The 144,179-nt window shown below is 34.3% G+C and overlaps 1 protein-coding gene across 1 annotated transcript; it reads left to right on the top strand.

Annotated features, from left to right (window-relative positions):
• Positions 1-15,901: 15,901 nt before the first annotated feature.
• Positions 15,902-116,874, top strand: GABRG1 (gamma-aminobutyric acid type A receptor subunit gamma1). Its single transcript, XM_008017500.3, has 9 exons — positions 15,902-16,498; positions 45,108-45,256; positions 64,560-64,627; positions 81,270-81,490; positions 83,271-83,353; positions 96,120-96,257; positions 96,371-96,523; positions 100,883-101,097; positions 111,373-116,874. Exons 1-9 carry the CDS (start codon positions 16,395-16,397, stop codon positions 111,637-111,639), a joined length of 1,398 nt encoding a protein of 465 aa, XP_008015691.3. The 5' UTR covers positions 15,902-16,394; the 3' UTR covers positions 111,640-116,874.
• The last annotated feature ends 27,305 nt before the right edge of the window (positions 116,875-144,179 follow it).

The following is a 144,179-nucleotide window of genomic DNA, read 5'->3' on the forward strand; positions in this document are numbered from 1 at the left end:
AGGTTAGTAATTTCTAGACACTGGCTATTGGAATGAACTGACCATAAAGATGCATAGTGAAATTTGTGGGGAGTGCTCTGTATCTCCACAGTGACAGTGGTTACAAACTGTCAAAGTCAAAGGAATCATATACATAAAAGGATGAATTTTATCCTTTGTAAATTGTACCTAAATAACCATTATTTTACATACCTAGTTTTTACAGTCATTCTGATTCCATTTTAATTACATCATGATTTTTCAAAACAATGTCATCAATCCCTCATATAAGTAAACTTTATCTCTTAGCCTCATGTTTTTCACTATCTTGAAGAAGATGCTTTTTAATCTCCCTTTAGGGTGACATTATTCAAGTTAATCTAAACTCTCCTTGCTTGATTGATTTACACACTTTGAATCTCACACAAAGTATTGCTACCTAACAGGGTGAAGAATGTGAACTACAAGGACATCAAAATGACGGCCCTCCTGCATACTTGTCAGAAGCGAGTTCTAGCAATGTGCTCCGTTGAGCTGTACGAATGGTTGATAAACTTATCTCAAGATAACAATCTCTGTCTTGAATTCCATTATGTAAAAAATTAAAAACCAGACCTCTAAGGCTATTACATGCGTAAAGTAATGTGGGAAAATGGCAGTATTTGACCTTGTTTCTTACTCATACTGTATATTTTTTTTAATTCTAAGGTTACAGGTTTGTGATAATTGCACTGAGACTTGAAATTTAAATGAGGTTGGTTGTGTGTCCAGAATAAAGATCAGTATACAGGCAAATAAATGGCTATATAAATACCTATGGCATTAGTTTTTAACCTTTAAAGGAATGCTTTATATGCAGTCAAATACTTTCTGCATCAATAATGAGATGGAATCTAATCTCAGAAAAAAAAGAATGCATAATATTTCTATATAGAGGAGTTCAGAGACTATGAATCTCATCCATCACTTCATTAAGAGGTCATCAGCTCTAAGAGGTCGTAGTTCACCCATGTATGAAGGATTATATTGGCATATAAATACTAAAATTCTAGGAAATATTTTAACATTCTTAGAAAATGATAAATTTAAAAATCATATAATTCGTTTATATATTCACTGAAAAAATATATAGTGACTACATCTTGCCACTGTATTCGGTATCAGCAGTTTCAAATGCAGGCCTATATTTACATAACAATCTCTTGAGAAGCTTCTTTAATGTACATATTTCAAGATTTCACCTATTGAAACTCTACATCAGATTGTACCAAGTGGAGGAATTTTATTTTTACAGGCTCCACTAGGTCTTTCTGTTAAACAGCCAAGTTTGGAGCAGCCAGGTTTTGGTTCAAGGGTAAACAATCATTGTGTCTACTTTTCATTGTTTATAAAGGTAATACATTATCTAACATATTCTTTAATTTAACCTTATTTTTAATAAAATTAGTGATTATAAATTTATTCTTGAAGACTATGACAGATATTTTCATGTCTTTATAACCATTTCAACCATTTATTTTGGGCAGAATAATTCATAGGCACTTTTAGCGGTAATTAAAGGGCTATTACTAAATGAACTACTGACTTCAAATAACTAATAGCATATTGCTAAAATAAAATTCAATTTTCAGAGAATAACAGAGCTGATCATAATGTGTATGATGTGTATGTGTATGATCACTGTGTATGATCACTGAAACCAACTCTAAAAATCTGTAGTATTAATCAAGTATTTGATTTTGGAGAAATACTTAAAATATTATGCATATATGTCGTATAAATCTGTAGAGGCTTACTCCTCTCCAGCTACTCTACTTGCAAAACATTTTAGTGTGAATTTCCTCCCATTTCTTTCTGTATTCCTTGTTTATGTGCCTCATAATATTTCAGAGATTAATTGGCATACTCTTGTTTTTTGTCACTACCCTAGATATCCAGACAAATGTATTCCTCTCTTTTACCCATGATATATGACACAATTTCCCTGATTAACTTTCAAGTCTGGTTTTGTCAAACAATACTGCAATATATCATAATTATGAACAACTAATTTGTAGCAAAGGCTTGAAATATCTCAATTGCTAGTGAGTAATTTCTTCTCATATTAACCCTTACATATTTCACCATTTGCACCCAAATCAATTGACACGTCTTTAATTTTTACTATGTTTTCATGACTTAAATTTTGTTATTTTGCAGATGATAGTCAAGTAGATAGTATGTTAGACCATTCTTGTGTTGCTGTAAATAAATAATTTACTCTGGGTAATTTATAAAGAGAATAGTTTTAATTGGCTCATGGTCCTGCAGGCTGTACAGGAAGCATGGTGCCAGCATCTGCTCAGCTTTTGATGAGGCCTTGGGCTTCTTACAAGAAGGCAAAGGGGGGGAACAGTGTATCACATGACAGCAGGAGCAAGAGAGGGTTGGGAGAGGTGCCACACACTTTTAAACAACCAGATCTCATAACAACTCACTCACTATCATGAGGACAGCACCAACTCATGAGGGATTTGCCCCCGTGACCCAAACACCTCCCAGCAGGCCCCACCTCTAGCATTGGGGATTACAGTTCAATGTGAGATTGATAGGAAACATCAAAGCTCTATCAGACGGGTAAATAGAGATAAATAGATAATTGACAACAAATTTTCATTCTCTTTTTCATCCAACTTTTTCATACACAAGAATGTGCCTGTTGTTGCTAGGTACTAGGGACACAAAATTAAAAGAGAGAGTTCCTGGCTGGGCGCGGTGGCTCACGCCTGTGATCCCAGCACTTTGGGAGGCTGATGCGGGTGGATCATGAGGTCAGGAGTTCGAGATCATCCTGGCCAACATGATGAAACCCCATCTCTCCTAAAAATATAAAAATTAGCTGGGCATGGTGGCGCTTACCTGTAGTCCCAGCTACTCGAGAGGCTAAGGGAGGAGAATCGCTTGAACGCAGGAGGCAGAGGTTGCAGTGATCCGAGATTGGGTCACTGGACTCCAGCCTGGTGACAGAGTGAGATTCCATCTTAAATAAATAAATAAATAAATAAATAAATAAATAAATAATTTAAAAAGAGAGAGAGAGAGAAATGAGTTCCTGACACAGTCTTCTATTTAGTAAAATAAAATAAAATAAAATAAAATAAAATAAAAATAAAAATATCACCATAATAAAAATACAAATTGCTATAAATAGACCACATATACAGTGTAGTAGAAGTACAGAAAAACAGATGTTGATTTTTCAGTTCTAATCCTCCTCCCACCCTCCCACCTTAAGTAGGCCTTGGTGTGTATTGTTTCCTTCTTTGTGTTCATGTGTACTCAATGTTTAGCTCCCACTTATAAATGAGAACATGTGGTATTTGGTCTTCTGTTCCTGTGTTAATCTGTTGAAGTTAATGACCTCCAGCTCTATCCATGTTGCTTCAGAGGACATGATTTTGTTCTTTTTTATGGCTGTACACAATTTTATGGTGTATATGTACCAGATTTTCATTATCTAGTCCACTTTTGAGGAACATCTAGGTTGTTTGAATGTATTTGCTATTTGAATAGTGGTACAGTGAACATACATATACTTGTGTCTTTATGGTAGAACAATTTACAGTCCTTTGGGTATATACCCAGTAATGAGATTTCTGGGTCACACAGTAGTTCTAAGTTCTTTGAGAATTCTCCAAACTTCTTTCTGCAGTGGCTAAAACTAATTTACATTCTCACCGACAGTGTATAAGTGTTCCCTTTTCTCTACAACCTCACCAACATCTGTTATTTTAAAACTTTTTAATGACTGCCATTCTGACTGGTATGAGATGGTATCTTATATAGGTTTTGATTTGTAATTCTCTGATGATGAGTGATGTGGAACATTTTTTTTCATATGCTTGTTGGCCACATGTATGTCTTTTTTTGAGACGCATCTGTTCATTTATTTTACCAAGTTTTAAATTGGGTTGTTCGTTTTCTGCTTGTTAATTTGTTTCAGTTCCTTATAGATCTTTGTCATATGCATAGTTTGCAAATATCTTCTCTCATTCTGTAGGTTGTCTGTTTACTCTGTTGATAGTTTCTTTTGCTGTGTAGAAACTCTTTTTCTTTTTTTTTTTTTTTTTCTTTGAGACGGAGTCTCGCTCTGTCGCCCAGGCTGGAGTGCAGTGGCCGGATCTCAGCTCACTGCAAGCTCCACCTCCCGGGTTTACGCCATTCTCCTGCCTCAGCCTCCCGAGTAGCTGGGACTACGGGCGCTCACCACCTCGCCCGGCTAGTTTTTTGTATTTTTTAGTGGAGACGGGGTTTCACCATGTTAGCCCATGTTGGGATGGTCTCGATCTCCTGACCTTGTGATCCGCGCGTCTCGGCCTCCCAAAGTGCTGGGATTATAGGCTTGAGCCACCGCGCCCGGCCAAAACTCTTTAGTTTAATTAAGTCCCACTTGTCAATTTTTGTTTTTGTTGCAATTGCTTTTGGTGTCTTCATCATGAAATCTTTGCAAGGGCCTCTGTCCTGAACTGTATTTCCAGGTATTCTTTTAAGGGTTTCATAGTTTTAGGTTTTATACTTAAGTATTTAATCCAGCTTCAATTGATTTTGCATATGGTGAAAAGATGGAGTCCAGTTTCAGTCTTCTACATATGGCTAGCTGGTGATCCTAGCACCATTTATTGAATAGGGAGTCTTTTCTCCATTGCTACAAAGTGACTGACTGATAGTCTTAGAGGATGTAACCATTACTGGGCTAAATATGAGGTTCTGCTATAAATAGACTAGACAGTCATCAAGTCAGACAATACCTGGTGAGTAAAATTCCATGTTGTTGAATCTATGTATAACCTTCATCCCTGCTGCCTTTTTTACTTTAAGAGCACATTCCATATGGACAGGGGTGGCTGGTGAATGGGAGTGACTGATAGTCACACAACAGATGATCTTGTTCACCTGATTATGGGTATCTTCCTCTGCTGAAGCTAATCTAGTGAGAATTCACAGATGGAACAAAAAAAAAATCTTGACTCCCTGCCCATTTATAGAGATCTGTCCAAATTCTTCTCCCTTAGTCCCACTTTTTATCAACTTTAAACTGTGTCCCTTCCAAGTATCTGACCCTTGGCTATAGTCTAGGATTGATGTAGATCCTATCTCTGACTAGCTCTCATTTCAGGAAGAAAAAACTGCAAACAGGTATACTCTTTGAACTTACTGAAGATTTTTTTCCTTACCATTTTATTTAGAGATACCCTGAAGTAGAATTGTACAACTATGGTTTTCTTTTTGGGTGGTTCAAGTCAATCCTACAGAATCATTTGTAGACAAAGACTGATTTTTTTCTTTCCTCAATTAAGCAGTATTAAAAAACTCCTAGTTAGGTTTAAGGGTTAAGGTTAATATGTGGTGAAATGAAGCTAGAGTAAGGTCCATGGACATCTGGCTGACTTGCTCATGGGGCTTTTCTACATCTTCAGGTACCACTCAAGCCTGATATATGTACCACGTGCACTTTATGATTGACTTCTGTCAATTTTTATTTTATTATTTGTTGATCAGACAATATTAGTTCATTATGAGTAGCTCATGTTATATGGCAACTTGGTGGCTTATGGTAAGTGTTCAATCTCTACTAGATACCAGTAGCAAGCCAGAAATTATTTCTTTAAAAGGGGATAATAATCTTAGGTTTAGCTTATAGCTTTGTTCTAAAAGTTTAAAAGTATATTTTGCGATTTATCAATAAGAATCTTCCCCAAAGGGGCATACAGTAACCCTATCTGCTACAATCATGCCAAACATAATTGAATCTTCAGTATCCTGTGACCCAAGTGAGAGAGAAGTTTGTGCAGTAGTCTGAACTTATTGCAAGCTTTCTTTTTTTCTGAGTCCTAATAAAAAGAATAAAAGTCTAATGCAAAACAGAGTTTAAGCGTACTTGGAAATGGGTTGGAGTAATAAACCTAGGTAAAGTATATATTGCCTCCAAAATTGAAAGAGATAAGCATCTTCCTTAATGATAGGAAGAACTTGATGCAGCAAATCGCCCTTCAACTTCACAGGTATATCTAGACATGTGCAGACCATTGAAGCCCTAGAAATATCGTGGGGTACCAGGCCCCTGATTTTTTTATGAGATTCTTTTTCTACCCTGTATGTATGTGTCTTATGAAAGTTCTAGAGTATATCATTCTTCATGTTCACTAGATCTGATCAGCATGGTGTCATCCCTGTAATGGAACAGCATGATGTTTTATAAAACAGAAAGCCAATAAACATACCTTTAGTCTAGATTATGTCATGGGGCTGGATGTTTGATTTAGCACTGAGGCATGTCAGTTGGCAGTGTATTGTTAACTCTCTCAGCTGAAAGTAGACTTCTTCTAATGGGTGTTGTCACTAAATGTTTGCTACATACCAGGTGTCAGGGGATTGTTAATTAACTGCAGCAATAAAACCACATCTGGGATAGCAGCTACAGGTGAAATCATTACCTAATTACATTTTTTATTAATCCACCATCATTTTCTTTTATCCATCTGCCTTCCATACAAAACAAATAAGAAACCTGAATGTACATTTGATGAGAAATACCACTCCTTCACCTTTCAAGTCCTAGATGAGGCAAACATGTGGTCTTATATTTTTCTTATTATGTTGGTAGGTGACAGTAGTTATTATGGCTTTCACTTGGTTTTGTCTCCATAGGTCAAAAAACCTTTTGTGTTCTGCCAGTTTCTATGTTTCTTACCACTGCACATTTTTAATTAGGATAAAGCCACAGGATATGTGCAGAGAGACATAGGCCTCCTGTGGACCCAACCATAATCACAGTTATCACCTGATATTCATAGGCCTTTACTATGACAACTAGACTACAGTGGCATTTTGAGTACCCAAACATTTCTGTTAGCTTGTGCCAGGGTGTTACAGTCCCTAAAAGACTGGTTATTCCCTTTCTAAAATATTCAATCACTCTAATAAATAGTGGCAGAATTTCTTGGAGGAAGACTAGGAAGTAGATTTTCAGTACAATTCTTTGATTGTATAGACACATCATTACCTAAAGGAACCCACACTCTCCTTTATTAAGATAGTCTGGGTCCATAAATTGGTCCACGACTAAAATTGGATAGGAGGTTTGGACATCACGGTGGTACTTGAAATCACATCTCTCATTATCAGATCTATTGCCTTTCTGCCTATACACATCAATAAGACTTTGTAGAACAATCACCTGCTTCAGTTCTGAGGACAACATAATAAATTAGCTAACTCTCTTAGTTACATACTACTACGACAGAATAACATACACTTAGCAGCTTAAACAAAAGTTTATTTCTCACAGTTCTGGAGTCTGGGAAGTCCAAGAATAAAGGGGCCAACATATCTGGTGTCTGGTGAGGGCACTCTTCCTGGTTTGCAGATGGTGATCTTCTAGTTGTATTCTCACGTCACCAAGAGAAAAATCACTTTCATGTTTCTTCTTGTAAGAACACTAATTCTATTCACAGGGGATCTATTTTTATGATATATTACCTACCAAATCCCCCACCTTCTTTTAACATCACATTGGGAGTTAGGATTTGCACATATGAATTTTGGAGGGATACAAACATTTGATCTATAACACTAACGCCAAGGATATTTTCACGTCAAACTTCACTGTCTACTGCTAGGGTTCTTCTGTCCAATACGGTAATATTAAATTTAGTGCTCACATTAACTCTTAAGATGATGCTCATTTTATCTCATTATTGTTGCCAATTGGCCCCTGCCATTCTGGAATCTTATGCCCATTGAATACAGGGAATTCCCGAGATCCCACTGTTCTCATTGAATTTCAGGAATCCAGTTTTCTACTATTTTCTACTATCATCCCTGGCCTTTACGTAATAGCCACCGTAGAGTTCTTTAAATCTGCTGGAGTTTGCCTCATAAATGCATTAGTAGGGCTGGCTAACAGGTCTTACATGACCAACCTACTCTAACCACCATTTTTTCCTAAAACTTTGGATAACTGCTTTGCAGATCTAAGGGCATTTCAACTTCATTATTATAGATTATCTTTGAGTAAAGGTTTAGTCAGCTAGTGAAGCAAAGTGTCAGAAACACTCTTTAGCTTCTTGGTTTAATATATTGAATTCAGAATCTTTGTTTAGTGTACCAATCATTTGAACACATTTATAGTCTTTTCAATCTGATCCAACTGACTTAGAACTCATTTCCATATGGGCTCCACAGATTTCTATCAATAAACACTGGCAATTCTCTTGGCGTGCATGGTACCTCCTCATGGGGCTCTAAATAATTTGGCGGTATTTATATGTAGTTGCTGAGTATTTTGGTGGACCGGAAGCTACAGTGAGACAAATGCGGGGGAAAATATGCAAGTATAAGAAGATTCTCTTTCTCTCTGGACCCTTACGACCGTAGAAAATTATATTATTCTCCAGCTGCTAGCCAAAGCCACATAAATAGACACATCACAGGCTATAAATTGGATGACTAGGGAGTTAGGTAGTGGATGGGACCCATTCAAAGATGCCCTGGGGGCTATTATTTCAATGCCAGTTCTGCAAGGAAGGCATTTTTAAAATAAAATATATTAGGCTACATATGAGGTAAGTGAGTAATTGATATAATAAAGCTCCATCAAAACCTTTAGGGTTTTCATTAAATGTCAGGCTACAATAAATCTCCCAGTGCTGGACTTCTTTCCTGTAAGTGTCTCATATCTTAAACAGGATTATATTCTCTTGAAACATGGCTGCATGAGGACCATTCTTTAAAAACTCTTCACACTTTTGACATTTTTATGGCATGACCCTTTAAAGTGAAATATAAAAGGTTTTCACAACAATGATACCCTGGTATGTAGTCACTGAAATAGCCAAGGTGGTTTATCTGAGGGGGAAAAGGTGGCCTTGGCAGAAATATGAACAATTTATTTTAAAGCAAATATCATGACTCGTCTGCTGTTCAGTACACTTTCACGTAGCAGTTCGAAACCTGGGCTCTGAAACCTGACTCTTTAGGTTCAAATTTCAGCTTAATTATATAGTTGCTTTGTGACCTAGGAAGCTTACTAAACCTCTTCTCTTCAGTTTCCTTATTTACAAAATGAAGGAAAACTACTAGTGACTGCCTGATAGGATTGTTGTGGATTTAAATAAGCAAAGTTATCCAAATCAATTAAGATATATGATATGTAGCAAACTACAAGGACTATGTAACTGTTAACTCTTGATATTTTGTGTTTCTTTATTATGCCTTCTCTGATTCTTGTCATTTTGTACTGATCATCAAAAAGTAAGAGCAATAATATTAACAACTATATTTCTGCATCACAATAGTTTACAAGGAGTTGCATTAAAATTATTTTATTTTATCTTCATACTCACCTGTAATGATAAAAATAATCATTAACTTCATTTTGTAATTGAGAAATTTAAAGTTCAGAGAGATAGGATTTGCCAAAAATCACAAAAATAATTAGTGTAAGCAGAATATAAATTTATGTTACTTGACTCTGCATTTCTTCTTTCTGCAAAGATAGCATAACCGCATGATTCATGATGCTCACAGGGGTTTACCCTCCTGACTCCACATCCCTACCATTTATTGGGGACAGTTATTTGGTAGACAATTTTTTTAATTATATAATAATATTACCTCAATTCTGCACATTTCATATTAATATCCTAGCTTTTTATAGGAAAGAAACTTGAGTATACAGAAATGGAATATAATACCCAAATTATAGAGCTAGTAATGTAGAAATGTTTCAGTTCATCCCTTTCTTCATTTATTCATTCAATAAATGGCTGTGATGGAGACTATTCTAGACTAGGGATAGTGTAAATAAAGACAGAAACAATAATAACTGGCCATCAATGAGTTACAGTTTAGAAAAGAGACAAAAATTAGACTGGTTGTAAAAATATTTTTAAGAATAAAACTAAAATTTATATCACAGAAATTTCAACAGAATGCAATAGAATGCTTTTTATGAGAGCATAAAAATCCGTCTGCTTTTTGCATTTATGGCATCCTTAGTACATAGAAGAGTGCTTGAAACCCAGGTGCTCAGTGACTATCTCTTGAATTAAATGAATCAATTAATTTTAAAATACATCAAATATCAGGAACGAAAAGTGCTGAGTGCTATTAGATGTTATAATGGTGGAGTTAATTTAAATTGGAGAACTGAGATTTCTTTAAGGATGGGCTAGTTAAGCTGAAAGTGGAAATAGGACAAGGAAATAGCTGAGGAAGGGTGAAAGGTGAGGTGAAATAATTACGATATAGAAAAATCATCTACAAAACCATTGAGTGAAAATGAGGCATGGCAATGAGAGTCTAACGGGAAGTCATTCTGGTTGGAACACATTGAGAAGAGGAGAGAACTGTAAAGATGGAGCAGGAGAGAGACATAGGGGCCAGAAGCTTCAGCATCTCACAGGCCATGATAATAGTATTGCATTTTGTTCTAACTAGAATAGGAAGTAATTGAATGGTTTAAAATGGACAGAATTGTAGGTTTTCACCTTTTTAAAGGGCAATCTAGTAGTTATATAAATAATAAGTAAAAGGTAGACAAGATCAGAAATGGAAGGTGACTGTAGTGGTTTGATGGCCACCTAGATTAATTGGCAGTAGAGCTAGAAGGAAGTTGAGTATTGACAATAGCAGTAGTAATGCTTGCTAAGATTAACTGAGCGCTTAGTATGTGCTAGGCCCTCTTTTACATGTTTTATATAAACTAACTAATGTAATTTTTACAGTAACCACATGAGAACTAAGGCATTGAAAAACTAAGCAAATAGAAGATCTTGGTTTTGAACCAAGGCCACCTTATATATGAACCTATGGTTACACAATCTATTTACACTGGATAGTTTGAAGATAAGATTTGGAAATATTTTTTAAAAAGGTTGTGATAAATTAGATGACATATATGTCAAGGGAAAAGAAAAAACTGTAAGGTCTCTAGTTGGGCTAGCTAGCTGGTGTTATTTACATTTATGTGTCTGAAGCCCAATAAAACTTCTTTGACTTGCAATATGATTTAAGGAGATATTTTTAAGTTCTTCCAATAATATATAAATATTTGATAATAGATGAGATTGCCAATGATGATAGTGTGATGCAAAAAGAAAAGAGGTCAGACTAATATTTGAGGAACTCCAAAGTGTTGAGGCAAGGCAGAAAAAGCATGTTAAGAAGCCTAGAAAGAATTAGCAAAAGATGAATGGGAAAAAATAATATAAAAACATCCAGGAATATTTTGAGAAAGAGGGGATGATCAAATGCAGATAAGAGATCACACAGGTGAGCATTGGAAACTTCTACTGGATTAGCAACATGCAGGCATTAGTGTCACAGGGGCAAAAGCTAGATCAGAGAGTTTAGTGAGTGAGTGGCTGGTGAAAAGAGAAGGATGGCTTTAAAAAGGCATGGATGGCTGAGGGGGGGGGAAAGGAAAAGATGGTGTATATGTGTACTTTAATATTAGACACGAGAGCACAGTTACATGTTTGTGGGAAAATCAAGTAAAAGGAAAACACAGAAGACATAAGAAAGAGTAGAGATAATCAGTGATGAAAGTTCAGATTCAGAAATTATAATACAGAAACAAAAAAGCTAAAACAACATTGGTCTTTAAATTAGAAACCAGAGATCCATTCCTATTTGACATCAAGGACTAACTTCTGGACTATATCTTGGCAGCACTCTGGAGGCCAGGTACAGGATTAAGGAGATTGAACAGGTTGGCAAAGAAAGACTGCAAGCTTTCAGTCTTTTCAAATATCTTTGTGCCAGTCATCACCTCTGTTTCATTATAAAAAATAATCTGATTATATAAACTGAAGTGGCAGGGTTTGTTGATTTTGGTCTTGACAAGCAGTGGATCAGAAAAATAATTGCTCCTCATGGTCTTATGGGAAGGAATAAGTCAACTATCAAAATCTGGAATTTGTCTACTTGGATCTGAACATTAGACACCACTATACAGGAACAGAGATCCTTTCATAGCTCATATATATATATATAAAAAACATATATGTAAAACATATATGTTAAAGTTATTCATTTGCTTGTTTAGTACATTATGCATTGAATGTATGTTCATTCTACAAATATTTATTGACTGCCTATTACCCTCTAGCCACTGCTTCATATGAAAGGAATACACAGGTGATGAAAGCAAATTAAGGACCTACCTTCATAGAGCTACATTCTATGGAGAGAGAGGTACTAATCAAATATGCACATATACTGTTAAGCACATGACATAATACCAGATCTGATAAGCAGTATCAATCCTTACTATATAAAATTTTAAAACAGAACTAGAAGTTTAGGTAGAAATACAGGAAGTTCCCAAAAATGTATTATATTCCATGATGCAGAAATAAAGCATTTGCTTTAGGAGGACAGATAACAGTGTGCACCCATAACCTAGAACTGGTGAACAATGCCTGAGAACACAGCTAATGCTCAAAATTATTAAACATTATTATATATAGGACATCTCTGTAATGCAGACTAGAGTGCAATGAACAATCAGTAAAGGGCTCTTTGAAAAAAAAAAGGCCCATAAAATTAATCAGAAAGAATGAAAAGAGATTAAACAGATGATGAAGAGGGAAAGGTCTCCTAAGGAATAGCTTGTGACAAGACAAAAATGGATGATTTTGAGGGATAAGTTTAGGAACTTGAAACCGATGCATTGGTTGAAGTATAGAGTTTTGGTCATCTGAAGAAAAGTGTATCAGGAGAGATAGAATATAACTCAAAATTTCTCCTTGTTCTGGAGAAAGCAAATATCAAGATAATGTTGAAGGTAGGGTGAGCACAACAGTGTCTCCTAATTATCTCATTTCTTTCTAATAGACTGTACATTTTACAAATTAACTCTTCTGTACCAGGTGCTGTACTAGAGACTAGAATGAATAATTAGGTTTGAAACCGACCATCAGTGAGGTAACAGTATTAAAATTTTGAGTAATTTTAAGTATCCAGGTGCTGTTTCAAGTGATATCTGTGTATTAATTCATTTAATCCTTCAAAAAACTTTATAAACTAAGCCGAATTATTATCCTATTTCTTTACAGACAAAGAAACCAAGGCAGTAAGATTTGTTCACCATTGTATTTCTAATTCTGGGCCTAGTTCTTGACATAACAGTTTCTTAATAAATAGTTTTGAATTAATTAATTAACAATGGACAGAGGAATCATGCTGAACCCCTGCTTTACTAAGGTCGTGGTTGAACATATATGATCAGGTCTCTGTCTCGCTGGTTATTTTGTGAGATGATGGTAGAACCTTTGTCCTCAAACTTGGATGCATAAAAAATCTCCAGAATTTCTTGCTAAAAACTATATTTAATGAAGAAGCCCATGAATCTGCATTTTAAAGAGGTACCCCATTTTATTTTAAGATGATCCCTGAACAAATTTGGAGGACAAATTGTTGTGCACTGTGTTGATAGTCATTATAACTAGATATAAGCCTAGTGGATAATGACTGTGATTCAAAGAAGGAGAAGGGAAATGGTGACTTCAATGACAATATAAGGAAATCATCAGTTTTAGTAGACTCTGTTTACTATTCTCTTCACTCATAAGTCAGGGCTTCTCAGCCTTGGTGCTATTGTCAGTTTGAGCTCTGCAATTCTTTGCTGTGGGATAGTCTTCTTTTGCATTTTAGTACATATAGCAGCAACACTAGCCTCTACCCACTCAATACTAGTAGCTGCCTTTACCCCCAGATTGTGTTAACTGAAAATATCTCTAGACATTGACAAAAGTCCCATGGGGTCAAGTTGTCACCACTTGAACACCACTATCATAAGGGAAGAGAGCTTTCTTCACTTCCTTACCTATAGCAACTTCTAGTATTCTAACCTAGAATTCTGTAAGACACCTGATCTTATTTCTCCATGAGTCAATGAGTGTGCCCCTCTAAGATATTAGTTTATTTGATAAGTATGATGGATCTTATTTGCTTTATTCAGAATTGACAGTATGTATCTTTTCCCACATTCCTCCCTACCATACGTACAGCTGGTTTATCAAATCAAATGAGATAGACTGTCAGGGTCAACACATGGGTGGTATCTAACACTATCGTTCCTTTTTGCCGGGTTCTGCAGGATTCAAACCCCCTTTACATATAATAGTCCATACGAAATTATAATTAACTACAGCAGAATAGGATCAGTTTCCCATAAAACATATTATAAAAATAGAAAATATATATCAAAGAAGGAAACATAGAAATAATTAAATAAAAGTACTTGAAATAAATGAATGAATCAAGTTGCAAGTTTCAGCATAAAACTTGCAAAAACCTGGATTTTGGAGAATACAGGAAATTCTCTCCAGTTTTTAAAAATCTTTTACAAGAATAAACAGGCAAATTCTTACTACCCAAGGAGATATCCTTCACCATTCCTCATTAATTTCTTTTAACTGTTCTCAGTGTCTTTCAGTTGTATATGTAAAATTAAAGAGTAAAATCTTGTTAAAAATTATTGATGGAAGGATTACAGCTACTGTTGCATGCAATATTATAAAGTATCATATTCCCATCAATGTTAACAAATCTTACCCAATGTTAGCAAAATGCAAAGAGTAATCAGACAAGTATTTGTTATTCACGACATACTTCTAATGAATTAATTCCTAGTTCTCTGTCCAATCAGATCAGTGAATTAGTGTGTACATTCAATGAAACAGTTAAATAGCTATCCAAAGCACATTCTTAATTGAACCAGTAAAAGAAAAGAAACCCTCAAATTTATATTGCCATTACATTTTACGTAAATTTATTCACCTTAAAATCTATTATAATTAAACTTTGCTGTTTTATAAGCTATTTGATATGAGCTACCTTGACTAACATGCTTTGTGGAAGAGAAAAATACTGCCTAATTAATGTGTAGTGTGAGAAGAAAAACAAGGATGGTCAATGTGCATTTCCAGAGGAGACTAAAAGGGTGGAGAATCAATCAAAGACGGGGAGAAATGCCTAGCGGTACACTGTTTGTTATTTCGGGCGAGAAAAAGAATCAGTAACCTCATTACCTCTATCCAGTTTCTTTAAGTGATTTCCGTAGGTAGTGCAGCAACAGTTACCTTACGGCCGTGCACAAACCTTGTTACTTCTGGCTTGAACCGTTTGAGGCAGACAAATATGCTCAGGTAACTGGGTGGTAATTTGCAGTTCAAACCAGAATCTGGCTAATTCCAGGTAGCTGTGGGGTGGATTAACAGCTAACGACTCCAACCCCAGGAGGCTTCCGTGGGAAGCATGTTCTTGGGAAGGCGTTTTAAGACAGAAGATGGCTGGGCAGAGAAAGCGCCTGCTTCCACCATCTCCAGCGTCTTCGCCTGTACAGTTGTTCCAGCTGCCGGAGGCTTTCTGGTTACCACGGCAACTGTCGGGCTCTGCTAGGAACTCAAAGCAGAGCCTCTGAAGTTAGGTCCAAACACTGGGGCTTAACAGATGCAAAAGAGGATTGCCCATCTAATAGGTCTACAGCTCCTATGGCTAAGACAACCTTTATAAAATCAGACTTTTGTTTTTGTGTTTGTAAGATGAGATAGTTCTTGCCTGGCATCCTTCATTAGTATCATCTTTTGGTGCCCGGCGGGAGAAGACTGCAAATCCTCTCTCACTATTAAGGCGGTGGAAGGGGGATGGAGCGAGCAAACGTGGTAACCAGGAATGCACGGAGCCTGCTCATTCATTCGTTCATTCATTCAATTATATATTCAACATCTCCTGAGTGCTCATTTGTGCGGGGCATCCTGCCAGGTGCTGGATCTGCAAAGAGAAAGGAGACACCGCCCCACCCACAAAATTAACAAGATGATTAACACAAATTAACAGAATCCTCACGAACCTGGGGAAAACCAATTAGGCACTGCCTGCTTCCCACGGGTCTCTCTTGGAAGACAGATTTAGAATCCGAACGCGGGAGAGAAAAGAGGCAGTGGCCCCGAAATAGTCAGACAAGAGGAAGAGCAGAAGGGAAGCAGAAAGCAGCCTCTTCCTAGGGAGGGATTCTGTCAAGGCCACTCAAACGTTTCTCCGCGGCTGCAGGGGAGAAGAGGTTTGTTTTTCTTTTAGAAAAACGGAGCCCTTTTCCCTACTGGGCTCAATTTCTAGTAGGAGAACCCCGCCTCCTTGGGCTACCGATTGGCTCAACTCTTTTTAAGATAATTTATGCCAGCATCCTCTCAGCCTGATTGGCTCGCTGGCTCAATTCTGATGGGAGTCGCATCCTACCTGGTTGGGAGGTGCACTGCCTTTCCAGACTCTCCCTTCTTGTACTCAGCCAGCTGCTGCTGAGGTGGGAGGAAAAGTCCTGGCTGGGAGAATTGAGCTAGTGCAGCACACGCATAGAAAAAGCGATTCCGATGGGTCCTTTGAAAGCTTTTCTCTTCTCCCCTTTTCTTCTGCGGAGTCAAAGTAGAGGGGTGAGGTTGGTCTTCTTGTTACTGACCCTGCATTTGGGAAACTGGTGAGTAAATTCAGGGGCTTAAAACTATTTTTTGATATCTACTCCTTTCCCCTTATTCCTCTGTCTTTTAAAAATTATTCTACGTTAAGTAATTTGCATTTCCTAACACATATTTGGTATTTACCATCGTTTTATTTTCTGATTAGATCTATTCATTCTCAGATAGAAGGAAAGTAACGTATTTTTGAAGCATGAGGTTGGTTCAGTTGTTTTTGACTTCAAGCAGAGTATAAACTAGTGAACTAGTGAAGGTTGACTTACTGGGAGGGAGTGAGGGGGAGTAGAAATGACTTTGCTAGTAAATTTGCTGAATGAATGCCACCGATGAACTTTCTGGATGATTCTGCATTTTAAAAACAAAGTTATTTCCGAAACTTGTTGTTAAACAGCGTGATATGTGTGATGCTTTTCTACCTACTGCTATTGCTTTTCCCCTTTCCTGGTTTTTGGTAACTTTCTGGAACAAACCAGTGTTTTACATCAAGAAAGATTGTAAATCTGGCTAAAAACAAATCTATCAGCATTAAAAATGTATAGTGTCCAAGTAAAAAATAACTGTGTATATTTAATTTGAACCAGGTTTGAGTGTTTTCTTTTAATTGGTTGTCCATCAGTAATTAAAAATGTATGGCCGCATGAATGTCTTGGCTGTGTGTGTGTGTGTGTGAGAGAGAGAGAGAGAGAGAGGAGAGAGAGGCGAGAGAGACGAGAGAGAGAGAGAGGGGAGAGAGAGAGAGAGAGAGAGAGAGAAAGAGAGAGAGAGAGAGAGAGAAGAGAGTATCGCCAATCACAAATCTCAAATTTAACAGGAACAAAACTGGGTTGTAATACCTTTCAGTAAAATTTTTAAATCATTCTGGTAGAAAAATCAAATGCTTAGGTATCATTCATGGATTAAATGTAGGAGTAGTGGATGACTTGAGCTAAAATATGTTGATTAAGATATAGACACTTATAAAGGTCTGGGACATGGTACTCATACCATGCAACTTGTTTCAAATAAATGTACTTTTAACATTACATTATTATAAATGTGATTCTGTATAGAATTCAAAAGTAAAATACAATCACTATGAAGATAGAAACATGCCTTTATAACTACTTGTATCACTGCTAAAATGAATTATTATTATAAACATACGTGTAAAGCTAGAGTGAATATTTTTTTTTTGCCACACCAGCATATAGAACGTGTATATTTTCTCCCAGAAAATAGAGATTGGATTAAAGTATGCTAAGTAATATTAGACTTATTAGAAGTTTTTGACACTTAGTACTTTTTTAGTATTAAAGTTTTCTCTCTCTCTCTCTTTTTTTTTTTTGTTTTTACCCTGTTCCCTTAGATTCTTAAATGTTTGACACGAACATAAACATACTACTGGATGAATTATTTCTTATATATGTTGTGTCATAATGGCTTATTCTTTGAATATATTATAGCATTTTATAGAAGATATTTAGGTAGACAAGTATATCATAATATTACAGAAGTAAAAACAGATTAACCAGTGGTTTTCTGTAATAACCTTTTATCATTGTATACAAGTTTTCCTTTCAACCAAATAGGCAAGCTGCTTAGTAAAGAGCATATTATCTATCCCAAGAGATGTTTTATTTTAAATAAACATGTTTTGTTTTGGGGAATATTTGTGATCATTGTAATTGGCTCCAGAACTCTCATCAAGCTCTCAGAGTTGAAGAGATGTGTGCTGTAGGGACAGAGGGCAGGCTTAGAAGCCTGGAGACATGATCTCATGTGGCAAGGGGTCTTTAACCTCTCTGAACACAGTTTCATCTATGAAATGAAGGATAGTAGTAGACCACATATGACTTATTTAGATTTTCACATTCAACACATCTATGATTTCAAATGAAAAGTGAAATAAGTCAATGGTTGCTTCACTGTTTTATCTAAGTAGTTTTCAAGAGGGAAATTCTAAGTGTGAATGCTATGGACTTTGTAACCATATGTATAAGTGAGAAAGGTATTGTACAGTTAACACATAATTTCTATTATCATAGTAATATAGGTAACTGGGATTATTTTGTCCAGTGAATAAATATACATTAAAAGATAAATTTATAAGCCATTGTTCTAATTAGCCCATAAGGCCTCAGTTATGAGAGTTCATGATATACTGATATACTTTTAAAAGTACCCCCTAAATCCATAATTTTTAAAAATGAGATAGAAAGCTAGCAATAAAAGCCAAATGTGAGCGTGCTTTCCTTAAGATGCATCGTAAACTGTTTTCTTCAGTGAATGGAAAAAGTTTGACAGAGAAACACTTTTGTAGGCAAACCAGGAGAATGTTATTAGAGCAAGTTTCCTTCTCCATTGGATTCTATGAGACCAAGTTGGGAAATACGGCAATTAAAAGGAAATACAAGCACGCTTTTGCTAAAAAACAAATTTAAAAAATAATGCTGCAATGAACATTCTTTTAAAATAAGTAAAATAAAGTAGCTACTGTTGGGTGAACTTTTTTGTCTTTTTAATATTTAGTTGGCGATAACAGATGCTAACATGTATAAATCATGTACTGTCATATTTTTCTCTCCTTTTCCCTTTCTTTTGGTTAGTTTTCCTTTCCAAAACTATCTATAAATAGTTCAGTTCGTAAGCATTTTAGTATTTTATATGATTTCCAAAATATATTTTGAAAGTCATCTATTTTGGGGACTCCCCAAATTGGAAGCATTTTTTTTTTTATTTAATCAGTTGCAGTGCTTAGTTTCTTCATTAATTTCCATCAAGAGTATGGAGGAGAGACACATTTTACCTTTTATTGATGAACTATGAAAAACTATCCTATCATTGTAACTAAAACTGTAGTCATGGTTCCTGCGTATCATTCTCTAGGAGATTCTTTGGCATCTTGACAAGTTCTGTAGAATCTCTTCAGCTTGATTTAACTTCTTTGTAATGTTGAAAAAAAATCTAGTTATAATCAGTTTTTTTTTTTAAAAAGAGTTAAAAAAGAGATTTTAACTGTTACCAAAAGTAACCTACAATAAGCCTTGACTAAGAGTTGTATATTGAAAGAGCTCAAGGAAAAAAATCATAATTTTCTCTTTTCAAAACAATTTCCATGAGTCAATAATCATACTATGTGGCATTCAGTTGCCCAGTTGAAAATATTCAAATAAACTTGCTGTTTAAAATGAATTATTTTCAAGTAATTTCAGTAATATCTTTTGTGTGGGTAGCAATGAAGGAATAATTTTTTAAGTGTCTAGATTTTTGGCTTAATTTTGTAATAAAATGCTGATGATAACCATCCAAACTTGAGAACCAAATGACTAAGTAAAGATATTCCATGATAATTAAATATGAAAAGGACTGAGAGGAAAAAGATTTTTGAAGCTAAAATGCGAACGTCATAATTGATAAACCCCCTGCGTACAGAGTCTTTTACTTTATCCAAATGATCAGTATCTTTCTTCTATTCTATACTATGAAGAACCCTTATTATTAAGGAACATGAAGAAATGTTTGATATTTCTTCAAATATTAAACAGATTAATTGAATGTAAGAATATAATGATGAAGGTGGAGGCCCAAAGGAGGAGTGAAAAGAAAGAGTAAAAAAAAAACTGAAAAATGACTCTGGAGATACTGAGAAAGTGATTACCAAAATATGATAAATGACTGCCATGAAATAAAAGGAAGAATGAGCTTCAAGAGAGTAATTCACATATGGGCAGGGTTTCAAGTGAGAATCCTGGCCTTTACCAACAGATCTAAATTCCAGTTTCAGCTCCATCATTTCTCACTGGAGTGATTTCAGACAACTCTTTGAGGCAGAAAATCTCCATTAGTGTGGAGTTGTCATATGCATTTCCAGAAACGAAATTTCCAAGGAAGAAAATCTGTGCAAAGAAACCAACACTTAAAATTTTATATGAAAAGAAAGTCATAACAGATATTCTGTGGAATTATAGTTATTCTAGTATGATATAGCCTAGTTAAAGCGGTTTTAAGTGCAGTAGAGTGAAATATTTGGATCTTTTTGTGTTCTTAAATGTCTTCTAAGTCTTAAATGTCTTTTAAATAGGGCTTATACTTATTCATTGCTAAGACCTAGATTTATGACACGAATTAAAGAAAAACATATATTTTAACCAAAATAAAAAATACACCTCTGGAACTCTAAAAATAAACAGAGAAGTCTAAACTTTTGAAGATAGAAGTTGCTGAAAGAATGGATCATAATCAAGGGAAAAGAATTGAAGAGCCAAGAGATTTCTCATCAGCAATACCAGAAGACTATGGGGAAAATGTCTTCAAATCTGAAGTCAAGTACTCTGCCTAGAAGATTATACTTAGCCAAATTACCTAAAGAGAAGAAGAAGAAGAATATAGTCTAGATATTGTTATTCTCTCAATTTTACGGATGGAAAAACAGGGGAACAGACATTTTTGTGAACTTATTAAAGGTCATCATGTTGATAGGTGCTGAATCCAAGACTTAAATCCCTGTGTTCTATACCCCTCCTGCATTTTTAACTACCACATCTCTCAGATGATGAATGCAATATAAGTCAAAACAATGAACATTACTGTTGATAATTAAAAAAAAAAAAAGGAAATGGAGAAAAAAAGAGAAGAGAAGAGAGATACTGCAGTAAATTGTGAGTTCATTGATAAAATCACATTCAGTAGAAAAATCTACTTTGTACCTATCACATACATTCTGGAATATTATGGGTAGTGCGAGATTATTTTTTAAAAAATTTTGACACATGAATTACTTGATGCAGACAAAAAAAACCTATAAGTTAAAAAGTTAAAAGCAAAAATTTTTAATTTACATAAGCTTTACTGAGGAACTGAATGGTTATCTTATTTTAAAGGATGCTATATATAATCATGTTTGTATTTATTATGTGTAGATGTACTAGACAAACCATAACCAAGTAGTGAAAATTGCATGAAGGCAGATATTCTCCCAATACAAAAGTTCTCTAACATGGTAATGGAAACCTTATCACTAGACATGTTCAAGCAGAAGCTTGTTAGTGAGTTGTCATACTCCGTAGGAGGCAGATGAAATTTGTAGATTTTTTTTTTTTTGCATTTTCAAACATTTCATTATCTAAGTCTATCAGTACTAAGATAGTTTAGCCAACTGAAGTCCCATGTTTCAAGAAATAGCCCTAGCTATTAATTCATTCAGTAAATACTCATTGAGCATCACCGTTCATTCCACGAATATTTGCTCAGTGCCCATTGTGTGTTAAGCAGGGTTCTGGAAACTAGATACAATGGTAATAATGGTAAACAAGACAAAGCCATTGCCCTATAGTGTTTAAGTAGCATAAATAGGACATATATTATATGCTAGATGAACAAGATACAGAAATCAGAATTCCTGCTCAATGAACACAAACTCTGGTCGTTTGCGTCGAGATAGCATATTAACATAAACAAGTAAACACAATAAAATGCTGTAATTGCTGCTCAGAATTCTAGAGGAGGTATAGTGGGGGCAATAAAGAAGTTGCCATTAGTTGCAACTCTGGGAAAATACTGTATGTTCTCTGCTGTCATAGGCATAAGTTCAGGTCAGTATGAGTGAAAGATATATGTAGATAGATAGATAGATAGATAGATAGATAGATAGATAGATAGAAGATAGATAGATATAGATAGATAGATATAGGTATATAGATTAGATAGATAGATAGATAGATAGATAGATAGATAGATAGATAGACAGATAGACAGATAGATAGATATCCTTACATCTGAGGAAGGGGTAGGCTATATGTTCTATTGGGGGGTGAGGATAAGGGTAAGCCATGTTATACTGTAGCTAGCTAGCTAGATGGATAGAGATAGATAGATAGATAGATAGATAGATAGATAGATAGATAGATAGACAGATCGATCGATCGATAGATAGATAGACGGAGAGAGAGACGGAGAGAGAGACAGACAGAGACGGAGAGAGAGAGAATAAGAGAGAGAGAGGGAGAGAGAGAGATAACATTACCATCTTGTGCCAAAGGTAGATTCTCACAGTTTGGTAGAATTTTTTGTATATAGATTTCCTATATGTTTTAGGTGAGCTTTTACTCTGGTTGTGTAAGATGTGGCATTGAAATAGAAGCATCCTATTGAAGGCTATATAATTTAGTTTAATTTTGAAATCCTGAAATGCTGAAATTGTTTCCTCCCAGAAACAATGTATTCTGAGATTTGACATTTCTCCTTATTTGTTAGACAAACATTACATGACTAAGAAGTAATAGAGATTGTGCTATGCAATAGACATATAGAAGTAAACTTAATATAGACCCTGCTCTCCAACCTATAGCTACAATAGGCAGATCAGAAAGTTTATGATTATAAAATAGTGAATTTAATATATATTTTAATATTCATGTCAAGGTGTGATTTGTTTCCCTAGATAACTTTAAGACTGCTAGAATAAGAGTTCTAGCCACTAGGTTAACCTTTGGGTAGATTTCTAGAACAGTCACTAATGATTGTACAATAGGTAATGGTAATGGTAATAATGGTAAACAAGACAATAGGTACAGTATGCTTAAGTACAGGGATATCATTCACCTCTTGATCATCCTAGATGGGTATAATTATAAAAATAATTTTCCAGCACATGTAATAGAGTGTGTTGAGTAAAGAATACCTGTTCCAGAAAAGAGCCATATTTACTAGCCATATTTACTAGCACTGAGTAGCCCTCTTGGCTGGATTGAACTTAAGTATTAATTCAGATGCCTGTATTTTATAAACTAATTTGTTACCCTGAGCAGGTGGCTTATGAATGTATATTTGTCTCTGGAATTTCTTAGTAACAATTCATTTTGAAAATCATCAGATTGTCATAACTAGAATAGACTGGACTGTTTTGTTTTTTTCTATTCACTTACTTGTATTCTCTTAGTTTTTGAAGTGAATAGTCTAAGACAATCTTTTGTCAATTAAAATATTTGACACTCATTTAAGATCACAAGGCTTAGAAAATATATACATGTTTCTGTCTTCAGAGGTATGAATTCCCATTTCTTTCTTCCACTTTTAAGGTCTTTTAGTATGTTTTATAATTTAATAAGCTCAATATAATGCCTCCATGTTGCAAAATGTTTAGCAGCCTTGAAGAATGTATCTGAAGCATAGATACCCCAGAGTCTTAGAAAGTGTGAATGTCACCAAGATTTGTATTTTTTTCTAAGTCTAACTTATGTTCTGTCAGGCATTATGAAAATGAACTTAACAATAGAGAAATCACTGATAATTTCAATATATTGTCTCTTCAGTGTTCACTTTTTAAATAGACTATAATAAAAATTACATATTCTTTCTCTTACTCCAAAAAGCACTCACATAGAAATGGCCACAAAATAACATTTACAATTTCTGGGCATTCACCAGCCTTGTGAAGACTTAATTGGCTGGGTGGTTTGTAGTTTTCTAAACTCTGTTTTAAGGAACAAAGTTGGCCTGCTAAACATAGCAAATAATCAACAAATACAAAAATCTAAAAGTTGGCAAGCTATACTGTTTTATTTGTAGTATTTATTCTTTTATTAAAAGTCAATCAAAAAACTACAAAAATTTCAAATTTATAACCAAAGACATTACAAAAAAAAATCTGTTTTATAATTGTCTGTTTTTATCCTCTTTCTAAAACCATGCCACTGTACCAATTAATTTTTTAAAATAGATTCTGATATTACTCTTTTTTTAAATTAGCTATGTTATGTCTAATCTTATGTTGAATCTAAATAAATAAACTATGCTCTGATATGTTTGGGAATTTTCCAGACTCCTTTTTGAAAGTAACAGGGAAACCCTCTGTGCTAAAAGCAATTTAAATTGCTACTTGTTTCCTATTTTAGATGTAGTTTTGAAGAGTTCTATATCTTCAATCTTACCAAGGAAACCATATAAAATAGACCATAAATGAAGCTGCATTTTACTTCTTTCTCCTAAATCAATTTTCCACATCTCAAATTATAAAATCATTGATGTATACTTTTATTCATGCTCTGGTCTGCAGACAGAAAATTAATTTTATTTTACAGTTTGAGTTTTTTATTCAACCTTATTTTTCTTTACTTGCTTTTCAAAAATCATTTTCAAGTTGTTGCTGTTGTTGAAACGTGAAAAAAAAATGATTTTCCCTAATGTCATAATATTTTTGCTTGCATACTGTAAATGTTAAATTATCTTATTCCATTTCAGTCCTCAAAAAAAAAAAAAACTTAGCAAAAAAAAATAGTTATTTAGACTATACATAAAATTAATAGTAATGTTTACCTCTAGATGGAGTACAAGAAAGTGGTGTTTTTTTTTTTTTTTTTTTTTTTTTTTTTTTTTTTTTTTTTTTTTCTGAGACGGAGTCTTGCCCTGTTGCCCAGGTTGGAGTGCAGTGGCTTGATCTCAGCTCACTGCAAGCTCTGCCTCCTGGGTTCATGCCATTATCCTGCCTCAGTCTCCTAAGAAAGTTTTTGATTTCATGGATCAATGGATCAAAGGTAAGAAGGCAATGGGGATATTAGGTATTTAACTTCACATGTTATTTACCTTGCTTTTACAAGAAAATATGATTAAATTTTATAATTTTAACAAGGACAAAGCTAAAATTAGAGGAAGTTTAATAATACAGTTTGGTACTGTCTACCAGAAAGATATTGGTAGGCTTGCTGCAGCTAGGAAGAACAAAAGAACAATGGTGAAAGGACAGAAGGAAATAGCCCATCTTTTAATTTGATAGTTCTTTTTTTTGTTTCTTTCCTGAGAAGGACCTAGAATAACATCTTTTCTTCCTGGGGTTGGTGAGTTGGTGTGGTCGTGAGGCAAGGGGAGAGTGTATTTGGTGGCACTACTCATTGATTTGGGAGAAAAAGATAGAACCTGATTTATTGATTTAAAATAACTACTTAGGAACTTATAGCCTTTAATTCCAGATTTTTCCATAATTTAGGCAGATGTATATGTATGCATGTGTGTGTGTGTTGTCTGCATCCATACATGTGTATTCTTAAAAACACAAATAAAATCTAACTAGTTTTTTATGTAACTAATATCAAAGATACCTTTCTAGATCAGTATACTTATTCTACCTCTTTTTTGAATGACTATGTCATATTTTATATGATAAATTTTAACATGAAATTATTCTTTAATATATTTTATTATATTTTGTCATTAACATTATTTTTATGTACATATATCCATACATATGTGCCTTTATTTTCAATATTTTGATCAATATTACCAAATTATTTACTGTAAAGCAAATTCCATTTTCTACTAATTGTTATAAAAATGCCATTTATTCATATTTTCCTCAGTACTAGATATAACGGATCATTTAATATTTTGCCAATGTGATGGCTAAAGATTGTTGTCACATTTTAAACTTATTTTCCCTTACTACCGAAAAATGTTTGCATACATTTTTATATTTATTGGCCTTTTTCTTTCTTAAATTGTTGTATATCAATATTTTATACATATTTTTCTCTCAATTAATGTTTTGTCTCTATACTTATGCAAAGTGTCCTATTCCAGCCATAAGTTCTCTTTAAAGTTTTGTTTGTCAGTTAGTTATTCTTTTGCTGGTTTGATTACATATTGCCTAGGAAGGAATTCTTACCCCAAGTGTCAAAAACATTTTAAATATATTTTAAATTTAATATATTTAAATAATATAATTTAAATAATATAATTTAATAATATTATTCTTTATTCAGTTTCTTTTTATGCTTAATACATAGTAATTTACTGTGTAAGTTGGGAATCTAATTTTATTTTCTTCGAAAAGAGCTAATTAGCATTTCAACACAATTTACTGAATAATTCTTTTATTTCTAAACTGATAATTCACTTTTATCATATATTATATTTCTATATATTTGGGATCTTATTTTGAAAGCTTAATTTTGTTTTCACTATTTATTGCTACAATAAGGCTTTGATTACAGAAACTTTATTTTGTTTTCTTTTTATTCTTGCCAAAAAATTTCCATCTAAGAATTCCCTTTTTAAATAATATCTTATAAACTCTCATGTTGATTATTCTACTTAATTTTAGTGGTTTTAACCTGTTACACACAAAAGACGAGATTCTGATTAAATCTATATTAAATGTATCACAAATTTAGGAATTATACGTTAACAATATTTTTATAGGCAAAATATTTACTTTGTCTTTATTGTTTCTGTCCTTATGTTCCTTAATAAAGTCTTTAGTCTTCTTCACATAAGACATATACCTTCCCTGTTATAGTTCTGTTTAATCATTTCATATGTTGTGTTGTCATCATCAAATGAGTAAGTTTTTTTCTTCTGTTTTTATTTCTGATGATTTAGTATTGGAATCTGAAAGTTACGTTTTTTAAATTAGTTTTATGTTAGGTTATCTACCTAATTTTTAAATCAAGGACCAAAGTTATAGTTTTAGTTATGTTCTTGATTCATGATAATTTTATCTGAAAATAACATAATAAGCTCTAAATTTTTTTTCTGTTCATTTGCTTATTCATTGATTTTTATTAAATTGAGCACAAACTATGTATCAGATTTGGGAGTAGGTGCTGGGGGTATCACAGTAAATACTTTAGGCTCTAAAGTATTTAAATACCTAAATACATTCAAATTGCTTAAAGCTTAGAGAGGATCATAAATAAATAAGTAAGTAATTAAGATACAATATGACTAACCGCATGGTAGAGTTAATCACAGGACAGATTGGAAGCATACAGGGGCACACTTACCTAGTATTCTAGGCTTGGTTCTCTTCTGCCATTTCAAATTTTCAAAGCATCTCTGTGTATGTTAAGTGATAGGTTCCATTGTATTTTTCTTTGTGTTCATAAAATAATCATAGAATTGAGTGGATTATCATTTCACCTCTTTAAAACACTGGAAGTTTAGTGCTTGCTTCAGCGGCACATATAATAAAATTCTGCAAGTTTGAATCTATAATGCTGTTATTTATCACTCTTTTACCTTTTTTGCTTTCCTACAGCTTTGTGTACAGTAAAAATTATTCAGAACTACAACCCTAGAAAGAAACTTTTCTACAAAAGAATTTAGTAGCTCAAACATGAAGGCAAAAAAGAAAATTTATTTACTTTTTGATTTTAAGTCTAAAATCAGTGATTTTTCCTACCCTTTAAAAAACTAGTTCTTATAGTTCTTGACATGAGAGTATCTTGTATCTTCTACTCAGAAAGATTAGAATCATGCGTTTCTTTTCTGGAACTTTTCCCTGAAATACTGTGTTTATGAAAATGTGTTTGATGGTTGTAAATAAATACTATGTAACTTGTCATGAACAACAGATCACAAATAGGGCCTGTGGAGACAACATATATTTATTTACTAACAAATATTTATTGAAACCCTGTGTGTGACAGATGCTGTTCTAGAAACTTTTGATATGTCCGTGAACTAGAGATAAAACACCTTCTACCATTTTGGAATTGGCATTCAGGGGGGTGCAATACACAGTAAACAATAAGCATAAATATATAAATTGGAACTTATAAAATTATCTTTTTGTACAAATGGGCAAATATAATTTAATGGGTTAAAACTATTTCATCCTTTATCATTTTTGTATAGGATTTTATAATTAAATTAGAGCTATGGTGATATGGTTAGGCTTCATATCCCCACCCAAATCTCATCTTGAATTGTAATCCCCATAATCCCCACTTGTCAAGAGAGAGACCAGGTAAATGTAATTGAATCATGGGGGCAATTACTCCTATGCTGTTCTCGTGATAGTGAGTTCTCATAAGATCTGATGGTTTTATAAGGGGCTCTTCCCCCTCCTTTCAGCAGTTTTCCTTCTTCTTGCCTTGTGAAGAAGGTACCTTGCTTCCCCTTTGCCTTCACCATGATTGTAAGTTTACTGAAGTCTTCCCAGCTATACTGAACTGTGAGTTAATTAAACCTATTTTCTTTATAAATTACCCAGTCTTGGGCAGTTCCTTATAGCAGCATAAAAACGGACTAATACATATGGAAACAAATAAGCTGGGCAAGGAAGTGTGGAATTTGAATAGAAGAGTAAATAGTGATCAGACAGGCTTCAATGATTAAATAATATTTGAACAAATACTAGAAGTGAGTAAAGCTTTCAGTCATGCCAAGTGAGGGTTGGGGAGATAAGCATTTGAAGTGGGAGACCAAATATGGGGGCCTTGTAATTGCTTGTAGTCCTTGTAGTTATTATTTTATATTTTCAACTTTTATTTTAAATTCAACAGATGCATGTGCAGGTTTGTTACCTGCATATATTGCATGAAGCTGAGCTTTGAAGTAGGAATAAATTCATCAGCCACATACAAATCATAGTACCCAATAGTTAGTATTTCCACCCTTACCCCATACCTCCTTGCCTTCTCTAATAGTCCCCATTGTCTTTTGCTGTCATCTTTATATTCATGAGTACCCAATGTTAGGCTCACACTTACAAATGAGAACATGGGGCATTTACTTTTCTGTTCTGCAAAAAACACAATTTGTTAGTTTTTTTATGGCTTTTTTATGGCTGCGTAGTGTATATGTACCATATTTTCTTTATCCAATCCACCACTAATGGACACCTATCAGTTGATTCTATCACTTTGCTATTGTGAACAGTGCTGCATGGAACATGTGAATGCATGTGTCTTCTACGTAGAATAATTTGTTTTCTTTGGGATATATACCCAGTAATGGGATTGCTGGGTTGAATGATAGTTCTGTTTTAAGTTTTTTGAGGAATCTCAAAACTTCTTTCCACATTGGCAGAACTAATTTGCATTACCATCAACAGTATATAAGCATTTCCTTTTCTCCACAGCCTAATCTATATCTTTTTTTTTTTTTGCTTTTTAGTAATGGCCATTCTGATTGGTGTGAGATATCTTGTGGTTTTGATTTGCATTTCTCTGACAATTAGAGGTGTGGAAAATTTTTTGCTATGTTTGTTGGCCATCTCTATGTCTTCTGAAAAATGTCTGCTCGTGTCTTTTGCCTGTTTTTAATGGGGCTATTTATTTGTTGGATTTTCAACTGTTTAAGTTCCTTATGGATTCCAGATATTAGATCTTTGTCAGATGCATAGTTTGCAAGTATTTTCTCTCATTATGTAAGTTGTCTGTTTTGGTTGTGCAGAAGCCCTTTAGTTTAATAAGATCTCACATGTCCATTTTTGTTTTTGTTGAAATTTCTTTTGAGAACTTAGCGATAATTGCTTTCCTAAGGCTGATATCCAGAACAGTGTTTCCTAGGTTTTCTTCTAGGATTATTACAGTGTGAAGTTTTATATTTAAACTTTTAATCTATCTTGAGTCAATTTTTGTATGTGGTTCAAGGTAAGGGTCCAGTTTCAGTCTTCTTCATATGACTAGCCAACTATTCCAGCACCATTTCTTGAATAGAGAGTCCTTTTCTCATTTCTTATTTTTGTCAACTTTGTTGAAGATCATATGTCTTAGGTGTGCAGCTTTATTTCTGTGTTCTCTTCTGTTCCATTTGCTTGTGTGTCTGTTTTCATACCAGTACCATGCTGTTTTGGTTACTGCAGCCTTATCATATAGTTTAAAATAAGATAATGTGATGATTCTGGCTTTGCTTTTTTTTCTTAGAGTTGCTTTGGCTATTTGGGCTCTTTTTTTGTTCCATATGGATTTTAGAATAGTTTTTCCTAGTTCTGTGTAAAACTATTTTGTTACCTTAATAGAAATAGCATTGAATGTGTAAATTGCTTTGCCCAATATGGCCATTTTAATAATATTGTTTATTCCAATCCATGAATGTGAAATGTTTTTGCATTTCTTTGAGTCACTTGTGAATTATTTTAGCAGTGTTTTGTAGTTCTGCTTGTAGAGATCTTTCGCCTCCTTGGTTGCATGTTTTCCTAGGTATTATTTTTGTGGCTATTGTAAATGGGATTACATTCTTGATTTGACTCGTAGCTTGAACATTATTTTTGTATAGAAATTCTACTGAATTTTGTACATTTTTTGTATCTTGAATTACACTGAAGTGGTTTATCAGTTCCAGGAGACTTTCGGTGGAGTGCTTCAGGATTTTCTTGGTATAGAATCATAAACTCTCTAAAAAGAGATAGTTCAATTCCTTCTTTTTCTATTTGATGCCTTTTATTTCTTTATCTTGCCTTATTGCTCTGCCTAGCACTTCTAATCTTATGTTGAATAGGAGTGGTAGGAGTGGCCATCCTTGTCCTGTTTCAGTTATCAAGGGTGATGCTTCCACCTTTTGACCATTTAGTTTGATGTTGGCTGTGATTTGTCATAGATGGCTCTTATTATTTTGAGGTATATTCCTTCAAGTCCTAGTTTCTTGAGGGTTTTTATCATGAAAGGATGTGGGATTATATCTAAAGCTTTTTCCATGTCTATTGAGATGATTATGTGTTTTGTAAATTATGCTCATATGATGAATCACATTTATTGATTTGCATATGGTGAACCAACCTTATATGCTAGGAAAGAACTTATTTGACTGTGACAAATTAACTTTTTGATGTACTGTTGAGTTCAGTTTGCCAGTATTTATTTTGAGGGTTTTTACATCTATGTTCATCAAATGTATTTTCCTGTAGTTTTCTTTTTTCATTGTCTTTGGTAGGTTTTGGTATCAGGGTGGTGCTGGCTTTTCAGAATTAGTTAGAGAGGAGTTAAAAGGCACAGAGTGGCAGGTTGGATAAATTAACAAGACCCATCCATCTGCTGTCTTCAAGACACCTGTCTCAGAGGTAATAATGTCTATGGGCTCAAAATAAAGTTTAGAGACAGTTTTACTGGACAAACAGAGAGCAAAAAGAGCAGGGTTCACTATGTTACATCAGATAAAACAACGTTAAACCATCAACAGTAAAAATGGACAAAGGAGGTCATTGCATAATTATAAAGGGTGCAATTCAACAAGAAGACTCAGCTGCCTTACATTTATATACACCCAACATTGGAGCACCTACATTTACAGAAGTACATCTAGAACTACAAAAAAATTTAGACAGTCACCCAATCATAGTTGAGGATTTCAACACCCCACTGAAAGCATTAGCTAGATTAAAGGAGAATACTAATGAACAAATTCTGTAATTAAATTTGATGCTTGACCAACTGGAACTAGTAGATATCTGTAGGACACTCTACCCATCAACCACAGAATGTACATTTTTCTCATCTGCACATCACTCCAAGATCAACCACATGCTCAGCCATAAAGACCATCTCAACAAATTCAAAAAGACCAAAATCATACCAACTACAGTCTTGAACCACAGTGGAATAAAAATAGATATCAATACGAAGAAGATCTCTCAAAACAACACAGTTATATGGAAATTAAACAACTTGCTCCAGAATGCCTTTTGGGTAAACAATGAAATTAAAAGATAAATACAAAATTCTTTCTTTGAAATAAATGAAGACAGAGATATACTAAAGTTTCTGTTATGCTGAAAAAGGAGTGTTTCGAGGAAAGTTTATATGCTAACCGTGTACCTGAAAAGGTTAGAATAATCTCAATTTAATTATCTAACATTGTGCCTGGAGAAACTAGAAAAACAAGAACAAACCAACCACAAAACTTGCAGAAGAAAAGGAGTAACTAATATCAGAACAGAACTGAATGTAATTGAAACCCCAAAATTTATACAAAGAATCAATGAAACCTTCTCTAAAATGATAACAAGACTGATAGACTGAAAGCTAGATTAACGAAGAAAAAGAGAGAGACGATCCAAATTAAGCACAATCAGTAATGGCTATGGTGACACTGCAATGAAACCCACAGAGATATAAAAGATCCTCAGAGACTATTATGGACACCTTTAGGCACACAAACTAGAAAATCTGGATGAAATGCATAAATTTCTTGAAACACACAATCTTCCAAGATGGAATCAGGAAGAAATTAAAACCCTGAATAGACCAACATTGAGTTTCTAAATTGAATCAGTATTAAAAAAGAAGAAGAAGAAGAAAAAAAAAACTGCTAATCAAAAAAAAAAAGCCCTGGACTTTTCACAGCCAAATTCTACTAGTCATACAAAGAAAACCTGGTACGAATTCTACTGAAAATATTCTAAAAACTAGAGGAGACACTGTTTATCCTATGAGATATGGAAAACCCTCCAACTAAGATCCAGGGTTTTGAGCATAGATATGATATGACATGATCTGTATATTAAAAATATCACTATGGGTGTTGTTTTGATAATAGACTATGTTATCAATGCAAGGGCAGAATTAGAGAGATCCAAAGGAGACTTTTTAAAATAATTTGAGTCTTCCTGAAGAATTTTACCTGTGATAAATTTTTCCTTTGCCACTTACTAATAGTAAGAACTTTGGCAAGTTATTTAAAATTCTTAGAAACTGAGTGATCTTCACTTATAAAATTAAGGTAAAATGCTTCCCTTATAAAATCCACGTTCATGTTTTCATTCATACAACAAATAATAATTGAGTGCCAACTTAGTGCCCATCACTTCTCTAGTCACTAGAGATGCATCCATAAATAAAACAAAAATCTCACACTCATGGAGAGTGTTAAGGATAGTGGTAAAGGATCCCACACTCATGGATAGTGGTAAGGATTAATATGTTCAGAATCTTAGCACAAAACTTCTGTTATCAGATCATTGTGAATGAGTGAATTTCTTTAGTTTTGAACAAATTTTAAGATTCTTGACAACAGAAACTCAACTTTTTGCTCCTACTTGACTGATGAATGAGTGGACTGTATTAAGCAAAGCAAATGTGAATTGAACAAAATCAATTTCTGGTTCAAGTGACTGTGCAAAACAACACTTCTCGCAGGGAGATTTAGTGACATATAAACTGTCTTGTTTCCTGGCTTAAGAAATGTGTATGAAAAAAGTATTAATTCAAGTTCCCTTCAGGCCAAAAATTCCCCAATACTATATGTTTCTTAGAATTTTTTCATTCCGTACTTATTACCATCATTTATACAAAATATTTCCCAAGTATTTCCAATTTAGTAACATAAGAATTTTTCTATACTTCTCTTTTTAAAAATTATACTTTAAGTTCTAGTGTACATGTGCACAACGTGCAGGTTTGTTACATATGTATACATGTGCCATGTTGGTGTGCTGCACCCATTAACTCGTCATTTACATTAGGTATATCTCCCAATACTATCCCTCCCCCCTCCTCCCTCACCACAATAGGACCCGGTGGGTGATGTTCCCCTTCCTGTGTCCAAGTGATCTCATTGTTCAATTCCCACCTATGAGTGAGAACATGCGGTATTTGGTTTTCTGTTCTTGCTATAGTTTGCTGAGAATGATGGTTTCCAGCTGCATCTACAACACTACAAAGGACACAAATTCATCTTTTTTTATGGCTGCATAGTATTCCATGGTGTATATGTGCCACATTTTCTTAATCCAGTAATGTTCCTTCTGATAAATATTTAAAATGTGCAGAATGTGCTACGAAACCTATTGATTTCCCTTCCCATTTTTTTGTCGTATCTCCTCTAGAATAGATTTTTGTCTATCACATATACATAAACATTTTACCAAATACATAAGTACTTATTCTATTATTGATTCCTCTTATTATAATCAAGTTACATCACCACTTGTAGAATAGTATACTTATAATCATCTAATTTAAAAAATAATCATAGGTATAAAGTATTTTAAATGTCAAAGCTTTCAGTAGAAGTATTGTTCGGTTGGAAAGTTTATAGAACATGAGACTTTTGTAGAGTAACAACAAGTTAACAGAATATTTGAAGAAAATAAATTAAAACAAGGTAGGATTTCTGTTATCTCCAAAGGCAATGTCAAGAGAATCATCATTTCTATTTAATGATTCAAAATTATATAATTTAGTATCACCATCATAATTCACATATGAGAAAAAAGGGAGGGAGATAGGAAGCAATAAGAAAAAGAAGGAGGTTGGGAAAGGAGGTGGGAGGAATGGTGAGAGAGAGGAAGAACAAGAGAAGGAAAGGAAACAAGAAAGGAAGGAATTGAGTGACAATGAGGATGGTGTACGTGTACATTTGTGTGTGTAGAATTTAGAATGATTGCATTAAAATACTAAATAGTAAGATTTATAATAATGTTAAAATTAAAGCATTGTGTACATTATTATAAGGTGTTATCTTGAGAACATGTATATTAATCAATTTATACGATTTCATAAAGCTTTTGCTGATAAATGGCAAACTATAATAAGTTTCTAGTAAATGACAAGTGAAAAGAAAATAATATTCAACAGTAAAGATCAATAGACAATTGTAAAACCACATAATGGGTACAAAAATAAAATGAATGAATAAAACCTACTACTTGATAGCACAATAGGGTGACTGTAGTCAATATAACTTAATTATATATGTTAAAATAACTTGAAGACTGTAATTGGATTATGTGTATCCAAGGATAAATGCTTGAGGGGATGAATACATCATTCTCCATGCTGTGCTTATTTCACATTGTATGCCTGTATATAAACATCTCACATTCCCCTTAAATATGTATACCTACTTTGTACCCACAATTTTTTTAATTAAAAAAATGATGTAAATGTAGTTGCGTTTGGAGCTGGAAGGATGAATTAGGTAACCATGCATGCCAGATTCTTCCTCACTCCTGATTCTTTTTTATATCCAGCTTAATGACCCAGCTGAAAAAATTTTTATAGTAAGCACCACGTTTTATTTCATTTACAAAAAACAAACAAACAAACAAACAAACAAACAAAAACAGACTGAAAATGAACTGTTTCTAAGGTAAAGATAGGTCACAAGGAAAGGTGTTAGGTGAGAGAAGAGAAGTTCATATACCTAATTATTGAACTTAACATATTATCCATCCTGAGCTTAATTCAGTTGAGCACAGTAGAACCAAGCGTTCGTTGTGTTTAAGCTATGAGCGTTTATGTACATTTGAGTCATTAACGGTGATCTTGCTATATTATATTATCAGGAAGTAAATCTCATTTTCTTCTAATGCAAAATAAAACAATGGGAAGAAGTTTTGCTTTTCTAACTCTTTGTCAAAGTCTTTTGTAGTATAAGATTCTTTTCATTTTAAATTACAAAACTGCACTTAGACAAACCAAACAAACCAATGTAAATACATAAATGACTAATTATGGGGTATCACCTGGGACCCAATGAAGGATTGATCAACCAAACATCAGGAAAGCTGGGGATGGGGCATTCTTGGTGGCAGAAAATCCTTCTTTCTCTAGTTATGCCTTTAAACGGGCTGCACTACAAATTAGCTATTGCTGCATTTGTTGGTTAAAATTCGCCACTGTCAGGAATGAAAGGCTGGCTAAATTCTGGGGGCTCAGGTGTCTACCCTGTTCTGAGAAAGGACCTGGGGGTATAAATACACCTGCTTAAGGAACCTGCCTGTTGATTATTTTCATACCAGGTCAAAGTATAGTTCAGTAGGTGGTCATACTCAAATGTGCCTATAAAACTAGTGATTTCAGGAAGAAGATTAAAGACCTACTGTAACCTGGAGAAGAAAGCAATTCTAACCATCTAATTGGTTGGAATAGGACTTCCTCACTTGTTTTGCTTTTTGATGATAAAAAAACAATCAATACAAAGGAAAGAGCATACAGAGATTAACTTGTAGAGAATATCTATCATCTGTCTATCTATCTATCTATCTATCTATCTATCTATCTATCTATCTAGTTATCTAGCTAGCTGGCTATCATCTGTCTATATAACTCTTACCTATTTATCTATACAGGTAAGTAATTTTAGAAAATTAGAAGATTATGTGTCAGGAGATAATGTGATGTTGATCAAACCCATATTGGACATTCAAATTAATTATGGCTGTATAAATATAGTTACAGTTTAATCATGTTATATAGTGTAATAATTTTTCTGAACTTGAAATGTTCCCTCAAGTCAATAATTGTCTTTCTAAAACATCCCTTTTGTTTTGCATATATAGTAACTTAAAATAATTTCCACATTTTCTCCGAATCACCTAAATGTACAGGCAGCCAAGATAGGCAGTTATAGGGCTATTCAAAGTGCTTGGACTGTCTTCTACCACATTATGAAAAAACAGCAGTGTGTATATTTGACTGTATCATTCTTCCTTCAGCCACAGCAAATTGACTTTTGCTTCATTTTCTTTTGTAAGCCAGTTTGGTTTCATTTTCTTTTTTTCTTTTTCACTTTCATTTTCTTTTGCAAGTCAGTTTTAGAGATGACCTACATCTGCCAATGGTGCATCTGTTTGTTGATCTTGTATCAATAATTTACCCTGACCCTTATTAGAAATGATCATTCTACCAGCTTCCTCAGATATCTATGGTCCTTCTCTTTGAGCTTTGGATTTCTGAGGTCTCCTTATTTATAAAAAATGGAGTTTGGGAATTTGATTTTCTATCTCCATGCTACTTTTGGTTGATTTCTGAAAAAGGAAGGATAGCGTGCCCACTTTACCATTTTCAGGAGGAAGTTCTGAATTACCTTTTATAAATACAGTAATGTTTAATATATATATATATATATTCATTACCTAAGGGTTTATAGAAATATAAACCTTAAAAGTTTGATGACGAAACTGTGCCTCAAAGATTTGTAATGATTTGTTCAAATCCCACACTACCATTAAAAGATTAATACTAATACTTAAGCCTTCTATTTTCCTTTTTTTTTTTTTTTTTTTTTTTTTTTGAGACGGAGTCTTGCTCTGTCGCCCAGGCTGGAGTGCAGTGGCCGGATCTCAGCTCACTGCAAGCTCCGCCTCCCGGGTTTACGCCATTCTCCTGTCTCAGCCTCCCGAGTAGCTGGGACTACAGGCGCCCGCCATCTCACCCGGCTAGTTTTTTTTTTTTTTGTATTTTTTAGTAGAGACGGGGTTTCACCGTGTTAGCCAGGATGGTCTCGATCTCCTGACCTCGTGATCCGCCCGTCTTGGCCTCCCAAAGTGCTGGGATTACAGGCTTGAGCCACCGCGCCCGGCCAAGCCTTCTATTTTCCATGAGCTTTCCTCTGGCGGCTGCTTTTAGTCATCTTTGCATCCCCAGCATCCAGAAATGCTGGATGCTCAGCCCATTATAAGCACCTAATAGATATCTATCAAATGAAGTGTAATAAAATACTTGTTATATTTGTTTAAAAAGTATTAAAATCCCAACTAGAATGTAGTTTACATAAGGCAAAATGCCCAATACATATTAATAGGTGTTCTATTTTATAATAACTATAGGAATGTAATGCAATGAAAATTAGATATTATTTCATATCCAACAGATTGGAAAAAGGGATTATGTGACTACACATAATAATATATTATGGCTATATGTAACTTTGTGTCATTCAGGGTTACGTAGTTATATGCTAAAATGTAATAACTAACATTCATTAATGTAACATATTAGCTATTACATTTACTACAACAGGGCAATAAATTCATCATAACATTCATAATCTCTGAGGATGGAGAAGAATGTAGAGCGTTTTGCTTCTTCAACTGTGTATTGATTTCACAGACAGTTGATGATTACATCATTATCTACTTTTTAAGAGTTTCTAAAACACTTTGTAACTTCCTTTTACTACAACCTCTATGTATGTTTTTAGTAGGAGTAATTTCTCTAAGTAACTGATATATAATGTGGTAAGTATGATCATTGATATATTTGAATCATTATAATCATTTTACAAGTGAATATAACAATTATATGAAATTTTTGGCACTAAGTAGCTGGGAGGCCTTAGTGAAGTCATTTATATGTTTAGAACTCCAGTTTCCTTATTTTTTAATGTAAGGAGTAGGACATGAGGATACCTACACATGCTCTTACTTCAAACATTGTATGCTACTAGAAATGCTTGGTGTGGGTGCTGACAATTTAACATATATAGAACTTTGGTAGAGATTACATGTAACTAATCATAACTTAAATTTGGTTCCTGATTGCTATATAAAAATACATAAAATATCAGTTTTGAGAATGTACCTATACTTTTTGTTTCATTCTAACCACTTACGCTTTTTCTCAGCTATCTAAATTGGCACAAATAAGGATAGCAAGACTATGCAGTCAATTATGTTTATTAATATTAAAATAATAGGAGTAGCAAAATGACCCTCAAAATTAAGTCTAGTCAATCACATTCAAATGACAAGAATAATAGTGGTAGTCATGATTTCTGAACATATTTATTTATTTTCTAATTATAAAGGGCAAAAATTTGGATTTCTTCATTGAACATATCTGCCTATTATCTGGGTTTTACATTGATTCACTGATTAATTTGCTATTAAAATATTGTTAACCCCACTTACTTTTAAAAAAGAGGGATATGATAACCTCAGATGGTAACAATATGAATAACCAAATTTTATAAGTATTTTAATAAACATGGTGGATTTTTTCCCTGTGAGGAAATAATGACCCATTAACTAACCCAGAAGTGTTTATGAGGAAGTACCGGTGACAAAATATTTATTATATTTACTATCCAGTGAATTTTCCATACATATACTCAGTACAAGTAGCAACTGTCTTTTTTTTCCAATGAATTATGTAAATGACCTCATCAATCATTTTCACTTGCAATTATAACTTTTTTTCACACTGTGGAGGAAAATAGTCTATCACTATTCCTTCAGGATTTACTCACATTTCTCAGGCACCTTAGTAAGCTACTTTGAGTTTCATGTGTGGTTTCTTAACAGATTAATAGAAGAAGCTCCCTTATGTATCAGAACCAGGATGTTTGTAGTAACCTTTATATGAACGAAATATAGGGTGACTGTATAATCATCCAAAGTAGGCCATTTTGTGATGAGAAGCTGCTATTAAAAATCATTTCAGGACAACAAGTGTAAACCAAGATTTTCCTGGGCAAACCTCAATGAATGTTTACTTTATGCATGAAAAATAATTTATATTATTTGACTGACTTTCTGTAGGCATATTTTTTTTTCTCTGGCAATAAAGATGGATTTTCTTCATAATTTTATGGCAAAGCATGCCTTGTCGTTACTTAAATTAACTCTTTGTTATTAATTTGAAACTCTTGTTTGTTATATAGAAGAGTAATATAGTTATTAAAGGTTTTGTTTCACATATAGTAATTTCCGGTGTCATCAAGGAAATCTGTATGATACATTAAAATAACTGAGTTTAGTAAGACAAAAGGAAGTAATAATCATAGACTAAGTGACTCAAATATTTTCTTTAGTAAATAAGTACAGGTTGCAACTGAATGTGAGAAGAAGTCTTTGAGAAACAGATGTCAAGATGGCCTTAGACATGTAAAAGAGAAATGCTTGGGAAAGATAAATGAGAGGAGGAGGGAGTAGCAAGAGAGGCTTCAGGTGAAAAAAGATGTTTGAAACATACGAAAGTAGGGCGGGGGGAGAAGTAGTTTGGATCAAAAGAATCTGAGTGCAGTACCCTCTAAGAAAGTTTTGTCCAGGCAAATAGGAATCCTCCAACACAAATTGTCCTTCAGAGGGGCTCCTAGTCTGCCAGGAATGGATATGAATTAATATTCCTACTGTGTTCAGTTATTGACAGAAAGCAGCCTGAGACAGCTTGGGTCTGGCGCAGACTCGGGGCTCATCCTTAGTACTGGCAGGCAGCTAATGTTCTCACAGCAGGAGAACCAAGTGGCAAATTTTCAGGACTGCCACAATAATTTTCTTAAGAGAATATGATATTCTACCTCTCTCTCTAAAATACTCGATTTAGTTATTCATTTTATAATTAGAACTTTATTTCAGAGCACTATCTGGTATATAAGAAGAAGTTCATTCTCAGGCATTCACGTCAAATTAACTGTTTTTCACATATTTATGTTATACAAAGTGTACATGAAGATTTCCAGATACTACTAACATACAAAAAAATTCTATGGTCTCACTAGTATAGAATATTGAGTGTATACATTATTCTATTTTTCCATCAAATCTTTGAAGCCACTTTATGCATAGATGACAATTAAAACAAATTGTTTTCTGTTATTTTTCATGTAATATTAAATTATGAAAATAATTTGATGTTTTTACAGACTCTCAACAAACAATAGGTGTGTATTTTTTGTTACGAAATCGTGATTTAAACATGCTCTTATTGTTAAAAAAATTGTACAATCGTAGATAATACCATAATAAGCATCTTAATGTCTGATGCTTTTCTGTGTCATTTGATTGAAAATGTTTTCTCCTTTGTTAGAAAATGAGACCATCTAGATCAAGATTATAATTTCATTTGTCTTTGTAGTCCTAGCACTTGGCACATTTTTAGTACCCGGTATTATCTCTACAGATGGATAAAAACACTGGGTCAGAGATTGATATCACAGTGCTCTTTTTGTCATACAGTGTGCAACTCCTTGAGTTTATTAGTCTACCTTCTCAGGAGTCAAGAGCTGAGACTACCCTAGCCACATACAATCCAAATGTGTCTGCTGACTATGTACTATAGGTTTTGTTGTGGTCTTGTGAATTAGGAAATTCAAAACTGAACCACCCTAGATTATTCAATAAAAGTATACATTGTGCCAGGAAAACTTTAAGGAAGCAGAAAATATGTCTTCAAATTAAATCAGCATTATTTTAAATTATGAGTCTATTGTTTAAAAGTTGTGTGTCCTGGAAATTCTATAATCTTATATTTTCTCATTTTAAGGTAGGTATATTAATTTTTAAGAAATTCTCAAATTATTATTTTTTAAAAAATCATACCTGTTTTTTCCAAATAAATAGTTATCCAAAACGTGTAACTGCTACAAAAATCTCCCAGCTTCCAAAAAAAAATCAGGACATCAAACACACTGTAAGTACTATGTTTTTAAAATTATGATGTACTTTTCAATCACCGAAATAACGCCAATGTAATATTGAAAGTAATTCATGAATATTCTGAACATAACTTAGATAGCTTAGAGAAAAGATGTAGATAAATTATCTATAATGAAATTTCTTTTATGTTATTGTCAAAACTGAGGAAAGGTAACTTTGTAGTATTATTGAGGTCAATTTTCATATTACTTCTCTACTACCTGAGAAAAGGGCAATATAAATTCCTATCAGCATGTGGATTTTAGATTGCCAAAATATTGCTAGTATTTAAAAAAAAAACAAAAAACAGAAAAAGCTTTTGTTTTTTTTTTCTAAAATCTTCCACTTGATTCAATCATTATTCAAGGAAAGATCAACTGCTTATATGTGCAGTGGTTTGCCATCCCTACTAGATATTTCATTCTATAAAACTGAAATTTGGAGGTGAATGAAAACCTAAAATTTAAGTTGTTGCCAATATCTCAACCAGTCTAATTAGGAAATCAAACATTCCAGAAGCACACACCAACAGGGATTCTTAATACTTCAGTTCTTTTTTACTTTTATTTTAAGTTCAGGGGTACATGTAAATATTTGTTAGATAAACTTGTGTCATGGTGGCTTGTTTTACAGATTATTTCAACACCCAGGTATTAAGCCCAGGCCCCATTAGTTATTTTTCCTGATCCTCTCCCTCCTCCCACCCTCCCCACTCTGATATGCCACAGTGTGTGTTGTTCCTCTCCATTTGTCCATGTGTTCTCATCATTTAGCTCCAACTTATAAGTGAGAATATGTGACAATTCAGTATTTCTAATTCCTCAGCTTATATGTACTTATTTACTTAGAGAAAATAATAGGAAATTATTGGAAGGAAATAATATAACAACATTTCTATACTATACACAAGTTTAGTAGAGCAAAATAATTACTGTAATGATGTACTTAAGTAAAAATATGTTAACTGATCTGTTCTCCAGGAATCTCTATAGGGTTATAAGTGAAGTTTTGTAATTACTTTATAATAATGCATCCTTAGAAGTACAAGCTCAAAGTATTTTTACTCATATATAAGTGTATCTCAAATGGAAAACAATATTATAGTGTGCTCATTGTGTAGTGTAGGTATCAGAGCCCCAGTTCCACCAGAGTAGCGCCAGTTCTACCAGGTATCAGAGCCCCAATTCTGAATAAATACTGTAGAAAGCATTAGGTATTTACTGCGAGAGGGAAACATATCTTTGAATTATATGTGAATAACTGGAAAATTACAGAGTTTACTTGATTTTACCAAGTTAATCCACTTCTCACAGAGTTTTTCTTCATTTGCAAAGTAATGCAATATGATAATCGTAGAAGGACCATAGGTTTTGGGGTCTGAGAGCTGGCCTCTGACTACTAGAAAGCTTTCTTGAGGTTGCGTAAATAGCACATTCTATGTGCTTTAGTGATACATTTATTTGAGGGGGCCAGAATTGTTTTGGCAGAGATTTTGCTAAGATTGTTTAACTAAGGTGTTGGTGGTGGGAGAAACTGGTGAGATTTGGAATAGCGGAACTGAGGCATACGTTACTTAACATCTCTCAATTTGTATTCTCAAAGCATTACAAATAAAATTGACCATCCGGAGGCTATCTGCCAAGACACATTAGGTTGTGCTGTGGTAACAAACTACTTCCAAATCCCAGTGGCTTCCAACCCTAAATGTTTATGTCTCACTCAGATTACATGTCCATTTTAGTTCAGCTGTGGCTCTGTCCATGTCACCTTCACTCTGAGAGTGAAGTAATGGAGTAGCCTCTGAGTATGACTGAGTATCACCTGGCAGAAGGACAAGAGAGATGTAATAAACTTCACTGCTATTAAACCCACTGCTTGGTAGTGATGCATGTCAGTTATATACCATTAGCCCAAATCAATCACAGGGTGAGACCTGAGTTCAACAGGACAGGAATGTATAATCCTCCTACAGGAAGGATTATTACCGATTACAGGAAAGTTAAAAGTTAGTGGGGTGACAAGCATAATTATTTCACAAGAAGAGGAGAAACATTGTTAATAGTATAGTTATTAATCTGTGGAAGATAACTATTAATATAATTATTATAAAGATGAAATAATATAGTAAATGAAAGTAAAATTTTAATTTATGCTGCTAAAATCTCATAAAATTTTTTATGTCAATATAAAGATTTTAACTTCACAAGCATCTGCATAAGCATCTTAACAAAAACATCTTCACAAAACACAAATAGAAGGCAATGTGAATCTGATGATACAATGAAGTCCCCCAACCCCTCAACCATCGCACAGACAGCCAACAAAGCAGATGTGATACCCAGGTTGTTACAGCTGATATCTGGGAAATGGAACTGAGAATTCAGGATTTGTTTGACCATTCCACTTTCTTTCACAAAATGAGAAGGCAAGCACTAAAAAAATACCAAAGAGGTGGCAATCAAAAGTAATAACACTTCTCTCAAGGCCAGGGTAGTCCAACATAAACATCTCGGACTGGCCTGTTCTCTTGTATTCAAATGCTTGATGTATTTCTTAGCAATTCAAATCAGCTTGATAGGTTAAGGATAAAACGAGTGGGGGCTATATTTGCTAAGGTGTTGAGATTCAAAGCAAAAGAGTTCTGAATAGGTACTGTAGAAAGCATTAGCATTACTGCTAGAGGGAAGCACATCTTTGAAATATATGTGAATAACCTGGAAAATTACAGATTTACTTGATTTTACCAATGTTAGTGTTTAGTTTTTCGGACCCCTTTTCACTGGAGAATGAGAGATTTCCTAAGATAGGTGTGTTGTTAAGTCTAGAATGACCTTACTCAAATGAAGATGGGGTTACCTATGGGCAATAAAGAGAAGAGTAATTTATTACTTTTGATGAATTCCTTTATTACTGGATGTTTCTATCACAATTCAGAAGTCAGCTGAATCTTTTCACTTTTAAGCACACAGATGTATAAGAAAGCAATCGTTGGAGAGGTAATACTTGAGTCTCAGTTTTGCTGATAAACAGATTTGTGTTTTTGCTATTTTTCTGTGGTCTTTGGTTTTCTCATTTATAAAAATAAGGAAGAGAGTTATTTGATCTCTCCAATATCACTTCTAGTAAAATGTGATAGTTACGCTTCCTCCCAAATATATATGCAAGATGAATCACCTATTGATAATTTGATGATCATAAAATCTTTGACAAAGTTCTTGGAAAAAGATGGCTGGGTTCTTCCGACTTAAAAGAAATGAGCAACAGTATGTACAACAATGTTTTCCTTTTTATTCAAACCTGTCTTTACTCAATTTTTCTTAAGTCTTTTTTTCTACCCATCCATTTTCTATACATTTTACCAGACTAATTATTACATCTTTTCCTGTAACTCTTTACCTTTTAATTTTTATTTTGGTTGTGAAGGTTTAAGGTCACCACATGTGGGTGTACAGATTGTATGCTATGCAAATTTAGGGGACACCAGTCATATTTTGGGGGAATAATTTTTATGAATGTTAATGACAGTTGTGGGAGTGCTAAAAATGTATTTTATTATTTTAATATTGTGTATTTCTGGCACAGAATTCTCATTTTTTGAGTATTATGTCAGGGCACTTTGTATGACAAATGTGTTGGTCTTACTAAATATAATGTTACTGTGTAATACCATTTTGTCTACCATTATGACTTTCCTACTCAATTCTAATATCCGTAAACTATACTTTCATACATGATTTGATTGAACTTTCTACCGTCCATTTTTTCTTTGAATTATTTAGTGTTGATAAGGCAGATGATGAAGATGATGAGGATTTAACAGTGAACAAAACCTGGGTCTTGGCTCCAAAAATTCATGAAGGAGATATCACACAAATTCTGAATTCATTGCTTCAAGGCTATGACAATAAACTTCGTCCAGATATAGGAGGTAAGTTTGAGTTACCATTCTGGGAATTTGATGACTATTAAACATATCATTACTGATACCATTTTAATCATTTTTTTCTTATTTTTGGAGTGTGTGATGTATGTCAGAAAATCTGCTGAATTTGAGGATTATTGGTTGGAATGGTCACTAATGTTTTGAGGAGTTCACAGTCTGAAATAAGAAGGAAGAAAAAAAATGTAATTATTTTCCAACTGCTACAACAATATCTGACAGAGTTTTGATAAAACTGCCTAAGACTGAGGAATGCTTCATAAAAGAGCTAATATTTGAAAGATAAGATATAGAATAATGACCATTTTTACAAATAATGAATATTTTACATTCTCATTTCCAAAATTATAATTTTTCATGCCATATTGCACTGGGTAAGACTAGAGTATAATGTTGAATAATCTCAAATTGTTTCTGATACCTGGTAAAGCAATCCCTATTTCACTAGTAGGTATGATGTTTGCTTAAACGTCTTTTTTAAGGACAGTATTTTTCTTTTTTTTTGTTACATTGTCTTCTTATTTTGCTAGGGTTCTTTCTTTCCCTACACATCTACAAGTATGTGTGATGTGAAAACACAGTCTTCAAAACAGGTTTTTTTCTGGGTATATAAAAATGTCAGAAAGCTAGAGAGAAATGTGTTTAAGAAACTGAACGGTGATAGGGAAAAGAAACAAAAGGGAGAATTTTGTGCTCAACCCTGGCATCATATATTAGTAGTATTTGCTATGTATCTATATGGGCAGTGAATTTCTTGCATTTAATTAATGTTTGGTTTATTTTAGTATTTTGGAAGTTTCACGGTTTTGTTCTAGTTTTACCTTCGTACTTTTAATAGCCTTAGTCTTTCATTTATTAGCTCTTTACTCAGGATTCTCAGTTGTTATTGATATTATTTAACTCCCACATACTGTCCATACAACAATTAATGATCTTTTTCTATTTTCTTTTCTTCTTTCTCCTTTGCTTTATTATTTTTAATTACATATTTTCTGCTTTGTCACAATATGTACTATTTGTAAATTTGTTTAACAGCATTTTCCCAATCTTTGTTTTAGTCTTTAGGCTCTATCAATGTATGCTGGAGGCTATATTCTTTAGGAAGCTAACACAAGAACACAAAACCAAATACCACCCATTCTCACTTATAAGTGGGAGCTAAATGATGGGAATTCATGAACACTAAGAAGGGAATAGCAGACACTGGGTGGAGGGTGGGAAGGAGGGGAGGAGCAGAAAAGATAACTATTGGGTAATGGGCTTCATACCTGCGTGATAAAATAATCTTTACAACAAACCCCTATGACATGAATTCATCTACGTAACAAACCTTCATGTGTAACCCCGAACCTAAAATCAAAGTTAAATAATAATAATAAAAAATTCTTATCATTGGTCTATTTTGCTAAAGTTATTTTAGTCATCTCTTTAGTAGATTTTTCAGAAAGTTGTTATATGTAAAAATTATTTTTCTATTGATTTGAAACTTGAAGGACTTAGTGGCTATATAGAAACTCCTCTATTTATGTTTTCTTCCACTGGCTTTTCACTTTCATAGCCTAATCACACTGGTAACTTGCTTTGTGTGTTATTTTTGAAAAGTCTAATGTCAGTCTGTTATTCAGTCCTTGTAATTCACTTAATCTTTTTTTTTCCTCCTGCAAGCCTTTAAGATTTTTTAAGAAACCTTTCACATGAAGTATTTTCTTAGTACATATTTCAGAGTTGTTCAGTTTGGGTAACTGTTTTTCTAGACATTGTTAAATTTTTTCAAAATGTAATTTCAGGTTTTTTTTCAACCTTGGGAAAAGGCATTTACTTACGTATGTATGTATTTATTTAGGAATATAAAGTTGAATATTTGTTCTGTTACGTTGTTTTGGTTTTCTTCTTCATGAATTCCCACTGTAGGTGTGTGAGTCACACTTTGCCTGCTTTGTATCTGCACAATATTCTCTGTGACTTTCTGACTTCTCTTTATGTCATTTGTATTCTCTTCATTTTTTCCCTGCCTATTATTAAGCTGTTTTAGTTGATTCATTGGTGACCATCATAATTTTGTCTTTTTCTTCTGTTTTTTTGAAGTTCAACCAATTCTTTATTTATTTTTTCCTTTTTGTGTATGTGTGTGTGGGTGAGAAATGTATTTATCTTGCTGAGTTTCTGAATTATTTTATTCAAGGTGATTTTTTCTTATTCCTAAATTTTTGTTCGAATATACTTAACTGTGGGGAGTATTTTCTTACAGTTTCTTCTGCTTATTATTTTGTGTGGGAATTTTCCACAATTGATTTGTATTAGATCTTGATATCTTATTTCTGCAATAACTATTTTGTCCTTTTAATTTTGTGGTTTGTGGGTGTTCTACAAGATCTTATCTTATTGATGTATTTTAATGTAATGATAGCAAAGTTCAGACTGTGGATTTGATTGTGGTGGGGCAGAAATTCTATTACCTCCAATTCATTGATTCTTCTGTTACTTGTAGAAGCATGAGGTAGTCCCCTTGACTTTTCCTTGTCACTCTACAATTTCCAAAGCTCACTTCTGTTTTTGTTTTTGACATTTTTTCTTGGCCCAGAAACAACCTATTTTGAATATCACTCTTTTATATCACACATACTTGTAGATCCTTTTCCTCTTAGTTCTTGTACTGGTCTCCAATATGTTTAAATACTTTCATATTAATGGTATACTTACTTTCTTCAGGACTTTGGGATCTACCTTAGGTCCATCACTGACTCGCTTCTGTCTTATACAGAGCCTATTTCAGGCTGCTGTGCCCACCATAAACTGTTGCCTTAGAGTAGAGGTGAGACAATGTTTGAAAGATTCATTTCTACGATTTGGTATTTGGGGTTTTATTTGTTTACTTGTTTGACTTTTATACTCATTTTGAAGTGTGGGCATTTTTTGTCTTCAAGTTATGCTGAAGACTTAATTTTTGTTTACTTCTATTTTTCCGTTTTTTTGTTTTTTTATACTTTTTGAAGGAAATATTGGGAGATGAAGACACAGGGAATTTATGTAAATTTTCTCATGTACTGCTTTAGACTTTTACAATTTATTTCTTTGTAATTTCTACTTTGTCACATGCAGTAGTTAGTGAATATTGTTTAATTTCAAAAATTAGCCTGTGTTCTATGTATATTTTTGTTATTGGTTTCTACATTAATTTAATCTGGGTCTGAAAACATACTTAAGTCAGATTTGTAATTCTTGTTGCTCAAATAATCTATACATCTACTGAAAGAATTGTGTTAAAAATCTCTGACTACAATGGTTGAGTTAGCCTTTTAAAATTTTTTTAGTCCAGTAAGATTTTGCTTTATACATATTGAAATTGTTTTAGGTACACACAAATTTAGGACTGTTATATCTCCTTTTAAAAAAGAAGTTTAACTTTTATTTTTATGGATACATAGTGGATGTTTATATTTATGGGGTACATGAGGTATTTTTATATACAAATACAACGTGTAATAATGACAACACGATAAATGGGTATTCACATCAAGTGTTTATAATTTCTTTTTGGTACAAACATTCCAGTTATAATATTTTGGTTATTTTTAAATGTATGATATATTGTTATTGACTGTAGTCATCCTGCTATGCTATCAAATAATAGATCTAATTTATTCTATTTGACTATATTTTTATACCCATTAACCATCCCTGCTACCCCACCTCACTACTCTCTGGTAACCATCATTCTATTCTAACTCTATGAGTTCAATCGTTTTGATTTTTAACCCCTACGAATGAGTGAGAACATGTGATGTTTGTTTTTCTGTGCCTGGCTTATTTCACTTAATGTGATGTCATCCAGTTCTATCCATGTTGTTGCAAATGACAGACTCTTATACTTTTTTTGGGGCTGAATAGTAATCAATCGCATACATATACCACATTTTCTTTGGGATGGTTACACCTTCTGTTAAATAACAGTTTTATCATTAGAAAACAATCATTCTGGTCTGTAGAATACATTTTGCTGTAACATTTAATTTGATTAATATTATATATCTACATTTGTTTTCTTTGAGTTATGATTTGACTTTTATTTTTTTTTTTTTAAGATGGAGTTTCGCTCTTGTTGCCCAGGCTGGAGTGCAATGGTGCAATCTTGGCTCACCGCAACCTCCTCCTTCCGGGTTCAAGCAATTCTCCTGTCCCAGCCTCCCGAGTAGCTGGAATTATAGGCATGCTCCACCACGCCCAGCTAATTTTGTATTTTTAGTAGAGATGTGGTTTCTCCATGTTGGTCAGGCTGGTCTCGAACTCCTGACCTCAGGTGACCCACCCGCCTCGGCCTCCCAAAGAGCTGGGATTGCAGGCATGAGTCACCACTCCTGGCCGATTTGACTTTTTAATCTTTTTTCATACTTTAGTTTTCAGCATTTTTGTGTCCTTCATTAAGTAATTTCTTTTAGGAAATATATATATTGCTTCCATTTCCTAGTCATCAAGTCTGACAATTACTTTCTTTTAAATAGAGTGGTTAATGCAGACATGTTTAAGGTAATAACTGAATATTTTGTGTTAAATCTACTATCTTTCTATTGTTTTCTTTTTTGTTAATCTGCTTAATTCGTTCTCTACTGCTTATATTTTTCTCTATTTTTCCATTTTTGAATTGATTAAATATTTGTAGTTTTATTTTATCCTTCTATCGTTGCATTGTATACATATTCATTTTTAAGTTTTAGTCAGTAAAATATGCACTTTATTACATTTAATCAGAAATCAGTAATTATCATAATTCAAAGAAAATTCAAACCTTTTTCCATAAACTACAGAGTCATTTTACTATTATGTCCATATATTTTATTCTATATATATATATTTTTTGTCTTTATTGTAATTCTTTTTTTTTTTTAATTTATTTATTATTATTAAACTTCAAGTTGTAGGGTACATGTGCACAACGTGCAGGTTTGCTACATATGTATACTTGTGCCATGTTGGTGTGCTGCACCCATCAACTCGTCATTTACATCAGGTATAACTCCCAATGCAATCCCTCCCCCCTCCCCCCTCCCCATGATAGGCCCTGGTGTGTGATGTTCCCCTTCCCGAGTCCAAGTGATCTCATTGTTCAGTTCCCACCTACGAGTGAGAACATGCGGTGTTTGGTTTTCTCTTCTTGTGATAGTTTGCTAAGAATGATAGTTTCCAGCTGCTTCCATGTCCCTACAAAGGACACAAACTCATCCTTTTTTATGGCTGCATAGTATTCCATGGTGTATATGTGCCACATTTTCTTAATCCAATCTGTCACTGATGGACATTTGGGTTGATTCCAAGTCTTTGCTATTGTGAATAGTGCTGCAATAAACATACGTGTGCATGTGTCCTTATAGCAGCATAATTTATAATCCTTTGGGTATATACCCAGTAATGGGATGGCTGGGTCATATGGTACATCTAGTTCTAGATCCTTGAGGAATCGCCATACTGTTTTCCATAATGGTTGAACTAGTTTACAATCCCACCAACAGTGTAAAAGTGTTCCTATTTCTCCACATCCTCTCCAGCACCTGTTGTTTCCTGACTTTTTAATGATCGCCATTCTAACTGGTGTGAGATGGTATCTCATTGTGGTTTTGATTTGCATTTCTCTGATGGCCAGTGATGATGAGCATTTTTTCATGTGTCTGTTGGCTGTATGAATGTCTTCTTTTGAGAAATGTCTGTTCATATCCTTTGCCCACTTTTTGATGGGGTTGTTTGTTTTTTTCTTGTAAATTTGTTTGAGTTCTTTGTAGGTTCTGGATATTAGCCCTTTGTCAGATGAGTAGATTGCAAAAATTTTCTCCCATTCTGTAGGTTGCCTGCTCACTCTGATGGTAGTTTCTTTTGCTGTGCAGAAGCTCTTTAGTTTGATGAGATCCCATTTGTCAATTTTGGCTTTTGCTGCCGTTGCTTTTGGTGTTTTAGACATGAAGTCTTTGCCCATGCCTATGTCCTGAATGGTACTACCTAGGTTTTCCTATAGGATTTTTATGGTATTAGGTCTAACATTTAAGTCTCTAATCCATCTTGAATTAATTTTCGTATAAGGAGTAAGGAAAGGATCCAGTTTCAGCTTTCTACTTATGGCTAGCCAGTTTTCCCAGCACCATTTATTAAATAGGGAATCCTTTCCCCATTTCTTGTTTCTCTCAGGTTTGTCAAAGATCAGATGGCTATAGATGTGTGGCATTATTTCTGAGGACTGTGTTCTGTTCCATTGGTCTATATCTCTGTTTTGGTACCAGTACCATGCTGTTTTGGTTACTGTAGCCTTGTAGTATAGTTTGAAGTCAGGTAGCGTGATGCCTCCAGCTTTGTTCTTTTGACTTAGGATTGTCTTGGAGATGCGGGCTCTTTTTTGGTTCCATATGAACTTTAAAGCAGTTTTTTCCAATTCTGTGAAGAAGCTCATTGGTAGCTTGATGGGGATGGCATTGAATCTATAAATTACCTTGGGCAGTATGGCCATTTTCACCATATTGATTCTTCCTATCCATGAGCATGGTATGTTCTTCCATTTGTTTGTGTTCTCTTTGATTTCACTGAGCAGTGGTTTGTAGTTCTCCTTGAAGAGGTCCTTTACATCCCTTGTAAGTTGGATTCCTAGGTATTTTATTCTCTTTGAAGCAATTGTGAATGGAAGTTCATTCCTGATTTGGCTCTCTGTTTGACTGTCACTGGTGTATAAGAATGCTTGTGATTTTTGCACATTAATTTTGTATCCTGAGACTTTGCTGAAGTTGCTGATCAGCTTAAGGAGATTTTGGGCTGAGACAATGGGGTTTTCTAAATATACAATCATGTCGTCTGCAAACAGGGACAATTTGACTTCTTCTTTTCCTAACTGAATCCCCTTGATTTCTTTCTCTTGCCTGATTGCCCTAGCCAGAACTTCCAACACTATGTTGAATAGGAGTGGTGAGAGAGGGCATCCCTGTCTTGTGCCAGTTTTCAAAGGGAATTTTTCCAGTTTTTGCCCATTCAGTATGATATTGGCTGTGGGTTTGTCATAAATAGCTCTTATGATTTTGAGGTACGTTCCATCAATACCGAATTTATTGAGCGTTTTTAGCATGAAGGGCTGTTGAATTTTGTCAAAAGCCTTTTCTGCATCTATTGAGATAATGATGTGGTTCTTGTCTTTGGTTCTGTTTATATGCTGGATTATGTTTATTGATTTGCGAATGTTGAACCAGCCTTGCATCCCAGGGATGAAGCCCACTTGATCATGGTGGATAAGCTTTTTGATGTGTTGCTGAATCCGGTTTGCCAGTATTTTATTGAGGATTTTTGCATCGATGTTCATCAGGGATATGGGTCTAAAATTCTCTTTTTTTGTTGTGTCTCTGCCAGGCTTTGGTATCAGGATGATGTTGGCCTCATAAAATGAGTTAGGGAGGGTTCCCTCTTTTTCTATTGATTGGAATAGTTTCAGAAGGAATGGTACCAGCTCCTCCTTGTACCTCTGGTAGAATTCAGCTGTGAATCCATCTGGTCCTGGACTTTTTTTGGTTGGTAGGCTATTAATTATTGCCTCAATTTCAGAGCCTACTATTGGTCTATTCAGGGATTCAACTTCTTCCTGGTTTAGTCTTGGAAGAGTGTAAGTGTCCAGGAAATTATCCATTTCTTCTAGATTTTCCAGTTTATTTGCGTAGAGGTGTTTATAGTATTCTCTGATGGTAGTTTGTATTTCTGTGGGGTCGGTGGTGATATCCCCTTTATCATTTTTAATTGCGTCAATTTGATTCTTCTCTCTTTTCTTCTTTATTAGTCTTGCTAGTGGTCTGTCAATTTTGTTGATCTTTTCAAAAAACAGCTCCTGGATTCATTGATTTTTTGGAGGATTTTTTGTGTCTCTATCTCCTTCAGTTCTGCTCTGATCTTAGTTATTTCTTGCCTTCTGCTAGCTTTTGAATGTGTTTGCTCTTGCTTCTCTAGTTCTTTTAATTGCGATGTTAGGGTGTCAATTTTAGATCTTTCCTGCTTTCTCTTGTGGGCATTTAGTGCTATAAATTTCCCTCTACACACTGCTTTAAATGTGTCCCAGAGATTCTGGTATGTTGTATCTTTGTTCTCATTGGTTTCAAAGAACATCTTTATTTCTGCCTTCATTTCGTTATGTACCCAGTAGTCATTCAGGAGCAGGTTGTTCAGTTTCCATGTAGTTGAGCGGTTTTGATTGAGTTTCTTAGTCCTGAGTTCTAATTTGATTGCACTGTGGTCCGAGAGACAGTTTGTTATAATTTCTGTTCTTGTACATTTGCTGAGGAGTGCTTTACTTCCAATTACATGGTCAATTTTGGAGTAAGTACGATGTGGTGCTGAGAAGAATGTATATTCTGTTGATTTGGGGTGGAGAGTTCTATAGATGTCTATTAGGTCTGCTTGCTGCAGAGATGAGTTCAATTCCTGGATATCCTTGTTAACTTTCTGTCTCGTTGATCTGTCTAATGTTGACAGTGGAGTGTTGAAGTCTCCCATTATTATTGTATGGGAGTCTAAGTCTCTTTGTAAGTCTCTAAGGACTTGCTTTATGAATCTGGGTGCTCCTGTATTGGGTGCATATATATTTAGGATAGTTAGCTCTTCCTGTTGAATTGATCCCTTTACCATTATGTAATGGTCTTCTTTGTCTCTTTTGATCTTTGATGGTTTAAAGTCTGTTTTATCAGAGACTAGTATTGCAACCCCCGCTTTTTTGTGTTCTCCATTTGCTTGGTAAATCTTCCTCCATCCCTTTATTTTGAGCCTATGTATGTCTCTGCGTGTGAGATGGGTCTCCTGAATACAGCAGACTGATGGGTCTTGACTCTTTATCCAGTTTGCCAGTCTGTGTCTTTTAATTGGAGCATTTAGTCCATTGACATTTAAGGTTAAGATTGTTATGTGTGAACTTGATCCTGCCATTATGATATTAACTGGTTATTTTGCTCGTTAGTTGATGCAGTTTCTTCCTAGCCTTGATGGTCTTTACATTTTGGCATGTTTTTGCAATGGCTGGTACCGGTTGTTCCTTTCCATGTTTCGTGCTTCCTTCAGGGTCTCTTGTAAGGCAGGCCTAGTGGTGACAAAATCTCTAAGCATTTGCTTATCTGTAAAGGATTTTATTTCTCCTTCACTTATGAAACTTAGTTTGGCTGGATATAAAATTCTGGGTTTAAAATTCTTTTCTTTAAGAATGTTGAATATTGGCCCCCACTCTCTTCTGGCTTGAAGAGTTTCTGCCGAGAGATCTGCTGTTAGTCTGATGGGCTTCCCTTTGTGGGTAACCCGACCTTTCTCTCTGGCTGCCCTTAAGATTTTTTCCTTCATTTCAACTTTGGTGAATCTGGCAATTATGTGTCTTGGAGTTGCTCTTCTCGAGGAGTATCTTTGTGGCGTTCTCTGTATTTCCTGGATTTGAATGTTGGCCTGCCCTACTAGGTTGGGGAAGTTCTCCTGGATGATATCCTGAAGAGTGTTTTCCAACTTGGTTCCATTTTCCCCGTCACTTTCAGGCACCCCAATCAGACGTAGATTTGGTCTTTTTACATAATCCCATACTTCTTGCAGGCTTTGTTCATTTCTTTTTCTTCTTTTTTCTTTTGGTTTCTCTTCTCGCTTCATTTCATTCATTTGATCCTCCATCGCTGACATTCTTTCTTCCAGTTGATTGAGACGGTTACTGAAGCTTGTGCATTTGTCACGTATTTCTCGTGCCATGGTTTTCGTCTCTTTCATTTCGTTTGTGAGCTTCTCTGCATTAATTACTCTAGCCATCAATTCTTCCACTTTTTTTTCAAGATTTTTAGTTTCTTTGCGCTGGGTACGTAATTCCTCCTTTAGCTCTGAGAAATTTGATGGACTGAAGCCTTCTTCTCTCATCTCGTCGAAGTCATTCTCCGTCCAGCTTTGATCCGTTGCTGGCGATGAGCTGCGCTCCTTTGCCGGGGGAGATGCGCTCTTATTTTTTGAATTTCCAGCTTTTCTGCCCTGCTTTTTCCCCATCTTTGTGGTTTTATCTGCCTCTGGTCTTTGATGATGGTGATGTACTGATGGGGTTTTGGTGTAGGTGTCCTTCCTGTTTGATAGCTTTCCTTCTAACAGTCAGGATCCTCAACTGTAGGTTGTAGCTGTAGGAGATTGCTTGAGGTCCACTCCAGACCCTGTTTGCCTGGGTATCAGCAGCAGAGGCTGCAGAAGATAGAATATTTCTGAACAGCGAGTGTACCTGTCTGATTCTTGCTTTGGAATCTTCCTCTCAGGGGTGTACTCCACCCTGTGAGGTGTGGGGTGTCAGACTGCCCCTAGTGCGGGATGTCTCCCAGTTAGGCTACTCAGGGGTCAGGGACCCACTTGAGCAGGGAGTCTGTCCCTTCTCAGATCTCAACCTCTGTGTTGGGAGATCCACTGCTCTCTTCAAAGCTGTCAGACAGAGTCGTTTGCATCTGCAGAGCTGCTGCGTTTGTTATTATTTACTGTGCCCTGTCCCCAGAGGTGGAGTCTACAGAGACAGGCAGGTTTCCTTGAGCTGCTGTGAGCTCCACCCAGTTCGAGCTTCCCAGCAGCTTTGTTTACCTACTTAAGCCTCAGCAATGGCGGGCGCCCCTCCCCCAGCCTCGCTGCTGCCTTGCCGGTAGATCACAGACTGCTGTGCTAGCAATGAGGGAGGCTCCGTGGGTGTGGGACACTCCCGGCCAGGTGTGGGATATGATCTCCTGGTGTGCCTGTCTGCTTAAAGCACAGTATTGGGGTGGGAGTTACCCGATTTTCCAGGTGTTGTGTGTCTCAGTTCCCCTGGCTAGGAAAAGGGATTCCCTTCCCCCTTGCGCTTTCCAGGTGAGGCAATGCCTCGCCCTGCTTCAGCTCTCGCTGGTCGGGCTGCAGCAGCTGACCAGCACCGATCATCTGGCACTCCCCAGTGAGATGAACCCAGTACCTCAGTTGAAAATGCAGAAATCGCCGGTCTTCTGTGTCGCTCGCGCTGGGAGTTGGAGACTGGAGCTGTTCCTATTCGGCCATCTTGCTCCGCCCCTCTCCATATTTTATTCTATATTTATCTGAAATACCAAAAGATATGATTATTATTAATTTTAGGTGTTTAAAAGCAATTAACTTACACCAATAAATTATCCTTTCTGGTGTTAATTCCTTTCTTAAATACCCTATTTCCACTTATAAATATATTATCTGCAGTATTTCTTTTGGTGCGAGTCTCTCGAAATGGAATATTTCAGTTTTATATGAAAATTATTTTGTATTGCCTTCATTTTGAATATTTCCAATGGATATGGAAACCCTGTTATTTCATTTCCAAATTTCATAAATATCACTCAATTTTCTCCTGACTTTTACTATTTCTGTTGCGGAGTCACATTTCAACATTAATCTTGAAATTTTGAAGATAAAATGTATTTTATCTCTGGATAACTTCAACATTTTCTTAGTCTTTGATTTTCTACTGTTTTATTTTAGTGTCCTTAGATTTGTTTTGTTTCATATTTATATTGAGGAGTTTATAGGACCTCTTGAATCTGTGGGTTGAAACATAGCTGCTTTTGAAATTCTTGGCCTGTATTTCATCAGACATTTTTATTCTGTCTCAGTTTCTCTGCAACTCCACTGCAGGTATGTTTGACCTCTGCCGTGTCATTACATCTCATACGCTCTTCTATAGTTTTCTCTCTACTCTATTTGTGTTTCAATCTGCTCTTTATTACAGACCTCATTTCCCATTCAGTGTTTCTCATTTGTAGTATTTACACCCAATTTTTATATCATTTTCAGGTATTCTATAATATTTGCAATCTTTTCATTTATTTTCTTATATATATATTAACTGAAGTTATTTTAAAATCTTTGATCATTACAATGTCTTGATAACTTGAGTAACTTTATAAAATTTTATTTTCCATTGTATCTCTCTGTTTAAGGTTATGTGATTATATTTCATGGAATGTTTCTTAATTTCAATTGAATGCGAGTAGGGTATGTGAAAAATAATAGAGATTCTACATGATATTGTTTTCTTCCAGAGAGGACTTAATGTTGTTTCGATAGTGAGATTGAGTAAAGAAAATCACTGTCATTTGGTCAGAACTAGCATAATTTCCTTGGTAAAACTTTTATTTTGCCTAAGACCCAACCATTTGAGATACATGGACTGACAGCCTGAGGTTTGTTCCAGGATCCTCTCTTCTTGGTTGGCTAGACATCCCTAAAATAGCTCAACTCTCTTCATGTTGTTTTAGATGCTTAGGAGCTGCTTATATTTGGTTTGTCAACATCACATATGTACAATTTAGAAAACAAAAAATGCCTTGAGGGGAAATCACATGTAGAATGTTCGATTAAATTCTGTGTGTGTGTGTGTGTGTGTGTGTGTGTATTTTCCAGGGAAGTCCTAGCTGTCTTGATAGCCCTTAATTTCAAGTTTTGTCTCTCCAGCCAAATAAAAGAGCTAAAAGTTCTAAGCTGATCTGTTCTGTTCAGTCACTATTGCTGTGCTGTCAAACAGCAAATATATCAAGGGGAAAAAGTGGCCAAAGAATAATGTAGAACTCATCTCATTTTCATTATTTTCGGGAAACTGTTACATCAAATTCTAGCTATCTGGTTTGCTGTGCTTTCTTCACTATCTGTGTGCTTTTATTAAAAAATGCATTTTATAGTTGTCTTTATGGTGGTGGATATTTTGATATCAATTAAACAACAAAGGAAGCATCAGAAGTCTGTATTTCTGTTTTACTCCTTATACTCTACTATAATTATTTTGTGTCTGTTTTCTCTAATGTAAGTTCCCTAAAACTATAAATCACTGTATTCTTAATTGCTAAATCAATGCTTAAAATATAAACCAGTTTCTCTTAATATTTACCAAGTATTTGTAGAATAGAATCCATTGTATATAGTCTTTTATAGTCCATGTGTAGGTATTTTGATAGTTGCCCTGCTCCATGAGTTTTGCAGTTTAAGTATATTTATTTCAGATCAAGCTATAAATGTTCAAATTTTATATCCACTTGGGATAGCATCACTGTGTTTAATACATTAGGTTAAATATGTCCTGGATACCTTGATAACTGTATCAGGCATAGTGGCATTTTTTTCGGTGCATCTGACTGTATATACATCATAGGTGACTTAATGTTGAAATAATTTTTGTATGTATAGCTTTCTGTCCAAAATATGTTTTAGTACCCTTTGTCTTTGGTGTTGCTATGAAAACTTATATAACCAACTTATTGAGGTCTTCTGAACTTAATGGAGAATTAACATAAAAAGGTTTTGTTCATCCAGTTAAGCTTCTATTGCTTTATGATGAATATCATAAATGATGATGAATATCATATGATGAATATCACGCAGTGGCATGATCACAGTTGACTGCAGCTTCAACTTCCTGGGGCTTAGCTTAGCTGATCCCCCACCTCAGCCTGTGGAGTAATTGGGACTAGAAGCATGCCACAGCCCGCACAGCTAATTTTTGTATTTTTTGTAGAGACGGGGTTTCACCATGTTGCCCAGACTGGTATCAAACTCCTGAGCTCAAGCGATCTGTCTGCCCCAACCTCCCAAAGTGCTGTGATTACTGGCATAAGCCACCATGCCCAGCCTATTTTCCTACTTCTTAACAACTTTTCAAGTAGATTCTATGACTTTCCAAACAGTTTCAGTTATTTAAATAGTTCAACCTAATATAAAAAATTTAATATCCAGATTAAAAGACATCCTCTTCTGAGACACAGGGAAGATAAGCCCCACTAGGGTGACACTGTGGGAGTTGGAGGATGGTAAGAAAGGGAGTAGTGTGGCCTGTTGTTTTATTCCATCTCTTTATCTCTTCTGTGTTTCTAGTGATGGGGACATGGGGGAGATATAAAGAAGACTAGTCTACATGTTTTAACTGGGCATAGTTGCAACCTTAGTCTTGTTACTTGTTACTTCTTTTTGGGATAACGCCAACTGGCCTTAGGTGTAAGTTAAGGGCTAGATGTATAAATAATGACTTTTATGGTTAGGAAGTATAAATAATTTTTGTTGTTTTTCATAGGCATTTTATATGGCTCAATTCCCTGGCTTGGGAAATCTGGATGCTTATCTGTATCTTCCACCTGCCTTAACTCCTTTCAGCAGCAATCTAGTCAGAAGATATGTGCTGCTGATGCACAACTCTCTTGAGGTCAAAAATCCTGTGAGATGCTGCTAACCAAGTTATTTTCTTTTGGCGTGCTTTATAGCCACAAGAAAACAAAATATCCTAAAAGTGCTGAAGAGTAGATGTGCAGCTCTTCCTCTGCTTATTCTTCTTTAAGTCCTATCACTTCTAGGTTTCCTTTTCCCCGATCAGGTATGGGAGCAAGAGCAGGTTGCCAAGTCTGCTGCCTAAATGTATATTTAAGTAGAGAATGAGAAACCAGTCTTCAATTTTCCTGAGAAGACATTCTAGGGAGTACACATACACACACACACACACACACACACACACACACACACACACACATATGCCATTTAAATATAGATATATGGGGTTTGTTTGTCTGTATTTTGTAGTGGGATATACACTACACTACACCTGTATTGTAAGGTACAAAAAGTAATTTATAATGAAATATTTGACATTCTATATGAAAATGCTCAGGTTTAACTACACTGAAGGAAATTATGAAGCTGCCAGATGCTTGCATTTATACAAAGAATGACTGTATATTAGAAAGCCCACATAAATCAAGAGATATAAGTGTGTCTTATCAGTGACTCCAGTACTATGAGCAACATTGTAGTTGGTCATATGGCTAGGTAAAATGGTGTAAAACATTTTGTAAAATTCAGAACAAAATAAATACCATCTTCCTGTGTTTTATTTTTCAGGAATTCCTGGCAAACACAAAAATACTTCGTGGTTACATGTAAAGAAACTTATCTTCTAGGTTCGGACTATAAGGCATACTGTTTTATACTGTTTTACCTATAAAAATGCTAGACAGGATATTCAAAATCTTGTTAAATGTGGGACAATTTTTCATCGCATATGACTGTTTTATGAAGTTCTAGGACTTCATCCACTAAACACTGTTACTAATAATCCCAATTTTTGTGATGAACACAAACAGCTGCCCAGAAATTTTCAAAATAATTTACAGGAAACATGGTGTTCTCATTGAGAACCACTGGTGAACATTGTTCAGTAAAACTTACTGAAATGATAGAAATGTTCTGCATCGCCCAGTTTTGTAATCTCTGGCCACAAGTGGCTGTTCTGTACTTGAAATGTGATTAGCATGCTTACGAAATATTTTTATTTCATTTAAATGCTATTAATTTCTATTTAAATTTAAACAGCCATATGTTTCTACTAGCTATAGTATTAGCTCAGCCTTAAGAATCTACTTATCCCTATGCACCTTTTCATCCATATATATCTACATGTAACCTGGGAAGGTTGTCAAGTGGTGTTTGACATTTGCTTGTTATTTAAGGCCTCAGAAGTATCTAAACTCAAGCTTGGCATCTATCTTTGGGTCAAGAACCTCTGCTGTATAGTCTAGGGAAACTGGAATGTGTTAATCATACTTATTTCAAAGTCTATATGTGATATGGGCCTGGAGTTTTCCTTCTTGGGACATGTTTATAAGCTCTACCGTTTAATAACTATAGCCTTTCTGTTAACTAGATCAAGATTTTATTTTTCTCAACGTTATAACCTGTAACATTATTTTCATTTTTATTTACTTTTGAAAAATTGATTTCCTACTGACTTTTTCCTGATTCATGGATTATTTTGTAATGTTACTTAATATCTAAATATTTGGGGATTTTTAAAGATATATTTTTTGTTAATAACTTCTATTTTAACTTTGTTGTGGTCAGAGAATATACTTATATTATTTCAACCTTATATAAGCATGATACAATAATCAAAACCAGGAAGATAATATTGATATGTTACTACCAGTGAATACTTGGCCCCACTTCCCAATTGTCTCAATAACATATTCACAGAAGGATGATTCAGTTCAGAAATAATACTACATTTTTGTTGCTTCACTGGTGAATTTCAAAAAATATAGAAGAAAGAACTACTATAAGTCTTACACAAATTCTTTCAAAGAAATAGAGAAAGGATACTCAACTCATTTTATTAAACCAGCAAAATCCTGATAACTAAACCAGACAAGGATATTACTAGAAGAAAAATTATACACTCATATCTCTCATGAATGTATCAGTTGAAGGAAACAGTTGGTACATTTATGAGAAGCGATTATTTGCAGATAAAAACAGTTGTCTCCCTGAATAAACTTTCAGAAAATCTTCAAAGAGGCTGCTCTGCCTATGGAGTAGCCATTCTTTTATTCTTTTGTTTTCTTAAAAACAACAACAACAACAACAACAAAACACTAGCTTTCACAATAAAAGAAAATATTCATAGAAATTTGAGTAGTTAGATAAAAAGAAATCTGTATATGGGCAAGGACCAGAAGATGGTCCAAGAACAACCAGTTGTGTAACAGTGCTCACACTAGGTGGTTGCTTTCTTTCTTGGAATTGTACCTATGTCATTTACGAACAATAATATACTCGGTTGAATGAAATATTTAAATTTGAAGTAAAATTTATATAACATAAAATAAAGAAAAAAATTATGTATGATAACTTCAATATCTGAATAAGTGGGACTATTTCTCTTTTTTAAGGCCTATTCTGTGACAATAAGAAAGCCTATAAAACTCTACAGGATTAGAGTTTTTAATTGACCTAAATTAATTTTAATATACAAAAGTGACCGAAAATCTACATAATCTGCTAAAGGTATCTTAGTTAAATTAGAATAGTGTGTCCAAGAAAGCATGGTTAAAATAAATTAGAAAGAAAATATTTTTTAAATCTATTGTAGTTTATCTTTTCTCACTGATATACCAATTACCCACCTGTTTGGGTAATTGGTGGGTTACATTTGGCTCTCCTAATTATTGCCTTTGCTACTTGGAATTTGAATGCGGAAACTTCATTGATCACATTGCTTTTTTCTTTAAAAATTTTTTTTTCTACCTGTTTCTATTTTCTGGATGTTCTTTAAATTGCCCTGAACCTCTATTCTTTCTATATTCTCCCACTGGGAGAATATCTACTTATATCCTGTGGAGCAACTTAAAGCAAAGTACTTAGCATAACAGCACAGAAAGAAACCTTGCAAAAATAATCCAGTGCCATCTCTACCTGCCTTCACACACACATATATGTGTGTGTCTGTGTGTGTGTGTGTGTGTGTGTGTGAGATTTGCCATGGCAGTACATAGTTTTCCCATGCACTGTTATGCTATTGCAAAAAAGAGATCTTTAATCTCCATGTGTATTGATGAATTAAACATAGTCTGTGCTTACTTTCAAGATGTTATTTAGAGTCTGGAATGACAATTCTCTGTTAGTTTTATTTTTCTAGTTTTAAATTAAAACATAATATTTTAGTTTTTGAACATCACTCATATCTTGCAATTGAATACACTTTGGATTGAGAAAATGATAGTACTAAGAAAGATTACTTAGTCAATTTCCAAGAAGTGAATATTTATGTAATATTACTCGTAAGTATTGTTCATACTATGAATCAAAGCAACAATGAGTCATTATTAAGAAGTAAATACAGATTTCCGGGTTTTTTTCTTAATTATATTTTAAAGCATGTCACCAGTCATGATTTCAAAATTAATACAAAATATTTTAGTCTACTTTCCGGTTTATTCGTCTTTGTGGGTTGGTGCTGCAGATTCAAGAATCAGATCAAATAGCATGTCAAGTTTACAAAATGGTAAACAGAATAACTCAAAAAGATTTGTCACAGTTTTCAAATACATATTTAACAATTATTAACTAAGTATCATCTATATTAGTAGCAGTATTGGACTTACTGATGTGATTCTTCTTTTGTCTCATTCTGGGTGCACTTGCTGTATACGCATCATAAAATACTTCAGTGTCTCTCGTTCTATGTAACTCATGCCAAAATGCCAAAGTTAATGTTTTTCTAACGTATATGCTTATCTTATAATTGGCTAAGAAACGTTGATATCAGGAAACCAAGATGGTTAACTTATATCTCTAACCCTCGACATCATAAATGTAGAAAACATTTATACTCTAAAGAAAATTGTCCCAGGAACAATTTCTCTCTCAATGTAGACAATGTTCAGCTTTGAGTATGTAAAATAAAAGTAGACACTCGACATTTGCTGATTTATCAGTTTAACTGAAAAAAAAAATCTTATTATATAAGAATGGTATATTGTTTATATCAGTTATAATCACTTATAAGTGGTAATCAATATACTTACAAATGGAACTAATAAATCTGTTGTCTTGTTTTTAATTGACTTTCATAAAAATCATTCTGTTAATCTAACTATAATTAGCTTAATTTTATATTTATTGGCTATAATTCATAGCTAGTCAGAAACAAATTAGAAACAGTTAAAGCAACTCATCTCAGAAGTCATCAGTCTATGTTACATTGTAAAACCTTCCATAAACCGTATGACCTACTTTTATTTAAAATATCTAATTGATGGCTAGCAAAGGAATTGCATTTTCAAGTATTGTGTAGATCTGGAAACATAGTTTTGTATACTAAAATTAAATCTGTGTTATTAAATATGTATGCCATATAATAAAATTTTTGCTTGAGGAAAAACAAACTATGTAAGTATCGTGTGTTTTATTAAGTGTATTTTTAATTGCAAGGGGTAAAAATATTATTCTAAAATTTTACAGACATTGTTTTGCAAAATGCTTCACATTTTTCACTGAAGTTTGGTAGCTTGAGGGCTCTGTCAGATTGAAAAATGCCAAGATCTGGAGACTGAGACTGAGTAGATATTCAGTCTGGCAGACTTGTGTGTGTATTAAAAGAATAAGTACACCTTGCCTGGTCAATCACAGCATTGCGATTATGAGTGAGAAGTACTCTGTCATATAGGAAACATGGATGAAGTTTGAAAAAGATAACTGAGCATGTATGACTAAAAACGTGCCACGATAACAGAAGCTTTCAGTCTACAAGGTCATTTTTCTGCATTATCTAATGTACTTTATCTCTATATAATTATCTGTGACTGATCTGCAAAATGTAAAGATTGTTTTTATAATGGCTACATTTTCACATTTCATAATAAAATACGTTTTATGATTGAAATGGTAAGATGTAAGTAGTTGTTAAGATTTCCTTAAAACTACAATTTATTTAAAACAATGTCTAATCATATCTTTGACCATTCTTTTTGTTGATATTTTGCAGTGAGGCCCACAGTAATTGAAACTGATGTTTATGTAAACAGCATTGGACCAGTTGATCCAATTAATATGGTGAGTAAGAAATATTAAAAATAATTATCTACCATTGAGATCTCTCAAGTGTATACCTCCAAAATAGAATTTGTATGTGAGTAATTTTTTATACTTAATTCTGAATGAATTCAGATCAACATGTACAATTACTTTGTGCCAGGTATGGGCAACTGGAGCTAAACTACACCTGTATCTAAGAATCTGTATCTTGTTATTCTAATGTGTTGTGTTTGGTAGAACTATGCAAGGGCATAACAGATTATCATCTGATCCACCAAGAAAAGGTCCCTGAAGAAATCTGGAAAGAAAAAAATCAGAAAGCCTGAGGGGAAAGTAGTCAATCAGAGAGAGAAAACAAGGGACTTACTAGCAGAGAAAGCAGCATGCACAAAGTCACAGAGGAATGAAACAGCCTGTTAAGATCAGGGGAACTTCCAGCAATTTGATGTTACTGGAATACAAAGTGCAAAGTAAGGAATTGAGGCAACAGGGATATTGAAGGATCTTATTAAGGACAGTCTTGTAAGCCATCGTAATAGGAAGCTTGTGAATTGTATTATGTATAAATTATATCCCTTGGGATAAGAGAGATGACAGGAAACATTTTACCAGGGGAGCGTCAAAGGCAGATTTACATTGCTTAATACATTTCTCTTATAGTAATATAGAAGATGGAGGTAAGAGTCCAAGTTAGGGTTACAGAGACCCATTACAGGTTATTGTATTAGTCTGGACAAGAGATCTTCAAGGGCTTACTTACTGCAGTTGCAATCAAGCTGGAGATGACAATAATACAATAAAAAAATAGGTAAGTTTTTGAGAATTTGGTGACTTATTATGTGTAACCTGATTCCAAGGTGTATAAATGAAGATAGTTTGAAGATGGTAGAGTTATTATCCAACGTAGGAATACAGTGTAGGCCTGTGTGCCCCAAATCCTCATGGTGCATTCAGGAGGAACTGTCCAACAGCATTTTGCCTTATAGATCTGCTATCAGGGAAGATGTTAGCACAAAATATAGATGCAGATGAGAAAGAGAAAGAAGACAAGAAGAATATAATAAAGCTTAAGATATCAAGAATGTGTGAGATGATCTAAGAGAAGATTCAGATTAAGACGATCACAGATCTGAGGACCAGATGGTGTAATGAGATGAATGTATATGAAATATAGTTGCCAGAAAGAGAAGCACAGAAAGGGGACGTATTCAGAAAAGTCAGAAGGGTAGGAGCAAAAATGAGAGAAGATGGTATTACAAAATCTGAGAGAGTAAAGATGATAAAGAAGGAGGGAATCATAATGAATTACAAATGCACATGAGAATACAATAAAATGGATTAGATTGTGATAACTGGCATTGGCAAGTAGGTGGTGTTAATTGTCTTTGTTAGGAGAAATTCAGTTGGAATGGCAAAGACAGGAAAGGGATAACAACTGGATTGCACATCCCTCCTTCATCTTCAAAAATGGCCTCATGTCCAAACTTTTTGCCATGGAGCCCTGAGAATATATACGGTTCTTGCAGGGATAGTCATATAGTCAAGTGCTGGTTTCTGGGAGCTAGGGAGTGAGTGGGAATGTAGATTTAATTTTATAAACTACTATTTTGAGAAACATGGCTTAGAAGATGAGATAAGAGTATGGGGGTAGAGAAGGTAGAGGAGAGAAGAAGAGAAATAAGGAAGGGAGAGAGAATATGAGAAAATATCAAGACAGAACAATTTAGAATAAAAATTGAGAATGTGTGATATTCATTCCTTATGTTATATACATAGAATAAATAGTGTTTTATTACTAATGAAGAACAAAATTAACAATGCCAATATAAGCAAAAGGCATTATTTTAAAAAAGACTTTACAATATTCAGTTCTAAATGCTAATGATCCCATTTCTGTGAGTCACACTACTGAGTCCCGTTGAATGCATTCAATAACGTCTTGTACTCCTCTCCTTCACTTTTGCCTTTGGTATTAGTTCGCTAGGGTTGCCACAAAAAGGTAGCACAGACTGGTGGCTTAAACAATAACAATCTATTTCTTGCAGATATTGAGGCCAGAGGTCCAAGATCAAAGCCTTGGCTGGTTTGGTTTCTTTTTAGGTCTATCTCATTGGCTTGCAGACAGCTGCTTTCTCACCATGTCCTCACATGGTCTTTTCTCTGTGCCTGTGCATCCCTGGTGTCTCTTTGTGTATCTAACTTTTCTCTTCTTATCACAAGTCATATTGTCTTAGGGCCCACCCTAAAAGCCACATGTTGACTTTAAAGGCCCTGCCTTTAAATGTAGTCACATTCTGAAGTTCTTGAGATTAAGTCTTCAACATATGAATTTGGGGGGTAACACCATTCAGCCCGTAAGACATCTAAAGATAGTTCTCAAATATTTTGCTGATTTTCTTCTTCATTTTAGCTATTCGATATTACAACAGTCAAGTCTTCTCTTTATTACAGGTTTTCCCGCTTTACAGCTGGGGAACCTTTCTGGTATGCCTAACGGTTACCTATGTCTGCTCACTCCTCTGGTGTGACAGTCACACTCAGTTTTTCTCTTACTTGATGCAATCTTCACATGACTCTCATTAACTTTTACAGCTGTCTGCACTGATTATTGTAGTGACAACATTTTAGCCATGCCATAAGTGACATCTTTGTCACCTTAGTACAAGCAAATATGAACTGGCTGTGGATAAAATTGAATTTGAGAGGATAAAGGAATGTTCCAAAAGATTGACCTAGAAGTTAGTCTTAAATTAGGGGCTAACTTTCAGGGAAGAGTCGAGGTTGGGGCCAAATCTTTGCCAGGAATTTGCCAAACCTCTGTGAGATGGGAAAAATAGCCTTAAAGTGAAAAGAGAAGAACAAAGAAACAAATAGCAGACCTTAGGGAACACATGTATTTAAGGACCTGAAAGATGAAGCTGAGATAGTAAATGAAACATCAAGGTTGACAAGAAAGTGACAAAACAATGCTGTGGAAACTAGGGAAGAGGCAGTTTCAACAAATCTTTTTAGTATTAGTTCTACCCAAAACAAATTACTATACAATGAGTTGATTTTTACAAACAGAAAACTTTTAATATATATGTGTAATATGTTGCATTTTTTTAACAATATGCAAATATCAGATTTCATAAGGTAATACATTGCTAAAATGTTGGTTTTTTTTTTTTGGTGGAATATTGTAATGTTTAGTTTCTAAGTAACCAACGCCTAGAGAAAATAAGACTGTTTGAGCATATGGGAAAATCTGCATTTTCCTGAATTGTATATTTTTTGTTTGGGGATTATGTTTTCAATTTGCATGAATACATTAAATAAAAACATGGTCATTAAAGTAAAGAGAAACAAGATTCAAGGATGTATTAGTATTCTAGAAGCACTTTGACAAGAATGACTATCAACAGGCTTCTACAATGATCTTCCTATATAAAAGATTAATGTATTAATGATTTAGTTTCCCCAGTGGAGCAAATTACACACTTGTACCCTTCAACAGTGATCATTTTAAAAAAACTTAATTAAATAAAATTACTATTGAAACTAGTGATACTAAAACAGGTGAAAATAAATAAATAAAAGAACCCCACGGAACACTTGATAATGTTTATTAAAAAGAAAAGCATTGTAATACTAGGGATGAATTAGAAATAGGTTATGTAGAAGACTATTTTAACTAAACAATGCAGGGAAATTAGAATTCACTTTTCATAAAATGAGCAAAATTGTTTTGAATGTGAGTGTAATTGAGGAAGCAGATTTAAGCATAATTAAAAAAGCAAGAGGGTGTCACTGCCTTAAGTACTCATGTAATTTAACTTACTAGTAAGAAACAAAATTAATATATTAGTTTAATTTTTTAAGTTAGCCAAAATTTGTTTTGCTGCAAAATGGGTGTTTCTTTTTAAACTTAGATACATAAAATAGCATTTCCATAGATTTCTGAATAATGCTTAAAATGACATTATTCTACAATGGAATATGCTTTTCTTTTTACAGTCAAAATGAGTAACAGATGCACTAATGAAGACGGGAAGAATAGAGTAACTTGGAAAGAAGCTGTTCAATTTTATATATGGTTTGATTAAAACTATCTTCAATATAAACAGAACAAAAATATGCAATCAGAATTGAAGTGAAGAACATGTTACTAGAGATTATTAGACAAAATAGTTATAACCTCCTAACTTTTCAGATTTGGGGGAGATTATGTATCTTTACTCTTCTGAGTAAATATCTCACAATGTTGGCTGCCCTCTGACTAGCAAGTACAACACTCAAGGGCCATAGCAATTCTTTAAAGCCAAATCAAAATCAGTAAGAACTCCAGGAAATTCAAGATGATATTATGGGTATCTAACAGGAGGCTACAGCATAAGATTAGTAAGTACAAAAGTAGCTACAACTAAAAATTCCAGGTATAATTTGGACATGAATTTAATTGTAGGAACTGGTATACCCTTATATAATCCAATATTAAGAGATGACTAATATGGATACTTTGAAAGTAAGGGACAAGGAACAACTAATAAAAACTACTTAGATCCCAGTTCTCATCTGCAGAAGTTCATTTAAATATTTTCTAACTGCAAGAGTGATATGTCACACAGTCCTAGAATATACTTTTGAAACTGGATAGAATCTTCCTGCTGGAAATTGAAACAGGACAGGATCTTCCTGCTGGAAATTCTGATTTGTCTTTTAATGGAGACAGGGTTGAGGAACAAGGGCACCAGCTATGAAGACGACAATTTAAAAAGGAGCTGGGAAGTCACCTGGGCTGTGCCTCAAAATAACTGCCTGCTGGAGAGGACTACAAGGGGGTGAGCAGTAGGCAAAGAGGATCAGGCGAACTTAGCAAATGACAGAATGCTTTCTTTCTGGCCTGCGCAGAAATATGTAACAGGAATGTCCATTTTCAGAATTTTTTTAACAGAAAACAAAAATCTAATTGCTCTCTACACAAGGAAAAAAAAACCTTTTTAAACAAAAATGTATGTAGAGCTACAGAAGTCACAATTATTATTTATTATAGAATGTAAATAAGGGATTTTTCTCAGTAATAATCATTTTTCATTCATTTAAGTGAAATGGTCAAGTATCCAACCTTAATGTCAAATTGACCTTAGAATCTCTAAAAATTATCAAAATAATTTTATTTCTTAATTCAAATACACATTGTGTATATATATTTCATTGTTTTATTTGTCTGTCATATATTTATTTACCATTTATTATAGTGACAATTGGTTCATTGTTAAAAAAGATATCAGAAAAGATATGTCATCCTTTCTTCAGAAGAGTATAAAACCTAGCAGGGAAGATGACTAAAAATGCAAATTAGACCAAGACAGAAGGGAAAAGGCAGGAAAAATGCTGTGTACAAATCTATACATATTTTAAATTGTAAATGGTGATCCTAATGCTATTTTCTTCTAAAAATGTTTTCCATAAAAAGAGTTTTTTATTATGAAAGTAATACATACTCAATCTGGGTAAATTAGAAATTTAACTTGGATAAAAGAAAAAATTTAAAATATACTGAAATATTATATCTAGTGGTCACCATTATTATGATCGTAACTCTATGTACATAGTTTTACCCAATGCTTTTTTAACCTCACTATTTTATAATATTATGTTTTTCTATGTGTTATACTGTGTCATTACTTTTAAAAAATTAATTAAATGTTGCATATTATTTAGTAATGAATTATTTTACATGTGGAATAGTTCCAATTTGCTGTAATTGAGTAATATTATTATTAAATATTTTAGCCACCATTATTATTTCTTCAGGCTATGTGTATACATACCCTAGACCTCTCATAGATTTTGGTCAAATATTGAAAGTGAAAATTTTGAATTTTTAGAAAACAAATTCAAAAATTGTTTGAATTTTTTTGACACTTCAAGATAGATACCTCAAGGTAGACAGTCTTGAATTGGTTACTATTTTTTTTTGGTTTTTTATGGGTTAGCAATCATAGAATGTTGTAGAATGTACTGCTTGGTAATTCTGACCTCAGGGTAGGTTTGTGGCCAATGTTCTGACAGAATGAATGTCTAGTTTGCTTCAGCTCATGACTACCATAAATGTACTTAAAACTTGGTTTTTGGCCTTTAACCGGCTGCTCCAAGTCACTATTCCAAATCTCACATGTTATAGCTGATTCAAACATACTCCCTAATTTTTTACACCTTTATTTACACATTTATTAATCACAGAAGAGTGACTTTGCTAATAATATAAAAACACACATAATAATATAAAAACATATATATCCAAGAAAAAGTACATATATATCTAAGAAAAAGTAATTTAGCATACACACACACACACACACACACACACACACACACATATTAATATGACCTAAGGCACATTTAGGCAGTTCATATTTTTTCATGTTAGGAGATTACATTATAAAATTGTGTAGAGCTACATATATTAGTTGCACGTTGAATTTTGAAAATGCTAGCTGGGCACAGTGGCTCACGCCTGCATTCCTAGCACTTCAGGAGGCCAAAGCAAGTGGATCACTTGCGCTCAGGAGTTCAAAACCAGCCTGGGCAACAGAGTGAGCTCTTGCCTCTAATTTTTTAAAATAAAATTTTAAGTAAAATTTTAAAATAAAATGTTAAAAATAAAATTAGAAATTAAAAATTAATAAAAAGAATTGTGAAAATGCTTATCAGAGAATTCTAGTCAACCAGGTTTGGAGGTTGCTAGTCCAAGCCATTTTCACCTATAAATTTAGTAGGGATTAGGCAGGATTAAAGGAAGGTACCAATGGTACTTACAGACTGAAAGTATTTTTATGAGGAAAAGTCATTGAAAGAAACCATGTTCACCTCAGACTTTACCCCTCTTATAGGTAGGACTTTTTAAAAAATACATTAATCTAATATTTCATAATGTTTTCATGATCATAGAGTCTTAGAGCTGGGAAAGATAGTAATTACGATCTTGCCTTGTGCCCACATTTTGCCAGTAAGAGTGTATAAGTGACTTGTTCAGCACCCTACTCTAGTAAATCTCAGAATTATGACAAAATTTTCCCATTCCATCCAATCAGTGTTCTTTGTACTACACATTACTCTTACTATTATGCATACTTTGGACATATTTAGTATTTGTTATATCGATTATCTGGAAATTATTTAAAATTATGTATGTAATTAAAAGACAATACCTTATCCCTTATTCAATGTGCTATTTTTATATCTAGAACAGCAAAGGCTTAAAATAATGTAGTAAAGGTTTTCATCTTAGATTGACAATGAATTTGAACTAACACCAGCTGCTCTTCAGTTTAATTTAAAAGTGCAGTAGAGAAAACTTATGTAAATGTCTTGACTTTTGACATTTTGTTATAATAAAAATTGTAACAAATTACCATAATTGAAATTGTTAAAACTATATGATAAGCCTTGGATTTCCTGGTAGAGGTACCTAGCTTTGTGATATGTGCAATAGGATTCAAACTCCTGAGGTAAACAGAAGAAGCAAGTGCAAATAATGCCCCACTAGCAGGATAAAATATTGGAAAGTTCTTCATTTTCTGCAGCTGGACTATGGACAACAGTAAGCATTTTATAAACTGGTAATAATATAAATAATTTAAAACATGAGTCATGTGGACTATTTCTGAATATATCATTTCCAAATATAGTGTTCTCTCTTGCTCAGATAGGCAAGCTAATTCAGACATCAATAAAACATTTGTAGTACAGGGCAGTCACAGATGTAGAAATACTTTTCCCACTCAGCTCATCCAGCAATTAATCTAGCTATTTAGCATTGAGCCAATCTATAACAAATGTTGCCTATGTGGATAGAAAGCATGTTTGCCTACTGGCGATGAAGCTTTTCTAGGAAGCAGAACCTTCATCTGAATATCAATCATTTATCACAGAGAACTTCTTACCATGCTGATAGTTGGTAATAAACTGTAATGGGGAAGTATAGTTTGAGTGTGTTTATACACCAGTCCCTCCTTATCTGTGGTTTTGCTTTCTGTGGTTTCAGTTATCCATGGTCAACCATGATCCAAAAATAGGTGAGTACAGTACAATAAGTTATTTTGAGAAGAAGGTAGAGATCACATTCATAGAACCTTCATTACAGTATTTTGTTATTAAAATTATATTGTATCATTCATTGTTGTCAATCTCTTACTGTGCCTAATTTATCAGTTGAACATTATCATAGGTACGTATGTATAGGAAAAACATAGAGTATATAAGGTTCCCAACTATTCAGGGTTTCAGGTATTCAATGGGAATCTTAGAATGCATACTCATGAATAAAGGGGATCTCTTGTATATTTGTTATCATACTATGTTTCATACTTAGGAAGCGTGGTTCATGCAGGTTAGACTTATTCAATCATTTATTCATCCAAATACCCCACAGTGATAACATAGATACAAATGCCATGAAAGTAAAAAGCAAGATGAAAGAAAGGTAAGTATGAAATAAGTGACCAAAACTACTAATTTTCAACATATAAATTTCATCTCTGTGGTTTAAAAATTTTTGCCTCATATGGATGACCTGAGTTATGGTAAAGAGGTTAATATTGTGGAGTACATGATCAGAATCTCTTACACTTTGTATGATCTTGAAAAAGCTTCCTTCTATCTCAATTACAATCAGGGAAAAGCAGGAAAAGAAATGAGAAGATAGAGCTTGGCAGTATAGAATATTCACTGGGCAAAAACAATTTGATGGAATCTGGAAAACATTAGCTTTCTCTGCTTAAATGAAAGGCTATCAAATATATATTTTAATTAAATTTAATAAAGGTTTATGAAAACATTTCTAATTTATCAAAAATATTAGGCTCTGTTATTTACATGTTTTTGGATAATTATTTTTAAAATTATGTTATGGCATATGACAACTCAGCATAAACTAACTTCATGAAATACTTTACTCTTTTGCCAGATTGCTAGATTTTAAATAAAAATTATATTATCATAAATATATCTAAAATCTATCAAATATTAGTATTTTTACTAAGAACTGCTCCATTTCAAATCAGTATTGAATCTCAGCGGAGGCAAAGGGAGTTTAAAATAGGTTTAATACCTAATGTAAATGACGAGTTAACGGGTGTAGCACACCAACATGGCACATGTACAACAAAACTGCACGTTGTGCACATGTAGCCTAGAACTTAAAGTATAATAATAAAAAAAAAACAGTAAAGATGCACTTAAATGTCAGAAAATAAAAAAATAAAAACCAGGTAAACACACTTATATCTCATTTAATTAAAAAGTTCATTGCACATGCGAAGCTAGCATCACAATGGATTTTTTGTCCTTATTTTCTTGAAGCATCACTCAATACTCATGTTTTCAGTGTAGATCACTTCTTTCCAGATTTCATGGTCATTCAGATCGAGTTCAATGTGCAGAGAAATAAATAGAGACAATAACCTGTATATAATGGATTTTTAATATATTACATCCATTCAATTGAGAAATATGAAGCAAACTTCACTGACAGACCAAGAGATGGGACAAAATGACAAGAACGCAGATTTTCATAGAGAACATGAGATGGAGGAATATGTTCCTTCTTGCCGCAGTATAAATTGTCCCTTGTCTGGAAAAGAAACACATGGGTAATTTTTGAAAAGTGCTCTGAATCCATGGGTGTCTATTCCTACTGTTAATAACTCTGTGATGGTTCATTTTACATGTCAACTCGGTCAGGCTATGGTCCCCAAATACAGTTATGTATCACTTAATGACAGAGATACATTGTAAGAAATGCATCTTTAGGCAATTTCATCATTGTAGAAACATCATGGAATGTACTTACACAAACCTACATGGTATAGCCTACTACATACCGAGGCTGTATAATATAGCCTAACGTTTCTAGGACACAAACCTGTTAAGAATATTATTGAACTGAATGTTGTAGATAATTGTAACACAATAAGCATTTGCATATCTAAACATACCTAAACACAGAAAAATACAGTAAAAATATGGTACAAAAGATAAAAATGGTATACCTGTATAAGGGACTTATTACTGAAGGCTTGCAGTCAGGGAAGTTGCTCTGGGAGAGTCAGTGAGTGAGTGGTGAGTGAATGTGAAGGCCTGGACATTACTGTGCACTATTATAGACCTTTTAAACACTGTGCACTTAGAATACACTAAATTAATTTTTAAAATTTCTTTCTTCATAACAAATTATTATTTGGTTACCGAATTTTTTTTATTTTATAAATTTGTCATAAATTTGACATTTTCATAATAACAAGTTAAAAATATTTTACAGGTGTACAAAGTATTTTGTGTCATTATTTTGTAAGCTTTTCTTTTTCCTTTTTCCTTTTTTTTTTTTTAAGCTTTTTCAACATTTTGTTAAAAACTAAAAAACCTACACATTAGCCTACATAGTCAGAATCATTGTCATTACTGCCTTCCACCTCCACATCTTGTCCCACAAGAAGATCTTCAGGGACAATAACATGCATAAAGCTGTCATCTGATCTGATAACAATGCGTCACCTGGAAGACCCACTGAAGGACTTGCCTGAGGCTGTTTTACAGTTAGCCTATATAATGGTACATATACATATTGTATACAAATACATGAAATACATAAATATATAATATACATTACATTATAATATATTTATATATAATATTATATACAACATATAATATGTGTGTGTATTTTGGTTTATGTATTATGCTATACTCTGTCATTTTACAGTTAACATATATACATGTTATGTATATATATAATACAGTTAACATATATATTTGTTGTGTGTGTGTGTGTACAAAGTAGAAAGAGTATAATCTGAAATAATGATAGAAATTATTGTATGGTAAACATGTAAACCAATAGTAAGTTAGTTATTACCAAAATATTATAATATTATAATATTACCAAATATGTACTGTGCATAATTGTATGTATTATACTTTCAAACAACTGGCAGCACAATAGGTTTGTTTACATCAGCATCACCAGAAAGATGTAAATAATCTGTTGTTCTAGGATGTTAGGATGGCCACAACATTACTAGGTGATAGGATTTTTTCAACTGCATTGTAATTTTATGGGACCAACGTTGTACATGTGGCCCATCATTGACTGAAAACGTCATGCAGTGCATGACTGTATTTGGCTAAATTGCAGTTCAGATGTTGCTGTGAAGGTATTATTTAGATGTGATTCACATTTAAATCAGTAGATTTGGAGTAGAGCAGATTACCCTCTACAATGTAGTTGGGCCTCAACCACTCAGATGAACACTTAAAAGATTGACTGAGGTCCCCCTAGGAAGAAGAGACTCAGGCTCCAGCCTGCCTTTGGCTTCAAGACTGAAACGTAAACTCTTCCCTGACTCCCTACCTACTAGTCTTCCCTGCACATTTTGCACTTTCCAGCACCTACATATTATGATTCGACTCTCTTTTCCCTTTCTCTCTCTCTCATCTATCTATCCTTCTATCAGTCAGTATCTATATGTCTACCCATTTATCCTGTTGGCTGTGTTTTTGTGGAGTACCTTTACTAATACAAGCTCACAAGAATAGCTTTCTCCCACCCCAGAATTCAGGTATGCACGTACTATATCTATTCCAATTTCTGGAAGCTGACCTTGTCCTCTCTATTTTATTGTAACTTCTTAAGAACTGGGAGTTCATTCATAGGGTTTATAAAACCATACGGATTGTATTATTTCATCTTCTATTCTATAGAGTTTAACTGTTCTGTGAATATAATGTTTGATATTTTACTCTTTGAACTTGTAAACAGAATATTATATAATATATATTCTGGAAATATAGTTATATATTTCCAATAGGAAATGTTGATTGAGCATGATGCAGAAAATTAACACATGAAGTACTAGGATTTTCAGTTCATTATTCTCAGTGCAGTGTTCAGAGCTGTTTCTAGGCTGCAGGGTCAATCATTGGAAATTGGTAATTTTAGATAATAGTTGCCAAAAAGCTCTTCCAGATGTAGGATAGCCTGTATATTTGAGGAATGCACATTCCCTGACATAAAGAAAATGTGCTACTTTTTCATTATATATGACTTGCATTCTTTATCTTCCATTCTGCCCTGCACTTTACTGCCTCTTTGTCCTCTCCCTTCCCTCCACCATTTACTAATTGATGCATACATCAAAATATTTCCAAATCTTACAGGTTTCAGGTTAAATGCAATTTCTGTCATGAAGTCTTTCTTAATTTCCCCTAACTAAAAATAATCTCTACTATTTCTATTTCTCTTTATACCCCTTCTACATTTTATTACTTTCCAATTTTATTATGTATATGTTTATACAAAGAAGGCTCCATTTTCATCTTTGTGAATCCAGTACATTATAAAAGTAACAAGAACATTGAAAAAATATTTGCTAAAAATTAATTTATGAATGCACATGATATTATGTGCCTTTGGTACATAATATCATGTCTATGTGTCTACATTCATAGACATAAAAAGAGAGCACAAAGGGTTAGTAGGTAAATCTAGAACATGTGTCTGATTTTTGAAATCACCCGATGATTTCAATGATTTAAGCAATTGGCATAACCTCTTTGCTCCCTATTTCTTTTTATATTTCAAACTTAGAATAACAGCAAATTTTTTATTTACCTTATCCTGCTAGAATTCAGAAGCTGGTGCTCTTACAATAATTAAGCAAACTGGAGCTGATATTTGTAAAATTTTACCACTAAAGGTATTTCTTTGTCCTGTGGATTAGCTGTACTTGTACTTTTTCTCCACATGTCTATAGCTCCATTACTGCTAAAAATTATTAGGTCTACCATTCTGTTTTGGCCATGTGACTAGACAGTTTTGGAAGAGATTAATGCCAATATAGGAAGAACAAATCAGGATCCATCAAATTTTATGATGGAATTATGTAACTAGGTTAATTGCTTTGGCAGGTCTTGAATTTTGTGTGAAGTTTCTCCCATTACTAGAAATACAGTAATATTGAATTTACTAGTAATTTGAAATGTGAGATACAGTGCTTAATTGCAAATTGAAAATGTAGTAATGAGACTGCACTACACCCTTATCAATTATGATTTGATTTTATTAAGTTAGGAATCAAAATGGCTCACTTCACATTTATTCATTAATGTTGTTTTGTCAGCTAACTTGCAAGGAGATACAGTACATTTTGTGAAATGCATTGGATGTCAAATTTTAAATGCACTGTTTCTTATCTCAAAATGTTTATCTTAGAAGCTGTTGTATTTGTTGTTCTGAGTAAATAGAAGTTCCATTTTATGTTTTGCTTTTGCTTATTTCTTGTGTAGATATTATAACCTGTGAACAGGAACATGAAGTACGAGAGTAGTTTGGTCGTTTTCTGGAAATTATACTAATACAAATGGGCAAACAAAACTGGATTGTTTTATTATGTGTAACATGGCATAGATTTTAATGGTCTTCTTATTTCAGTGAGGCATTTATTAACAATTAGCAATTTAAAAGGACTTATAAGTATTAGCTTTTGCAAAGGGCTTTGGATGGATGGATTATCAAGACATATTCTCTGAGTCTTTCTGTTCTTGATATTGGATTCAGGGAACAACTGTGAGTAGAAAACTTTTTCCATTTCTGATCGTTTGGAAATCATAAGCCTTCCAACAGTGATTAACACTTCCAGAATCAGGGATTTTAAAAAGGTCCTGCAGCTGCTAAGCAGTATTGACAGCTGCTTTGGAAATCCCAGCCTTAGACAAATTGGTTCTCAAGTGCCACCTTTAAGGTCCTGTGAATTAGGAATACTGCAGCTAAGTATAACTGCCAGGTAGCATTACATTCCCTCTACCAACTAGTGTTGCATATTTGCCTAGCCGCAATCCTTACTAGTATCTTGAGTAGTTTCTGCTGTTTGATCCCACACAAAAGTAAAACATAATTCTGGCGAATAAAGTTGACTAAATGCTCTTTCCAGGGCATTTAGTTCACCATAGAAGGATTATGAGACTTCTATCTATTTGTATTTGCCATTAAAATTAGACACCATGTCATTAGCGTAGGTTACATGGTTAGACCTAATAGTTAGTCATTTGTGTCAGGTGAAGAGGCTGCTTGGATAAATTATAACTGATTCCAAAGACAAGACATCTGACCTGAGATACAGGCAGGTAGAGTGGGGATCAATGATAATTCCAGTGAAGGTGTTCAATAATTTTTCACAAGGTTTAAAGAATAAAGAATACACCAGTGATAATGTGTATAAGGTTCTCTAGGACTTCCTAAATGCTTGCACAATTTACGCATTACCCCATTAATATTACTCAATAAGATGATTAAACATCTATAGCATAAATATGAATTATTATGTATTATGGGATGTGGTTTGCCTTATGACTCAGCCTGACCTATAAACACAGTATATAAGCAAGGTTGTGGCTATCAGATTTATAAGGTTTACATGGTTGCAAAAGTACTTTCAGTCTATATTCCACAGCACAGTTTGATCCGTGCCATCCTATATTAAGTTGAAAAAAATAATATTTTATTTATCTCCCTAAGTTACTCTAGCACGGCAATCAAAATTATGTAAAGAGAGGGTGATGATGCAAACATTTTTGTGCACAAAAACTTCATATTTTAAATCCATTAAAAACAACAACTGACATAATATAGATGTTAAATAAATAGGTAGATTATTGAATGATCACACATTACTTCATTATATAAATAAATTATTCAGAATTATAAGTGTATATACTTTAAGCACTTTATAAAACATACATTTCATACTCAATTACATAGTTTCTGGTCCCTATTGTATTTTAAATAACTATTATGTATAGGCTTTTCCAGAATTGTAACATTGTTCATCCAACATAGATAAAATGAGGTACCCTCTCAATTTATTTTTATATTCCAGTTAAGCAAATTGTAATTGTAAGTAGTCTGTCTGGAACCTAGGAATTGATCCAACTTCCCTATAAAAGAGTTGAATCTAGTTTGTTTACTTATTAATCTCTCATAATTTTTTTTCCATTTTTCATTTATTCACCATATCCCCATTATACTTCTATTTCTTATATTAAATATTTTCCTTCAGGAAAATTGGCCAGTTGCTAATATGACATCAAGTGCAAGTAATCAATCTCTCTCACCAGAAGTAACTTATATAATACCTCATATTTTTCAATTTAGTTATTCTTTTAAATATCAAAAGTATATCCATACACATGCAAACATACATACATGCACATATATACACACACACATATACACACACACATATATAGTTCATATATATTGTGTATATATTATATATGTGTATATATACTTTATATATATATTATATATGTATATATATATTTTATATATGTATATATACCTCTTATATATATGTATATTTACTTCCTTTCCTCCATGGCATTGATTACTGCTGCATTCTTGTTCATTTTATTTATTTTAAATGCCTATAATATGGCAGACATTTTGTCAGGATACGAAGGTAGATAACATCTGATTATCTACTCTTGAAGGTTCTCTGTTAAAAATGAAATTTCCTAATTACAGTTACTATGGACAAAGGTTTTGCTCCAACCTTGGAACCCATCAGACATCACTATAACCACCATTATATGCATTTGTTATGGGTGTGGACTTGGGATGTAGCCTGCAGTGGCTCAGTTTCCATATCAACTGCTTATTAGTTCTGTGATGTGAGAAGAATTATTTTATATTTCTATTAATACATGTTACTGAAAGATAATGATTATATTTCACATAGTTGCAATAAGGATTTAGTGACATGACACATGCAAAGCTCTTAAATATGTTTCGCATCTTATAATAGCTCAGTAAGTTAGTTTGTGGTTGCTTTAAAACATTTAAAACTAGTAAATATAAATAATTGGAATTAACTTTTTAGACAAAAATCAATGTAAAGCCTCTTAAATAATTTGGTTGGTTTTTGCATCTAGATTTTCTTTTGTTTATGATTTTTGTGATTTAAGCTCTGTATAAATTAATATAATTATTAACATTAAGATAATTTGTTTTTAAGTTTAATAAGTACATCCTACATACTACAAAATCTTGAGTAAAATTCACACAAAAAAATTAAAAAGAATAAAGTAACACTGGGCAACAATAACTACTGGAAATCTTGGATTTTATTTTACACGATTCATGCAAACAAAAAGAAAGTTTAGGCCATGTGCAGTGGCTCACGCCTGTAATCCCAGCACTTTGGGAGGCGGGAGGATCACGAAGTCAGGAGATCAAGACCATCCTGGCTAACACGGTGAAACCCGTCTCTACTAAAAATACAAAAATTAGCTGGGCATGGTGGTGGGCGCCTGTTGTCCCAGCTACTCCGTAGACTGAGGCAGGACAATGGCGTGAACCCGGGAGGCGGAGCTTGCAGTGAGCCATGATCATGCTACTGCACTCCAGCCTGGGCGACAGAGCCAGACTCCGTCTCGGAAAAAAAAAAAAAAAAAAAAAAAAAAAAAAAAAAAAAAAGTTTAAAATCATGGCATTTTTTTCCTCCAAAAAGACTGAGTTTAACTGTTACTTGCAGAAACTTTACAATATAAAAATTCAAACTTCTGAGAAAAACAACTAAAATAGTAGCTTTACTAATATGTTGTTATTCTTCTTACATTTTAGGAATACACAATAGATATAATTTTTGCCCAAACCTGGTTTGACAGTCGTTTAAAATTCAATAGTACCATGAAAGTGCTTATGCTTAACAGTAATATGGTTGGAAAAATTTGGATTCCTGACACTTTCTTCAGAAACTCAAGAAAATCTGATGCTCACTGGATAACAACTCCTAATCGTCTGCTTCGAATTTGGAATGATGGTCGAGTTCTATATACTTTAAGGTAATATTTGTTTAAAAATCTGTAGTTGCTCTCATTTATTTTCCATACTAATATTTAATCAACTCTAAATTTTTTATTTCTCAAAGTTGCAATGTCAAAAGTATGGAGCTCCTTTCACATGCTAAAATATAATGTGAAATATTTTGGCAATACTTTTTTTTATTTATTTATTATTATTATTATACTTTAAGTCCTAGGGTACATGTGCATAACGTGCAGGTTTGTTACATATGTATACTTGTGCCATGTTGCTGTGCTGCACCCATCAACTCGTCAGCACCCATCAACTCGTCATTTACATCAGGTATAACTCCCAATGCCAACCCTCTCCCGCTCCCCATGATAGGCCCCGGTGTGTGATGTTCCCGTGAACTCATTGTTCAGTTCCCACCTATGAGTGAGAACATGCGGTGTTTGGTTTTCTGTTCTTGCGATAGTTTGCTAAGAATGATGGTTTCCAGCTGCATCCATGTCCCTACAAAGGACACAAACTCATCCTTTTTATGGCTGCATAGTATTCCATGGTGTACATGTGCCACATTTTCTTAATCCAGTCTGTCACTGATGGACACTTGGGTTGATTCCAAGTCTTTGCTATTGTGAACAGTGCCGCAATAAACATACGTGTGCATGTGTCTTTATAGCAGCATGATTTATAATCCTTTGAATATATACCCAGTAATGGGATGGCTGGGTCATATGGTACATCTAGTTCTAGATCCTTGAGGAATCGCCATACTGTTTTCCATAATGGTTGAACTAATTTACAATCCCACCAACAGTGTAAAAGTGTTCCTATTTCTCCACATCCTCTCCAGCACCTGTTGTTTCCTGACTTTTTAGATTGCCATTCTAACTGGTGTGAGATGGTATCTCATTGTGGTTTTGATTTGCATTTCTCTGATGGTCAGTGATGATGAGGATTTTTTCATGTGTCTGTTGACTGTATGAATGTCTTCTTTTGAGAAATGTCTGTTCATATCCTTTGCCCACTTTTTGATGGGGTTGTTTGTTTTTTTCTTGTAAATTTGTTTGAGTTCTTTGTAGGTTCTGGATATTAACCCTTTGTCAGATGAGTAGATTGCAAAAATTTTCTCAATACTTTTTTAAGCTCAGTTATTATGTGAAAAGAACTAAAAGCAAATAGAAAAAATTATTTGATTTTCTTCCTTTGAAGCAGAAGAAGTTGCAGCATAAATATTATTGTTTTCTTAACCTGCCATGTAAATAATTGAGTAAGATTTCCTCTAGAAACCCACCCTGCTGTAAAATTTTATAATACTCTAATTTTCAATGATGTAGTAAAACATCCCTAAGAAAGGATTAAATGAAGGTTGATGTATAAGGTTCAAGTTTATTTAGCCCATTGCCTTGAACATATCTGTTTATTAAGAACCATTTTTCATGGAAAGATATTCATAATAAATTGAGAGAGAAATTACCATACTTAACCATTTATAATCTGCTAATCTGTTGTGTTTGCACATGTGTGTTTGTTGATATATTGAAGTATGAATTATTACGTGTAAACACAGAGATCATATTGAAATGTATATAGAGGTAACTTAGTTGAATGAAGAGGAAATTGTTAGAATTCTCATACTCATATATAAACGTTGTATATCGCTATTTAAGACTTTGAGACTTTAGAATCATTATTATATTCTAATATATCACAATCTATTATCATAACACACATTCTTGTTTTAAAATTAGACAGGGAATTTTTAATGCTTCAAATTATTTATCTTTATTTAATATTTTTTTTCCATCTAAATAGATTGACAATTAATGCAGAATGTTATCTTCAGCTTCATAACTTTCCTATGGATGAACATTCCTGTCCACTGGAATTTTCAAGCTGTAAGTAACAAAACGCTTGATAATTTCATAGAATTTTAACCTTAGAAGCTGTTTATTTAAAAATGAAATGAAAGAAAATAAAATATGGTTTTCAAAAGTGTACATTATGTTCAATTCTTTTAGAGAAAATAATTACAAATAATATATTTACTTCTTGTTTTCAAACTAAAAGATTACAATAAATGTCTAGTGAATGCATGTGTTTCATTAAAACATTCTTTATAACATTTAGTTTTCTTCCAATGCTATTTGCTTATTTTTATTAAATAAAGGAGTATTGAAAATAGGTTTGTATTCAAATGTTTTTACATAGCCACCAAAAAAAAAAAAAAAAGTGATTCAAATTATATTCATCTTCCTGGAGGCAAGATTTAACTTTAATATATTAGATTTTGAAATGTGTTTCAAAAATTCATTGGGCAAATAGTATTTACTATATGAATAGCAAATATTTGAGACTAACAATTCAGAAAAAACAAGGTAGAAATAAGTTGACTTAATTAAAAAAGATTGATTCATAGCGAAGTGGTTACAGGTGAATAGAGTATAAAAACCTGGCATTTTCTTTCTTTTTTTATTTTTTATTATTATACTTTAAGTTCTAGGGTACATGTGCACAACGTGCAGGTTTGTTACATATGTATACTTGTACCATGTTGGTGTGCTGCACCCATCAATTCGTCAGCACGCATCAATTTGTCATTTATATCAGGTATAACTCCCAATGCCATCCCTCTCACCTCCGCCCTCCCCATAATAGACCCCCGTGTATGATGTTCCCCTTCCCGAGTCCAAGTGATCTCATTGTTCAATTCCCGCCTATGAGTGAGAACATGCGGTGTTTGATTTTCTGTTCTTGCGATAGTTTGCTGAGAATGATGGTTTCCAGCTGCATCCATGTCCCTACAAAGGACACAAACTCATCCCTTTTTATGGCTGCATACTATTCCATGGTGTATATGTGCCACATTTTCTTAATCCAGTCTGTCACTGAAAGACATTTGGGTTGATTTCAAGTCTTTGCTATTGTGAAAGTGTGGCAATAAACATATGTGTTCATGTGTCTTTATAGCAGCATGATTTATAATCCTTTGGGTATATACCCAGTAATGGAATGCCTGGGTCATATGGTATTTCGAGTTCTAGATCCTTGAGGAATCGCCATACTATTTTCCACAATGTTTGAACTAGTTTACAATCCCACCAACAGTGTAAAAGTATTCCTATTTCTCCACATCCTCTCCAGCACCTGTTGTTTCCTGACTTTTTAAAGATTGCCATTCTAACTGGTGTGAGATGGTATCTCATTGTGGTTTTGATTTGCATTTCTCTGATGGCCAGTGATGACAAGCATATTTTCATGTGTCTGTTGGCTGTATGCCTGTTTTCTTTTGAGAAGTGTCTGTTCATATCCTTTGCCCTTTTGGATGGGGTTGTTTGTTTTTTTCTTGTAAATTTGTTTGAGTTCTTTGTAGGTTCTGGATATTAGCCCTTTGTCAGATGAGTAGATTGCAAAAACTGTCTACCATTCTGTAGGTTGCCTGTTTACTCTGATGGTAGTTTCTTTTGCTGTGCAGAAGCTCTTTAGTTTCATTAGATCCCATTTGTCAATTTTAGCTTTTGTTGCCATTGCTTTTGGTGTTTTAGACATGAAGTCCTATGTCCTGAATGGTATTACCTAGATTTTCTTCTAGGGTTATTATGGTATTAGGTCTGACATTTAAGTCTCTAATTCATCTTGAATTAATTTTCGTATAAGGAGTAAGGAAAGGATCCAGTTTCAGCTTTCTACTCATGGTTAGCCAATTTTCCCAGCACCATTTATTAAATAGGGAATCCTTTCCCCATTTCTTGTTTCTCTCAGGTTTGTCAAAGATCAGATGGCTATAGATGTGTGGTATTATTTCTGACGACTCTGTTCTGTTCCATTGGTCTATATCTCTGTTTTGGTACCAGTACCATGCTGTTTTGGTTACTGTAGCCTTGTAGTATAGTTTGATGTCAGGTAGCGTGATGCCTCCAGCCTTGTTCTTTTGACTTAGGATTGTCTTGGCAATGTGGGCTCTTTTTTGGTTCTGTATGAACTTTAAAGCAGTTTTTCCAATTCTGTGAAGAAAGTCATTGGTAGCTTGATGGGGATGGCATTGAATCTATAAATTACCTTGGGCAGTATGGCCATTTTCACGATATTGATTCTTCCTATCCATGAGCATGATATGTTCTTTCATTTGTTTGTATCCTCTTTTATTTCACTGAGCAGTGGTTTGTAGTTCTCCTTGAAGAGGTCCTTTACATCCCTTGTAAGTTGGATTCCTAGGTATTTTATTCTCTTTGAAGCAATTGTGAATGGAAGTTCATTCATGATTTGGCTCTCTGTTTTTCTGTTACTAGTGTATAAGAATGCTTGTGATTTTTGCACATTAATTTTGTATCCTAAGACTTTACTGAAGTTGCTTATAAGCTTAAGGAGATTTTGGGCTGAGACAATGGGGTTTTCTAAATATACAATCATGTCATCTGCAAACAGGGAAAATTTGACTTCTTCTTTTCCTAACTGAATACCCTTGATTTCTTTCTCTTACCTGATTGCCCCAGCCAGCACTTCCAACATTATGTTGAATAGGAGTGGTGAGAGAGGGCATCCCTGTCTTGTGCCAATTTTCAAAGGGAATGCTTCCAGTTTTTGCCCATTCAGTATGATATTGGCTGTGGGTTTGTCATAAATAGCTTGTATTATTTTGAGATACGTTCCATCAATACTGATTTTATTCAGAGTTTTTAGCACTAAGGGCTGTTGAATTTTGTCAAAAGCCTTTTCTGCATCTATTGAGATAATCATGTGGTTCTTGTCTTTGGTTCTGTTTATGTGCTGGATTATGTTTACTGATTTGCGAATGTTGAACCAGCCTTGCATCCCAGGGATGAAGTCCACTTGATCATGGTGGATAAGTTTTTGATGTGCTGCTGGATTCGGTTTGCCAGTATTTTATTAAGGGTTTTTGCATCAATGTTCATCAGTGATATTGGTCTAAAATTCTCTTTTTTTGTTGTGTCTTTGCCAGGCTTTGGTATCAGGATGATGTTGGCCTCATAAAATGAATTAGGGAGGATTTCCTCTTTTTCTATTGATTGGAATAGTTTCAGAAGGAATGGTACCAGCTCCTCCTTTTACCTCTGGTAGAATTCAGCTGTGAATCCGTCTGGTCCTGGATTTTTTTTTGGTTGGTAGGCTATTAATTATTGCCTCAACTTCAGAGTCCGCTATTGGTCTATTCAGGGATTCAACTTCTTCCTGGTTTGGTCTTGGGAGAGTGTAAGTGTCCAGGAAATTATCCATTTCTTCTAGGAAAAACCTGGCATTTTCTTTAAAGGAAATAATTATAACCTTTCCATAGCTATACTAATTTTATTTTACATTTATTAACATCTGTATCATCACAGGTATTTTTATAACAATGTTTTTCTAGATACACACAATTGTCTGAAAAAATACAATGGCTTATAAAAATGTGGTTGCCTTTACCCACAAATTGTCTAATGCTATTTTCTTTCTTTTGAAAGTTGTTGTTTTAACAGATGGCATTCTAGAATGTGGTAGAGTGTAATATGACAATTCATTCATAAGTATAATCCTACTTCTTCACTTACTAAATTTCCACATATTTTTGCCTTTTATTAACGATGTTCTTGAATTTTCTTAATGATATATTCTCATTAAAGCATTCTTTTATATTAACGATCTATCTCACTGCTTTGATTTTTAAATAGTAACTTGTAATAAATTAAGCAGCCAAATAGCAACAAATACTTGATTGATAGAATTCAAGGAACTCAAGGAAAAGTTCGTTGTAAATAATTGATGTAGCAGTTGTTGTACTTCATTCTAGAAGCCATTCTTAAATTTTGGTGTGACAGCTCTCTGGTTTTGATTGTTGTTAATGGTAATTAATCATTTATCTTTGTGAGTTTAATTGGGTGTCAATAACAAACATATAATAATCGTAGCTAACTTTTTTTCAGGCACTCTACATGGGTCCAGTAGAGAATTAAGCTCTCTGCATCTAATATTTCACAACAAATATGTGTGGGAGATTTCATTATAGTCCTAATTTTAAAAACTAATATCATGAGATTCAGAGTGACAATTTAGCCAACATATTTATTTGTGCCAACACTACTATATACTATGCCTATACTCTATTGACTCTAAAAGTTTTTAAAAGTAAAGATAGAAACTATGGAAATCAAAATGGTTTCAACTGTAGAGAGCAAGTGAAAGAAGATGGAGAAAAGGAAAGATTTAAATAGATCAGCAGAGATGATAACTGTTTCATTGCATGACTAATAGATATCCTAGTGCAAAATACATGTTCTTTAGGAAATATTGGATATACTATTTTTGAAATTTCAAGTTAGTGAATTCTATTTCTGAAATGTGTTACCAATCTATCTGTTGAAAGCAAAAATTTTATACCATTAAAATATTGTAAAACACGCATGTGACCACACATAGAAAGAACTTTTTAGCTACAAACATCTACATGAAAACTATATAACGAAAGGTAAATTTGAAGCCGATTTTGACCCGAGGACATTGACAAAACGTGGTTAATTTCCTTCAAGTTCTGCTTTGGCGGTATTGTAAGATGGCATAACATAATCTCCACATAAAGTTGGGATACAAAAGCCTGACCAGTTGAGAGCACATGAAGAATTACCTGCTATACACACACACACACACACACACACGCACACACACACAAAACCACCAAAAGCTAAAAGGGAGGTTGCCTCTGAAATCAGCATACAGGGTGAAATGATTCTTCTTGAGAGAATCTGATTACATGTCTACTGTCAGATAGATTTTTAGCCCAAATTTCTTTCACTTGGTTGCTTCAAAAAGTCCTCAAATATATTCCTGACACAAGGCAGAAACAAAAATATTTTTTAGAAAGATGAAAGGATATACTTCCGTTCTAGACAACTGCAAAGTAGACAAAAACATTTTCAACACAAATAACTAACAAAGGACTGGTATCTAGAATACATAAATCATTAATATAAAAATAGAGGAAAATTAAGAGAAAGTAAAAAAATAAATACTGGGCAATTGATTAAAATTAACGTGCAAAAATCACAAGCAATTTCTCAAAGCAGCAATCCAAGAGTCTAATAGGCATACCTTTTTTTTTTTTTTTTTTTTTTTTTGATACGTAGTCTCGCTCTGTCGCCCAGGCTGGAGTGCAGTGGAGCAAGCTCCACTCACTGTAAGCTCCACCTCTCGGGTTCACGCCATTCTCCTGACTCAGCCTCCCGATAAGCACACTTTTTTTAAAAAAAATTTATTATTATTATTATACTTTAAGTCCTAGGGTACATGTGCATAACGTGCAGGCTTGTTACATATGTATACTTGTGCCATGTTGGTGTGTTTCACCCATCAACTCGTCAGCACCCATCAACTCGTCATTTACATCAGGTATAACTCCCAATGCAATCCCTCCCCCCACCCCTCTACCCATGATAGGCCCCGGTGTGTGATGTTCCCCTTCCCGAGTCCAAGTGATCTCATTGTTCAATTCCCACCTATGAGTGAGAACATGCAGTTCTTGTGATAGTTTGCTAAGAATGATGGTTTCCAGCTGCATCCATGTCCCTACAAAGGACACAAACTCATCCTTTTTATGGCTGCCTAGTATTCCATGGTCTACATGTGCCACATTTTCTTAATCCAGTCTGTCACTGATGGACATTTAGGTTGATTCCAAGTTTTTGCTATTATGAATAGTGCCACGATAAACATACGTGTGCATGTGTCTTTATAGCAGCATGGTTTATAATCTTTTGGGTATATACCCAGTAATGGGATGGCTGGGTCATATGGTACATCTAGTTCTAGATCCTTGAGGAATCACCATACTGTTTTCCATAATGGTTGAACTAGTTTACAATGCCACCAACAGTGTAAAAGTATTCCTATTTCTCCACATCCTCTCCAGCACCTGTTGTTTCCTGACTTTTTAATGTTCGCCATTCTAACTGGTGTCAGATGGTATCTCATTGTGGTTTTGATTTGCATTTCTCTGATGGCCAGTGATGATGAGCATTTTTTCATGTGTCTGTTGGCTGTATGAATGTCTTCTTTTGAGAAGTGTCTGTTCATATCCTTTGCCCACTTTCTGATGAGGTTGTTTGTTTTTTTCTTGTAAATTTGTTTGAGTTCTTTGTAGGTTCTGGATATTAGCCCTTTGTCAGATGAGTAGATTGCAAAAATTTTCTCCCATTCTGTAGGTTGCCTGTTCACTCTGATGGTAGTTTCTTTTGCTGTGCAGAAGCTCTTTAGTTTAATTAGATCCCATTTGTCAATTTTGACTTTTGCTGCCGATGCTTTTGGTGTTTTAGACATGAAGTCTTTGCGCATGCCTATGTCCTGAATGGTACTACCTAGGTTTCCTTCTAGGGTTATTATGGTATTAGGTCTGACATTTAAGTCTCTAATTCATCTTGAATTAATTTTCGTATAAGGAGTAAGGAAAGGATCCAGTTTCAGCTTTCTACTCAAGGCTAGCCAATTTTCCCAGCACCATTTATTAAATAGGGAATCCTTTCCCCATTTCTTGTTTCTTTCAGGTTTGTCAAAGATCAGATGGCTATAGATGTGTGGTATTATTTCTGAGGATGCTGTCTGTTCCATTGGTCTATATCTCTGTTTTGGTACCAGTACCATGCTGTTTTGGTTACTGTAGCCTTGTAGTATAGTTTGAAGTCAGGTAGCGTGATGCCTCCAGCCTTGTTCTTTTGACTTAGGATTGTCTTGGCAATGTGGGCTCCTTTTGGGTTCCATATGAACTTTAAAGCAGTTTTTTCCAATTCTGTGAAGAAACTCATTGGTAACTTGATGGGGATGACATTGAATCTATAAATTACCTTGGGCAGTATGGCCATTTTCACGATATTGATTCTTCCTATCCATGAGCATGGTGTGTTCTTCCATTTGTTTGTGTCATCTTTTATTTCACTGAGCAGTGGTTTGTAGTTCTCCTTGAAGAGGTCCTTTACATCTCTTGTAAGTTGGATTCCTAGGTATTTTATTCTCTTTGAAGTATTTGTGAATGGAAGTTCATTCATGATTTGGCTCTCTGTTTTTCTGTTACTGGTGTATAAGAATGCTTGTGATTTTTGCACATTAATTTTTTATCCTAAGACTTTGCTGAAGTTGCTTATTGGCTTAAGGAGATTTTGGGCTGAGACAATGGGGTTTTCTAAATATACAATCATGTCATCTGCAAACAGGGACAATTTGACTTCTTCTTTTCCTAACTGAATCCCTTTGATTTCTTTCTCTTGCCTGATTGCCCTAGCCAGAACTTCTAACACTATGTTGAATAGGAGTGGTGAGAGAGGGCATCCCTGTCTTGTGCCAATTTTCAAAGGGAATTTTTCCAGTTTTTGCCCATTCAGTATGATATTGGCTGTGGGTTTGTCATAAAGAGCTCTTATTTTTTCGAGGTACATTCCATCAATACCAAATTTATTGAGAGTTTTTAGCACGAAGGGCTGTTGAATTTTGTCAAAAGCCTTTTCTGCATCTATTGAGATAATCATGTGGTTCTTGTCTTTGGTTCTGTTTATGTGCTGGATTACGTTTATTGATTTGCGAATGTTGAACCAGCCTTGCATCCCAGGGATGAAGCCCACTTGATCATGGTGGATAAGCTTTTTGATGTGCTGCTGGATCCGGTTTGCCAGTATTTTATTGAGGATTTTTGCATCGATGTTCATCAGGGATATTGGTCTAAAATTCTCTTTTTTGTGTGTGTCTCTGCCACGTTTTGGTATCAGGATGATGTTGGCCTCATAAAATGAGTTAGGGAGGATTCCCTCTTTTTCTATTGATTGGAATAGTTTCAGAAGGAATAATACCAGCTCCTCCTTGTACCTCTGGTAGAATTCAGCTGTAAAGCCATCTGATCCTGGACTTTTTTTGGTTGGTAGGCTATTAATTATTGCCTCAATTTCAGAGCCTGCTATTGGTCTATTCAGGGATTCAACTTTTTCCTGGTTTAGTCTTGGAAGAGTGTAAGTGTCCAGGAAATTATCCATTTCTTCTAGATTTTCTAGTTTATTTGCGTAGAGGTGTTTATAGTATTCTCTGATGGTCGTTTGTATTTCTGTGGGGTCGGTGGTGATATCCCCTTTATCATTTTTTATTGCGTCGATTTGATTCTTCTCTCTTTTCTTCTTTATTAGTCTTCCTAGTGGTCTGTCAATTTTGTTGATCTTTTCAAAAAACCAACTCCTGGATTCATTGATTTTTTGGAGGGTTTTTTGTGTCTCTATCTCCTTCAGTTCTGCTCTGATCTTAGTTATTTCTTGCCTTCTGCTAGCTTTCAAATGTGTTTGCTCTTGCTTCTCTAGTTCTTTTAATTGTGATGTTAGAGTGTCCATTTTAGATCTTTCCAGCTTTCTCTTGTGGGCATTTAGTGCTATAAATTTCCCTCTACACACTGCTTTAAATGTGTCCCAGAGATTCTGGTATGTTGTATCTTTGTTCTCATTGGTTTCAAAGAATATTTTTATTTCTGCCTTCATTTCATTGTGTACTCAGTAGTCATTCAGGAGCAGGTTTTTCAGTTTCCATGTAGTTGAATGGTTTTGATTGAGTTTCTTAGTCCTGAGTTCTTGTTTGATTGCACTGTGGTCTGAGAGACAGTTTGTTATAATTTCTGTTCTTGTACATTTGCTGAGGAGTGCTTTACTTCCAATTATGTGGTCAATTTTGGAATAAGTGTGATGTGGTGCTGAGAAGAATGTATATTCTGTTGATTTGGGGTGGAGAGTTCTATAGATGTCTATTAGGTCTGCTTGCTGCAGAGATGAGTTCAATTCCTGGATATCCTTGTTAACTTTCTTTCTCGTTGATCTGTCTAATGTTGACAGTGGAGTGTTGAAGTCTCCTATTATTATTGTATGGAAGTCTAAGTCTCTTTGTAAGTCTCTAAGGACTTGCTTTATGAATCTGGGTGCTCCTGTATTGGGTGCATATATATTTAGGATAGTTAGCTCTTCCTGTTGAATTGATCCCTTTACCATTATGTAATGGCCTTTTTTGTCTCTTTTGATCCTGATGGTTTAAAGTCTGTTTTATCAGAGACTAGTATTGCAACCCCTGCTTTTTTTTGTTCTCCATTTGCTTGGTAGATCTTTCTCCATCCCTTTATTTTGAGCCTATGTATGTCTCTGCGCGTGAGATGGGTCTCCTGAATACAGCAGACTGATGGGTCTTGACTCTTTATCCAGTTTGCCAGTCTGTGTCTTTTAATTGGAGCATTTAGTCCATTTACATTTAAGGTTAATATTGTTATGTGTGAACTTGATCCTGCCATTATGATATTAACTGGTCATTTTGCTCGGTAGTTGATGCAGTTTTTTCCTAGCCTTGATGGTCTTTACATTTTGGCATATTTTTGCAATCGCTGGTACCGGTTGTTCCTTTCCATGTTTAGTGCTTCCTTCAGGGTCTCTTGTAAGGCAGGCCTGGTGGTGACAAAATCTCTAAGCATTTGCTTATCTGTAAAGGATTTTATTTCTCCTTCACTTATGAAACTTAGTTTGGCTGGATATGAAATTCTGGGATTAAAATTCTTTTCTTTAAGAATGTTGATTATTGACCCCCACTCTCTTCTGGCTTGTGGAATTTCTGCTGAGAGATCTGCTGTTAGTCTGATGGGCTTCCCTTTGTGGGTAACCTGACCTTTCTCTCTGGGTGCCCTTAACATTTTTTCCTTCATTTCAACTTTGGTGAATCTGGCAATTATGTGTCTTGGAGTTGCTCTTCTCGAGGAGTATCTTTGTGGCATTCTCTGTATTTTCTGGATTTGAATGTTGGCCTGCCCTACTAGGTTGGGGAAGTTCTCCTGGATGATATCGTGAAGAGTATTTTCCAACTTGGTTCCATTTTCCCCCTCACTTTCAGGCACCCCAATCAGACGTAGATTTGGTCTTTTTACATAATCCCATACTTCTTGCAGGCTTTGTTCATTTCTTTTTCTTCTTTTTTTTTCGGTTTCTCTTCTCGCTTCATTTCATTCATTTGATCCTCAATCGCTGATACTCTTTCTTCCAGTTGATCGAGTCGGTTACTGAAGCTTATGCATTTGTCACGTATTTCTTGTGTCATGGTTTTCATCTCTTTCATTTCGTTTATGACCTTCTCTGCATTAATTACTCTAGCTATCAATTCTTCCACTCTTTTTTCAAGATTTTTAGTTTCTTTGCGCTGGGTACGTAATTCCTCCTTTAGCTCTGAGAAGTTTGATGGACTGAAGCCTTCTTCTCTCATCTCATCAAAGTCATTCTCCGTCCAGGTTTGATCCATTGCTGGTGATGAGCTGCGCTCTTTTGCCAGGGGAGATACACTCTTATTTTTTGAATTTCCAGCTTTTCTGCCCTGCTTTTTCCCCATCTTTGTGGTTTTATCTGCCTCTGGTCTTTGATGATGGTGACGTACTGATGGGGTTTTGGTGTAGGTGTCCTTCCTGTTTGATAGTTTTCCTTCTAACAGTCAGGACCCTCAGCTGCAGGTCTGTTGGAGATTGCTTGAGGTCCACTCCAGACGCTGTTTGCCTGGGTATCAGCAGCAGAAGCTGCAGAAGATAGAATATTGCTGAACAGTGAGTGTACCTGTCTGATTCTTGCTTTGGAAGCTTCCTCTCAGGGGTGTACTCCACCCCGTGAGGTGTGGGGTGTCAGACTGCCCCTAGTGGGGGATGTCTCCCAGTTAGGCTACTCAGGGGTCAGGGACCCACTTGAGCAGGCAGTCTATCCCTTCTCAGATCTCAACCTCCATGTTGGGAGATCCACTGCTCTCTTCAAAGCTGTCAGACAGAGTCATTTGCGTCTGCAGAGGTTTCTGCTGCTTTTGTTGTTGTTTAGCTCTGCCCTGTCCCCAGAGGTGGAGTCTACAGAGACTGGCAGGTTTCCTTGAGCTGCTGTGAGCTCCTCCCAGTTCGAGCTTCCCAGCGGCTTTGTTTACCTACTTAAGCCTCAGCAATGGTGGGCGCCCCTCCCCCAGCCTCGCTGCTGCCTTGTGGTTAGATTGCAGACTGCTATGCTAGCAATTAGGGAGGCTCTGTGGGCGTGGGACCCTCCCGGCCAGGTGTGGGATATAATCTCCTGGTGTGCCTGTTTGCTTAAAGCACAGTATTGGTGTGGGAGTTACCCGATTTTCCAGGTGTTGTGTGTCTCAGTTCCCCTGGCTAGGAAAAGGGATTCCCTTCCCCCTTGCACTTCCCAGGTTAGGCGACGCCTCGCCCTGCTTCAACTCTGGCTGGTCGGGCTGCAGCAGCTGACCAGCACCGATTGTCCGGCACTCCCTAGTGAGATGAACCCAGTACCTCAGTTGAAAATGCAGAAATCACCGGTCTTCTGTGTCGCTGGTGCTGGGAGTTGGAGACTGGAACTGTTCCTATTCGGCCATCTTGTTCCGCCCTCAAATCCGATAAGCACACTTTTTAAATGCTAGGTTTTATTATTAATTGGGAGAATGTGAAATAAAATACACTTCATGGATGAGTAAAATTGAAGAAGACTGCATATGTCAAAATTAATGAGAATTTGCATTCATGTGAACTTTCACACTCTGGCTGATAAGAGAATATGTTAGTGGCCAGGCATGTTGTCTCATGCCTATAATCTCAGCACTTTGGGAGACCAACGGGAGCGGATCACCTGAGGTCAGGGGTTTGAGAATAGCCTGGCCAACGTGGTAAAGCCCTGTCTCTACTAAAAATACACACACACACAAAAAAGGTAGCCATGCGTGTTGGTGAGCACCTGTAGTCTCAGCTACTCGGGAGGCTGAGGCATGAGAATTGCTTGAACATGGGCAGCAGACATTGGCAGTGAGCCAAGATCACGCACTGCACTCCTGCCTGGACAATAGAGTGAGACACTGTCTCAAAAAAAAAAAAAAAAAAAAAAAAAAAAGAGAATATGTTAGTATACTCTCCATGGACAAAAGATTGGCACTACCTCATAAAGTTGATATTATGTGTAACCCATGACCTAACTACTCCATGCCTAGATGTATATCCTAGAGTAACCCTTGCATATACACGTTTGGGGAGGCATGTATAATAATATTACTAGTAGCAATGTTGGTTATAGCCAACAGAAAATATCACAAATGTCTAAAACAGTATAATGGATAAATTTTGGTGTGTTTTTACAATGGAAGAAATTTAGCTACATACAACATTGATGACGATCACGATATATTAAAAAAGACATTCTTAGACAAGGTAGCATGAGGAAAAAGAAGAAAAAGTAATATGCAAAAGAATGCCTTAGGTATGGCAATGATCAAATAAAATTCAAAGTAACCCAAACTATCCTATACTTTTCAGAGATGCATATGAAAAATCTACATTAAAAAGAAACAATCATCGCAGAAATCAGGATAGTTATTACCTCTAGATTGTAGATGGAGTACTATTTTGGGGTGGACATATGGGATTTTCTATATGTTAGCAAGTTTCTATTTCTTAATTTAAGTAGATTACATGGGTTATCATTATTTGATCCATGTATGATTAGTCATTAAACTCTGCTTATTAATATGTATTGTATTCAAATGTTCTATGTTTGGCATATCTTATAATAAAAAAAGGAGGAAAAAGTTCCAAGAATTTACCTTTGGATAATGTTGGTATTGTAATGGTATCAAATTTGGATCTTGCTAATCTGTGTATTTTTTTTTCTATAGATGGATACCCTAAAAATGAAATTGAGTATAAGTGGAAAAAGCCCTCCGTAGAAGTGGCTGATCCTAAATACTGGAGATTATATCAGTTTGCATTTGTAGGGTTGAGAAACTCAACTGAAATCTCTCACACAATCTCTGGTAAAGAGAATACTCAAATAGTGAATGATGCTACTATTAAATGACATTTTTTATTTTAAATATATGGATTGGGATTTATACTATATGGCCAAAAACATTTTTTTTTCTTCCAGGGGATTATGTTATTATGACAATTTTTTTTGACCTGAGCAGAAGAATGGGATATTTCACTATTCAGACCTACATTCCATGCATTCTGACCGTTGTTCTTTCTTGGGTGTCTTTTTGGATCAATAAAGATGCAGTGCCTGCAAGAACATCACTGGGTACGACACATAATATTATGCTATAATATCATAGAACTTTAAAAAATCGTTTTGATGTAATAAAAGTTTATAGTCACATTTATTAAATATATTCTTCTAGAATACAGTCAGGAAAAAAATTGACAGAAACTAAAGGACAATACCATGTTGAAAGAGATATGTAAAAAAAGAAAAGTAGAAAATGGAATTGTAAAGAACTTGAAATTTCAGAAAATTCCTTCTTTTTCTGCGAATGAAGACCAAAGGAAGCATAGATACATAACAAGAATTAATACATTAAAATCATACGTAATTCCTAAATCTTATTTTGGTTGAGTTTTTCTATCACTTTTCATCAAGATTTTATTTTATGTTATAGCTGAGTCACTAATAACCATTGTTTTATTTGCTGGGGTGTGTGGATGGCTTTAAAATAACCTGTTTTATAACATTGCTAATGAAGTCAGTTGTTCCAAAGGGCAAGTAGCTGAAAGGAACAAGAAGCTCCCTGGCTTCTATGGCTTCTGTCGTGTATAAAGTGTGTACTTATTCTGTGAATGCTTGAGAGTTGCCTATACAATAACATTGATTAACAGGGTAATTGTGATTAATACTTGACAAAATAGACTTTCACTCTTTTTCTGTAGCAATCTATTGTAATAATCAAATCATATAACAAAATAAGTGACTAATTATTATACAGTTATTTAAAAGGAAATGATAACCTGCAATCAGGTATTGATACATGAAGAAAACTTATTAATCAATTGACTCACCCGCCAAATCAGTGAAAGACACATGAATCGCACTGCTCATAATTGTGTCTTAAAAATATGTAAAGAAAGGTGAGAGGGTTTCTGTTTTTAACCACAAAGAAATTTTTATGTGGTTTCTATGATAGCTCATAAATGATTCCATCTAATAAGTACAGTAACATGCAGGTCACATAAAAGTGGCAACAACAATGCTTGAGGCACATGGGTCTATACTTGAAAATGAAGTTCTCTTGGGCATCTAAACAGGGATATTGACGTAACTAGTGGACAAAATCCATTCATACCTTAATTTTGTTTCCTTTCATTGTTTACAATTATTTTATATTCTAAGTTGTATAAATTATTTTAGGTTCTTTGTATGCTACTATAAGTATAACTTAAACAGAGTATTTTTGTTTCTATTTCCATATTTTTCTGGGAATGTAAATTAGTATAATCACTATGCATAACAGTTTGGAAGTTTCTCAAAGAGAATTTGAATGGATTATTTATACCACTGGGTTTGTATAAAACTATATGCTAGAGTGTCATGAAGAGAAGAGCCAACTGTGAAGTCATTTTTGCATAAATTTATTTTTATTCAATATTAGCACATCAATTGTAAAGATAACCACAGCCAGATGTAACTTAACAAATATCTTTTGTAATTGTGGACCCTAAGATAGAGAATTACAATTGCTTTAAATATAAATACACACGCATATCATTGAAGGACAATTTCCTGAACTCAATGAACTCAACCTTGCATTTCACTAAAATATATCAAATGCTTTCTGTAAAACAAGCAATGTTTTTGGTGCTGCAGTGTTAACAGTGAATAAAACTTTAAAAAGTTCATGTTTATGAAGTTTACATTTTAGTAGAGAAAACAGGTAATGTTCAAATATAAAAGGCATACAATAAAATTTTAGTGAGTCATGAAGGCTGTGAAGAGATAGCAAAATCAATGTTTAGAAAATGACAGGGTGTGAGTGATGTGATATTTGCTATTTTATATTGTGGAGTCTCACAAGATACCTCTGATGATGTGGCATTTGAGCAGTGACCCAATGAAGTGTGGTGCTCGCCTGGTGGATATTGGGCAGAAATATATTCCAGGCAGTGGGAACTGTATGGTTTTGAAGCCAGATCTTCCTGCTATGCCATGCTTTGGGGTTCAGAAAGATGACAAATATGGTTGGAGCTGAATGAATAGTCACAGAAAATGTATTTGGAGAAGTGGCCAGTAGTTAGATCATGTAAATTTTTGTCGGCCATTTTAAGGACTTTAAATTTTATTTCAAATGTGATGGGAGACTATTGTAGTATCTTGAGTAGGGGAAGCCATGGAGAAAATAACAATGATATCCAAAATGTTTTCTCAATATCCTGTTAATATCCTAAATGTTTTTTATTCTAATGGACTCAGAAATATTTTCATAGAAAATCCACCATGTTCTTCTCAAGGTAATGGCAGTGATAATAATTACTAAATTAAATAAATGTCTGAAAGCAAAGTTCTGCTTAGTTTTGTTTGCCTTATTAAAAAAGAATGTAACAGAAACTTAATAAAGTAAAATTTATTGCAGTCATGGATAACAACATGAAACCACGCTTTGGATTTAAGACTTTTTAGATAGGAGACATAATTGTGGAGGCAAGAAACACTTTGGAAACCTATTTGGGCTGACGATGGTAACAATGTGATTTAATAAACTTGTGTGGGAGATGAGGGAAAGGAAGACTTGTATATGTTATTTTTTAAGCCTTTTCCATAACAAAGCCTTTAAAATATATATTTAGTTTCAAAATAATTGAAGTAAAAGCTGTAAGGAATAATGGGAAAAATAAGCAAATCTGCAATCGTTAGTGTTTTCTCATTCATTGTTAGAATTATATAGAAACTTTGAAATTATCATAAATACATTACCTGATTGATATTTATAGGTTACTACACCTAACTTCAGAGCACACAATATTTTCAAGTGCATATGGATCATTAAACAAGATATTACTAAAATTCAAAACACTAAAATTTTCAGAGTATATTTTCTAACAAAAAAGGAAGTAAATTAAAAATTAATAAAAATAATATAACTGATAATGGCTTTGTATATTTGGAAATTTAAAAAATAGACAAATAATTAAATTAAGTATCTTTTGTGTATATTTACTACAAGTACAAAGCAAGATATTACTGTGTGTGTTTGTTTTTTTTTTTTTAATGAGAGTCACAAAGGAGTTTAAAAACTGTTAAGATCAGAGAGCTAATAGGTAGAAGAGTCAGAGATTAAACCTAAATTTGTCTCGTAAGTCCAAATTCATCACAACTGTATCGACTTTAATATTTCCTCCAATCCTAAGAAATTATAAAAGTGAAACGACAGGTTTGTGAGTAGAATTGTTAGGGTATGTTTCAGTGGAGACATGAGGGGAAGAGGTGGTTATTGCCTTCACTATACCAAAGAGACTGTTGCTGCAGCTGTTTTTGATTTACTTTTCATCATAGACGTTGCCACTCTATAAATATTGGTCAAATTAAGAAGCATTTAGCATTATATTTAGTACTTTTAAGAGAGTAAACAATCCTGCTCATGGGACCATATTTGCTGTGAAAAAGAATGAGGATTATGGAAGTTTAGGCTAAAAGAAATATAGCATGTGCATCTGTAATTTAGGAGACCTAAGATTAATAGTGGTAAGAACCACACGAAGACTGATGAGAAACAGATCCCTTCAAGGATACACATGCAGGGTTGGGGTCCTGGGGGAAATCCCAATTATACATGCTGACTTCTCAAAAATAAAAGGATTTACTCTGTGCTTTCAAAGCAGTATTCCCTTGATATAACTGTGCCAGTATTCCTTACTTAAACATTGAGATTACAAAGTAGGTTTAACTCAAGTTATTATATAACAAAAAGCTATGTTAGTTTGGATTAATTTTGACTGCATATGTATGGTGGGAAATGCCAAGTCACTGTCACTTCAATTAGATAGAAGAATATCTGTTGCTTATGTGAAGTCTAAGGGTAGGTATTTCAAGGTGATATAATGCATTACAGTGTGAGAAATTCAGGCTCCTTCTAGCTTTCTCCTGTATTGTGAGTCATTTTAATTCCCAATATTATCTAATGTTTTAAGATAGTGTGGTTGGTCTGGTGATTGTATTCCAGCAGAAGGCAATGAGAAGGAAAGAAAGACATTCCTTGTCTCTTTAATGCTGTCTTTAGGATATTGTGTGTTGCTTACATTCTTGACTTGGTTCCCTTTGGCTAGATCTCAGCCTGTGGCCACACTCAGCTGCAGAGAGATGGCAAATAAAGTTGTTTTGGGCAACCACATGCCAGCTAAATATTTGATATTCTATTACAATGAAGGAAGGGAAGAAAGGATATTGGGAGTCAACTTGTACTCCGCAGTAATTTAAATGATTAGAACTCACAGAAACAAAAAGAGCACATTGGACACAATGTAGCTATGGCTACCAATAATTATTTCTGTAAATTACTAGTAATCATATTTTTTCCATTGTTTAATTTCACTGACAAAATTGCCAAATCAGATGGAATAATAAATGTGGTCTATTATTTTTCATTTCCTATTTCGTTTCCTCTCTCCATAGGTATCACTACAGTTCTGACTATGACAACCCTGAGTACAATTGCCAGGAAGTCTTTACCTAAGGTTTCTTATGTGACTGCGATGGATCTCTTTGTTTCTGTTTGTTTCATTTTTGTTTTTGCAGCCTTGATGGAATATGGAACCTTGCATTATTTTACCAGCAACAAAAAAGGAAAGACTGCTACTAAAGACAGAAAGCTAAAAAATAAAGCCTCGGTATGTTAAAATGAAAAATTTCTATTTTATAAACCTTGACTTACTTGGAGATACTCTTTTGAATATTTATGTGTTTGTTTACAGAAATAGGGACACTTGAGACCCATAACCAAAGACAAATAAAGTTAAGATGAAACTGGAATACCTAACATTGCTCACCAAGAAACGTGTATTTCTGTTTTTTAAATATCTCCCATTGGATCCCCTGTGTAAAGAGTGGCTCATTATGGCCTAAATTTTCCCACAGTGGTAGATTCTTTGTACCTCAAACATTATTTGTGATTTACCTTTGATTCGATTTTTGTGTTAGGATTTGCATTTCTAACAAACTTACCTTACTTTTAGTGATGAAGATTCCTCTTTAATGGTAGGATCCAGCTGTTTTTAAAAGTCATGATCACAACGTTCTTTTTTTGTTTTTGTATATTTGTACTATTTTAATCTCCCATCTCAATCAAATGATTATCTTAACTTATATTACACCAAGTTTAATATGTTAAAATAGATTCTACTGATTCTAATATACTAATGTATGGGATTATTGACTATGGTTATGCTTTATATTATCAATTATAGCAACATGAAAGTAATATCTAACACATGTTGAATGTTCCTGACACTCTGCAGAGCATTTTACATGCATGATTTCATGTATGCTTAGAGCAACCCTCTAAGTAGAGGTTCAATGATTTGCACAAGAACAGCCTTAGTAAGCGAAAGATCCAAGACACAGACCAGAGCTCAAGCTTGTGACCCTTCCTTTATATATCCTGTTCTCATAGGGCTTAGAAAAGTAGACATTTATTTTTCTAAAATTAACAAGAAAACATTTAATTTCAGTAAATTCTTTCAAAGATTTGTTTCAAAATATTCAAATAAGTGAGAAATGGATCAAACAGCCAGGCATTAGTGGCAAGCTTGTAAGCCTCCCTTAATATATATAATGAATTTTCCCTATTATCTAGCTTTTTAAGTTCTAGGAGTCAATGCATTTTTCCTTAATCTTTTTTCATTGGTTTCTTTATAAAACTCTGCTATACTTTTAAGTTATGTTTTACTTTTCATGTTATATTCCAAGAGATAAACCTGGTGTATTTTTCTTTCAGAAACCCACAATATTCCAAGAAAGCAGAGCACATTGCTAGCAGTACAAATTTGATAATTTGCATTGTAGAATTAGCCCATGATTCCATCAACTTCACGTCATTTTTGTTCATAGGATGTTTTGTCTCCCGAATGGACAAATCAGAAGTCAACTGTAATATCTATTGTTAAATTTTCAGATAAAGAAAAATGAATTATTTCTACTATTTTCCTTTCATGAAAGCTATGCATCTTCTCTGGATTTTCCATTTTATCATTTACTCATCTACATCTATGTTGGATTATTGCCTTGAAAGTTTTATTTCTGGAAATTTTGAATGGAAATGTTTAGAATAAAAATAACTAAGATAGAGGCCAGGCAATGTACAATCTCACATCCATTCTCTAATTTAATTCTAAGAATAAATAATTTAGGTACTACTATTATATTACTGAGGGACACAAGCAAAACATGGCTACTCTAGGACAGTAGCTAATCAGTTTGACTGCAGATCATGTACACTCAGCCACAGTTCCAATGGCACATGTACTCAAGAGAGCTGGATTATTATAGTGTAGACTTTAAACTTATGATGCTATTCAGTCATTCATCAACTATTTATTAAGGACTTCCATAATCTAGTAATTGCTCTAGAATAGTTATTTTTTTTTAATCCATATGTTAAGTCTTTCAAATTTAGCATCAAGCCCAGGTCGCAAACTACTAATTATGGAAAGCTAAAGAACAAAAATCAAATGATAATATTGAAGTACTAAATGGCAAATAGCAACAGTTAAATTGACATATTATAATTGACTACTTGAGTACCAAAAATATTTTATTTACTGCCATTCATAATGAAGTTTGATAGTCTCTTTTCTTTGTTCAATTATGTGCTTTATGAGCTCTTTAAGTCCTAAATGATATTTTGAGTGAAAAACCAGGATCAGTAATCAAATCTGACTCCTTGCATGGTTCAGTGTACAGCCATATGGTCTTGCTAATCAGGTAAATCAGAATGTACTTTTAGAAGGAATAGGCAATTCTGTTTGCTGTTGTCTCAAATTCTCTATTTAAGAGCTTCTGGAATCCACATTTTTCTTTGGTTGCAAGATGTTGTAGCATCTTGCCATTAAGCCTGTGTTAAATGTTTGTGACTTCACCCCCTCCTTCCCTGCTTTCTCTCTCTCTTCCTCTTTGTCTTTTCTTTAATATCTCCATTTTCTTTATTAAAATTGAGAGTATAATGTTCCCTTTCCAGAGTCCAAGTGATCTCATTGTTCAATTCCCACCTATGAGTGAGAACACGTGGTGTTTGGTGTTCTGTTCTTGGGATAATTTGCTGAGAATGATGGTTTCCAACTGCATCCATGTCCCTACAAAGGACATCACTCACTGGGCCCTATTATGGGGAGGGGGAAGAGGGGAGGGATGGCATTGGGTGTTATACCTGATGTAAATGACGAGTTGATGGGTGCTGACGAGTTGGTGGGTGCAGCACACCAACATGGCACAAGTATACATATGTAACAAACCTGCACGTTGTGCACATGTACCCTAGAACTTAAAGTATAATAAAAAATAAAATAAAAATAAAAAAATAAAAGCTACAGTTTATGGCACACACAAAAAAATAAAATTCAGAGTAGTTTAAAATCCAGCATTTTCTCTTTTTTTTTTAAAAAAAAAATTGTTTAGGGCTATAGTCAGGCTAGGATGCAATATTTTGGCTAGAGAGCTGCTGAAAGGTCAACACGTCTGTTATTAAGCAAAATTAAAATCCTTTTCCTGACATCTTGTTGACTGCTTAACAGAGAATCTCAGAATGTTCAGGTTTTTTTCTTTGGAAGAGATAATACTTGAACAAAATAGATTTTCACCTTCAATGAACACCCTAAAATATAAATTGATAAACACCCTTTTAAACTTACTCTCCACATGAAATATTGAACCAGCTTGCTCGCTCTCTCTTGCTTTCTCTCTCTCATTCTTTCTTTCATTTGTCTGTTATGCTCGCTTTCTATTTTTCTTTCCTTGCCTTTCCTTTCTTCCTTCCCTTTTCTTCCCTTCTTTCCTACCTTCTTGTCTTCCTTCCTTCCTTCCTTCCTTCCTTCCTTCCTTCCTTCCTTCCTTCCTTCCTTCCTTCCTTCCTTCCTTCTTTCCTTTCTTGCTTCCTTCCTTCCTTCTCTATTCTGTTATCATATTTTTCTTCCTTCTATTTTATTGTACGTGTCAATGACATTTTGGATTGTTTCATATGCCCATCCAATATGTATTTTTATTACTAATTGGTAAGTATGTAATTCAGGTGTATTTGTGTCAACATTTATTTTCAAGAAAATCTAAAAAGTTAACTTAAATATGTTGAACTATGGAATCAAGACATTTTATGCAACAGATAAAGGCCACTAGTAATAAACCAGCCATTGCTAATTGAAGAGTAGTTTATGTAGAAACTTGAATATTCAGCCCATAGGCTATCAGAAACCTCAGAAAACCATGTTGCACCTACTTCACAGTTCTGCTATAGCGATTTGAGGATGAACTTACTTATTTTTAGTTTTCTGATTTTATTAAGATGTGAAATTATAGAAATTTATTTCTCCAGCTAAGACACTATGGAGACAAAAAAGAGAATGTGTTCTTTGCTTTCAGGGATGATTACATCCAGTTGTGAAAAAATACATCGCAAATGCAAATATAATAAGATACAATATAAAAAAAGTCCAAGATAAAAATCAAAATTAAACAAAGACTCTGTGAGGGAATTAACAATTAGATGAATAATGTGTCATACTTTTACAGAAGCAGGGTATTTTTACAACATATATATATATATGATGTTTTATTATTTTTAAATAACAATATTTTTATTTTTTTATTTTTTATAAAAACATAAAATGTATTTTTAAAGGAACTGTTCTTGTGGAAACAGACAAGTATCATAAAGCCAGACCTATGTGGCCTATGCCTAGCATCCCAGGCAGTCTTCAGACTTCATGTAATATGGCCTGTGAAACATTGAACAGGCACACAGTGTTGAAAAGAATCTTGTGGAGAGGAGAGGATTCCTTTCATTTCATGTGTAAATAATTCATTCATAAAGCATGTAAGCTAATGGAAGTTTGGCAGGGAAAATTCCAGAGAAAGTATAGCTTCACTGAAGTAATTTTTTGAAGAATAGTTGCAGTTTTTAAGATAGCAAATTAGGAAGAACATTTAAGATAGAGGGAACTATGTCAGCTGGGCTGAGCCTTACATGTGAGAACAAAAAAGTACACTAGTATACGTCCCAAACTATGTTGTCCAATATAATAACCACTAACCACATATAGATAGGTTGGGTTAAATTAATTAAAATTAAACAAAATATAATATTCAGTATCTTAGTAACGCTAGGCACATTTCAAGTGCTCAGTAGCCACATGTGACTTATGGCTATCATATTGAAGAGTGTAGATGTAGAACATTGCCATCACAGAAAGTGCTATTGGGTAATGTTTGTCTTGAAAATAGGAATCTTAGGAAAGAAAATAACCTATGTTGAGGATAGAAGACTGGTTTATGGCCAGGTTCTACAAAATCTTTAAAGCCATGCTAAGAATTTACATTTTGTCTTGTTAGCACTGGCAAGTTATACACGTTTTTAAGCAGGATGGTATATTTCTATGCATGTTTTCAGAGGATAATTAGAAGTAGTATACAGTATATACTTGGATGACAAAAGAGGCAGGGAGATAAATTTGAAGACTATTGCAGTTGTTCCAGAAGTAATATAATACTAAAAGCTGAAATCAAGATATTGGGATGAAAATAATGCATAGCAAGTGTTTGGGTCCCCCTGGCCCTGCCCCATACCACAGTCCTCACCTACAGCTCCTTTTCAGCAGAGAAGATTTTCATTTCAGTCAGTGCATGCTTATTGAATAAACATTTGTCTACCTCTCAGAGTACTAAAATAATGAAAAGCTGTATCAATCCACAATTTCACAACTTATAAAGACTCTTTCTTATAATAATATTTGGCAAAGCTCCCAGGAAGGATTATGTCATATTGGTGAAATGTGAAATACAGCAAGAAGGTTACTTAAACAATTGTAAAGAGCCGGTGCATAGTGGGATGTTTTCAATAGATAGAATAATCATTTAGTACCAGTTGTGACAATGGTCACATGATGCTTCCCTGAAGTGTATAGATACCACCACCAACAGCTCTTTTTTCTACCTTGGCTTCCAAAGAACACTCTTTAATATTTATATTTCTATTTAAAACATCATAGACTATTACAGCCGAAAAGGACCAGATTAATCATTGAGTAAAATTCCCATTTGAAAAAAATTAATTTTAACAGTAATAGTGGAGCATGGTTGAAACTAATAAACAAATAGAACAATTCATAAATGTACAAAGAAAGAAAATATTCTAGCTAGAACATTTTGTACCAAATCTCAGAAGCAACTACATTGTAACCATTTCTGTTTTCACATTCTTGTGATAATTACCTTCTCAGTATTTTAACTTGCTATTAATAGTTACTGACTTGGCACGGTGGCTCACTCCTGTAATCCCAGCACTTTGGGAGGCCAAGGTGGGCGGACCACAGGGTCAGGAGATTGAGTCCATCCTGGCCAACATGGTGAAACCCATCTCTACAGAAATACAAAAATTTAGTCTGGCACTTAACTTTAAATAATATATTTAAATCTCTACTTCTGAATTCATTATTGTGATTAATTGTAGTGCCAATTTTATTATTCTTTACAGATAAAATTTTTTCTTTTCTTACCTGAAAATTTTCTTCATTGCGTTTTTTACAGTGTAAAAAAATTCTTAAGGATTCATATATTTTCTGTGTTTTGAACTCTTTCATTTCCTCATTACTTAATATTCTTATATGTTGTTTTTTGAGAATGTTATCAATTCTTCATTCCAATTTAATTCTATTTTCTCCTTGGAAATTACTGGTAGTTAGATTTTAGACTTCCTAGATTCAGCATATATTCCAGATTTTCTTTTTATCATATCTTAAGCCATTTTTCCATACTATGAGCATTTTTTTCAAGATTTCTTTTTAAAATTTTTAGCTTATTAAAAATTTACAATAACTTTATGAATTTCAGAGAGGTCTTATTTTCTAACTGTTTTTTGTTAATTTTTCCTTAGGTGGATGTATTACTTCCTCAAGTAGTTCTGAGTGGACTAACTAGATATATATCCTCATATTTATTAAAATATTAGAATCAGTAATTCCGGCTGTTCATTTTCACTTTTTTCCTTTGTATTGTTCACTTACCTCAAAATGTCTTCATGATTGCTCCTCAAATAGGCCCAGTAAGTTTGGTATGTAACTGTCAAGTTTGTAGCCATTGGATTTTACTTTCATACATGTGTTTGTGGGGCATGACATCTGATTCCTTCCAAATATACACATATACATTCTAAATGATAAAACGATGGCACAATACTAGGACATTCCAGTTCCAACATCAAGAGCCCTAACCCTTCTCCTAGGATAGTGGAAGGTTCTTCTCATTTTTACAAGTTATAGAGTTTAGACTGAGTGAACGCCAACTATCGTCATCTTTATTCTCTACATGCACAGTTGAGCTATAGTTCAAAGGAGTGCAGCTGATCTGGAGGTGGACATTTAGCTAACACCATGTTTTCCATCCTATTCATTACTCCCATTCTTCCTTCGTTATATTAAGAGTCTCTGACATTTTAATGGGAAGAGTAGATTTCACAGTCATGTTTTCATTTACTGAGCCTTTGTGAGATGTGTCTTCTTTTGGTCTGCTTTATCCGTTGGCCTATTTCCGTCTGCTTTTTGTACTTCAGAAATTTATCAGAAATTCTAAATGCTGATTGGCAGCTCCTCATCACCAAGTTTCACCTCTTGGAATTTTTTTCTTTTTTTTTAAGACAAAGTTTCACTCCATCACCCAGGCTGGAATGCAGTGGTGCAATCACAGCTCACTGCACCCTCATCCTCTTGAGATCAAGCCATCCTCCCACCTCAGCCTCCTAAATAGCTGGGATTGCAAATACATGCAACTACACCCAGCTAAATTTCTTTTGTTTCCTCTTTTTGTAGATACAGGGTTTTGCCATGGTGCCCAGGCTAGTCTCAAACTCCTGGGTTCAAGAAATCTGCCCGCCTCAGCCTCCCAGAGTGCTGGGATTACAGATGTGAGCCAACGCACCCAGCCTTCTCCTGTTGATTTTTTAATGTTAATGGTATAATCTAATTTTTGAACATCCAACTTAAACAGGATTTTGTGAAGGAGGAATAAACAGTGCTTAGTTTGGCATTTTCACGTGCAGTATTTTAAATGGGAAATTAGTAATATTATATAGTCAGTCTTTCATAATAATATAATTATCAAATAATATTTACTATTCATATTACTAATATTTAGTAATTTTAGTGGATGGTATAATAATTAGCAGATGGCATAAGTAATTGTATGTAAATACTGATTTATTTATCACTTCGCATTTGTTTGATATTAGTATATTTTGGTGCTTTAAGATATATCCTTAATAGTGGAAATGGGATGAATTTCTCAAAATAGCAAGCTAAGCTATATTCTTAGTAATTTTTGAAATTTTTTAAAAGTATATTTAAAAAACTTATTTAAAGTAGAATATTCTATTCAATTATGTTGTTACTTTTTAAATTGCTTTAACTGATTTATTATTTTCAGTGTTTATTTTTTAATTTTAAATTTAATTATCTTTTAATATTTATAATTTTTTAATGTTTTTTGGGGAAAGCAAGTCTATACTTGAGAAATTAAAAGATGGGTGGCATAGTTGCATTTCAGATAAATAAGACTTGGAATGTATATATTTTTCTGATTAATTTCTCAGTGTTTTAAAGGTCAGAAATCTGGGTTTCATCAATATTTTGTTTTATTGATATTGTGTTAGATTTTTGGCTATTTTTCTCAGCATTTATATGTCCATTTCTGTTTACTTTCATCATTCATTGATGTGTAGTTTATTTCAATTCGTGAACTTGAATTTTGAGGGGATGGGGGTGGAGGCGGCAAAAATCTAGAAAACTACCAATTTAAAATGTATTTGCAATAGAATTCTCCATGACACTACTCACCAGAGATTAGTTCTTTTTTTAAACAAACCACTTGCAGTTTTTCTTCTTTTTAGTGCATTTAAAAATGTCATAATTTCTCTCATGAAAAACTAATATCCTCTGAAAAACACAAGATATTTCCATTTATGATAATACGGTTTCCTATATGGAATGTGTTTTCTACCACATAATCTTAAAATTGCCTCCTAACAATTTTTTAAAATGAATTTTCTTTCTGATTAGCATAAGAGCATATGCTATTCAAGTATCAAGTGACAAGGAAATAGGTACCAATTCATCTCTCCCCCCCCCCTTTTTTTTTTTTTTACATGATTTTAGTGCTCCATTAAAACTTAGGGAGGTAGTCAACTATCCCCAAGTTCCATCCACAAAAGATCTGTCATTAACATTTAATAAGATACTGCCTCTGCTCTTTATGATATAGCTAAGCAAGTTTAATCATGAACTTATTTGTGTTTAGGGCATTTCTCCTTATCCTCAAGGTGCACATTTGGCTCTCATATGAATATTGTGACCTGCATGATGTTTTAATCTTTTAAAAATATCACTAGATGTGAATATTTGCTTCCTTTTGCATCTACTGGATTTTTAATATTTGGTGACTTGGATTCTGTGTTTCTTTTTAGAAATAAAATGGACATGAATATAGGTTCACATTGTAAGAAATTTTAAACTTTTGTATATAAATGTAAAAATGTTTTTCAGAAAATATTTAATTTTGTTGACCTGACTATTTCAAAATTTAGGATGAGAGCATGTAACTAACATTTGCATGAGAAAAGATGTAAGATCCAGTTAAAACAATTTTTATAAAATTGGCACTGTATTTAGTGTTTAGATAGTGAAATTGCTGAATACAGTAAGTTGTAAGATTCACATCTTAAGATAACCCTCAAAATATGTTGAGTTCTGAAAAATGAAGAATTACTAAAGCTGAAATATTCATATATTACTTGCCAGCTTATTAAAGGAATCATTAATTTTTTTTCCAATAACATTTTTATGTGGTCTAGGACTTTTTTGTTGTTGCTATTATTATTGTTTGTATGTTTATCTTAGCATGAATTTTATAATTAATTGTGATATAGCCTCATCAGGAATAAACAGTAACAACTACAACAGTAATGTTATTACCTACTGGCAGGTGATTACTTGCTATGTTTCAAGTATTTTACTTAGTGTTTTATGTCCATTATCCAATTTAACAATCAAGCAAACCTACAATATTTTTAATGCCACTTTTGTACAGAAGAAAACATAGAAGTTAAAGAATAATACTTTCACTTTTTAATTATTTAAGTATTATTCAAAATCAAGTATTATAAAAATTTAACATGTTCCAAATAAAGCTGTTAATAATAGTAACTGTTATTACTGAGCATGATGAAGCATTGATCATTTTACATAAGTCATGAAATTTACTTATCATAACTGTCACAGAAATTAGGTGCAAATATAATTCCAGCTGTGAAGACAGCTACATTGGTAGAATGAACAGAATTTGAACTCCAATTGTTCCCAAGTCTGAGCTTTTAATTACTACACATCCTCTTTCCCAAATATGGTGCCTTGTCCTTACCCATCACAAACCCCATAACTTTTTTTTGTCCATTCGTAACTTCGCAAACCTTTTGAATTATCAAAATGTTTTCTCTGCTACTTATTCTCATTTTTATTCAAGAAAACAAATAATGCATAATAGCAAAAAAAAAAAAAAAAAAAAGACGTGTATAGCAGTGTTAATGTTTTAATGTAAACTAGAATATACGGTTCATTTTTATTTTAGAATCAGATCCAAGGTAAATGATATTTTGGTGGGTCAACTTTCTAAAGGTATAAAAATATATTTTATTTTTCAGAGGTGTTTCATTTCTGCATACTAGAATGTAGCAAATGTTCTGTTACAAAGCAAATTGTAATATAAAACTTGTTATAATTAAAAATACTGGATTTTTTGAAATCAAAATTATTTTCATTACCTATCAGTCTCCCAGAGTTTGCGTTAAGGGAGCAAATTGATCTTTCCTTATGCTACTTTTTTGGTGTCAAACATTCATTTATTATTTTGACCAGATGACTCCCGGTCTCCATCCTGGATCCACTCTGATTCCAATGAATAGTATTTCTGTGCCACAAGAAGAAGATTATGGGTACCAGTGTTTGGAGGGCAAAGATTGTGCCAGCTTCTTCTGTTGCTTTGAAGACTGCAGAACAGGATCTTGGAGGGAAGGAAGGATACATATACGCATTGCCAAAATTGACTCTTATTCTAGAATATTTTTCCCAACAGCTTTTGCCTTGTTCAACTTGGTTTATTGGGTTGGCTATCTTTACTTATAAAATCTACTTCATAAGCAAAAGTCAAAAGAAGTTTGACTAAATTCAATAGAATCTTTTGTCCTTCAGTAACTTGAAGTTTAAATTTAAAATGCAGAGAAAACAATGGTTAAAATGTGAGTAGTATTGTAACTATTTTAAGGCCTTCAGAAGTAAATAAAGTAGCAGGTTTCAGGCTAATTTATGTGAAACTGATTAGTTGCAAAATGCAGTAGATTAAAATACTCACCTATTTTTATTTAAATTTTCTTTAATTTACTTCTATGTTGTTATAATTTTGAATGTTTAAGTTCTATGATTCATGTTTTAAAGAGGGAATTATTTTAATATATATTTTGTTTAAATATAAACTATAATTGTTTTGTAATGTGAGACTAATGACTAATATTTATGTAGCAACATTTTTGCCAGAAAAAAGATTGTTAATTTGTTTTTTCTTGCTTTTCCTTTGCTTGCCCTGCCTGAAATACAGTTAGTTGATAACATAAATCCATAGTTTTCTTGGATTTGCTTCCAAGATATTGTATTCCCAAGAAGAAATTGATTTATTTTTAACCTATCAATTACAGAAGACTTATTAAAAGGTCAACTTTTACCTGTCTTTTAGTCCAGTCCATTTTCTGGCACAATATTAAACAGAACTCCAGTTACATTTACTTCGGTGATTTGCAAACTTGGAAAGAAGCCACCAGTCATTTTTTAAGAATGTAAAATGAAAAAAATTAGGTAAAATCTAATTATTTTATTCTCTGCTTCATAGCATTTATAATGTATAATGAGATTAACAAAGAAATATTAAAATCTGCAAATGCAAATTAATGCAAATTAAATGCAGAGATAAATTTTCTTTTCTTTATGTTTTATGAAAGTGTTGCAGTCCCTAAAATAAAAATATTGAGGAATGGTGCTTGTATTTACTCATGTGGTTAAAAAATTATTACCTGGAAACCTGAGTTGCAGGTCTTATTGAGGACAAAATCTTAAATATGTGCTATTAGCATTGTTTTTAGACTAGTAATATTCAGAAAACAGTTTTAGGCCTGCATTACATACTGCTTCTTCCAGCTCCAAAGTTTTGGACCCTGTCAGTTTTGCAACTACATTATACATTATTATAATACTCTTTTTTTCTAGAAACTGGGGGCAGCCTCAAAATCATCTTAAAGAGGGAGTTTTGTTAGAGGCATCTTTATGAACATGAGTGTGAGAGCTCTCTAAATTCTTAGCGTCTCACTGGATGTAAAATCTATCAGTTAATAGTTTTAAAAATGCCTCTTTTGTTAAACAGAGGGTTAAATTTAGGCTTCAATCATTATAATCCTGTAAGTAGCTTGACATATCAATTGTTTATAAGATTCATCACATAAATTTCTGGAGAACAAACAGGTTTTGCTTGGAAATAACCTTTAACTGTTGGTTCTCTTGCCAAGACCAATGATCATGATGAAGAGTTTTATGATCACGGCCTATCTTACTTAAGGTTTGAGAGGGAACCTGTCACCTCTGCAATTGTCACTCTAGTTTTTAATGTTATAATTCTGCTACATGGTTAGTGAATGTCTGGCATGATTATACACATGTATTGGAAATATATAGTTTTTAAATTATTTATTTATTTATTTATAGTTTACTGTGTGTTCCCAGTTAACTCTAATTTTTTTCACTTGCTCATAAACTTCTGAAAAAAAAATAAGCATGAATCAAATGGTAATGCCCATTATCCACTGACCCTGCTTTTTCTTGAATGAACAGCCAAATTAAACTTTGGCCATATATATATTCATTTACAGATTATCCAAACATTCATTTTAATAACATTGAGTACTGATGGATGTTTTTAAAGTGAGCATTCATTTAAGGATAAATAAAAAATAAAGTACTCAAAAAGAATAAAGTACTTTACTAAAATACTGTGTGGCTATTTTCATGTTTGAAGCTAAAGCTTACTCATTACCATGAGACAGTTTTGATTTTGGGACTCTTTCAAGTGTATCTGAGCATGACTATATTTTAAAATACTTAAAAGTGCTTGATATAAATAGTTTTGCCTTCAGAACCGCAACTCTATGTAATATAAAAAAATAGCTTTGATTTTCTCATTGGTGTTTTATTAACTTGGTTTTAAATGTTGATAATATTCACAAGTGGAAATAAAATTTGTAAAGATGCCTTTCCTTGTATATACCATCAAGAAAGCACTTTGTTTTCAAAGCAAGTGGTACTTTGATCTGTTTCATTTAAATGTGTGATCAGAAAGAATGGTGTACAAATGTTATTATTTCTAAGAATAAAAAGGTAAAACTACATTTAGACTTCTTTTTCAAGAGATCAAATACAGCTTTTTGTTTTTTTTCAAAGCTGATTCAGTTCATTTCCTGTTCCTCTCTTCCAAGTATAAGTTTCACCACCTTGAGAAATAATTTTTTAAAAATCTTCCTCTTTTCTCTGGGGAGTTATATAATAATTTCTTGAATTAATTGGAACTTGAATTTCCTGGATGCTTTAAATGTTTTTACTTTTAGACCCCAAAAGTAGATATAAAGAATTGGGAATGATACCTGGAGCACAAGAAATAGGATCATTTGTAAAACTATTTGTTCATATAAACCTAACCTCTAAATATGTGACCAGGATCTAGAAATTCTGAGAGGGGAAAATGTGATTGGCATAGTTTGATTCTTTTGGATTTATGATGACAGGGTAACATTTTATTCATCTTTGAATTCCACAGACAAAATTAGGCTTATTTGAAATTAATTTTTGTAAACCCAAGTAAGTTCTAAAAAAAAGTAAAAAGTACATAAAATACTTGAGAATTTAGCAGGGTCAGGGAAAAATTTCCCGGTAAGTCTAAAGTTTTGATATAAGTGAGAATTAGACAAGTCATTGGAGGCATGTTAAGTTAAAGACATATTTCATTAATAAGTTTTTAAAATTGATCAACTTTAAATTAAAGCACAATAAATGTGTATAAATATGAAGGCAATCATAAGGATTTTTTTTATTTGTGTTTCTATATTCTGGCATTACTATATCATCAAAAAATAGACAACGTCTTTGTCTCAAGAACAAGAATAAAATTGCAATCTGCACTCATGCCAATTCAGCATCAAAAATAATGGGCTACAGTTCTCTCACACCAAGGGCCCCGTAGTTATAAATGTGAAATTATGTTCCAGGTTAAACTTTGTGAAAAATACACAAAATACTTTGATTTTACAAGAGAGGAGCTTTAAATAAGATGATTTTAGTAGATTGAAATAAACAACCAGTATTTAAGTAAATGTATAACAAAATGAATAAGTACATGCATAATATTTTCAAAGTTCTATACCCGTGCCTATTTTTACTCTTGCAAAATTTCCTACAGCAAAATACTACATTTGAAATTATTTCGCTGGTTTTAGCACTGGGATTTAAGTTACCCAGTAGACTCTTAAGGCTTTACTGCTTGTCTCATTAGAAACATTTATTTCTGACCTACCTAGTTTTCTTCACATCATCAAATTTATTCGGCTTCTCCGTGCTATACCGTATGATGGCCAGACATACTTGGTATTGATATTTCTGTTGGTCATTCTATATTGCTTTTTACTGCTAGGGAGATCTTGCCAGGCTTCTATACAGTTACAAAAACCATCACCAAATCTTTATCAAGGACTTTCCAAATGGAGTTTTCAAACACTATTGACCACATTGCTCTAGCTAATGTAAGGTCAGCTCTGACTTCTTGTGTTTGCATTTCGGAAGTGAGGTAACCTCATTCAAATATTTATACAGCACTTTCTGTGTACAAAGTACTGTTCTAAATACAAAAGGGAATATAAAGATGAACTTTCAAGGAACATATAATGTAGTCAGAAAGATGAGAGGATTAGTTGTACAATTTAAGGAAGGGAGGATAACTCTGGGAAGGTTTTGTGGAAGATACGTGTTCAGAGATGGGAGTTGGGGATTTAATTAATAGGCGAGAGGGAGAGAGATCACAATTTCCAATTGGGTAAACAGCTTGAAAAAAGAAACAGAAGCATGGGCACAAATGAAAATCCTATTGTAATTGGAAGTTAAGATTCATTTAGAGACAATGAAAGGTTAGGTTAGAACAGTAAACTGAGAAGTACAAATGTGGACTTCAGAAGACTAGGGGAAATTATAAAGTCATAAAAAGTTCACAGAGATACTTGAGTACAAAAGAGACAGTATTAAAATTTCTGCAGAAGTTTCATCTTATTTGTGTGTGATCATTTGGAATATAACAAGCCAGTTAAGAATATAGGCTTATAGTGGCTAATATGAGGATGAAATCAGTACTCTCATGACAGAAGTCTTCAGAGGAGACGGGGGATGATAGCCCCAAATAGAAAGAAAAGTGGCAGATATTAAGCTTTGACTAATAGACAACATAACTGAGAGACATGGTGTATTGGGTGGAAGGGAACCAGTAGTAGACACTTGTTTGCATGGAGATGGGCACAAAGACACCACAAGGAAATTCTGGATGCCATACAATCTTGTTTCCTGTTCCATTTTGATCAAAGGCTTATTTTTCCTATTGATTTATCTTTTCCACACAAAAAAGATGAAGAAGAATAATCTGAAATGTAAATAATAAGTGATCTGTCTAGATTCTTATTTTTTAAAAATGTTCCTCACGAAAAGGGTTTTCTATTCAAATAACCTTTTCCAGTTTTCTAACTGAGAAATATATATATATATATATATATATGGGCAAAGAGAACAAGATAATTGCGGGTAGAAGTAGTCTGCTGTGTGTAGACAAAACCAGAAAGTTGATTTCTCATCCTCAAACAATTTCTGAAATATTTCTGTCAGAATAAATAAAAGAATTGTTGTTGTTGGACAATAAAACATACCTGGACCCTGTGAGTGTGTGAATAGTAAAGGCTGTAATAACTGAAATGCAGTTAAGCAAAAAGGGCTAATTAGTGGACTTTTAAGACATGATTTACCTAAATGGAAATAGTTTGGTTTTCAATCTTTCACTGTAATAACACTTATTTGCATCCATTAAGTGCGTGTAGTCACTTCGTATAATAAAGGTTTATGGCTTGTGATTATAATGGCTTCTGTTATTCTGCTACTGCCTCATTGTTTTGAGGAACATTTGTAATTTTATGGCAAAGATGTCTCAACTTTTCAGTGTTCTTTACTCTCATGATCCATAGTACAAAAACATAACAGTAACTTGTTATAAATAAAGAGTCACATTCTCTTAAATTGTGTCTTTCTTGGTAGCTTTCATACAGATATATCCCTTCACTGTTTCAGAGTATGTGATCATAGCTTTCGTATTGAAGTTCATTTCTGATCCCTGTAATTTCACATTTGTTTTTCAATGAAGAGCCTTAAAAAGTTTTTTCTTGACTGAGACTTTTGAAAAGGAATTTAATTTGAAAAACTTAGGTAAAGATAATTGAAGCTTATGCATGATTTTCACTGCTCTGTGAATGTCTGGATTATTCTAGCTATTTGTGATTTTACCCTGATTTGAACGACCAGGTATTTTCAGTAGGTGTGTCAGTGAGAGCAATATATGTTAGTTAGTATGAATATCTAGGTCATTCCAACTATCCCATGTTATAAAAAACTCTATTCCACTTGAAGGAACAGTTACTGAAAGAAAATTAAAAGTCAGAAAATCAAGAGATAAGATATTTTCTGCTTCATCCTCCTAGTTCTCCCTTCCCTGTTGCCACAGTACAATATTTTTTAAAAGTTTGTGATTCTTCTCTCAGGTCCAAAATAACAGATATGCTATTTTCATAACCTGAAGAAGGCAGGGGATGACTGCTGTTTCTGCAGTACCTGCTGTATGTCATCTGGAACTACAAATGCATTATATATTAATAACTTAGTTTTCAAAGAAGAGAACACTATTTAACAGGTGAAAAGACCAAGACTGAGTATAGTACACACATTCTCCAAGCTCATATACCTGTAACCTAAAATTAGATTTAGGTACCTGTAGCCGTAAAGACCTTCTCTTTCATTTACATGGAAGGACTCTGATGGTAGAGTGACTGAACTTATTCCAACACTAGAACATCTTTCCTTCACAAAAGAGAAGCAAAGACCTGAAAAACAGACCACTTTATTTGCCTAAAGCATAAAACACTATATTATTCAGTAACAGCATAGTAGCATGCTCTTTTCATCCTTTATTTCTAAAGTGGATTTCATTTCAGTTGAAACATTTTCAACATATACTAGATCTGTTCTTAAAAATCACTCCTAATATTCACTCAAAATATAGAGAACTCACTTTTAAAGAAAGATATTGGCAAACTATGGCCATAGCAATGACTAATGGGACACAATCACCTTGTTCATTCACTATTGTCTATGGCTGCTTTTTTGTTATCGCAACAGAGCTGAGTAGTTTCAACAGAAATTAAATGGCCCATAAAGTCTAAATATTTACACATTGTCACTTTGCAGAAAAAAGTTTGCCAACTATTGTTTTAGAAAAATTTTACTATACTAATTAACAAGCACCACGTATTTAAAGTGCATTTTTAATATTTTTAATTTTTGACTTTAAAAGAAAAAGATCATCGTTGAAGGTGTGAAGTAATGCAATTAAAAATCCACTGTACTCTTAACTTCTCTCAAAGAGACATTAATTAAAGCTATGCCCTCTTTTTTAAGACCTGAAAAAATTATTATAAATCTGTTTCATTAATGAAAATATATGCTTCATAGTTATTTCAATATTATTTGAAGTAGATAAAGTAGGTTAATCTAGAGAGAAGGTGGTTGTCACCACTAAAATTGACACAAGATACTTTAAGTAAAAGAAAAGTGAGAAATGCAAATATTAAAGTAATTTTAATATTTTCCATCTTGAGGCAGCATAAGGTATGTTTTCCGATTAAAGTTGTTTGTGTCAATATGAAATCTTGCTTTTAACAATACTTTTATGCAGCACTAAAACCCAAGAAGCCCTTTATGAATAATTTCATCAGAATAAATATTTAATTCACTTTGTACATTACTCATAGTCTTTCCTTTTGCATTTCAGCATGTGCATTTCAACTATTAAAATTTATATTTAAAATAGTCATAAAGAGTAGTTTGTTTAAAAAAATTGTATACTCTGAATAAAATAGGAGAGCCTCTTCAAGTCAACACCATAGAGTAAGGAAGTTTAGTCATGCTATACTGAATGTTTAACTTAAATAAAATATCTGAATGTTGATTCAAGTCACTACTAAAATTTTCCTACATTCATACTGAGAATTTGATTTTTAGTATTTAATTCTCTTTACTTTTTGCCTTCAAATACTTTAGCTAAAATTCAATTATTTCCTAGTCTATCATTTTTTCAAATTACTATCATAATAAAAAAGATTTGAAACTGAAGATCTCTGTTTGTGTTAACATTGATAACTAATATTAGCATATTGTTTTACTGTACAAACATTTTCATATTAGTGATATCAGTTGGCCACTATCAAAGTCTATGGAGTATGAGGTACCAATATTAAGCCCTCCATCTGACAAAGAAGAAACTAATGAGCCACGGAACTTGGGTGACCTACACCATATTACGCATAGCAAGCCCAAGACTTTTGCTTATATATTCTGTGTTTACGAGGCAAACCCCAGGTTTTACGGCATATTATAAAAGAATTCAAATGATTTATACCACATACATAATATCGCCCATCTTCCTTGACTTTGTCTCTTTAAGGATGAGTAAAGAAGGTATGAAAATTTGTTTTCATCCCAAGATATTTTTTATGTGTTTTTTAGTAATGATCCCAGAAGAATCAGACGTGCAAATCATGTAATTAGAGGAGGGTTTAATGAAAGGACACTTAACAAAAGTATAGGAAAGAGTTACAGTTGGGATATCCCCCTAGGCTCTTCCAGAACCCTGAAGCAAATTACAAAAGGAGGAGGTAGAGATAAGGACCAAGGGAAGGGAGTGGTTGTAAAAAGCGATAAAACACTGTTGTGGACAACATGGTGAAAATCCGTTTCTACAAAATACACACACGCACACAAATTAGCCGAGGGCGTGGTGGTGTACACCTGTGGTCCCAGCTACTCTGGAGGCTGACTCAGGAGAATTGCTTGAGCCCAGGAGGCAGAGGTTTCAGTGACCCGAGATCGTGCACCACTGCACCACTACACTCTAGCCATTGTCAGGGAGAGTTAAGTCTCAGGAAAAACAAACAAACAAACAAACAAACAAAAAAAACTCTGTGTGCAAAATAACATCTGACAGGAAGTGTGGCCTTCATCAGTTAAGAATATAGGCAGCTCCAACAAGGCTGCTGGAGGGAACTTGTGGAGCAAATATTCCAGTGGCATGACTTCATTTCCTCCTTCTGCTCTTCGCTAGTCCTTCCCACTGGAACACCCTAAGCAGAAGCCAGATGGCAAGGGGACCATTGATCTAAGCCATACATCTCTTTTCTGGAACACAGTACAGAGGGCAGAAGGGTGGAGAGAAGATTTGGAGGGGAAAATGGAAATACTTAGAGTATGTCAGGATATTATTAGGATTCAGAACAGATTAAAGTTAGTGTACTTTATGGTCACATATATACTTTCCTCCTACGTGAAAAACAGGAGCTAGAGGCACCCCTAGCAAATCTCAATTCTCAGCTTCATGTTACAGAGTCCTATAGCCATGGCTTAGCCAGGATGACTTGGCAAACTTGACCGGTGCATCAAAGAAGACTGTTCTTTTTCCCTCTGGCTCTGTATTTTCGGATACTGGCAAATAAAATTTTTGGCACATTGATGTAGTAAATTTTGAGACATATGTTTGTTGTAAGAGCCAAAAACTAATTTACTAGATTTCTTAAGTTTACATGTGTTGCCAAAGGTTCTGCTAGCCAAGAATATATATTTTGGTCTACATTACATACCTTCTTGGACAATTTGTAGGAAAGAAAAAAAAAAAAAAACAAAACTGGTCTTCCTGGCTGTTCCTTTCTTGCTAGGAGTATAACAATAACAATGGCATAGTTTCTGGCTAAATAATTTAGAATCAAATAAAAAAAAATAACCAGGATATTATGAACAAGCAGATATGAGCTATGCAGAGGAACTTAATTGAAGCCCAAATAGGTGAAAAAAAATCCAGGCTTAACTAATCAGAAACTAACCTGAGATGTAAAAGATTATTAGGAGTAAGCCATTTAAGTGATGGTATGGCGGGAAGCAAGAGAATATTCTAGAGTATAAAAAGGGATAATTTTAATTTTAGTGCTTCTTTATCCTCTTTCATCAGTGTCTCAAAGGCAGTATTCCTTATTTTTAAATGTGTAATTCTGCATTCTGTACTATTTCATACAAAAAACTCCTTTAAAAATGTATTCTCCCTACAACTTTAACTATATGAGTTTCTTATTGTCTTCAGTTCTTGACAGTATCTATCACCCATGATTACCACCCACCCTCCCAGACTTTCTAAACACCTCTTAGCCAATATTTCAACAAAGAGTGCTTGGCAGACTACCCACATTATATTTAGGCACTAATTTAAATGAATATGAATTTATTGCCACACTGTACGTTTCCCCTCTATATAAAAGGAAGTCTTATTGGAAGCAACCAATTTCACTTGAAATTGTAACAACTGTTTTAAATTGTATTGCTTATCTTGCAGCTGGCTTTATGTGTATAGATACTGGATTGAACTCTGTAGGCAGATCATTTCTTGAAAGGTTGGCTTTCGTTAGCCCTAGTAATTTTACTTTGATGAATAGTCTTATGATCTGTCATAGGACTAAATACAATAGAATCCTTTTTAATTTTTTCTTGTGTCTCGACACTAAAATAGAAACTTTGATGCATTTCATAAAAGTTTATGGAAAGTTCTAGAATTACTAAGATGACCATGTAGTTCGGTATAAATGTAATACAACTCATTTCTCACTTTGGTGCATAGTTATTCAATTTTTCCTATGGAGGCATGTGCACACAGACACTCAAGTGAGAGAAGAATCATTAATTTTTATAGAGTAAAATATTATGTACTGAGTTTTTACTATATGCAAAAAATTATTTAGAAAACAGAATTGGGCATGTACCAAAGTGTGCTGATATTATCGATTGGCCCTGCAATTGAACATTTACCTACCACATACACACATCCTAGTTTAAATTTAATTTGACCACTTTTAACAAATAACTGTAATACATGAAATGGAAATGGGAATAGAAGTCATGTTAGATATGTTTTTCTATGAGGCCTTATGAGAGGGAATGGTTTTTGGGAATAAAGAATGGGAACACAAAAATTAATATGACAATAAGAAAACATAATCATAGCCAGTGCTGAATAAAAATGTGACAATGCCCTAAGGACTGTATTTATATTAACCAGTTTCATCCTTACAACATCTCCAAGAAATAGCTACCATTATTATTTTCACAGGAGAAACCTGGGCCACAGAGTGGTTGACACGCCTACCCAAGGACCCAGAGATAGCGACGTAGTGGTTGATATGCCTACCAAGGACACAGAGACAGCGATTGTAGTGGTAAAACTGGGTTTAAACCCAGTCATGCCAGACTGAGCCTATTCTCATGAGCACTCTACCAAATTGCCTCTCTATGAATCCAGGTTCCACATACCCAGACTAAGCCCTAAAGCATTATTATGAACATATTTTGTTGTGGTCACTAACATTGGAGTGCAGAGTCAGCAGCACACACATGTCCAGTATAAGACTGAAAACAGAATATTTAATTAAGGTTCTGAAAAATTGGATAAACAACATTATTTACTTTAATCCATATAACTAGAAAATCAAAGGCCACATGTTAAATGCCCAAGCACAAGATTGCAGGGATGAATTGGAGACAAAGAGGCAATCACTAAACTGGGTCTACAGATTTATTAATTAATTAATTTATTTATTTATCCATAAGTATTGGGTACAGGTGGTATTTGGTTACATGGGTATGTTCTTTAGTGGTGATTTGTGAGATTTCGATGCACCCATAATCTGAGCAGTATACACTGCACCATATTTGTAGTCTTTTATCCCTCGCCCACCTCCTGCTTTTACCCTCAAGTCCCCAAAGTCCATTGTACTATTCTTATGCCTTTGCATCCTCATAGCTTAGCCCTCGTATATCAGTGAGAACACACGATGTTTGGTTTTCTATCCCTGGGTTACTTCACATAGAATAATAGTCTCCAGTCTTCTCATTCAGGTCACTGCAAATGTTGTTAATTAATTCCTCTTTATGGCTTAGTAGTTCATCATATATATATATATGTGTGTGTGTGTGTGTGTGTATATATATATATATATATCTCACAGGCTTTTTACCACTTGTTGATTGATGGACATTTGGGTTGGTTTCACAATTTTGCAATTGTGAATTGTGCTGCTATAATCGTGCATGTGCAAGTATCCTTTTCAAATAATTACTTCTTTTCCTCTGGGTAGATAACCAGTAGTGGAATTGCTGGATCAAATGGTAGTTCTACTTTGAGTTATTTAAGGAATCTCCACACTGTTTTCTATAGTGGCTGTACTACTTTACAATCTTACCAGCAGTGTAGAAGTGTTCACTGTTCACCACATCCATGCCAACATCTACTGTTTTGTGATTTTTTTATTATGGCTATTCTTGCAGGAGTCAAATGGTATTGCATTGTGGTTTTGATTTGCATTTTCCTGACCATTAGTGATGGTGAGTATTTTTTCATATGTTTTTTGGTCATTTGTTTATCTTATTTTGAGAATTGTCTATATTCATGTCATTAGCCCACTTGTTTTTTGAATTGTTTCATTTTTTTCTTACTGACTTGATTGAGTTCGTTGTAAATTCTGCATATTAGTCCTTTGTCAGATGTATAGATTGTGAAGACTTTCACCTACTCTGTGGATTGTCTGTTTACTTTGCTGACTTCCCTTTTATCATGCAAAAGTTCTTGAGTTTAATGAGTTCCCAGTTATTTATCTTTGTTTTTATTGCATTTGCTTTTGGGTTCTTGGTAACGAAATCCTTGCCTAAGCCAATGTCTAGAAGGATTTTTTTCCAATGTTATCTTCTAGAATTTGTATAGATTCAGGTCTTAGATTTAAGTCCTTCATTCATCTTGAGTTAATTTTTGTTTAAGGTGAGAGTTAAGGATCCAGTTTCATTCTCCTACATGTGGCTAGCCAATAATCCCAGTACCATTTGTTGAAAAGGGTGTTCTTTCTGAACTTTATGTTTTTGCTGGCTTTGTTGAAAATCAGTTGGCTGTAAGTATTTGGGCTTATTTCTAGGTTCTCTGATTCTGTTCCATTGGTCTATGTGCTTATTTTTATACCAATACCATGCTGTTTTGGTGACTATGGCCTTATAGTATAGTTTGAAATCAGGTAGTGTAATGCCTCCTTTGCTTAGTCTTGCTTTGGATATGTGGGCTCATTTTTGGTTCCATATGAATTTTAGAATTGTTTGTTCTAATTCTGTGAAGACTGTTAGTAGTACGTTGATGGGGATTGCATTGAAATTGTAGATTGCTTTTGGCAGTATGGTCATTTTCACAATATTGGTTCTACCCATCCATGAGCATGGGATGTGTTTCCATTTGTTTGTGTCATCTGTGTCTTTCAACAGTGTTTGTAGTTTTTCTTGCAGAGATCTTTTGACTCCTTGGTTAGGTATATTCCTAAGTATTTTGTTTTTTTGCAGCTCTTATAAAAGGGGTTAAGTTCTTGATTTGATTCTCCACTTGGTCACTGTTGATTTATAGAAGAGCTACTGATTTGTGTGCATTAATTTCTGGAAACTTTGCTGAATTATTTAATCAGTTCTAGGAGATTTCTGGAGGAATCTTTAGAGTTTTCAAAAAGGACTTCCAATACTATGTTGAAGGTCAGTGGTGCACGTGGGCATCCTGTCTTGTTCCAGTTTTCAGAGGGAAAGCTTTCAACTTTTCCCCATTCAGTATTTTGCTGGCTGTTGCTTTGTCATAGATGGTTTTTATTACATTAGGGTATGTCCCTTGTATGCTGATTTTGCTGAGAGTTTTAATCATAAAAGATGCTTGATTTTCTCTAACGCTTTTTCTTTATCTATCAAGATGATCATGTGATTTTTGTTTTAAATTCTGTTTACGTGGCGTATCACATTTACTGATTTGTGTGTGTTAAACCCTCCCTGCATCCCTGGTATGAAACCCACTTGATTGTAGTGGGTTATCTTTTTGATATGTTGTTGGATTTGGTTGGTTAACTAGTATTTTGTTAAGGATGTTAGCATCTATGTTCATCAAGAATATTAATTGGTCTGTAATTTTCCTTTCCTTTCCTTTCCTTTCCTTTCCTTTCCTTTCCTTTCCTTTCCTTTCCTTTCCTTTCCTTTCCTTTCCTTTCCTTTCCTTTCCTTTCCTTTCCTTTCCTTTCCTTTCCTTCCTTTCCTTCCTTCCTTCCTTCCTTCCGTTCGTTCGTTCATTCGTTCTGTCCTTCCCTGGTTTTGGTAATAAAGTGATGCTGGCTTCATAGAATAAATTAGGGAGGATTCCTTCTTTCTCTGTCTTGTGGAATAGTGTCAAAAGGATTGGTACCAGCTCTTCTTTGAAAGTCTGGTAGAATTCTGCTGTGAATCCGTATAGTCCTGGACTTTTTTTGTTGCTAATTTTTAAATTACCATTTCAATCTTGCTGTTTGTTATTGATCTGTTTAGGGTATCTAACTCTTCCTGATTTAAGCTAGGAGGGTTGTATTTTCCCAAGAATTTATCCATCTCTTCTAGGTTTTCTAGTTTATGTGCATAAAGGTGTTCATACTAGCTTTAAATGATGTTTTGTATTTCAGTGGTGTCAGTGTAATATTTCCTGTTTCGTTTCTTAGCGAGGTTATTTGCATTTTCTCTCTTTTCTTGGGTAATCTTGTTAATGGTCTATCAATTTTATTTCTCTTTTCAAAGAACCAACTTTTTGTTTCATTTATCTTGTGTAATTCTTTTTGTTTCAATTTCATTTAGTTCTGCTTGGATCTTGGTTATTTCCTTTATTCTGCTTTGTTTGGGTTTGGTTTGTTCTTGCTTCTCTAGTTCCTTGAGGTGTGACCTTAGAATGTCAGTTTGTGCTCTTTCAGTCTTTGTTATATACGTGTGTAGGGCTAAGAACTTTCCTCTTAGCACTAGCTTTGCTGTATCCCAGAAGTTTTTTGTTGTTGTTGTTTGTTTGTTTGTTTTTATTTATTTTCTTGAGATGCAGTCTCACTCTGTTCTGTCCAGGCTGGAGTGCAATGGTGTGATCTTGGCTCACTGCAATCTCCACTTCCCGGGTTCAAGCGATTCTCCTGCCTCAGCCTCCCAACTAGCTGGGATTACAGATATCTGCCACCATACCAGGCTACTTTTTTGTATTTTTATTAGAGACTGAGTTTCACCATATTGGCCAGGCTGGTCTTGAACTCTCGACCTCAGGTTGTCCACCTGCCTCGGCCTCCAAAGGGCTGGGATTACAGGTGTGAGCCACTGTGCCTGGCCTCAGAAGTTTTAGTAGGTTGTGTCATTATTGTCATTCAGTTTGAAGAACTTTTAAATTTCTTTCTCGAGTTCATTTTTCACCCAATGCTATTCGGAAGCAAGTTATTTAATTTCCAGGTCTTTGCATGGTTTTAAAGTTTTCTTTTAGAGTTGATTTCCAGTTTTATTCCACTGTAGTCAGAGAGAGCGCTGGATGTAATTTTGATTTTCTTAACATTTTTGAGGCTCATTTTGTGACCTATCATATAGCCTACCTTGGAGAACGTTCCATGCACTGTTGAATAGAATGTGTGCTCTGCGGTTGTTGGATGAAATGTTCTGTATAAATCCGTTAAGTCCATCTGTTCCAAGGTGTACTATAAATTCATTGTTTCTTTGTTGAGTTCCTGTCTTGATGAACTGTCTTGTACTGCCAACGGAGTACTGAAGACACCTCTATTATTGTGTTACTATCTCATTTCTTAGGTCTATTAGTAATTGGTTTATAAATTTGGGAGTGCCAGCGTTAGGTACATATATGTTTAGAATTGTGATATTTTCCTGTTGGCCAAGACATTTTACCATTGTATAATGTCACTCTTTTTCTCTTTTAACTGCTGTTGCCTTAAAGTTTTTTTTTTTGTCTGAAATAAGGATACCTACTCCTGTTCTCTTTTGGTATCCATTTGCATGAAATGCACTTTTCAACCCTTTTTCTTGTAATGATGACTTTTGGATCCACAACAGTAGTAACAAGCAATACTGTGTACCCATTGAAAATGTGACTCTAAATTCACAAGCCCAGTTTCTAGTCCAACTCCATTAGTAAGTGACAATATAGCTCTGGGAAAACTACTTAAGCTCTCCAAGCCACACTCTTCTCAACTGTAAAATGTGGATAAAAATAAAAGCCCTGATTATAGAGGATGTGCAGCAGACACTGCGAGGTGCTAACATATACACAGTCCCTAGCTTTTCTCTACTACAGAGGCAAAGGAAGAAAAAGTATTGTACCAAACATTTGTATATAGTCTAAAAGTGATCATATGACCCAGGTCTAATGAACAAGATATTAGAAAGTGTCTGCGTGGTCTTTCTGTTAAAGACAGACCCCCCCCCCCTTTTTTTTTTTTTTTCTTGCTTCTTAAGGAATATACTAGGCTGGTGTGTAACATCAATCCTTGGAATTTCAGGTTTGGTCTTCCTCTTCTCTGTTATTCAGAAACAAACCTTGGAGATGCAAAAGTGAATGTACAGAAAGGTTATTTATCTACTTCTAAATTTCCATATGTGCTTTAGGCTGTGTATCCCAGAATTTCTTGTCTTCATGGATAGAATAAAACACACACACACACACACACACACACACACAAAAACACAAAACTCTGTTCATTTAAGATACTGTATAGGCTTACTCTGAACGTTAAAGGAAGTAAATGGAGATAAGCACTTAGTGAGGTGACTTGTCTGCAGCAAAGTATTATTAACTGACAGCCATGGCTAGTTTAATGTGCTTCTTATAACCTTTCTCTTCCATATTCTATTACACTGAGTGTATGTTAGAAGAAGAATGTACTGGTATCAATATACATGTGGGTCATAATTCAATACTTTTAGCATTCTCTTAACCTTTGCCAGTAAATATCATGAAAAGCCAATTGTACTACAGGTTTTCTCACTTTTTCTTGAGCTAAATCCAATATATTCTAATTGATAAGCTGAAAAGTTAGGAAAGCAAACATTCAAGAATGGATGTGAATATATTTTAAGAACTTTTATAGGGTTAAAAATCATTTCTGGTATGGATTTTACAGTTGCAACAACAACAAAAAATAGACGTGCATCTGGTTTGGACTGTTTTGATGAGGCTTAAAATATCTTGGGGAGAGTAGGGTATATTTACCATATGCTCAAGCCTTAGTTCATTGATTGGTTTATTGAGCCATGCTGACTTCCTAGTGTAAAGCTGATTCATTATGTGATTCATCATAGGAAAAGCTAATAAGAAACTGAAATGCTTTCTCTACTTTTCTGCAAAGTGTATGTTTCTTAATGGTCTTTAAATGATGTAGTTTTCAACCATGACCTGCATTCCTTAAACTATCAAGATGAAAATCAAAGTAACATCTAAACTAAAATGATATATTCAACGAAGTAAAGATGTTTCTGGCTTTTTGAAAGTTAGGTAAAGTCTATCATATGTCCAGAATTCCATTATTTACTAAAACTACATGCATGGTAAGTTGTATTTTCCAGAAATGGTTCCAAAAATATTCCCCAATGCATGCGTTCTTATGATGCAACTTTGACCTAACTTCCATTAAGAGGTCAGACCTGTTATTTCCTTATAATCCTGGTAGACTTGGGACTCTGGTAGAAGTAATGTTATGAGTATTGCAGTGTTAGATCATAAAAGATAACACATTTGCTTGATTCTCTTGAGGTACCTGGTTCAGCAAACAAGCCAGCATACTGTGAAGGAGCCCAAAATAGCCCATACTCAGAAATCACATGAGAGAGGTAGTGCATAGGTTTTCTAGCCATTAGGCCATCAAAGGTCTCAGTTGACAACCAGAATCAACTACTCCACATGTGAGTAAAGATGACCCCAGAAAACTCCTGCTGTCAGGTACTGAATCACCTCTAGATTTCTAATCTTCCCTGCTGATGCCCCAGGCAAGGTATAATCAGGATAAACCATCCCACCTCCCCTACTGTGCTATATCTAAATTCTTGATCTACAAAAACTGAGTCTGTTAATGTTATTGCTTCATGCCATAAGTTATGGTGTACTTTGTTAAACAGTAATAGTAACTGCTACAACTTCTGTTCATTAGAAGTTAAGAAACTCCAAGTGATGGAGCCAGGATTCCTTAGTAATATTAATGCTATAACCTATATATTTATATATATTATCCCTCCAATTATGCTGAATGAATGTAGGCTTCATGAATGCGTGAATATATATATTCATTTTCTTAAATGGCTTCTAAGCCAAATAGGTTACCTAAATGTATAATTTCTAAATCAGCCTATTTGAGGCTGGTAGACTGGTAAATATGGTAGCAATTTGAAAGGAATATGCATTTCTAACTAGTGTCATTTATTCTAACTAATGGCATTGACATGAAAATTTATTTCAAGATTCTGGGAAAAAACATACACATATACTGTATATCTGTTGTTTCTACCTCCATAATTCATTTTTCTCTAGCCGTACTGCTCCAAAATAGGGAATACCATTTTCATGATTTATCCCGAATTACTAAATTGGCTCAATATTCTGGTTTTTCTACTTCCACTCGTGTTCACTGCAATCAATTTTCCACAGAGCAGCTTGAGCCATTTTCTGTTTTTGTTTTTAATATAAATTAAATCAGGCACTTATTTCCTAGAAGGCTCTGCAATATCTGACCTTGCCAACATCTAGAAGTTTGTCTAGTGCCATTTTAAAGACCCTAAGGTGTTCACAGCTAAGGACCTGTTAATTCAGCCTAAACTGTTCTTTCCCTATGATTTCTAAGCCGTAAGGTGTTCACACCCCTAAGGTGTTTTAGCCTAGACTATTCTTTCCCTTATGATTTCTAGGCCCCTTCTTATCTTTTCAATCCAAGCCTAACTGTACTCCAATGGAAGCATCATTTGTGTACCCCATAAATGTGGGAACCCCCCCACATTGAGCCCCATTTATTCACATTAGAGCACTTATTATAGGCAGTAACTTTTATAAATAAACACACATTTATATATTTCACATATATATACATGCCTGTCCTCCATATTGACTTCATAAATAAAACCAGGGTTCAAAATAGCTACCGCATAAGAAGCAATTAATAATTATTATATAAAAATGTCATTGAAATAAAGGTTCCAGAGAAAACTAAAAGTCATAATTATACTGGTTAAATATCACATACATATACACACAGACATATATATGTAACGAATGTTAGGAAAATTATTTTTACAATAATGGAATGAAAGCTGTATTTCATCATGCAAATGAACAATATTTAATACTATCATTATCAACTAGAAAGAAAGGACATGGATTGAATAATAATTCAATAAAATAATAAAATGAACATAAACAATGGAAAATAGAAAAATAATACAGATAAAGACAGAACATTATATATTTATAAACAAAATATGAGTCGATTTGACAAATACAGGCAACAAATAATAAATATAAATATTAGATCTCTCCCCAGAGTCCTTAGCACATAACTTCTACAACGCTTGGATTTCTTGAAAGTTAGGGGTTCCAGGAGAATCTTTTGTTCTAATATTTGATATCTGAACTGGTTCTTGACACAGAGCTCCTAAGACCTTTATAATTTCCTGAGTGATAGAAGAATCAGATACAGAGCTCTTAAATCACTTGGAATTTCCTCGGTGATAGGTGCATCTTTTTATCTAATGGAGCGACTCTTGATGTGCTCCTGGATGAGTGCTCATTCCTAGAAAGACCAAGCCATGATTATAAACTTAGAGCTTTTATTGTTCATCTGTATCGTTTATTAATAAATCAGTAAATGTAAGTAAATGTTACTGAGTTCTGTGAGCCACTCTAGCAAATTAATCAAATCCAAGAAAAGGGCAATGGGATCTCAGATTATGGCTGGTAGGTCAGAAGCATAGGTGACATCCCACTATTTCTTGTGACTGGTGTCAGACATTGGGGGCAGTCTTGTGGGACTGAGCCCTTAATTTGTGGGATCCTACTCTATCTATAGGCAGTTAGTGTTAGAATTGAATCAAATTAGAGACACCCAGCTGATGTCTGCCGGAGAATTGTCTGGAGTGTGGAAAAATACTGCCACACATCTGGTGTCAGAAACGTAGTGCTGAAGGACTATATCTAAGAGAGTAGGATAAACACTTTGTTTTTTTCTCTCTGTTCGCAGGTAAGCAATTTTAAAAGTAAAATAGAAAACAAAAACACAAACAAGAAACACTGGCAAATGAAGTGAAAATAAAGAACAACATTCATGTAACAAAAGTTGGAAATGTAGGGAAGATAAAACATCAGCTAGAGAACTACTTAAAGCATCTGGGAATACTTTCTACAATTACACGATGGTAACGAGGCAGTATGGAATATCTGAGATTGACATGAAAGTATTAGCTACAAAACAAGAGCAATGTGAATTAAGGGAAAAAGGCACTGAAGCCAGAGAAATTAAACAGTGAATAATTTCAATATTTCAATGGACATAATTGAAATATAGTTTAAAACTATTCATCTTTCACAGAAAATTTATTTTAAATTATGAAAATAAATAGAACAAAGAAAACTGTAACTCTGTTGCATTAGTGTGTAGAAGCAACACATTCTTATAGACAACTCAATCAAACAAAATTCAGCAAACATACATCCATGGCTGACAGAGAATACTACAGAGACATGTTACCAGTATCTTCTGAAATGGCAGTCCAAGAGTGTGATCGGCAATACCTCACAGAGATCACGCAGATATAGCTTCAGACAGCATTTTCCTGATGCTAGATTTTCATTTCTGTAGGCTGAATATTTAGTATGACATCTCATACAGTGACAATTTAAGTTAGCTCAAGACTTCAAAAAAATATCATGGTAATAAATGTGTTCATATACAAATCTATTTCTAATATTTCAAGGAAAAAAGTTCAAAAAGAATAATTTATTAATTATTTCTTTCAGGCAAATTTACCATTATTGAAGACATTTCAAATCAAGTAATATATTGAAGAAACATGTACTAAAGGTTTTCAATAAATATTAGTTTTTGCAATTCATAAAAATTCATTTCAATTTGAATATCTAAGCTTATACAAGCTTTCTCTTTAATTTTCTTTCCCACAAGAAAGTTTCATACAGTATATGTTGTTCATGGCCATCTGGAAAAGTATATGAGCTGTTTTTATTGAATTCTATTATTTGAAAAATTCCTGGCTGGAGATGAAGGTGAAGGTAGGAAATAGAACCAGGTCAAAGAGAAAACTCATTGTCAACATGGGATTGAATAATGACAATGCTTGATACATGATTTCATTTAATTCCAGTAGTACTGAAGGTCTTAATACTAGAGTTGCATGTTTCAGGTCATATTGCTGGTAAATGGCAGAGTGAGATTTGAATTTAGATGAAGCTGGTGGCAAAAACAATACCCATGGTCTTTGCTCCAAATCATATATTTTTTCATTTTATATTTACCTCAAATTAAGTAGTGTGTGTGTGCATGCACATGTATGAATGGCAAACTGTATGTGTGCAGACGTCCTTCTTTTATGGTTTGATATGGAGAATAGTAAGAGAAATGTGGTTACTTGCATTAAAACAAAACAAAACAAAAAAACAAGAAGCAATTTACAGAAACATTACGAACTGTGGCTGTGTATTTGAGATGTAATAAACATAATGGAATCATTTTCTAAGTGATATTGTTTTAGAATAATATTTTATTTCCAAATTATTGAAATGCCATAAACCTACTATTATCTCAAAATACATTAGCAAAATAATATATTGAAGCCAAATTGCCCTCAGCATTAATGAGAACAGCTATTAATGAACTAATGCTTTAAACAGTCATAAAAATCAAGAGCAATTTTAACAAATTTCAAATTTTCTAATAAATTGAAAAATGGAAATAATTAACATGTTTAGGATAATCACAAAGTTCTTGAGGAATCTGGCTACTGTTTTTGTTCCTATTCAAATATGTTGAAATCTAATTATGATTTCTTTGGCATTGATTTTAGTGGTCAGAAGCCACCAAAATCAAGGAAACATGGGAAAACTTTGGACTCAGCTTCTTTCCTTTTGCCTCTCTGGATTATTCTATTATTCTTCTAACTTTCAATGCTTATAAATAACTATAAAGCATCTTCACTAAATGTTCAACATTGAATTTCAGTGGACATTTACACAAGGGTAGTTTAATTTCAAATTATAAAATGCTTTTTGTTTTCCTTATTTGGTTTGTGAAACTCTGAACTGTGCTTCTATTAATAATGTTCATTGTATATATATTACACTTAGTATTCTTATAAAAACCATGAAAAAAATGTTTGGTTAAAGCCAAACAGAGCACCATCCATTTACTCTATTCAATCACATTAAATCTATGACTCCAGTTCTCGATTCCCAGTTCTCTCACATTTGGATGCAGTCCAAGTATTTTGAATCTCATTTTGAAAATCTGAATCAAAAGTCCTTCCAATACCATCTGCTATTTATTACTTTTTCAGTTACTTTTCTCAGAGACGGCATGACATCTTCCAGCCCTAAGAATTAGACTAGAAACACTTGGACTCTTAAGATCCAACTTTCAAAACTAAGAGCCACCAAAGCATTTAAAATACAGTTGATATTATTGAGAATAACTAGATGATCTTTTCTCACCACATAATAAATATATTTTTTATTTATATTACTGAGTTCCAAACAATAGGTATGTTTTATTCATCCTTTTTATGTGTCCTCTTTGAAGTAAATACAAGAAGCTCATCTTGTAAAGGAATTCCTTCCTTGGTGCATATGTAGCAGTGAAATACAGGGAAATATGTATCTTATGATAGTTGGTTTCTTCAAGAAGATGAATCCAACATGAAAAGAGATATGTGAGAGATTCATTAGGAGGAATGCCAGAGAAGGATGAAAGAAACAGCCAGAGAAGACAGGAAGAGCCTCAGACTGTGATGCATGTCTAACACCTGTGAGGGAAATAAAGAAAGAATTGGGTAGGAGGATTCTGTGACTATAGCACAGCTCCAAGAAACATTTGGTCAGGCCAATGAGGAGTCCTCAAGCCAATTCACCTGTGAGAAGAGTACTTGGTCTCCTAGAAATGTCTTGGAATTGTGATGCTCATCACGCTCATTCACTGGCTGGGTACAACTTGAAAGAAAAGCATCCTCAGTACAAATACTATAGTAGATTCAGAGAGGCAGCAGTGTGGGTTACTGGTCAACTATGCTTTCCATGGTGGGAGATGTGAGTTGTGCATTAGTATGGTTTTCGCATATAAAATTCAGTAAGATTCCTGAACTAAAGGTTTAGCAAATAACATAGATTATTACTTAGCTTCTAAATTCCAGTGCTATTTCTTTTCCATTTCTTCACATTCAGTGATAGAACACTCAAGCCTCCTTTTTGTCTATAGATCATGTAGATGCCACTGATAGTTTATTAGTGAAAGAAATGCTTCTCTGCATTCCAAAGCAGGCTGAATAAGAATGTCTTGGAACATATTTCCCTATTATATAGTGGGTTAATATAATTCAGAAATTCCCTACACCATCTACATTAGAGATGTCAATCATGGCACCTGTGTCCCTTGGACTTGTTTAAATACAGTTGATTGCAAATCATAAATGACTTCCTGATCCAAGGGCAGCTATTCTTTTGAATACCCTATAATCTAAAATGATATTTTTTGGGTGTTAAAAAATAATCTTGGCAGTCTAATCCTCACTTTCAAGACTCCAAATTGGGAAACAGACAGAAAATTATACATTCAGCAATGGGTACTGAAAATACAAGATCATGGTTCAGGAAAAAAACCCATCCCTTGTGTAGCACATTTCAAATACTTAAATCTGCTTTGATTGATAACAGAATACAAAACTATGTCATATAATTATCCTTTACGTTTCTCCTGATATTCCACCTTCATCTCCCTCTGCTGGTCTCCAGGTCAACTGGCTTTCTTTAACTCCTTTAAATTGTTCCCAGTTCTTTCCCACTCTGGAACTTTAAATATTCTCTTTCTTTAACAGTTTATCTGGTGGACCAACATGTCTTGAGGCTGACTTCATTTACTCGAGGCCACTCATTCTAGTCCTAGAGTCAAGAAATACTTGTGTGCAGACTTGGAATTCCCTCAAGATGACAGTTTCTCAACTCGATGCTGTAACTTCCATCATTTGCTTTCTGCTCTGGTACAATGGTGAGAGAAACAGTCAGATGGCAGCCTGATTAGCATGCACAAAGTTGCTACCTGGAAGTGCCAGTAGTTAAAAATGTAAACTCTCAACCAATGAGGAAAGGGAAGTGATGAATCTACGGTTCTTTCTGTGGTATCTCTCAGGTGGAAAATTATGGGCAGTATCCTATATATTTATCAAAGGTTTTGTAAAGACTAAGCCTCAATTGCTCATGGCTGAGACCAATTCCTCCTTCTTTTATGATTCTCTCTGCTCTTTGAGTTACCTGGAAGATGTTTATTGCTAGAAAACAGGCTGCTGAGCAAGGTAACTTTAGTTGGAAAAAAGATATAGTTACCATTTATTGAAAACCTGTGATACAAGATGGGTTCAATGGTTCAAGTCTGTAATCCCAGCACTTTGGGAGGTTGAGGTGAGAGAATGCTTTTGCATGTAAGAAATAATCTTGCAAGTCTTAAACCCAGGAGTTTGAGACCAACCAGGGCAAATTTTAGAGATAACATGATGAGACTTGTTGAGTTTATTTTAATTTTTGGAGTACTGATATATTTATATAGAGGTTTCCCAAACCCAGTAGAACATGTAGAAGAGGAATTGGAACTGAAGAAGCACCTGCTAATGTAGTAATCATATTACATAAGATTATGTACATAAGATGTACATAATATACATCAAATGAAATAATTGTTAATAAATATCTCAAAATAAAACTTGTGTATTTTAAATATTACTTAGTGCGTTCAGGTGTAAAATATGTGGGGCTAAAAGGCAAAAACATTATTCATTTTATAATACCTGGTGTTTCTAGACATTCACAGCAAGAAACAACCTATTGTGGCATATCATTCATTAAATGCTCTTGATAAACAATGCTATCATTAGAAAAATCATTCATAAAGTCTTACTTTCCTAAATAGTGCATCACAGAAAATATTTAAATTGCATAGTGAGAAAAATTAATGATACGAATTGTTCAAATTAGTCAAAAATCAAATACATTTCAGCACCTTGGACACAGGCATCCATGTTACTATGTTAAAATAACTATGTTACCATACAGAGTGTTTTTGCTGTGAAAATATGTTTTCCAGCTAGAAATCTGTCAAATGCTAGTACTTATAGCAAGATTTTAAGAATTTATGGTACACATTCAATTAATGTTATCTAATGTGGTTTCTTATTGTTTTCTTTGTTCCCCAAATATTCGTGTTATGAATATATTTTCTTAGAAATCTTCTCATGGCAAACAATCCCTTTGTCTTTAAAGTATTACCTATACTATGCAATAATTCTATTTTAGAATATATAAAGCATTCCCATATACATTGTATCAATTCTGAATCCTGTCAAAACGTAGGTTTCCCAAGGGCAAAAACTTTTGTTCATTCATATGAGTTACCTGTCATTATGTAAGTTACTTATCATTGTTTTCCACAGAAGAGTTTCTGGAACATGGTAGTCCTTACTACTGCATAAATTCATGAATTTGGATCTTACAAAAATGGAAGTCAACTGGCTACTGTTTACTAGTTTCATTTCACAGAATAAATAGTTGCTTTGTCTTCAAGTCTGTTTTTCCTTTTTCTTATCCTAGCTTGTCCCTCCTAAGGCTTTTCTGGGCAATGTCCTTACCCTTGTCAAGGACTTTCTCTAAGATCTCTTCTCAGGAGGGGCATCAACTCAGCCATCAGAGATCAACTGAGGTTGGCCTCCAAGTTTCAATCACACTGTGAGAGCTAGCATCATAGCAAATAGAGATTAGTCTTTAGAATTAAATGTATCTAGGTTTGTAGCCAATGTCTATTATACAAAAGCTGCATAAACTTTAATAAGTAATATATTTGATCTGGAACTCACTATTTTCATTGTAAAATTGCATTGTGCTATTAAGGATAGACAGACTATGTAGTGCCAACAATCGACTCCAAAATTTGAGCAAGAACTGTTTATTTCTCACTTCCATTGCCTATGAACCCTGTTCATTGTCACTACTTAGGAAGATACACTGGCAGAGTAGCAACCATTCAAATGTTGCTTGTCACTATATCAACTGTGGAAAAATGAACTCTTAATAACTGGAAATATGTTGTAAACTAAATTAGTGACCACTATTTCCATCTATACCTTGCATAGCTTTTAAAATAAAAGTTGGAGATAATCAGTTTTTCTTTCTCTCTCTCTGTCTCTCTCTCTCTCTCTGTCTCTCTCTCTCTCTCTCTCTCTCTCTTTCTCCCTTTTTTAAGAGGTGAAGTGTCACTGTGTTGCCCAGGTTAGTCTCAAACTCCTGGGTTTAAGATTTTCAAGATTATATTTTATATGCAAAAATATTCCCCCACCTGGACCTCCAAATATGCTGGGATGACAGGCATGAGCCACCAAACTCAGACTATATCAAGTTTTCCAATAAATGTTATTAATATATCCTTTCCCCAACTAAATTTGTCTTTTTCAGCAGGCTGCTTTCTATGTTATTCCATAGATTTAGTAACAGGAGAGAGATCTTGTCTTTTGAAGGCCTCTGTTTAGCACTTATATACCTCTTTATAACAATGGGAGTTTTCTAGGGCATCTTTGTGCTTTCCTTCTGCTAAAATAAATGAGTTCATCTGAAAAATAGTAACTACTTACTTTTTGTGTGTCTTACTGTTTACAAGGTACATTAGGGATCTTATTCCATTATAATCTTAATAGCGTTAAGAGATAGGCCAAAAGTATCACTAGCTCCATTGCACAGGTAAGGCAATAAGAACTAATTATTGTTTGAAATTTAAAGAAGTAGTAAAGTAGTGCCAAGGATTTGACCTTTATAAATCTAATTCCAGAGCTCACTCTGCCACAACACCATTCCTCTTTGATTAGTGAACTCTCCCTTTGGCCAGTTCAGACACCTAGTCCTGTAGATGTGAAGAGAGAGAGAGATGATTTCTGGTAAGAGAAGTGCCTGGGTCCACAAGGGAAAAAAAAAAAAAAAGGACCTTTGAATAGAGAAATATGAGGCCAGTAAGCCTGGTAAACACCCAGGAAATAAAGGGACAAAGACACTGAAAGCACTGAAAGATGGGAGGGAAGGTGTCAAACTTCCCTAAGTATAGGCCTCCTCTAGTGACATGGTAAACCCAATATATTCCACCAAAAGGTTAACAAATGTAACATTGTAATAAAACTAATATTGCAAGATTCAGTTACACAGCACACTACATAAGTCATTTAAAACTATATATGCTAATTGATTCCCATAATAATGTGGCAATTAAGTTAACTTTAGAGATGAAGAACTTGGGACTCAGTGGTTTAGTGACGTTAATAAAAATAGCCAGCTATCAAATTGCAGAGTAGAAAATAGAACCAGATTTTGAAAATAATTCCCATTTAATTTCCTTTACATAAATTTCAGTGAACTTTACTTGTCATGTTTAAGATATTTATGTCCTTTGACTCCTAATAACAATATTAAAAAATATAATTAAGAATAATATTTGATGGGAGTCCAAGGTGGGTGGATCACCTGAGGTCAGTTCAAGACCAGTGTGACCAACATGGTAAAACCCTGCCTCTACTAAAAATACAAAAATTAGCCAGGCGTGGTGGCATGTGCTTATAATCTCAGCTACTTAGGAGGCCGAGGCAGGAGAATCACTTGAACCCAGGAAGCAGAGGTTTCAGTGAGCTGGGATCTTGTCACTGCATTCTAACCTGGACGCAGAGTGAGACTCTGTCCAAAAAATTAATAATAATAATTAACAGAATAATATTTGAGTAATCTTAAAATTATTATGCAATATAAGCTGCTATATAAAAGCTAAGTAATCTTAGTAGACACATTTTATTTGTAATAACAGTGTATAAATAATATTTTTTATGTATTTAGATTCAAATCAAAATTGCCTTTGAGTAAATTTCAGTATTTTATCCTCTTAAGAAAAGCTTAGAACAATATTAATAGATAGATTTTAATGTAGATTTTAATGTAGATTAAACTGTTTGCCAATTTTTGTACTGAACAAGCAGTAAAAATAAGTCTGAAAAAAATACTTAATTGATGTTATATTTGAGTAATTTGTAGTTATAACACTGATATAGTTTGGATGTTTGTCCCTGCCCAATGTTCATGCTGAATTGTAATCTCAGGTATTGGAGGTGGGGCCTGATGGGAAGTGACTGGATCATGGGGGTGGATTTCTCATCAATGGTTTAGCAATATCCCCTTGATTCTGCCCTTGCAATAGTGAGTGGATTCTCACAAGATCTAGTTGTTGTAAAGTGTGACACCTTCCCCTGTTCTTGCTCTTGCTTTTGTCATGTGACATGCTTGTTCCTGTTTCACCTTCCACCATGCTTGTAAGATTCCTGAGGATGCCCCAGAAGTCAAGCAGATGCGGACATTATGTTTCCTATACAGCCTTTGTTTATAAATATTGCAGTCCCGGATATTTCTTTATAGCAATGCAAGAATGGCATAACACAAATACCAGCTGTCTTAGTTTGTTTCATACTGCTGTAACAAAATACCACCAGGATAAATACTCAGGCTGGATAATTACAATGACTATAAATTTATTGGCTTACAGTTTTGGAGGCTCTGAAGTTCAAGACTGAGTGGGCAGCATCTGGCAAGGTCCTTCTTGCTGCATCACCCATAAAGACAAAGAGAAGGGGAGAGAGAGAGAGAGAAAAGGGGACCAAACCTCACCTATTATAAGGAACCTATTATTGCAGTAAGATCATTAATCCACTCATGAGGACAGATCCCTCATGGCCTAATCGCCTCTTAAAGCTCCCACCTCTTAATACTGTTAAAATAGCAATTAATTTTCAACATGAGTTTGGGCATTCAGTTTCCAACACATGCTTTTTGGGGGACACATTCAAACAACAGCACCTAGTTTGTGGCTTATCATTCATTCACTTGGGCTATAACTATTTAGTAATCTTGTCAGAAGAATTAACAGTAGAAAAAATCACAAGCATTCTTATACACCAGTAACAGACAAACAGAGAGCCAAATCATGAATGAACTTCCATTCACAATTGCTTCAAAGAGAATAAAATACCTAGGAATCCAACTTACAAGGGATGTAAAGGACCTCTTCAAGGAGAACTACAAATCACTGCTCAGTGAAATCAAAGAGGACACAAACAAATGGAAGAACATACCATGCTCATGGATAGGAAGAATCAATATTGTGAAAATGGCCATACTGCCCAAGGTAATTTATAGATTCAATGCCATCCCCATCAAGCTACCAATGAGTTTCTTCACAGAATTGGAAAAAACTGCTTTAAAGTTCATATGTAACCAAAAAAGAGCCCGCATCTCCAAGACAATCCTAAATCAAAAGAACAAAGCTGGAGGCATCACGCTACCTGACTTCAAACTATACTACCAGTAACCAAAACAGCATGGTACTGGTACCAAAACAGAGATATAGACCAATGGAACAGAACACAGTCCTCAGAAATAATACCACACATCTATAGCCATCTGATCTTTGACAAACCTGAGAGAAACAAGAAATGGGGAAAGGATTCCCTATTTAATAAATGGTGCTGGGAAAATTGGCTAGCCACAAGTAGAAAGCTGAAACTGGATCCTTTCCTTACTCCATATAAGAAAGTTAATTCAAGATGGATTAGAGACTTAAATGTTAGACCTAATACCATAAAAACCCTAGAGGAAAACCTAGATAGTACCATTCAGGACATAGGCATGGGCAAAGACTTCATGTCTAAAACACCAAAAGCAACGGCAGCAAAAGCCAAAATTGACAAATGGGATCTAATTAAACTAAAAAACTTCTGCACAGCAAAAGAAACTACCATCAGAGTGAACAGGCAACCTACAGAATGGGAGAAAATTTTTGCAATCTACTCATCTGACAAAGGGCTAATATCCAGAACCTACAAAGAACTCAAACAAATTTACAAGAAAAAAACAAACAACCCCATCAAAAAGTGGGCAAAGGATATGAACAGACACTTCCCAAAAGAAGACATTCAAACAGCCAACAGACACATGAAAAAATGCTCATCATCACTGGCCATCAGAGAAATGCAAATCAAAACCACAATGAGATACCATCTCACACCAGTTAGAATGGCAATCATTAAAAAGTCAGGAAACAACAGGTGCTGGAGAGGATGTGGAGAAATAGGAACACTTTTACACTGTTGGTGGGATTGTAAACTAGTTCAACCATTATGGAAAACAGTATGGTGATTCCTCAAGGATCTAGAACTAGATGTACCATATAACTCAGCCATCCCATTACTGGGTATATACCCAAAGGATTCTAAATCATGCTGCTATAAAGACACATGCACACGTATGTTTATTGCGGCACTATTCACAATAGCAAAGACTTGAAATCAACCCAAATGTCCATCAGTGACAGACTGGATTAAGAAAATGTGGCACATATACCCCATGGAATACTATGCAGCCATAAAAAAGGATGAGTTTGTGTCCTTTGTAGGGACATGGATGCAGCTGGAAACCATCATTCTTAGCAAACTATCACAAGAACAGAAAACCAAACACCGCATGTTCTCACTCATAGGTGGGAACTGAACAATGAGATCACTTGGACTTGGGAAGGGGAACATCACACACCGGGGCCTATCATGGGGAGGGGGGAGGGGGGAGGGACTGCATTGAGAGTTATACCTGATGTAAATGTCGAGTTGATGGGTGCTGAGTTGATGGGTGCAGCACAGCAACATGGCACAAGTATACATATGTAACAAACCTGCACATTATGCACATGTACCCTAGAACTTAAAGTATAATAATAATAAAAAATAAATAAATAAATAAATTTTTAAAAAGAAAAATAAATAAATAAAATAAGATTTGTTAATTTATTAATTCATTAATTTACTGACCACAACACTAGTGGGAATATGACTGCATTAACAAACGGGCAGAAGAGCACTTGTCTACAAAAATGCTTACATAATTTTTAGAATAACTACCTGAGTATGGAGAAATGTTAAGAAAATCATAATCCAGGTCAAATGCAGGACAACACCTCAATATAAGTTAAAGTTACACAGGGTTGGTAAAAAAGAAAAATATTGAATCTGTTCTGATAAAATATATAAAAGGATAATTTACACTATCAGGAGCTTAGCTGGGAGAAATAGCTGAGCTGCCAGGGGTTGGAGTAGCTAATTAAAGCAACAAGCCAAAAGTGAGAGTTAAGCCTTTAATGAATTATTGCAATGGTATATGCAAGCATCTTAAACAGGAAAAACACATCAACTCCCCCTCCCTGTTTATTCCATTTCCTACCCACCTCCATGAAATGGCATACTAGGGAATCAGCCAAGACGTGGGGGTCATCTGTTTTTTGAGGGAGCCAAGAATATAAGGCTCTAAAAGTTGTATAGACCCTGCGGCTGGGGAAGAAGTATGAGAGTTAAGGGAAAGGAATGGACAAGTCCAGGGTCTGAGTAAGGATAAGAAAATGTGCCTTCATGTGTTCCCCCTCCTCCTCAAAAGGAAGCCTATGCAGAGGCACCTGAAAAAGACCTCTGAGAAGGCCTCAGAAAGGGAAACCTGAGATTAAAGGCTATGAGACTAGGACCACAAATATGAGAAAGAGTATGACCAGCCAAAGGGGCCTGAGTCCTTGATATCAACTCCCCTTCCCTCAGAGGCTGCAAGGTACTGGCTGTACCCCAAGTCTAGGGAGGAGTGGGCAGCTTTCCCCTGTGAGACCTGCCAGGTAAAGCCTTTGTAATTGCCTATGGCCAGGCCTGAGAAATAGCATATAGCTTTTAAAGCAGTATCCAGACTCCCTATACATGCTATTCTCTTTCTGTGGAGCCAAAATGTATTCCATTTCTTTCTAATTCTAAAAAATAAAATGAATAGCAATTCATAGGAAATGCAAGCAAGCAACTATTCTTTTACTTGCCTTTCAAAGATATAGCTTTACTTTCAATCATTGCAAATATGGGACTTGATAGATCTGATGAAGTAATTTAATCCTGCATTATATTTTTAGAGTATAGGAATTTATACTTAGATCTCAGTCCTTAGAGTAGTTTCTCTATAGTTCACTCTCTTCCTTGGTAGTTTTATCTAGTAAATGCTACCTAAATGATAAAAACTCCCAAATTCACATATTTTCCATGAACTCTACATCCAGCTGCCAACTTAACATATTTACCTAGTTGTCTAATAGGCATCATAAGCTGTCCTCAAACTCTAGATTTCCATCTCCTCAGACATGCATCTCCTTTAGTCTTCCTCATCTTAGTGAAAAATAACTTCATCCTTCAATTTAGTTGCTCATGTTAAACAACTTGGAGTTGTCCCTGACTCCTACCTTTAATTCAAACTTCCCATTCAATAAATCAGCAAATCTTGTTGGGTCTACCTAAAAGTATGAAGATTATGGCAACTTTTTAGCACATCCAAACTTGATGGTAACACATCTGGATTGACAGACTTTTAATTTGCCTCCTCTAGTCTCCACACCCCCATGAGAGTGGTCTTTTGAGATGCATGCAAATCGGCTAATTTTAATCATCTCCTTGAAACATTTCACAGTAGCCTCCTCCACCCACCTTATTCAAGATTTTGCCCTCAGTGGTTTCAGTTACCCACTGTTAACCATGGTCTCAAAGTATTAAATGGAATATTTCAGAAATAAGTCACTCATAATCTTTAAATCATGGTCCCTTCTGAGTAGTGTGACGAAATGTTGTACCATCCCAGTCCATTCCACCCAGGACAGAAACCAACACTTTGTCCCAAGTATCCACATTGTATAGGCTACCCATCTGTTGGTCACATGGCCATATGAGTCACAAGAGCCACTGTTATAGTATAGCAGTGCTGTGTTCGAATAATCCTTAATTTACTGTTTTACTTAATAATGGCCCCAAAGTACAACATTAGTGATGCTGATAATTTGGATATGCCAAAGCACTTCCTGTAAGGAAAAAGGGGAAAGATCTCAATAAGAAAAGAAAAAAAAAAAGGCATGCTGTGGGCGCTAAGATATATGGTGAAAACAAATCTTCTATCCACAAAATTGTGTAGAAGAAAAAAAATATGTAGAGTATACATATAAAATAAAGGTTCAATACTACCCCTAGTTTCAGGCATCGACTGGGGATCTTGGAATGTGTCC

The sequence above is a fragment of the Chlorocebus sabaeus genome, chromosome 27 (genome assembly GCF_047675955.1).
Source record: "Chlorocebus sabaeus isolate Y175 chromosome 27, mChlSab1.0.hap1, whole genome shotgun sequence".
Classification (NCBI taxonomy): Eukaryota; Metazoa; Chordata; class Mammalia; order Primates; family Cercopithecidae; genus Chlorocebus; species Chlorocebus sabaeus.

Bases quoted from the DNA above. Each gene is read 5' to 3' on its own strand.
- GABRG1 (XM_008017500.3), top strand. From the start codon at position 16,395: ATGGGTCCTTTGAAAGCTTTTCTCTTCTCCCCTTTTCTTCTGCGGAGT. The intron at 45,257-64,559 runs GTAAGTTTGAGT...GATATTTTGCAG, and splicing joins ACTTCGTCCAGATATAGGAG to TGAGGCCCACAGTAATTGAA. The intron at 101,098-111,372 runs GTATGTTAAAAT...TATTTTGACCAG, and splicing joins AGCTAAAAAATAAAGCCTCG to ATGACTCCCGGTCTCCATCC.